The following is a 130,536-nucleotide window of genomic DNA, read 5'->3' as shown; positions in this document are numbered from 1 at the left end:
CCATGACTGGAGTGCTGCAATGACTGGCTATAGGCTCTTCAGAAGAGACAGGCAGCACAGAAGGGGTGGTGGTGTGGCTCTCTATATTAGAGAGTGTTTTGATGTTGTGCAACTCGAGGCTGAGACTGGGAATGATAAGGTTGAGTCCCTATGGGTTAGGATCGGCGGGAAGGCCAACAAGGCAGGCATCCTGGTGGGGGTCTGTTCCAGACCACCAAACCAGGATGAGGAGATGGATGAGGAATTCTACAGGCAGCTGGCAAAAGTTGCGAAATCGTCGGCTCTTGTCCTCGTGGGGGACTTCAACTTCCCAAACATATCCTGGACATGCAATACAGCTTAGGGGAAGCCGTCTAGGGAGTTTCTGGAGAGCGTGGAAGATAGTTTCCTGACACAGCTGGTTAGTGAGCCTACCGGGGAGGTGCCCTGCTGGACCTTCTGTTCACAAACAGAGAAGGACTGGTGGGAGATGTGGTGGTCGGGAGCTGTCTTGGGCAAAGTGACCACAAAATGGTAGAGTTCTCTATTCTTGGCGAAGTCAGGAGGGGGACCAGTAAAACTGCTGTCTTGGACTTCCACAGGGCAGACTTGGAGCTGTTCAGGACACTGGTTGGCAGAGTCCCTTGGGAGGCAGTTCTGAAGGGCAGAGGAGTCCAGGAAGGCTGGGCACTCCTCAAGAAGGAAATCTTAAAGGCTCGGGAGAGGTCTGTCCCCACGTGCCCAAAGACGAGCTGGTGTGGAAGAAGACTGGCCTCGCTGAAGAGGGAGTTGTGGCTAGAGCTTAGGAAGAAAAAGAGGGTTTATGATCTTTGGAAAAGAGGGCAGACCACTCAGAAGGATTATAAGGATGTTGTAAGAATGTATAGAGACAAAATTAGAAAGGCCAAAGCTCATCCGGAGCTCAATCTGGCTACTGCTGTTAAAGATAACAGAAAATGTTTTTGTAAATACATTAACAAGAAAAGGAGGACTAAGGAGAATCTCCATCTTTTACTGGATGCGGGGGGAAACTTAGTGACGAGAGATGAGGAAAAGGTTGAGGTGCTTAATGCCTTCTTTGCCTCGGTCTTTAGTGGCAAGACCAGTTGTTCTCTAGATACCCAGTACCCTGAGCTGGTGGAAGGGGATGGGGAGCAGGATGTGGCCCTCATAATCCACGAGGAAATGGTTGGCGACCTGCTACAGCACTTAGATGTACGCAAGTCGATGGGGCCGGATGGGATCCACCCGAGGGTACTGAGGGAACTGGTGGAAGAACTGGCCAAGCCGCTTTCCATCATTTATCAGCAGTCCTGGCTATCAGGGGAGGTCCCAGTCAACTGGCAGCTACCAAATGTGACGCCCATCTACAAGAAGGGCCGGAAGGTTGACCCAGGAAACTATAGGCCTGTTAGTTTGACCTTAGTGCCAGGGAAGCTCATGGAGCAGATTATCTTGAGTGTCATCATGTGGCACTAGCAGGGCAACCAGGCGATCAGGCCCAGTCAGCATGAGTTTATGAAAGGCAGGTCCTGCTTGACAAACCTGATCTCCTTCTATGACAAAGTGACGCGCTTGGTGGATGAGGGAAAGGCTGTGGATGTGGTCTACCTTGACTTCAGTAAGGCTTTTGACACCGTTTCCCACAGCATTCTCCTTGAGAAACCGGCTGCTCTTGGCTTGGACAGGCGTACGCTTCATTGGGTTAAAAACTGGCTGGATAGCCAGGCCCAAAGAGCTGTGGTGAATGGAGTTAAATCCAGTTGGAGGCCGGTCACTAGTGGAGTCCCCCAGGGCTCAGTACTGGGGCCAGTTCTCTTTAATATCTTTATTGATGATCTGGATGAGGGGATTGAGTGCACCCTCAGTAAGTTTGCAGATGACACCAAGTTAGGTGCGTGTGTCGATCTGCTCGAGGACAGGAAGGCTCTGCAGGAGGATCTGGATAGGCTGGAGCGATGGGCTGAGGTCAACTGCATGAAGTTCAACAAGGCCAAGTGCCGGGTCCTGCATCTGGAGCACAACAACCCCAAGCAGCGCTACAGGCTGTGAGATGAGTGGTTGGAAAGCTGCCTGGCCGAGAAGGACCTGGGAGTACTGGTTGGTAGTCGGCTGAATATGAGCCAGCAGTGTGCTCAGATGGCCAAGAAGGCCAACAGCAACCTGGCTTGCATAAGAAGCAGTGTGGCCAGCAGGTCTAGGGAAGTGATTGTGCCCCTGTACTCGGCTCTGGTGAGGCTGCACCTCGAGTACTGTGTTCAGTTTTGGGCCCCTCGCTACAAGAAGGACATGGAGGTGCTCGAGAGAGTCCAGAGAAGGGCGACCAAGCTGGTGAGGGGTCTGGAGAACAAGTCTTACGAGGAGCGGCTGAGGGAGTTGGGATTGTTCAGCCTGGAGAAGAGGAGGCTCAGGGGCGACCTCATCGCACTCTACAGGTACCTTAAAGGAGGCTGTAGCAAGGTTGGCGGTTGGTCTGTTCTCCCATGTGCCTGTGACAGGACGAGAGGGAATGGGCTAAAGTTGCGCCAGGGGAGGTTTAGGTTGGATATTAGGAAAAACTTCGTTACTGCAAGGGTTGTTAGGCATTAAAATAGACTGCCCAGGGAAGTGGTTGAGACACCATTCCTGGAGGTCTTTAAAAGACGTTTAGATGTAGAGCTTAGCGATATGGTGTAGTGGAGGACTTCTTACTATTAGGTCAGAGTTTGGACTCGGTGATTTGGAGGTCTCGTCCAACCTAAATGACTCTGTGATTCTGCGGTACCTAGAGCTAAATGTCTCTCAAACAGAATCCCAAACATTTCCAGAAGCTTCTCTGGAGGAAGCAGTGGTAGCTAAGCTAGCAGGCATGCAGCTACCTCCAAAGTAGGGCCAAAATTGTGAGAGACCTAAGCTTCTCCTGAGATTGTCTGTCCCACTCTGGGATGACAATGAGCATATTTTGGGCAAAAAGTTGAGTATTATAGTCTTCTATGTTTAGCATGTACTTCCTTAATCTCATTATCTCCTTAAGAGTTAACTTTAATGTTTATTTTATAAGGAGTGAAGAAAAAGGTTTCACTTTGGGCACCGCAGACTTCAAGATTCTGTTCTGATGCCCAAAGAGGGTTTGTCACAGCCTGGGTATGCTGCTTTTGTTCAGAACTAAGGCATGTAGGCCCAACTTTTCCAGTGTGCTCCAGGCACCTGTCAGGACCCCCTGGGGCAGGACAGCCCAGCCGTGAGCTTGAGAGAGCTGGGCCATGGACGTCCTGGCTGTGGAGCTTCTCAGGGGCAGAGGTATGGTGGAACCAAAAGAGAGTGTTCATCTCCAGGGGATAGAGAGAGAAGTCTGCCCTGTGGCACTTGGGGACTCCTGGACTCGCACATGCAGCACCTCGCTCAGGACCAAGCATGGGGACGCAGCTCCTTGGGAAGCCAAGGACAGGGACCGTGACCACATGGCAGCCCTGTGCTGTGAGGGGCAGTGCATATTGTGACCCAGAGTGGTGCTAGGCAACCGCCATGTCCCAGTGCAGGGCTGACAGGCACAGCCTCAGTCACCCCCAAGGCAGAGCTGGCCCCAGCCCAGACGTGCGTCTCCCAACAGGGTCCTGGGGCACCAGTGCAGGTGGGCTTGAGCTGAATGGTCTTTAAGGTCCCTTCCAACCCCAGGCATTGTAGGATTCTATGAGGGAGGCAGTGCACAGGGAAAATGGGGTGGGGTGCTGATGTCTGAAAAAAGCAAAGAAACAACAAAACTAAGAGGAGGATTCAAACTAACAAAAGTGGTAGGATTGAAGGAAAGACCAAAGAAAGAAAAGGTCATAATGAAAAGAAACAACCAGACAAAACAAAAATCAAAGAAAAACTGTCTATTCCATTGTTGCAGGGTTGGGAACGTACACCGATGGACACAAAGGAATTAGAGCAACAGCCTTGGAGGAGTTTGAGGCAGCAAGCCGAGGTTTCAGCTGTGTTCAGAGAATGCCAAAAGGAAAGGCTGAAAGAGATGCTTGGAAAGAGCCTTAAGGGTCAAACAGGACCAGACCTCAACAAATGGAGAAAAAAGTGGGGAACCTCCGTGCAATTTGAGGTAATCCGTGAGAGCTACAGGACATGCAGACAGAGGCAGGTAACAAATACCAGACAGGTAAGCTGCTTTTCCAGAAGTAATGCAGGTAAGGCAAAATTTTCCCAAAGTACAATGTGGTGGAGGCAAAGGTAGCTAGCGGGCATGTACCAACGTCCAAATTAGCCAGAATTCTCTGTTACCTAGCCCAGAGGGATCCGGGTTTAGGATCCTCAAAGAAAAAATCTCTGTTGGAGGAAGCCAAATCTTTTTTCTAGAAGCATGCCGAGGTGAGAAGGCAAGGGTAGCTACCAGGCATACACTTCCCTGTAAAATTGGCCAAACTTGTGGTGTCCCTATCCTGAAGGGTTTTGCAGCTGGTCCCCAGAGCTAAAAGTGTCTCAGGCAGAATCCCATACATTTTGCGAAGGTTTTGTGGAGGAAGCGATGGCTGCTACCAGGCATGCAGCTACGTCCAAAGTAGGGCCAAAGTTGAGAGAGACGTAACGTGGAGGGGTCTTCAGCTGGTATTGACAAGCACTTGTGTATTTGGAGCTAGCCCAGAAGTTTTGGAAAACAAGATGAGGGAAGGGAAGTGAAGGTACCCAGGCAGGTACCTCCGTCCCAAATTGGGCAAAGTTGTCAGGCACCTAGCCTGAAGCGATCTGAGGGCAGGAACCCAAAGTAAATCTGTATGTGGAGGTAGGCACAAGGTTTTGGCAAACCAGATCAGGCAGAGGCAAATGAAGCCTCTTGGCATGCACCTCCGTCGAAAATTGGCCCAAGTTCTCAGGTACCTAGCCTGAAGGGTTCTGCGGACCGAATCCACATGTCCCTCTCTCTCTGGAAGAGGCCCAAAACATTTCAGAAAGTATGCCTGGGAGGAGGAACGGGTAGCTACTGGGCATGCGCATAATTCCCAATTTGGCGAAAATTCAGGTAGCTACCCCAGACGGGTACGCTGCTTTTATCCAAAACTGCAGCAGGGAGGCGAAACTTTTTCAAAAGTACAATGTGGCAGAGGCAAAGGTTGCTAGCGGGCATGTAAAAACCTCCAAACTATCCCAAATTCTCTGTTACTTAGCCCAGGGGAATCCGAGTTTAGGATCCCCAAAGAAAAAATCTCTGTTGGAGGAAGCCAAATCTTTTTTCTAGAAGCATGACAAGGTGAGATGACAAGGGTAGCTACCAGGCATATAGTTATGCATAAACTTGGCCAAACTTGTGGTGTCCCTACCCTGAAGGGCTTTGCAGCTGGTAAATCTCTGCCAGGAATAATCCCAAACATTTTGAGAAGCTTTTGTGGAGGAAGCGATGGTTGCTAGCAGGCATGCAGCTACGTCCAAAGTAGGGCCAAAGTTGAGAGAGACGTAACGTGGAGGGGTCTTCAGCTGGTATTGACAAGCAGTTGTGTATTTGGAGCTATCCCAGAAGTTTTGGAAAACAAGATGAGCGAAGGGAAGTGAAGGTACCCAGGCAGGTACCTCCATCCCAAATTGGGCAAAGTTGTCAGGTACCTAGCCTGAAGCGATCTGAGGGCAAGATCCCAAAGTAAATCTGTATGTGGAGGTAGCCACAATGGTTTGACAAACCAGATCAGGCAGAGGCAAGTGAAGCCTCTTGGCATGCACCTCCGTCGAAAATTGGCCCAAGATCTCAGGTACCTAGCCTGAAGGGTTTTGCGGACCGAATCCACAAGTCCCTCTCTCTCTGGAAGAGGCCCAAAACATTTCAGAAAGTATGCCTGGGAGGAGGAACGGGTAGCTACTGGGCATGCGCATAATTCCCAATTAGGCCAAAATTCCTGTATCTACCCTAGACGGGTACGCTGCTTTTGTGCAGAACTGCCGCAGGGAGGCGAAACGTTTTCCTAAGTAACATCTGGCGGAGGCAAAGTATTCTACCAGGCATGTAAAAACCTTCAAAGTAGCCCAAATTCTCTGTTACCTAGCCCAGGGGAATCCGAGTTTAGGATCCCCAAAGAAAAAATCTCTGTTGGAGGAATCCAAATCTTTTGCAGAAGCATGCCGAGGTGAGAAGGCAAGGGTAGCTACCAGGCATACCCTTCCCTCTAAACTTGGCCAAACTTGTGGTGTCCCTACCCTGAAGGGCTTTCTAGCTGGTACCCAGAGCTAAATGTGTGTCAGGCAGAATCCCATACATTTTGAGAAGCTTTTGTGGAGGAAGCGATGGTTGTTAGCAGGCATGCAGCTACGCCCAAAGTAGGGCCAAAGTTGAGAGAGACGTAACGTGGAGGGGTCTTCAGCTGGTATTGACAAGCAGTTGTTAATTTGGAGCTAGCCCAAAAGTTTTGGAAAACAAGATGAGGGAAGGGAAGTGAAGGTACCCAGGCAGGTACCTCCGTCCCAAATTGGGCAAAGTTGTCAGGTACCTAGCCTGAAGCGATCTGAGGGCAGGATCCCAAAGTAAATCTGTATGTGGAGGTAGCCACAAAGTTTTGGCAAACCAGATCAGGCAGAGGCAAGAGAAGCCTCTTGGCATGCACCTCCGTCGAAAATTGGCCCAAGTTCTTGGGTACCTAGCCTGAAGGGTTCTGCGGACCGAATCCACAAGTCCCTCTCTCTCTGGAAGAGGCCAAAACATTTCAGAAAGTATGCCTGGGAGGAGGAACGGGTAGCTACTGGGCATGCACATAATTCCCAATTTGGCCAAAATTCAGGTAGCTACCCTAGACGGGTACGCTGCTTTTGTCCAGAACTGCCGCAGGGAGGCAAAACTTTTTCAAAAGTACAATCTGGCGGTTGCAAAGTATGCTACCGGGCATGTACCAACCTCCAAAGTAGCCCAAATTCTCTGTTACCTAGCCCAGAGGTATCCGAGTTCAGGATCCCCAAAGAAAAAATCTCTGTTGGAGGAAGCTAAATCTTTTTTCTAGAAGCATGCCGAGGTGAGAAGGCAAGGGTAGGTACCAGGCATGCGGTTATGCATAAAGTTGGCCAAACTTGTGGTGTACCTACCCTGAAGGGTTTTGCAGCTGGTCCCCAGAGCTAAAAGTGTCTCAGGCAGAATCCATTCGCTATCCATGAGGAAATGGTTTTCGACCTGCTACGGAGCTTGGATGTGCGCAAGTCGTTGGGGCCGGATGGGATGCACCCGAGGGTACTGAAAGAACTGGCGGAGGAGCTGGCCGAGCCGCTTACCATCATTTATCGGTAGTCCTGGCTATTGGGGGAGGTCCCAGTTGACTGGCGGCTAGCCAATGTGACGCCCATCTATAAGAAGGGCCAGAGGGCAGACCCGGGGAACTATAGGCCTGTCAGTTTGACCTCAGTGCTAGGAAAGCTCATGGAGCAGATTATCTTGAGGGTCATCACGCGGCACTTGCAGGGCAAGCAGGCGATCAGGCCCAGTCAGCATGGGTTTATGAAAGGCAGGTCCTGCTTGACGAACCTGATCTCCTTCTATGACCAAGTGACGTGCTTGGTGGATGAGGGAAAGGCTGTGGATGTGGTTTACCTTGACCTCGGTAAGGCTTTTGACACAGTTCCCCACAACATTCTCCTCAAGAAACTGGCTGCTCGGGGCTTGGACTGGCGTACGCTTCGCTGAGTTAGAAACTGGCTGGATAACCAGGCTCAGAGAGTTGTGGTGAATGGAGTCAAATCTGGTTGGAGGCCGGTCACTAGTGGTGTCCCCCAGGGCTCGGTACTGGGGCCGGTCCTCTTTAATATCTTTATCGATGATCTGGATGAGGGCGTCCAGTGCACCCTCAGTAAGTTTGCAGATGACACCAAGCTAAGTGCGTGTGTCGATCTGCTCGAGGGCAGGAAGGCTCTGCAGGAGGATCTGGATAGGCTGGAGCGATGGGCTGAGGTCAACTGTATGAAGTTCAACAAGGCCAAGTGCCGGGTCCTGCACCTGGGGCGCAACAACCCCAAGCAGAGCTACAGGCTGTGAGATGAGTGGCTGGAAAGCTGCCTGGCCGAGAGGGACCTGGGAGTATTGGTCGATAGTCGGCTGAATATGAGCCAGCAGTGTGCCCAAGTGGCCAGGAAGGCCAACAGCATCCTGGCCTGCATAAGAAGCAGTGTGGCCAGCAGGTCTAGGGAAGTGATTGTGCCCCTGTACTCGGCTCTGGTGAGGCCGCACCTCGAGTACTGTGTTCAGTTTTGGGCCCCTCGCTACAGGAAGGACATGGACGTGCTCGAGCGAGTCCAGAGAAGGGCGACCAAGCTGGTGAGGGGCCTGGAGAACAAGTCTTACGAGGAGCGGCTGAGGGAGCTGGGCTTGTTCAGCCTGGAGAAGAGGAGGCTCAGGGGCGACCTCATCGCTCTCTACAGTTACCTTAGAGGAGGCTGTAAAGAGGTGGGGGTTGGTCTGTTCTCCTACGTGCCTGGTGACAGGACGAGGGGGAATGGGCGAAAGTTGCGACAGGGGAGTTTTAGGTTGGATGTTAGGAAGTACTTCTTCACCGAACGGGTTATTAAGCATTGGAACGGGCTGCCCAGGGAGGTGGTGGAGTCACCATCCCTGGAGGTCTTTAAAAGACGTTTAGATGTAGAGCTTAGCGATATGGTTTAGTGGAGTACTTAGTGTTAGGTCGGAGGTTGGACTCGATGATCTTGAGGTCTCTTCCAACCTAGAAATCTGTGATACTGTGAAGGGAAGTGAAGGTACCCAGGCAGGTACCTCCGTCGGAAGTTGGGCAAAGTTGTCAGGTACCTACCCTGAAGTGATCTGAGGGCAGGATCCCAAAGGAAATCTGTATGTGGAGGTAGCCACAATGTTTTGGCAAACCAGATCAGGCAGAGGCAAAAGAGAAGCCTTTTCGCATGTACCTCCGTCCCAAATTGGCCCAAGTTCTCAGGTACCTAGCCTGAAGGGTTCTGCGGTGAGAATCCACAAGTCCCTCTCTCTCTGGAAGAGGCCAAAAGATTTCAGAAAGTATGCCTGGGAGGAGGAACGGGTAGCTACTGGGCATGCACATAATTCCCAAATTGTCCAAAATTCAGGTAGCTACCCCAGACGGGTACGCTGCTTTTATCCAAAACTGCAGCAGGGAGGGGAAACGTTTTCAGAAGTATAATCTGGTGAGGCAAAGTTAGCTAGTGGGCATGTACCAACCTCCAAAGTAGCCCAAATTCTCTGTTACCTAGCCCAGAGGAATCCGAGTTTAGGATCCCCAAAGAAAAAATCTCTGTTGGAGGTAGCCAAAAATTTTGCAGAAGCATGCCGAGGTGAGAAGGCAAGGGTAGCTACCAGGCATACAGTTATGCATAAAGTTGGCCAAACTTGTGGTGTCCCTACCCTGAAGGGCTTTGCAGCTGGTACCCAGAGCTAAATGTGTCTCAGGCAGAATCCCATACATTTTGAGAAGCTTTTGTGGAGGAAGCGATGGTTGATAGCAGGCATGCAGCTACGTCCAAAGTAGGACAAAAGTTGAGGGGGACGTAACGTGGAGGGGTCTTCAGCTGGTATTGACAAGCAGTTGTGTATTTGGAGCTAGCCCCAAAGTTCTGGAAAACAAGATGAGGGAAGGGAAGTGAAGGTACCCAGGCAAGTACCTTGGTCCCAAATTGGGCAAAGTTGTCAGGTACCTAGCCTGAAGCGATCTGAGGAGAGGATCCCAAAGTAAATCTGTATGTGGAGGTAGCCACAAGGTTTTGGCAAACCAGATCAGGCAGAGGCAAGAGAAGCCTCTTGGCATGCACCTCCGTCGAAAATTGGCCCAAGTTCTCAGGTACCCAGCCTGAAGGGTTCTGCGGACCGAATCCACAAGTCCCTCTCTCTCTGGAAGAGGCCAAAACATTTCAGAAAGTATGCCTGGGAGGAGGAACGGGTAGCTACTGGGCATGCAGATAATTCCCAATTTGTCCAAAATTCAGGTACCTACCCCAGACGGGTATGCTGCTTTTGTCCAGATCTGCTGCAGGGAGGCAAAACTTTTTCAAAAGTACAATGTGGCGGAGGCAAACTTAGCTAGCGGGCATGTACCAACCTCCAAAGTAGCCTAAATTCTTTGTTACCTAGCCCAGAGGAATTCGAGTTTAGCGTCCCCAAAGGAAAAATCTCTGTTGGAGGAAGCCAAACCTTTTGCAGAAGCATGCCAAGGTGAGAAGGCAAGGGTAGCTACCAGGCATACACTTCCCTTTAAACTTGACCAAATTTGTGGTGTCCCTACCCTGAAGGGCTTTGCAGCTGGTACCCAGAGATAATTGTGTCTCAGGCAGAATCCCATACATTTTGAAAAGCTTTTGTGGAGGAAGCGATGGCTGCTAGCAGGCATGCAGCTACGTCCAAAGTAGGGCCAAAGTTGAGAGAGACGTAACATGGAGGGGTCTTCAGCTGGTATTGACAAGCAGTTGTGTATTTGGAGCTAGCCCAGAAGTTTTGGAAAACAAGATGAGGGAAGGGAAGTGAAGGTACCCAGGCAGGTACCTCCGTCGGAAATTGGGCAAAGTTGTCAGGTACCTAGCCTGAAGCGATCTGAGGGCAGGATCCCAAAGTAAATCTGTATGTGGAGGGAGCCACAAGGTTTTGGTAACCAAGATAAGCGGGAGGGAAGAGAAGCCTCTTGGCATGCACCTCCGTCGATAATTGGCCCAAGTTCTCAGGTACCTAGCCTGAAGGGTTCTGCGGACCGAATCCACAAGTCCCTCTCTCTCTGGAAGAGGCCAAAACACTTCAGAAAGTATGCCTGGGAGGAGGAACGGGTAGCTACTGGGCATGCACATAATTCCCAATTTGTCCAAAATTCAGGTAGCTACCCCAGATGGGTACGGTGCTTTTGTCCTGAACAGCCACAGAGAGGCGAAACGTTTTCCTAAGTACAATCTGGCGGAGGCATAGTATGCTAGCGGGCACGTACCAACCTCCAAAGTAGCCCAAATTCTCTGTTACCTAGCCCAGGGGAATCCGAGTTTAGGATCCCCAAAGAAAAAATCTCTGTTGGAGGAAGCTAAATCTTTTTTCTAGAAGCATGCCAAGGTGGGAAGGCAAGGGTAGCTACCAGGCATACAGTTATTCATAAAGTTGGCCAAACTTGTGGTGTCCCTACCCTGAAGGGCTTTGCAGCTGGTCCCCAGAGCTAAATGTGTCTCAGGCAGAATCGCATACATTTTGAGAAACTTTTGTGGAGGAAGCAGAGGTAGCTAGCAGGCATGCAGCTACGTCCAAAGTAGGGCCAAAGTTGAGAGAGACGTAACGTGGAGGGGTCTTCAGCTGGTATTGACAAGCAGTTGTTAATTTGGAGCTAGCCCAGAAGTTTTGGAAAACAAGATGAGGGAAGGGAAGTGAAGGTACCTTGGCAGGTACCTCGGTCCCAAATTGGGCAAAGTTGTCAGGTACCTAGCCTGAAGCGATCTGAGGGCAGGATCCCAAAGTAAATCTGTATGTGGAGGTAGCCACAAGGTTTTGGCAAACCAGATCAGGCAGAGGCAAGAGAAGCCTCTTGGCATGCAGCTCCGTCGAAAATTGGCCCAAGTTCTTGGGTACCTATCCTGAAGGGTTCTGCGGACCGAATCCACAAGTCCCTCTCTCTCTGGAAGAGGCCAAATCATTTCAGAAAGTATGCCTGGGAGGAGGAACGGGTAGCTACTGGGCATGCACATAATTCCCAATTTGGCCAAAATTCAGGTAGCTACCCCAGACGGGTATGCTGCTTTTCTCCAGAACAGCCGCAGGGAGGCGAAACTTTATCCTAAGTACAACCTGGCGGAGGCAAAGTATGCTACCGGGCATGTACCAACCTCCAAATTAGCCCAAATTCTCTGTTACCTAGCCCAGAGGTATCCGAGTTTAGGATCCCCAAAGAAAAAATCTCTGTTGGAGGAAGCCAAATATTTTTTCTAGAAGCATGCCAAGGTGAGAAGGCAAGGGTAGCTACCAGGCATACACTTCCCTTTAAACTTGACCAAATTTGTGGTGTCCCTACCCTGAAGGGCTTTTCAGCTGGTACCCAGAGCTAAATGTGTCTCAGGCAGAATCCCATACATTTTGAGAACCTCTTGTGGAGGAAGCGATGGTTGCCAGCAGGCATGCAGCTACGTCCAAAGTAGGGCCAAAGTTGAGAGAGACGTAACATGGAGGGGTCTTCAGCTGGTATTGACAAGCAGTTGTGTATTTGGAGCTAGCCCAGAAGTTTTGGAAAACAAGATGAGGGAAGGGAAGTGAAGGTACCCAGGCAGGTACCTCCGTCGGAAATTGGGCAAAGTTGTCAGGTATCTACCCTGAAGCGATCTGAGGGCAGGATCCCACAGCAAATCTGTATGTGGAGGGAGCCACAAGGTTTTGGCAAACCAGATCAGGCAGAGGCAAGAGAAGCCTCTTGGCATGCACCTCCGTCGAAAATTGGCCCAAGTTCTCAGGTACCCAGCCTGAAGGGTTCTGCGGACTGAATCCACAAGTCCCTCTCTCTCTGGAAGAGGCCAAAACATTTCAGAAAGTATGCCTGGGAGGAGGAACGGATAGCTACTGGGCATGCACATAATTCCCAAATTGTCCAAAATTCAGGTAGCTACCCCAGACGGGTACGCTGCTTTTGTCCAGAACTGCCGCAGGGAGGCAAAACTTTTTCAAAAGTACAATCTGGCGGAGGCAAAGTATGCTACCGGGCATGTACCAGCCTCGAAAGTAGCCCAAATTCTCTGTTACCTAGCCCAGAGGTATCCGAGTTTAGGATCCCCAAAGGAAAAATCTCTGTTGGAGGAAGCCAAATCTTTTGCAGAAGCATGCCGAGGTGAGAAGGCAAGGGTAGCTACCAGGCATACAGTTATGCATAAAGTTGTCCAAACTCGTGGTGTCCCTACCCTGAAGGGCTTTGCAGCTGGTACCCAGAGCTAAATGTGTCTCAGGCAGAATCCCATACATTTTGAGAAGCTTTTGTGGAGGAAGTGATGGTTGCTAGCAGGCATGCAGCTTCATCCAAAGTAGGGCCAAAGTTGATAAAGACGTAACGTGGAGGGGTCTTCAGCTGGTATTGACAAGCAGTTGTGTATTTGGAGCTAGCCCAGAAATTTTGGAAAACAAGATGAGGGAAGGGAAGTGAAGGTACCCAGGCAGGTACCTCGGTCGGAAATTGGGGAAGGTTGTCAGGTACCTAGCCTGAAGCGATCTGAGGGCAGGATCCCAAAGTAAATCTGTATGTGGAGGTAGCCACAAGGTTTTGGCAAACCAGATCTGCCAGCTGTGTGGCATCCAGGGCAGCATTGATAGCACAGGCAGTTTGTATGTGGTCTTGGAGACTAGCTACATGTGTCTTTATGCTGTCTGGGATGGTACAGCTAAGGGGGAGTTAACCTTGCCAGATCAATCAGGGCTTGCTTTGGGGATCTCCGTGAGATCCTTCTCCTGCATCGCTTGTATGCAGGCTGGTTTTTGAACAGATGCAGCCAAATGGGAGAACCCTGAGTTCTTCATGATAAGTGATTGTCCTCTTTCTTGTGGGTCTATTCCACTGACCCGATAGGCAGCTAAAATGAATCTATGCCCCTAACCCAATAGGCAGTTAATATGTTTATTTAACGTATAAATGCTATCGCAGGTATTCCTCACCAAAGTGAAGGTGAAGGTGCAGAGCTTACCAAGGAGGTGTCCCTGTCTTGGTGGAGAAGGAGCACAGAACATCGACTGCCTCTTGTAGGTTTTCAATTTTTCTTCTCCCCCCCAACTCCCCAGCTCTCCCTTTTTTCCTCACTCTAGGGTTTTGCTGTCATTAACTTCTTTACCACTACCTCCTAACACTTTTATATCCTAAGCTTATCTGTCCCACCCTGGGATGACAATGAGCCTATTTTGGGCAAAAATTTGCATATTATAGTCTTCTATGTTTAGCATGTACTTCCTTAATCTCATTATCTCCTTAAGAGTTAACTTGAATGTTTATTTTATAAGGAGTGAAGAAAAAGGTTTCACTTTGGGCACCGCAGACTTCAAGATTCTGTTCTGATGCCCAGAGAGGGTTTGTCACAGCCTGGGTATGCTGCTTTTGTTCAGAACTAAGGCATGTAGGCCCAACTTTTCCAGTGTGCTCCAGGCACCTGTCAGGACCCCCTGGGGCAGGACAGCCCAGCCGTGAGCTTGAGAGAGCTGGGCCATGGACGTCCTGGCTGCGGAGCTTCTCAGGGGCAGAGGTATGGTGGAACCAAAAGAGAGTGTTCATCTCCAGGGGAAAGAGAGAGAAGTCCGCCCTGTGGCACTTGGGGACTCCTGGACTCGCACATGCAGCACCTCGCTCAGGACCAAGCATGGGGACGCAGCTCCTTGGGAAGCCAAGGACAGGGACCGTGACCACATGGCAGCCCTGTGCTGTGAGGTGCAGTGCATATTGTGACCCGGAGTGGTGCTAGGGAACCGCCGTGTCCCAGTGCAGGGCTGACAGGCACAGCCTCAGTCACCCCCAAGGCAGAGCTGGCCCCAGCCCAGACGTGCGTCTCCCAACAGGGTCCTGGGGCACCAGTGCAGGTGGGCTCGAGCTGGATGGTCTTTAAGGTCCCTTCCAACCCCAGGCATTGTAGGATTCTATGAGGGAGGCGGTGCACAAGGAATATGGGGTGGGGTGCTGATGTCTGAAAAAAGCAAAGAAACAACAAAACTAAGAGGAGGATTCAAAGTAACAAAAGTGGTAGGATTGAAGGAAAGACCAAAGAAAGAAAAGGTCATAATGAAAAGAAACAACCAGACAAAACAAAATCAAAGAAAAACTGTCTATTCCATTGTTGCAGGGTTGGGAACGTACACCGATGGACAAAAATGAACTAGAGCAACAGCCTTGGAGGAGTTTGAGGCAGGAAGCCGAGGTTTCAGCTGCGTTCAGAGAATGCCAAAAGGAAAGGCTGAAAGAGATGCTTGGAAAGAGCCTTAAGGGTCAAACAGGAGCAGACCTCAACAAATGGAGAAAAAAGTGGGGAACCTCCGTGCAATTTGAGGTAATCCGTGAGAGCTACAGGACATGCAGACACAGGCAGGTAACAAATACGAGACAGGTAAGCTGCTTTTCCAGAAGTAATGCAGGTAAGGCAAAATTTTCCCTAAGTACAATGTGGTGGAGGCAAAGTATGCTACCGGGCATGTACCAACCTCCAAATTAGCCCTAATTCTCTGTTACCTAGACTAGAGGGATCCGGGTTTAGGATCCTCAAAGAAAAAATCTCTGTTGGAGGAAGCCAAATCTTTTTTCTAGAAGCATGCCAACGTGAGAAGGCAAGGGTAGCTACCAGGCATACACTACCCTGTAAACTTGACCAAACTTGTGGTGTCCCTACCCTGAAGGGCTTTGCAGCTTGTCCCCAGAGCTAAATGTGTCTCAGGTAGAATCCCGTACATTTTGAGAACCTTTTGTGGAGGAAGCGATGGTTGCTAGCAGGCATGCAGCTACGTCCAAAGTAGGGCCAAAGTTGAGAGAGACGTAACGTGGAGGGGTCTTCAGCTGGTATTGCTAAGCAGTTGTGTATTTGGAGCTAGCCCAGAAGTTTTGGAAAACAAGATGAGTGAAGGGAAGTGAAGGTACCCAGGCAGGTACCTCGGTCCCAAATTGGGCAATGTTGTCAGGTACCTAGCCTGAAGCGATCTGAGGGCAGGATCCCAAAGTAAATCTGTATGTGGAGGGAGCCACAAGGTTTTGGCAAACCAGATCAGGCAGAGGCAAGAGAAGCCTCTTGGCATGCACCTCTCTCCAAAATTGGCCCAAGTTCTCAGGTACCCTGCCTGAAGGATTCTGTGGACCGAATCCACAAGTCCCTCTCTCTCTGGAAGAGGCCAAAACATTTCAGAAAGTATGCCTGGGAGGAGGAACGGGTAGCTACTGGGCATGCACATAATTCCCAATTTGGCCAAAATTCCGGTAGCTACCCCAGACGGGTACGCTGCTTTTGTCCAGAACTGCTGCAGGTAGGCGAAACTTTTTCAAAAGTACAATGTGGCGGAGCCAAAGTATGCTACCGGCCATGTACCAACCTCCAAAGTAGCCCAAATTCTCTGTTACCTAGCCCAGGGGAATCCGAGTTTAGGATCCCCAAAGAAAAAATCTCTGTTGGAGGAAGCCAAATCTTTTTTCTAGAAGCATGCCAAGGTGAGAAGACAAGGGTAGCTACCAGGCATACAGTTATGCATAAACTTGGCCAAACTTGTGGTGTCCCTACCCTGAAGGGCTTTGCAGCTGGTACCCAGAGCTAAATGTGTCTCAGGCAGAATCCCATACATTTTGAGAAACTTTTGTGGAGGAAGCGATGGTTGCTAGCAGGCATGCAGCTACGTCCAAAGTAGGGCCAAAGTTGAGAGAGACGTAACGTGGAGGGGTCTTCAGCTGGTATTGACAAGCAGTTGTGTATTTTGAGCTAGCCCAGAAGTTTTGGAAAACAAGATGAGGGAAGGGAAGTGAAGGTACCCAGGCAGGTACCTCGGTCCCAAATTGGGCAAAGTTGTCAGGTACCTAGCCTGAAGCGATCTGAGGGCAGGATCCCAAAGTAAATCTGTATGTGGAGGTAGCCACAAGGTTTTGGTAACCAAGATAAGCGGGAGGCAAGAGAAGCCTTTTCGCATGTACCTCCGTCCCAAATTGGGCAAAGTTCTCAGGTACCTATCCTGAAGGGTTCTGCGGACCAAATCCACAAGTCCCTCTCTCTCTGGAAGAGGCCAAAACATTTCAGAAAGTATGCCTGGGAGGAGGAACGGGTAGCTACTGGGCATGCACATAATTCCCAATTTGGCCAAAATTCAGGTAGCTACCCTAGACGGGTACGCTGCTTTTGTCCAGAACTGCCGCAGGGAGGCAAAACTTTTTCAAAAGTACAATGTGGCGGAGGCAAAGTATGCTACCGGGCATGTACCAACGTCCAAACTAGCCCAAATTCTCTGTTACCTAGCCCAGAGGTATCCGAGTTTAGGATCCCCAAAGAAAAAATCTCTGTTGGAGGAAGCCAAATCTTTTGCAGAAGCATGCCGAGGTGAGAAGGCAAGGGTAGCTACCAGGCATGCGGTTATGCATAAAGTTGGCCAAACTTGTGGTGTCCCTACCCTGAAGGGCTTTGCAGCTGGTCCCCAGAGCTAAATGTGTCTCATGCAGAATCCCATACATTTTGAGAAACTTTTGTGAGGAAGCAGAGGTAGCTAGCAGGCATGCAGCTACGTCCAAAGTAGGGCCAAAGTTGAGAGAGACGTAAGGCGGAGGGGTCTTCAGCTGGTATTGACAAGCAGTTGTGTATTTGGAGCTAGCCCAGAAGTTTTGGAAAACAAGATGAGGGAAGGGAAGTGAAGGTACCCAGGCAGGTACCACGGTCCCAAATTGGGCAAAGTTGTCAGGTACCTAGCCTGAAGCGATCTGAGGGCAGGATCCCAAAGTAAATCTGTATGTGGAGGTAGCCACAAGGTCTTGGCAAACCAGACCAGCCAGAGGCAAGAGAAGCCTCTTGGCATGCACCTCCGTCGAAAATTGGCCCAAGTTCTCAGGTACCTAGCCTGAAGGGTTCTGCGGACCGAATCCACAAGTCCCTCTCTCTCTGGAAGAGGCCAAATCATTTCAGAAAGTATGCCTGGGAGGAGGAACGGGTAGCTACTGGGCATGCACATAATTCCCAATTTGTCCAAAATTCAGGTAGCTACCCCAGATGGGTAAGGTGCTTTTATCCAGAACTGCCGCTGGGAGGCAAAACTTTTTCAAAAGTACAATGTGGCTGAGGCAAACGTATCTACCGGGCATGTAAAAACCTCCAAAGTAGCCCAAATTCTCTGTTACCTAGCCCAGGGGAGTCCGAGTTTAGGATCCCCAAAGAAAAAATCTCTGTTGGAGGAATCCAAATCTTTTGCAGAAGCATGCCGAGGTGAGAAGGCAAGGGTAGCTACCAGGCATACACTTCCTTGTAAACTTGGCCAAACTTGTGGTGTCCCTACCCTGAAGGGCTTCGCAGCTGGTACCCAGAGGAAAATCTCTCCCAGGAATAATCCCAAACATTTTGAGAAGCTTTTGTGGAGGAAGCGATGGTTGTTAGCAGGCATGCAGCTACGTCCAAAGTAGGGCCAAGTTTGAGAGAGAAACGTGGAGGGGTCTTCAGCTGGTATTGACAAGCAGTTGTGTATTTGGAGCTAGCCCAGAAGTTTTGGAAAACAAGGTGAGGGAAGGGAAGTGAAGGTACCCAGGCAGGTACCTCTGTCGGAAATTGGGCAAAGTTGTCAGGTACCTAGCCTGAAGCGATCTGAGGGCAGGATCCCAAAGTAAATCTGTATGTGGAGGTAGCCACAAGGTTTTGGCAAACCAGATAAGCGGGAGGCAAGAGAAGACTTTTCGCATGCACCTCCGTCCCAAATTGGCCCAAGTTCTCAGGTACCTAGCCTGAAGGGTTCTGCGGACCGAATGCACAAGTCCCTCTCTCTCTGGAAGAGGCCAAAAGATTTCAGAAAGTATGCCTAGGAGGAGGAACGGGTAGCTACTGGGCATGCACATAATTCCCAATTTGGCCAAAATTCAGGTAGCTACCCCAGACGGGTATGCTGCTTTAGTCCAGAACAGCCGCAGGGAGGCAAAACTTTTTCAAAAGTACAATCTGGCAGAGGCAAAGTATTCCACCGGGCATGTAACAACCTCCAAAGTATCCCAAATTCTCTGTTACCTAGCCCAGGGGAATCCGAGTTTAGGATCCCCAAAGAGAAAATCTCTGTTGGAGGAAGCCAGATCTTTTTTCTAGAAGCATGCTGAGGTGAGAAGGCAAGGGTAGGTACCAGGCATAGAGTTATGCATAAACTTGGCCAAACTTGTGGTGTCCCTACCCTGAAGGGCTTTGCAGCTGGTCCCCAGAGCTAAATGTGTCTCAGGCAGAATCGCATACATTTTGAGAACCTCTTGTGGAGGAAGCGATGGTTGATAGCAGGCATGCAGCTACGTCCAAAGTAGGGCCAAAGTTGAGAGAGACGTAACGTGGAGGGGTCTTCAGCTGGTATTGACAAGCAGTTGTGTATTTGGAGCTAGCCCAGAAGTTTTGGAAAACAAGATGAGGGAAGGGAAGTGAAAGTACCCAGGCAGGTACCTCCGTCGGAAATTGGGCAAAGTTGTCAGGTACCTAGCCTGAAGCGATCTGAGGGCAGGATCCCAAAGTAAATCTGTATGTGGAGGTAGCCACAAGGGTTTGGCAAACCAGATCTGCCAGCTGTGTGGCATCCAGGGCAGCATTGATAGCACAGGCAGTTTGTATGTGGTCTTGGAGACTAGCTACATGTGTCTTTATGCTGTCTGGGAGGCTACAGCTAAGGGGGAGTTAACCTTGCCAGATCAATCAGGGCTAGCTTTGGGGATCTCCGTGAGATCCTTCTCCTGCATCGCTTGTATGCAGGCTGGTTTTTGAACAGATGCAGCCAAATGGGAGAACCCTGAGGTCTTCATGAGAAGGGATTGTCCTTTTTCTTGTGGGTCTATTCCACTGACCCGATAGGCAGCTAAAATGAATCTATGCCCCTAACCCAATAGGCAGTTAATATGTTTATTTAACGTATAAATGCTGTCGCAGGTATTCCTCACCAAAGTGAAGGTGAAGGTGCAGAGCTTACCAAGGAGGTGTCCCTGTCTTGGTGGAGAAGGAGCACAGAACATCGACTGCCTCTTGTAGGTTTTCAATTTTTCTTCTCCCCCCCAACCCCCCAGCTCTCCCTTTTTTCCTCACTCTAGGGTTTTGCTGTCATTAACTTCTTTACCACTACCTCCTAACACTTTTATATCCTAAGCTTATCTGTCCCACCCTGGGATGACAATGAGCATATTTTGGGCAAAAAGTTGCGAATTATAGTCTTCTATGTTTAGCATGTACTTCCTTAATCTCATTATCTCCTTAAGAGTTAACTTGAATGTTTATTTTATAAGGAGTGAAGAAAAAGGTTTCACTTTGGGCACCGCAGACTTCAAGATTCTGTTCTGATGCCCAAAGAGGGTTTGTCACAGCCTGGGTATGCTGCTTTTGTTCAGAACTAAGGCATGTAGGCCCAACTTTTCCAGTGTGCTCCAGGCACCTGTCAGGACCCCCTGGGGCAGGACAGCCCAGCCGTGAGCTTGAGAGAGCTGGGCCATGGACGTCCTGGCTGTGGAGCTTCTCAGGGGCACAGGTATGGTGGAACCAAAAGAGAGTGTTCATCTCCAGGGGAAAGAGAGAGAAGTCCACCCTGTGGCACTTGGGGACTCCTGGACTCGCACATGCAGCACCTCGCTCAGGACCAAGCATGGGGACGCAGCTCCTTGGGAAGCCAAGGACAGGGACCGTGACCACATGGCAGCCCTGTGCTGTGAGGGGCAGTGCATATTGTGACCCAGAGTGGTGCTAGGCAACCGCCATGTCCCAGTGCAGGGCTGACAGGCACAGCCTCAGTCACCCCCAAGGCAGAGCTGGCCCCAGCCCAGACGTGCGTCTCCCAACAGGGTCCTGGGGCACCAGTGCAGGTGGGCTCGAGCTGGATGGTCTTTAAGGTCCCTTCCAAGCCCAGGCATTGTAGGATTCTATGAGGGAGGCAGTGCACAGGGAAAATGGGGTGGGGTGCTGATGTCTGAAAAAAGCAAAGAAACAACAAAACTAAGAGGAGGATTCAAACTAACAAAAGTGGTAGGATTGAAGGAAAGACCAAAGAAAGAAAAGGTCATAATGAAAAGAAACAACCAGACAAAACAAAATCAAAGAAAAACTGTCTATTCCATTGCTGCAGGGTTGGGAACGTACACCGATGGACACAAAGGAATTAGAGCAACAGCCTTGGAGGAGTTTGAGGCAGCAAGCCGAGGTTTCAGCTGTGTTCAGAGAATGCCAAAAGGAAAGGCTGAAAGAGATGCTTGGAAAGAGCCTTAAGGGTCAAACAGGAGCAGACCTCAACAAATGGAGAAAAAAGTGGGGAACCTCCGTGCAATTTGAGGTAATCCGTGAGAGCTACAGGACATGCAGACACAGGCAGGTAACAAATACCAGACAAGTAAGCTGCTTTTCCAGAAGTAATGCAGGTAAGGCAAAATTTTCCCAAAGTACAATGTGGTGGAGGCAAAGGTAGCTAGCGGGCATGTAAAAACCTCCAAAGTAGCCAGAATTCTCTGTTACCTAGCCCAGAGGGATCCGGGTTTAGGATCCTCAAACAAAAAAATCTCTTTTGGAGGAAGCCAAACCTTTTTTTTAGAAGCATGCCGAGGTGAGAAGGCAAGGGTAGCTACCAGGCATACACTTCCCTGTAAACTTGGCCAAACTTGTGGTGTCCCTACCCTGAAGGGCTTTGCAGCTGGTCCCCAGAGCTAAAAGTGTCTCAGGCAGACTCCCATACATTTTGAGAAACTCTTGTGGAGGAAGCGATGGTAGCTAACACACATGCAGCTACGTCCAAAGTAGGGCCAAAGTTGAGAGAGACGTAACGTGGAGGGGTCTTCAGCTGGTATTGACAAGCAGTTGTGTATTTGGAGCTAGCCCAGAAGTTTTGGAAAACAAGATGAGCGAAGGGAAGTGAAGATACCCAGGCAGGTACCTCGGTCCCAAATTGGGCAAAGTTGTCAGGTACCTAGCCTGAAGCGATCTGAGGGCAGGATCCCAAAGTAAATCTGTATGTGGAGGTAGCCACAAGGTTTTGGCAACCAAGATAAGCGGGAGGCAAGAGAAGCCTTTTCGCATGCACCTCCGTCGAAAATTGGCCCAAGTTCTCAGGTACCTAGCCTGAAGGGTTCTGCAGACCGAGTTGGGCCAATTGGCCCAAGTTCTCAGGTACCTAGCCTGAAGGGTTCTGCGGACCGAATCCACAAGTCCCTCTCTCTCTGGAAGAGGCCAAAACATTTCAGAAAGTATGCCTGGGAGGAGGAACGGGTAGCTACTGGGCATGCACATAATTCTCAATTTGGCCAAAATTCAGGTAGCTACCCCAGACGGGCACGGTGCTTTTGTCCAGAACTGCCGCAGGGAGGCGCAACGTTTTCCTAAGTACAATCTGGCGGTTGCAAAGTATTCTACCGGGCATGTACCAACCTCCAAAGTAGCCCAAATTCTCTGTTACCTAGCCCAGAGGTATCCGAGTTTAGGGTCCCCAAAGAAAAAATCTCTGTTGGACGAAGCGAAATCATTTTTCTAGAAGCATGCCAAGGTGAGAAGGCAAGGGTAGCTACCAGGCATACAGTTATGCATAAACTTGGCCAAACTTGTGGTGTCCCTACCCTGAAGGGCTTTGCAGCTGGTACCCAGAGCTAAATGTGTCTCAGGCAGAATCCCATACATTTTGAGAAACATTTGTGGAGGAAGCGATGGTTGCTAGCACAAATGCAGGTACGTCCAAAGTAGGGCCAAAGTTGAGAGAGACGTAACGTGGAGGGGTTTTCAGCTGGTATTGATAAGCAGTTGTTTATTTGGAGCTAGCCCAGAAGTTTTGGAAAACAAGATGAGGGAAGGGAAGTGAAGGTACCCAGGCAGGTACCTCGGTCGGAAATTGGGCAAAGTTGTCAGGTACCTAGCCTGAAGCGATCTGAGGGCAGGATCCCAAAGTAAATCTGTATGTGGAGGTAGCCACAAGGTTTTGGTAACCAAGATAAGCGGGAGGCAAGAGAAGCCTCTCGGCATGCACCTCCGTCCCAAACTGGGCAAATGTTGGGACGCTTTTGGAACATTTTGAGAAGCTTTATTTGGAGCTAGCCCAGAAGTTTTGGAAAACAAGATGAGGGAAGGGAAGTGAAGGTACCCAGGCAGGTACCTCTTTCGGAAATTGGGCAAAGTTGTCAGGTACCTAGCCTGAAGCGATCTGAGGGCAGGATCCCAAAGTAAATCTGTATGTGGAGGTAGCCACAAAGTTTTGGCAAACCAGATCAGGCAGATGCAAGAGAAGCCTCTTGGCATGCACCTCCGTCGAAAATTGGCCCAAGTTCTCAGGTACCTAGCCTGAAGGGTTCTGCAGACCGAGTTGGGCCAATTGGCCCAAGTTCTCAGGTACCTAGCCTGAAGGGTTCTGCGGACCGAATCCACAAGTCGCTCTCTCTCTGGAAGAGGCCAAAACATTTCAGAAAGTATGCCTGGGAGGAGGAACGGGTAGCTACTGGGCATGCACATAATTCCCAATTTGGCCAAAATTCAGGTAGCTACCCTAGACGGGTACGCTGCTTTTGTCCAGAACTGCCGCAGGGAGGCAAAACTTTTTCAAAAGTACAATCTGGCGGTTGCAAAGTATGCTACCGGGCATGTACCAACCTCCAAAGTAGCCCAAATTCTCTGTTACCTAGCCCAGAGGTATCCGAGTTCAGGATCCCCAAAGAAAAAATCTCTGTTGGAGGAAGCTAAATCTTTTTTCTAGAAGCATGCCGAGGTGAGAAGGCAAGGGTAGGTACCAGGCATGCGGTTATGCATAAAGTTGGCCAAACTTGTGGTGTACCTACCCTGAAGGGTTTTGCAGCTGGTCCCCAGAGCTAAAAGTGTCTCAGGCAGAATCCATTCGCTATCCATGAGGAAATGGTTTTCGACCTGCTACGGAGCTTGGATGTGCACAAGTCGTTGGGGCCGGATGGGATGCACCCGAGGGTACTGAAAGAACTGGCGGAGGAGCTGGCCGAGCCGCTTACCATCATTTATCGGTAGTCCTGGCTATCGGGGGAGGTCCCAGTTGACTGGCGGCTAGCCAATGTGACGCCCATCTATAAGAAGGGCCAGAGGGCAGACCCGGGGAACTATAGGCCTGTCAGTTTGACCTCAGTGCTAGGAAAGCTCATGGAGCAGATTATCTTGAGGGTCATCACGCGGCACTTGCAGGGCAAGCAGGCGATCAGGCCCAGTCAGCATGGGTTTATGAAAGGCAGGTCCTGCTTGACGAACCTGATCTCCTTCTATGACCAAGTGACGTGCTTGGTGGATGAGGGAAAGGCTGTGGATGTGGTTTACCTTGACCTCGGTAAGGCTTTTGACACAGTTCCCCACAACATTCTCCTCAAGAAACTGGCTGCTCGGGGCTTGGACTGGCGTACGCTTCGCTGGGTTAGAAACTGGCTGGATAACCAGGCTCAGAGAGTTGTGGTGAATGGAGTCAAATCTGGTTGGAGGCCGGTCACTAGTGGTGTCCCCCAGGGCTCGGTACTGGGGCCGGTCCTCTTTAATATCTTTATCGATGATCTGGATGAGGGCGTCCAGTGCACCCTCAGTAAGTTTGCAGATGACACCAAGCTAAGTGCGTGTGTCGATCTGCTCGAGGGCAGGAAGGCTCTGCAGGAGGATCTGGATAGGCTGGAGCGATGGGCTGAGGTCAACTGTATGAAGTTCAACAAGGCCAAGTGCCGGGTCCTGCACCTGGGGCGCAACAACCCCAAGCAGAGCTACAGGCTGTGAGATGAGTGGCTGGAAAGCTGCCTGGCCGAGAGGGACCTGGGAGTATTGGTCGATAGTCGGCTGAATATGAGCCAGCAGTGTGCCCAAGTGGCCAGGAAGGCCAACAGCATCCTGGCCTGCATAAGAAGCAGTGTGGCCAGCAGGTCTAGGGAAGTGATTGTGCCCCTGTACTCGGCTCTGGTGAGGCCGCACCTCGAGTACTGTGTTCAGTTTTGGGCCCCTCGCTACAGGAAGGACATGGACGTGCTCGAGCGAGTCCAGAGAAGGGCGACCAAGCTGGTGAGGGGCCTGGAGAACAAGTCTTACGAGGAGCGGCTGAGGGAGCTGGGCTTGTTCAGCCTGGAGAAGAGGAGGCTCAGGGGCGACCTCATCGCTCTCTACAGTTACCTTAGAGGAGGCTGTAAAGAGGTGGGGGTTGGTCTGTTCTCCTACGTGCCTGGTGACAGGACGAGGGGGAATGGGCGAAAGTTGCGACAGGGGAGTTTTAGGTTGGATGTTAGGAAGTACTTCTTTACCGAAAGGGTTATTAAGCATTGGAACGGGCTGCCCAGGGAGGTGGTGGAGTCACCATCCCTGGAGGTCTTTAAAAGACGTTTAGATGTAGAGCTTAGCGATATGGTTTAGTGGAGTACTTAGTGTTAGGTCGGAGGTTGGACTCGATGATCTTGAGGTCTCTTCTAACCTAGAAATCTGTGATACTGTGAAGGGAAGTGAAGGTACCCAGGCAGGTACCTCCGTCGGAAGTTGGGCAAAGTTGTCAGGTACCTACCCTGAAGTGATCTGAGGGCAGGATCCCAAAGGAAATCTGTATGTGGAGGTAGCCACAATGTTTTGGCAAACCAGATCAGGCAGAGGCAAAAGAGAAGCCTTTTCGCATGTACCTCCGTCCCAAATTGGCCCAAGTTCTCAGGTACCTAGCCTGAAGGGTTCTGCGGTGAGAATCCACAAGTCCCTCTCTCTCTGGAAGAGGCCAAAAGATTTCAGAAAGTATGCCTGGGAGGAGGAACGGGTAGCTACTGGGCATGCACATAATTCCCAAATTGTCCAAAATTCAGGTAGCTACCCCAGACGGGTACGCTGCTTTTGTCCAGAACTGCCGCAGGGAGGGGAAACGTTTTCAGAAGTATAATCTGGTGAGGCAAAGTTAGCTAGTGGGCATGTACCAACCTCCAAAGTAGCCCAAATTCTCTGTTACCTAGCCCAGAGGTATCCGAGTTTAGGATCCCCAAAGAAAAAATCTCTGTTGTAGGTAGCCAAAAATTTTGCAGAAGCATGCCGAGGTGAGAAGGCAAGGGTAGCTACCAGGCATACAGTTATGCATAAACTTGGCCAAACTTGTGGTGTCCCTACCCTGAAGGGCTTTGCAGCTGGTCCCCAGAGCTAAATGTGTCTCATGCAGAATCCCATACATTTTGAGAAGCTTTTGTGGAGGAAGCGATGGTTGATAGCAGGCATGCAGCTACGTCCAAAGTAGGACAAAAGTTGAGGGGGACGTAACGTGGAGGGGTCTTCAGCTGGTATTGACAAGCAGTTGTGTATTTGGAGCTAGCCCAGAAGTTTTGGAAAACAAGATGAGCGAAGGGAAGTGAAGGTACCCAGGCAGGTACCTCGGTCGGAAATCGGGCAAAGTTGTCAGGTACCTAGCCTGAAGCGATCTGAGGGCAGGATCCCAAAGTAAATCTGTATGTGGAGGTAGGCTCAAGGTTTTGGCAAACCAGATCAGGCAGAGGCAAGAGAAGCCTCTTGGCATGCACCTCCGTCGAAAATTGGCCCAAGTTCTTGGGTACCTATCCTGAAGGGTTCTGCGGACCGAATCCACAAGTCCCTCTCTCTCTGGAAGAGGCCAAATCATTTCAGAAAGTATGCCTGGGAGGAGGAACGGGTAGCTACTGGGCATGCACATAATTCCCAATTTGGCCAAAATTCAGGTAGCTACCCCAGACGGGTACGCTGCTTTTGTCCAGAACAGCCGCAGGGAGGCGAAACTTTATCCTAAGTACAATCTGGCGGAGGCAAAGTATGCTACCGGGCATGTACCAACCTCCAAATTAGCCCAAATTCTCTGTTACCTAGCCCAGAGGTATCCGAGTTTAGGATCCCCAAAGAAAAAATCTCTGTTGGAGGAAGCCAAATATTTTTTCTAGAAGCATGCCAAGGTGAGAAGGCAAGGGTAGCTACCAGGCATACAGTTATGCATAAACTTGGCCAAACTTGTGGTGTCCCTACCCTGAAGGGCTTTGCAGCTGGTCCCCAGAGCTAAATGTGTGTCAGGCAGAATCGCATACATTTTGAGAAACATTTGTGGAGGAAGCGATGGTTGCTAGCACAAATGCAGGTACGTCCAAAGTAGGGCCAAAGTTGAGAGAGACGTAACGTGGAGGGGTCTTCAGCTGGTATTGACAAGCAGTTGTTTATTTGGAGCTAGCCCAGAAGTTTTGGAAAACAAGATGAGGGAAGGGAAGTGAAGGTACCCAGGCAGGTACCTCGGTCGGAAATTGGGCAAAGTTGTCAGGTACCTAGCCTGAAGCGATCTGAGGGCAGGATCCCAAAGTAAATCTGTATGTGGAGGTAGCCACAAGGTTTTGGTAACCAAGATAAGCGGGAGGCAAGAGAAGCCTCTTGGCATGCACCTCCGTCCCAAACTGGGCAAAGGTTGGGACGCTTTTGGAACATTTTGAGAAGCTTTATTTGGAGCTAGCCCAGAAGTTTTGGAAAACAAGATGAGGGAAGGGAAGTGAAGGTACCCAGGCAGGTACCTCTTTCGGAAATTGGGCAAAGTTGTCAGGTACCTAGCCTGAAGCGATCTGAGGGCAGGATCCCAAAGTAAATCTGTATGTGGAGGTAGCCACAAAGTTTTGGCAAACCAGATCAGGCAGATGCAAGAGAAGCCTCTTGGCATGCACCTCCGTCGAAAATTGGCCCAAGTTCTCAGGTACCTATCCTGAAGGGTTCTGCAGACCGAGTTGGGCCAATTGGCCCAAGTTCTCAGGTACCTAGCCTGAAGGGTTCTGCGGACCGAATCCACAAGTCCCTCTCTCTCTGGAAGAGGCCAAAACATTTCAGAAAGTATGCCTGGGAGGAGGAACGGGTAGCTACTGGGCATGCTCATAATTCCCAATTTGGCCAAAATTCAGGTAGCTACCCTAGACGGGTACGCTGCTTTTGTCCAGAACTGCCGCAGGGAGGCAAAACTTTTTCAAAAGTACAATCTGGCGGAGGCAAAGTATGCTACCGGGCATGTACCAACCTCCAAAGTAGCCCAAATTCTCTGTTACCTAGCCCAGAGGTATCCAAGTTCAGGATCCCCAAAGAAAAAATCTCTGTTGGAGGAAGCTAAATCTTTTTTCTAGAAGCATGCCGAGGTGAGAAGGCAAGGGTAGGTACCAGGCATGCGGTTATGCATAAAGTTGGCCAAACTTGTGGTGTACCTACCCTGAAGGGTTTTGCAGCTGGTCCCCAGAGCTAAAAGTGTCTCAGGCAGAATCCATTCGCTATCCATGAGGAAATGGTTTTCGACCTGCTACGGAGCTTGGATGTGCGCAAGTCGTTGGGGCCGGATGGGATGCACCCGAGGGTACTGAAAGAACTGGCGGAGGAGCTGGCCGAGCCGCTTACCATCATTTATCGGTAGTCCTGGCTATCGGGGGAGGTCCCAGTTGACTGGCGGCTAGCCAATGTGACGCCCATCTATAAGAAGGGCCAGAGGGCAGACCCGGGGAACTATAGGCCTGTCAGTTTGACCTCAGTGCTAGGAAAGCTCATGGAGCAGATTATCTTGAGGGTCATCACGCGGCACTTGCAGGGCAAGCAGGCGATCAGGCCCAGTCAGCATGGGTTTATGAAAGGCAGGTCCTGCTTGACGAACCTGATCTCCTTCTATGACCAAGTGACGTGCTTGGTGGATGAGGGAAAGGCTGTGGATGTGGTTTACCTTGACCTCGGTAAGGCTTTTGACACAGTTCCCCACAACATTCTCCTCAAGAAACTGGCTGCTCGGGGCTTGGACTGGCGTACGCTTCGCTGGGTTAGAAACTGGCTGGATAACCAGGCTCAGAGAGTTGTGGTGAATGGAGTCAAATCTGGTTGGAGGCCGGTCACTAGTGGTGTCCCCCAGGGCTCGGTACTGGGGCCGGTCCTCTTTAATATCTTTATCGATGATCTGGATGAGGGCGTCCAGTGCACCCTCAGTAAGTTTGCAGATGACACCAAGCTAAGTGCGTGTGTCGATCTGCTCGAGGGCAGGAAGGCTCTGCAGGAGGATCTGGATAGGCTGGAGCGATGGGCTGAGGTCAACTGTATGAAGTTCAACAAGGCCAAGTGCCGGTCTTCAGCTGGTATTGACAAGCAGTTGTTTATTTGGAGCTAGCCCAGAAGTTTTGGAAAACAAGATGAGGGAAGGGAAGTGAAGGTACCCAGGCAGGTACCTCTTTCGGAAATTGGGCAAAGTTGTCAGGTACCTAGCCTGAAGCGATCTGAGGGCAGGATCCCAAAGTAAATCTGTATGTGGAGGTAGCCACAAGGTTTTGGTAACCAAGATAAGCGGGAGGCAAGAGAAGCCTCTTGGCATGCAGCTCCGTCGAAAATTGGCCCAAGTTCTTGGGTACCTATCCTGAAGGGTTCTGCGGACCGAATCCACAAGTCCCTCTCTCTCTGGAAGAGGCCAAATCATTTCAGAAAGTATGCCTGGGAGGAGGAACGGGTAGCTACTGGGCATGCACATAATTCCCAATTTGGCCAAAATTCAGGTAGCTACCCCAGAGGGGTACGGTGCTTTTGTCCAGAACAGCCGCAGGGAGGCGAAACTTTATCCTAAGTACAATCTGGCGGAGGCAAAGTATGCTACCGGGCATGTACCAACCTCCAAATTAGCCCAAATTCTCTGTTACCTAGCCCAGAGGTATCCGAGTTTAGGATCCCCAAAGAAAAAATCTCTGTTGGAGGAAGCCAAATCTTTTTTCTAGAAGCATGCCAAGGTGAGAAGGCAAGGGTAGCTACCAGGCATACAGTTATGCATAAACTTGGCCAAACTTGTGGTGTCCCTACCCTGAAGGGCTTTGCAGCTGGTCCCCAGAGCTAAATGTGTGTCAGGCAGAATCCCATACATTTTGAGAAACATTTGTGGAGGAAGCGATGGTTGCTAGCACAAATGCAGGTACGTCCAAAGTAGGGCCAAAGTTGAGAGAGACGTAACGTGGAGGGGTCTTCAGCTGGTATTGACAAGCAGTTGTTTATTTGGAGCTAGCCCAGAAGTTTTGGAAAACAAGATGAGGGAAGGGAAGTGAAGGTACCCAGGCAGGTACCTCGGTCGGAAATTGGGCAAAGTTGTCAGGTACCTAGCCTGAAGCGATCTGAGGGCAGGATCCCAAAGTAAATCTGTATGTGGAGGTAGCCACAAGGTTTTGGTAACCAAGATAAGCGGGAGGCAAGAGAAGCCTCTTGGCATGCACCTCCGTCCCAAACTGGGCAAAGGTTGGGACGCTTTTGGAACATTTTGAGAAGCTTTATTTGGAGCTAGCCCAGAAGTTTTGGAAAACAAGATGAGGGAAGGGAAGTGAAGGTACCCAGGCAGGTACCTCTTTCGGAAATTGGGCAAAGTTGTCAGGTACCTAGCCTGAAGCGATCTGAGGGCAGGATCCCAAAGTAAATCTGTATGTGGAGGTAGCCACAAAGTTTTGGCAAACCAGATCAGGCAGATGCAAGAGAAGCCTCTTGGCATGCACCTCCGTCGAAAATTGGCCCAAGTTCTCAGGTACCTATCCTGAAGGGTTCTGCAGACCGAGTTGGGCCAATTGGCCCAAGTTCTCAGGTACCTAGCCTGAAGGGTTCTGCGGACCGAATCCACAAGTCCCTCTCTCTCTGGAAGAGGCCAAAACATTTCAGAAAGTATGCCTGGGAGGAGGAACGGGTAGCTACTGGGCATGCTCATAATTCCCAATTTGGCCAAAATTCAGGTAGCTACCCTAGACGGGTACGCTGCTTTTGTCCAGAACTGCCGCAGGGAGGCAAAACTTTTTCAAAAGTACAATCTGGCGGAGGCAAAGTATGCTACCGGGCATGTACCAACCTCCAAAGTAGCCCAAATTCTCTGTTACCTAGCCCAGAGGTATCCGAGTTCAGGATCCCCAAAGAAAAAATCTCTGTTGGAGGAAGCTAAATCTTTTTTCTAGAAGCATGCCGAGGTGAGAAGGCAAGGGTAGGTACCAGGCATGCGGTTATGCATAAAGTTGGCCAAACTTGTGGTGTACCTACCCTGAAGGGTTTTGCAGCTGGTCCCCAGAGCTAAAAGTGTCTCAGGCAGAATCCATTCGCTATCCATGAGGAAATGGTTTTCGACCTGCTACGGAGCTTGGATGTGCGCAAGTCGTTGGGGCCGGATGGGATGCACCCGAGGGTACTGAAAGAACTGGCGGAGGAGCTGGCCGAGCCGCTTACCATCATTTATCGGTAGTCCTGGCTATTGGGGGAGGTCCCAGTTGACTGGCGGCTAGCCAATGTGACGCCCATCTATAAGAAGGGCCAGAGGGCAGACCCGGGGAACTATAGGCCTGTCAGTTTGACCTCAGTGCTAGGAAAGCTCATGGAGCAGATTATCTTGAGGGTCATCACGCGGCACTTGCAGGGCAAGCAGGCGATCAGGCCCAGTCAGCATGGGTTTATGAAAGGCAGGTCCTGCTTGACGAACCTGATCTCCTTCTATGACCAAGTGACGTGCTTGGTGGATGAGGGAAAGGCTGTGGATGTGGTTTACCTTGACCTCGGTAAGGCTTTTGACACAGTTCCCCACAACATTCTCCTCAAGAAACTGGCTGCTCGGGGCTTGGACTGGCGTACGCTTCGCTGGGTTAGAAACTGGCTGGATAACCAGGCTCAGAGAGTTGTGGTGAATGGAGTCAAATCTGGTTGGAGGCCGGTCACTAGTGGTGTCCCCCAGGGCTCGGTACTGGGGCCGGTCCTCTTTAATATCTTTATCGATGATCTGGATGAGGGCGTCCAGTGCACCCTCAGTAAGTTTGCAGATGACACCAAGCTAAGTGCGTGTGTCGATCTGCTCGAGGGCAGGAAGGCTCTGCAGGAGGATCTGGATAGGCTGGAGCGATGGGCTGAGGTCAACTGTATGAAGTTCAACAAGGCCAAGTGCCGGTCTTCAGCTGGTATTGACAAGCAGTTGTTTATTTGAGCTAGCCCAGAAGTTTTGGAAAACAAGATGAGGGAAGGGAAGTGAAGGTACCCAGGCAGGTACCTCCGTCGGAAATTGGGCAAAGTTGTCAGGTACCTAGCCTGAAACGATCTGAGGGCAGGATCCCAAAGTAAATCTGTATGTGGAGGTAGCCACAAGGTTTTGGTAACCAAGATAAGCGGGAGGCAAGAGAAGCCTCTTGGCATGCACCTCCGTCGAAAATTGGCCCAAGTTCTCAGGTACCTATCCTGAAGGGTTCTGCGGACCGAATCCACAAGTCCCTCTCTCTCTGGAAGAGGCCAAATCATTTCAGAAAGTATGCCTGGGAGGAGGAACGGGTAGCTACTGGGCATGCACATAATTCCCAATTTGGCCAAAATTCCGGTAGCTACCCCAGATGGGTACGCTGCTTCTGTCCAGAACTGCTGCAGGGACGCTAAACTTTTTCAAAAGTACAGTCTGGCGGAGGCAAAGTATGCTACCGGGCATGTACCAACGTCCAAACTAGCCCAAATTCTCTGTTACCTAGCCCAGGGGAATCCGAGTTTAGGATCCCCAAAGAAAAAATCTCTGTTGGAGGAATCCAAATCTTTTTTCCAAAAGCATGCCAAGGTGAGAAGGCAAGGGTAGCTACCAGGCATACAGTTATGCATAAAGTTGTCCAAACTTGTGGTGTCCCTACCCTTGAAGGGCTTTGCAGCTGGTCCCCAGAGCTAAATGTGTCTCAGGCAGAATCGCATACATTTTGAGAAGCTTTTGTGGAGGATGTAGAGGTAGCTAGCAGGCATGCAGCTACGTCCAAAGTAGGGCCAAAGTTGAGAGAGACGTAACGTGTAGGGGTCTTCAGCTGGAATTGACAAGCACTTGGTTATTTAGAGCTAGCCCAGAAGTTTTGGAAAACAAGATGAGGGAAGGGAAGTGAAGGTACCCAGGCAGGTACCTCTGTCGGAAATTGGGCAAAGTTGTCAGGTACCTAGCCTGAAGCGATCTGAGGGCAGGATCCCAAAGTAAATCTGTATGTGGAGGTAGCCACAAGGTTTTGGTAACCAAGATAAGCAGGAGGCAAGAGACACCTTTTCGCATGTACCTCCGTCCCAAATTGGGCAAAGTTCTCAGGTACCTATCCTGAAGGGTTCTGCGGACCGAATCCACAAGTCCCTCTCTCTCTGGAAGAGGCCAAAACATTTCAGAAAGTATGCCTGGGAGGAGGAACGGGTAGCTACTGGGCATGCAGATAATTCCCAATTTGGCCAAAATTCAGGTAGCTACCCCAGATGGGTACGCTGCATTTTTCCAGAACTGCTGCAGGGAGGCTAAACTTTTTCAAAAGTACAATGTGGCGGAGGGAAAGGTAGCTAACGGGTATGTAAAAACCTCCAAACTAGCCCAAATTCTCTCTTACCTAGCCCAGAGGTATCCGAGTTTAGGATCCCCAAAGAAAAAATCGCTGTTGGAGGAAGCCAAATCTTTTGCAGAAGGATGCCGAGGTGAGAAGGCAAGGGTAGCTACCAGGCATGCGGTTATGCATAAAGTTGGCCAAACTTGTGGTGTCCCTACCCTGAAGGGCTTTGCAGCTTGTCCCCAGAGCTAAATGTGTCTCAGGCAGAATCCCATACATTTTGAGAAGCTTTTGTGGAGGAAGTAGAGGTAGCTAGCAGGCATGCAGCTACGTCCAAAGTAGGGCCAAAGTTGAGAGAGACGTAACGTGGAGGGGTCTTCAGCTGGTATTGACAAGCAGTTGTGTATTTGGAGCTAGCCCAGAAGTTTTGGAAAACAAGATGAGGGAAGGGAAGTGAAGGTATCCAGGCAGGAACCTCTGTCGAAAACTGGGCAAAGTTGTCAGGTACCTAGCCTGAAGCGATCTGAGGGCAGGATCCCAAAGTAAATCTGTATGTGGAGGTAGCCACAAAGTTTTGGCAAACCAGATCAGGCAGAGGCAAGAGAAGCCTCTTGGCATGCACCTCCGTCGAAAATTGGCCCAAGTTCTTGGGTACCTATCCTGAAGGGTTCTGCGGACCGAATCCACAAGTCCCTCTCTCTCTGGAAGAGGCCAAAAGATTTTAGAAAGTATGCCTGGGAGGAGGAACGGGTAGCTACTGGGCATGCACATAATTCCCAATTTGGCCAAAATTCCTGTAGCTACCCCAGATGGGTACGCTGCATTTGTCCAGAACTGCTGCAGGTAGGCGAAACTTTTTCAAAAGTACATTGTGGCGGAGGCAAAGGTAGCTAGCGGGCATGTAAAAACCTACAAACCAGCCCAAATTCTCTGTTACCTAGCCCAGGGGAATCCGAGTTTAGGATCCCCAAAGAAAAAATCTCTGTTGGAGGAAGCCAAATCTTTTTTCTAGAAGCATGCCGAGGTGAGAAGGCAAGGGTAGCTACCAGGCATACAGTTATGCATAAACTTGGCCAAACTTGTGGTGTCCCTACCCTGAAGGGTTTTGCAGCTTGTCCCCAGAGCTAAATGTGTGTCAGGCAGAATCCCATACATTTTGAGAAACTTTTGTGGAGGAAGCGATGGCTACTAGCAGGCATGCAGCTACGTCCAAAGTAGGGCCAAAGTTGAGAGAGACGTAACGTGGAGGTTTCTTCAGCTGGTATTGACAAGCAGTTGTTTATTTGGAGCTAGCCCAGAAGTTTTGGAAAACAAGATGAGGGAAGGGAAGTGAAGGTACCCAGGCAGGTACCTCCGTCGGAAATTGGGCAAAGTTGTCAGGTACCTAGCCTGAAGCGATCTGAGGGCAGGATCCCAAAGTAAATCTGTATGTGGAGGTAGCCACAAGGTTTTGGCAAACCAGATCAGGCAGAGGCAAGAGAAGCCTCTTGGCATGCACCTCCGTCGAAAATTGGCCCAAGTTCTCAGGTACCTATCCTGAAGGGTTCTGCGGTGAGAATCCACAAGTCCCTCTCTCTCTGGAAGTGGCCCAAAACATTTCAGAAAGTATGCCTGGGAGGAGGAACGGGTAGCTACTGGGCATGCACATAATTCCCAATTTGTCCAAAATTCAGGTAGCTACCCCAGACGGGTACGCTGCTTTTCTCCAGAACAGCCGCAAGGAGGTGAAACGTTTTCCTAAGTACAATCTGGTGGAGGCAAAGTATTCTACCGGGCATATACCAACCTCCAAAGTAGCCCAAATTCTCTGTTACCTAGCCCAGGGGAATCCGAGTTTAGGATCCCCAAAGAAAAAATCTCTGTTGGAGGAAGCCAAATCTTTTTTCTAGAAGCATGCCAAGGTGAGAAGGCAAGGGTAGCTACCAGGCATACAGTTATGCATAAACTTGGCCAAACTTGTGGTGTCCCTACCCTGAAGGGCTTTGCAGCTGGTACCCAGAGCTAAATGTGTCTCAGGCAGAATCCCATACATTTTGAGAAACTTTTGTGGAGGAAGCAGAGGTAGCTAGCAGGCATGCAGCTACGTCCAAAGTAGGGCCAAAGTTGAGAGAGACGTAACGTGGAGGGGTCTTCAGCTGCTATTGACAAGCAGTTGTGTATTTGGAGCTAGCCCAGAAGTTTTGGAAAACAAGATGAGGGAAGGGAAGTGAAGGTACCCAGGCAGGTACCTCGGTCCCAGATTGGGCAAAGTTGTCAGGTACCTAGCCTGAAGCGATCTGAGGGCAGGATCCCAAAGTAAATCTGTATGTGGAGGTAGCCACAAGGGTTTGGCAAACCAGATCTGCCAGCTGTGTGGCATCCAGCGCAGCATTGATAGCACAAGCAGTTTGTATGTGGTCTTGGAGACTAGCAAAGTGTGTCTTTATGCTGTCTGGGAGGCTACAGATAAGGGGGAGTTAACCTTGCCAGATCAATCAGGGCTAGCTTTGGGGATCTCCGTGAGATCCTTCTCCTGCATTGCTTGTATGCAGGCTGGTTTTTGAACAGATGCAGCCAAATGGGAGAACCCTGAGGTCTTCATGAGAAGGGATTGTCCTCTTTCTTGTGGGTCTATTCCACTGACCCGATAGGCAGGTAAAATGAATCTATGCCCCTAACCCAATAGGCAGTTAATATGTTTATTTAACGTATAAATGCTATCGCAGGTATTCCTCACCAAAGTGAAGGTGAAGGTGCAGAGCTTACCAAGGAGGTGTCCCTGTCTTGGTGGAGAAGGAGCACAGAACATCGACTGCCTCTTGTAGGTTTTCAATTTTTCTTCTCCCCCCCAACTCCCCAGCTCTCCCTTTTTTCCTCACACTAGGGTTTTGCTGTCATTAACTTTTTTACCACTACCTCCTAACACTTTTATATCCTAAGCTTATCTGTCCCACCCTGGGATGACAATGAGCCTATTTTGGGCAAAAAGTTGCGTATTATAGTCTTCTATGTTTAGTATGTACTTCCTTAATCTCATTATCTCCTTAAGAGTTAACTTTAATGTTTATTTTATAAGGAGTGAAGAAAAAGGTTTCACTTTGGGCACCGCAGACTTCAAGATTCTGTTCTGATGCCCAAAGAGGGTTTGTCACAGCCTGGGTATGCTGCTTTTGTTCAGAACTAAGGCATGTAGGCCCAACTTTTCCAGTGTGCTCCAGGCACCTGTCAGGACCCCCTGGGGCAGGACAGCCCAGCCGTGAGCTTGAGAGAGCTGGGCCATGGACGTCCTGGCTGCGGAGCTTCTCAGGGGCAGAGGTATGGTGGAACCAAAAGAGAGTGTTCATCTCCAGGGGAAAGAGAGAGAAGTCCGCCCTGTGGCACTTGGGGACTCCTGGACTCGCACATGCAGCACCTCGCTCAGGACCAAGCATGGGGACGCAGCTCCTTGGGAAGCCAAGGACAGGGACCGTGACCACATGGCAGCCCTGTGCTGTGAGGGGCAGTGCATATTGTGACCCGGAGTGGTGCTAGGCAACCGCCATGTCCCAGTGCAGGGCTGACAGGCACAGCCTCAGTCACCCCCAAGGCAGAGCTGGCCCCAGCCCAGACGTGCGTCTCCCAACAGGGTCCTGGGGCACCAGTGCAGGTGGGCTCGAGCTGGATGGTCTTTAAGGTCCCTTCCAAGCCCAGGCATTGTAGGATTCTATGAGGGAGGCAGTGCACAGGGAAAATGGGGTGGGGTGCTGATGTCTGAAAAAAGCAAAGAAACAACAAAACTAAGAGGAGGATTCAAACTAACAAAAGTGGTAGGATTGAAGGAAAGACCAAAGAAAGAAAAGGTCATAATGAAAAGAAACAACCAGACAAAACAAAATCAAAGAAAAACTGTCTATTCCATTGCTGCAGGGTTGGGAACGTACACGGATGGACACAAAGGAATTAGAGCAACAGCCTTGGAGGAGTTTGAGGCAGCAAGCCGAGGTTTCAGCTGTGTTCAGAGAATGCCAAAAGGAAAGGCTGAAAGAGATGCTTGGAAAGAGCCTTAAGGGTCAAACAGGACCAGACCTCAACAAATGGAGAAAAAAGTGGGGAACCTCCGTGCAATATGAGGTAATCCGTGAGAGCTACAGGACATGCAGACACAGGCAGGTAACAAATACCAGACAGGTAAGCTGCTTTTCCAGAACTAACGCAGGTAAGACAAACTTTTCCCTAAGTACAATGTGGTGGAGGCAAAGGTAGCTAGCGGGCATGTACCAACGTCCAAATTAGCCAGAATTCTCTGTTACCTAGCCTAGAGGGATCCGGGTTTAGGATCCTCAAAGAAAAAATCTCTGTTGGAAGAAGCCGAATCTTTTTTCTAGAAGCATGCCGAGGTGAGAAGGCAAGGGTAGCTACCAGGCATACAGTTATTCATAAAGTTGGCCAAACTTTTGGTGTCCCTACCCTGAAGGGCTTTGCAGCTGGTCCCCAGAGCTAAATGTGTCTCAGGCAGAATCCCATACATTTTGAGAAGCTTTTGTGGAGGAAGCGATGGTTGCTAGCAGGCATGCAGCTTCATCCAAAGTAGGGCCAAAGTTGAGAGAGACGTAACGTGGAGGGGTCTTCGGCTGGTATTGACAAGCACCTGTTTATTTGAGCTAGCCCAGAAGTTTTGGAAAACAAGATGAGCGAAGGGAAGTGAAGGTACCCAGGCAGGTACCTCCGTCGGAAATTGGGCAAAGTTGTCAGGTACCTAGCCTGAAGCGATCTGAGGGCAGGATCCCAAAGTAAATCTGTATGTGGAAGTAGCCACAAGTGTTTGGCAAACCAGATCAGGCAGAGGCAAGTGAAGCCTCTTGTCATGCACCTCCATCGAAAATTGGCCCAAGTTCTTGGGTACCTATTCTGAAGGGTTCTGCGGTGAGAATCCACAAGTCCCTCTCTCTCTGGAAGAGGCCAAAAGATTTTAGAAAGTATGCCTGGGAGGAGGAACGGGTAGCTACTGGGCATGCACATAATTCCCAATTTGGCCAAAATTCAGGTAGCTACCCCAGACGGGTACGCTGCTTTTGTCCAGAACTGCCGCAGGGAGGCAAAACTTTTTCAAAAGTACAATGTGGCGGAGGCAAAGTATGCTACCGGGCATGTACCAACGTCCAAACTAGCCCAAATTCTCTGTTACCTAGCCCAGGGGAATCCGAGTTTAGGATCCCCAAAGAAAAAATCTCTGTTGGAGGAAGCCAAATCTTTTTTCTAGAAGCATGCCAAGGTGAGAAGGCAAGGGTGGCTACCAGGCATACAGTTATGCATAAAGTTGGCCAAACGTGTGGTGTCCCTACCCTGAAGGGCTTTGCAGCTGGTCCCCAGAGCTAAATGTGTCTCAGGCAGAATCCCATACATTTTGGAAACCTCTTGTGGAGGAAGCGATGGTTGCTAGCAGGCATGCAGCTACGTCCAAAGTAGGGCCAAAGTTGAGAGAGACGTAACGTGGAGGGGTCTTCAGCTGGTATTGACAAGCAGTTGTTTATTTGGAGCTAGCCCAGAAGTTTTGGAAAACAAGATGAGGGAAGGGAAGTGAAGGTACCCAGGCTGGTACCTCGGTCCCAAACTGGGCAAAGTTGTCAGGTACCTAGCCTGAAGCGATCTGAGGGCAGGATCCCAAAGTAAATCTGTATGTGGAGGTAGCCACAAGGTTTTGGTAACCAAGATAAGCGGGAGGCAAGAGAAGCCTCTTGGCATGCACCTCCGTCGAAAATTGGCCCAAGTTCTCAGGTACCTAGCCTGAAGGGTTCTGCGGACCGAATCCACAAGTCCCTCTCTCTCTGGAAGAGGCCAAAACATTTCAGAAAGTATGCCTGGGAGGAGGAACGGGTAGCTACTGGGCATGTACATAATTCCCAATTTGGCCAAAATTCAGGTAGCTACCCCAGACGGGTACGGTGCTTTTATCCAGAACTGCCGCAGGGAGGCAAAACTTTTTCAAAAGTACAATCTGGCGGAGGCAAAGTATGCTACCGGCATGTAAAAACCTCCAAACTAGCCCAAATTCTCTGTTACCTAGCCCAGGGGAATCCGAGTTTAGGATCCCCAAAGAAAAAATCTCTGTTGGAGGAAGCCAAATCTTTTTTCTAGAAGCATGCCGAGGTGAGAAGGCAAGGGTAGCTACCAGGCATACACTTCCCTGTAAACTTGGCCAAACTTGTGGTGTCCCTACCCTGAAGGGCTTTGCAGCTGGTACCCAGAGCTAAATGTGTGTCAGGCAGAATCCCATACATTTTGAGAAGCTTTTGTGGAAGAAGCAAAGGTAGCTAGCAGGCATGCAGCTACGTCCAAAGTAGGGCCAAAGTTGAGAGAGACGTAAGGCGCAGGGGTCTTCAGCTGGTATTGACAAGCAGTTGTTTATTTGAGCTAGCCCAGAAGTTTTGGAAAACAAGATGAGGGAAGGGAAGTGAAGGTACCCAGGCAGGTACCTCCGTCCCAAATTGGGCAAAGTTGTCAGGTACCTAGCCTGAAGCGATCTGAGGGCAGGATCCCAAAGGAAATCTGTATGTGGAGGTAGCCACAAGGTTTTGGCAAACCAGATCAGGCAGAGGCAAGAGAAGCCTCTTGGCATGCACCTCCGTCGAAAATTGGCCCAAGTTCTCAGGTACCTAGCCTGAAGGGTTCTGCGGTGAGAATCCACAAGTCCCTCTCTCTCTGGAAGAGGCCAAATCATTTCAGAAAGTATGCCTGGGAGGAGGAACGGGTAGCTACTGTGCATGCGCATAATTCCCAATTTGGCCAAAATTCCGGTAGCTACCCCAGATGGGTACGCTGCTTCTGTCCAGAACTGCTGCAGGGAGGCGAAACTTTTTCAAAAGTACAATCTGGCGGAGGCAAAGTATGCTACCGGGCATGTACCAACCTCCAAAGTAGCCCAAATTCTCTGTTACCTAGCCCAGAGGTATCCGAGTTCAGGATCCCCAAAGAAAAAATCTCTGTTGGAGGAAGCTAAATCTTTTTTCTAGAAGCATGCCAAGGTGAGAAGGCAAGGGTAGCTACCAGGCATACAGTTATGCATAAACTTGGCCAAACTTGTGGTGTCCCTACCCTGAAGGGTTTTGCAGCTGGTCCCCAGAGCTAAATGTGTCTCAGGCAGAATCCCATACATTTTGAGAAACTTTTGTGGAGGAAGCAGAGGTAGCTAGCAGGCATGCAGCTACGTCCAAAGTAGGGCCAAAGTTGAGAGAGACGTAACGTGGAGGGGTCTTCAGCTGGTATTGACAAGCAGTTGTTTATTTGGAGCTAGCCCAGACGTTTTGGAAAACAAGATGAGGGAAGGGAAGTGAAGGTACCCAGGCAGGTACCTCGGTCGGAAATTGGGCAAAGTTGTCAGGTACCTAGCCTGAAGCGATCTGAGGGCAGGATCCCAAAGTAAATCTGTATGTGGAGGTAGCCACAAGGTTTTGGTAACCAAGATAAGCGGGAGGCAAGAGAAGCCTCTTGGCATGCACCTCCGTCCCAAACTGGGCAAAGGTTGGGACGCTTTTGGAACATTTTGAGAAGCTTTATTTGGAGCTAGCCCAGAAGTTTTGGAAAACAAGATGAGGGAAGGGAAGTGAAGGTACCCAGGCAGGTACCTCTGTCGGAAATTGGGCAAAGTTGTCAGGTACCTAGCCTGAAGCGATCTGAGGGCAGGATCCCAAAGTAAATCTGTATGTGGAGGTAGCCACAAAGTTTTGGCAAACCAGATCAGGCAGAGGCAAGAGAAGCCTCTTGGCATGCACCTCCGTCGAAAATTGGCCCAAGTTCTCAGGTACCCAGCCTGAAGGGTTCTGCGGACCGAGTCGGGCCAATTGGCCCAAGTTCTCAGGTACCTAGCCTGAAGGGTTCTGCAGACCGAGTCGGGCCAATTGGCCCAAGTTCTCAGGTACCTAGCCTGAAGGGTTCTGCGGACCGAATCCACAAGTCCCTCTCTCTCTGGAAGAGGCCAAAACATTTCAGAAAGTATGCCTGGGAGGAGGAACGGGTAGCTACTGGGCATGCACATAATTCCCAATTTGGCCAAAATTCAGGTAGCTACCCTAGACGGGTACGCTCCTTTGTCCAGAAGTGCCGCAGGGAGGCAAAACTTTTTCAAAAGTACAGTCTGGCGGAGGCAAAATATGCTACCGGGCATGTACCAACCTCCAAAGGAGCACAAATTCTCTGTTACCTAGCCCAGGGGAGTCCGAGTTCAGGATCCCCAAAGAAAAAATCTCTTTTGGAGGAAGCTAAATCTTTTTTCTAGAAGCATGCCGAGGTGAGAAGGCAAGGGTAGGTACCAGGCATGCGGTTATGCATAAAGTTGGCCAAACTTGTGGTGTCCCTACCCTGAAGGGTTTTGCAGCTGGTCCCCAGAGCTAAAAGTGTCTCAGGCAGAATCCATTCGTTATCCATGAGGAAATTGTTGGCGACCTGCTACGGAGCTTGGATGTGCGCAAGTGGATGGGGCCGGATGGGATGCACCCGAGGGTACTGAAAGAACTGGCGGAGGAGCTGGCCGAGCCGCTTACCATCATTTATCGGTAGTCCTGGCTATCGGGGGAGGTCCCAGTTGACTGGTGGCTAGCCAATGTGACGCCCATCTATAAGAAGGGCCGGAGGGCAGACCCGGGGAACTATAGGCCTGTCAGTTTGACCTCAGTGCTAGGAAAGCTCATGGAGCAGATTATCTTGAGGGTCATCACGCGGCACTTGCAGGGCAAGCAGGCGATCAGGCCCAGTCAGCATGGGTTTATGAAAGGCAGGTCCTGCTTGACGAACCTGATCTCCTTCTATGACCAAGTGACGCGCTTGGTGGATGAGGGAAAGGCTGTGGATGTGGTTTACCTTGACCTCAGTAAGGCTTTGACACAGTTCCCCACAACATTCTCCTCAAGAAACTGGCTGCTCGGGGCTTGGACTGGCGTACGCTTCGCTGGGTTAGAAACTGGCTGGATAACCAGGCTCAGAGAGTTGTGGTGAATGGAGTCAAATCTGGTTGGAGGCCGGTCACTAGTGGTGTCCCCCAGGGCTCGGTACTGGGGCCGGTCCTCTTTAATATCTTTATCGATGATCTGGATGAGGGCGTCCAGTGCACCCTCAGTAAGTTTGCAGATGACACCAAGCTAAGTGCGTGTGTCGATCTGCTCGAGGGCAGGAAGGCTCTGCAGGAGGATCTGGATAGGCTGGAGCAATGGGCTGAGGTCAACTGTATGAAGTTCAACAAGGCCAAGTGCCGGGTCCTGCACCTGGGGCGCAACAACCCCAAGCAGAGCTACAGGCTGTGAGATGAGTGGCTGGAAAGCTGCCTGGCCGAGAGGGACCTGGGAGTATTGGTCGATAGTCGGCTGAATATGAGCCAGCAGTGTGCCCAAGTGGCCAGGAAGGCCAACAGCATCCTGGCCTGCATAAGAAGCAGTGTGGCCAGCAGGTCTAGGGAAGTGATTGTGCCCCTGTACTCGGCTCTGGTGAGGCCGCACCTCGAGTACTGTGTTCAGTTTTGGGCCCCTCGCTACAGGAAGGACATGGACGTGCTCGAGCGAGTCCAGAGAAGGGCGACCAAGCTGGTGAGGGGTCTGGAGAACAAGTCTTACGAGGAGCGGCTGAGGGAGCTGGGCTTGTTCAGCCTGGAGAAGAGGAGGCTCAGGGGCGACCTCATCGCTCTCTACAGTTACCTTAGAGGAGGCTGTAAAGAGGTGGGGGTTGGTCTGTTCTCCTACGTGCCTGGTGACAGGACGAGGGGGAATGGGCGAAAGTTGCGACAGGGGAGTTTTAGGTTGGATGTTAGGAAGTACTTCTTTACCGAACGGGTTATTAAGCATTGGAACGGGCTGCCCAGGGAGGTGGTGGAGTCACCATCCCTGGAGGTCTTTAAAAGACGTTTAGATGTAGAGCTTAGCGATATGGTTTAGTGGAGTACTTAGTGTTAGGTCGGAGGTTGGACTCGATGACCTTGAGGTCTCTTCCAACCTAGAAATCTGTGATACTGTGAAGGGAAGTGAAGGTACCCAGGCAGGTACCTCGGTCCCAAATTGGGCAAAGTTGTCAGGTACCTAGCCTGAAGCGATCTGAGGGCAGGATCCCAAAGTAAATCTGTATGTGGAGGTAGCCACAAGGTTTTGGCAAACCAGATCAGGCAGAGGCAAAAGAGAAGCCTTTTCGCATGCACCTCCGTCCCAAATTGGCCCAAGTTCTCAGGTACCTAGCCTGAAGGGTTCTGCGGTGAGAATCCACAAGTCCCTCTCTCTCTGGAAGAGGCCAAAACATTTCAGAAAGTATGCCTGGGAGGAGGAACTGGTAGCTACTGGGCATGCACATAATTCCCAATTTGGCCAAAATTCAGGTAGCTACCCCAGACGGGTACGCTGCTTTTGTCCAGAACTGCCGCAGGGAGGCGAAATTTTTTCAAAAGTACAATCTGGCGGAGGCAAAGTATGCTACCGGGCATGTACCAACGTCCAAAATAGCCAAAATTCTGTTACCTAGCTCAGGGGAATCCGAGTTTAGGATCCCCAAAGAAAAAAATCTCTGTTGGAGGAAGCCAAATCTTTTTTCTAGAAGTATGCCAAGGTGAGAAGGCAAGGGTAGCTACCAGGCATATAGTTATGCATAAACTTGGCCAAACGTGTGGTGTCCCTACCCTGAAGGGCTTTGCAGCTGGTCCCCAGAGCTAGATGTGTCTCAGGCAGAATCCCATACATTTTGAGAAGCTTTTGTGGAGGAAGCGATGGTTGCTAGCAGGCATGCAGCTACGTCCAAAGTAGGGCCAAAGTTGAGAGAGACGTAACGTGGAGGGGTCTTCAGCTGGTATTGACAAGCAGTTGTGTATTTGGAGCCAGCCCAGAAGTTTTGGAAAACAAGATGAGCGAAGGAAAATGAAGGTACCCATGCATGTACCTCCGTCGGAAATTAGGAAAAGTTGTCAGGTACCTACCCTGAAGCGATCTGAGGACAGGATCCCAAAGTAAATCTGTATGTGGAGGTAGCCACAAGGTCTTGGCAAACCAGATCAGGCAGAGGCAAGAGAAGCCTCTTGGCATGCACCTCCGTCGAAAATTGGGCAAAGTTCTCCAGTACCTAGCCTGAAGGCTTTTGCGGACCGAATCCACAAGTCCCTCTCTCTCTGGAAGAGGCCCAAAACATTTCAGAAGGTATGCCTGGGAGGAGGAACGGGTAGCTACTGGGCATGCACATAATTCCCAATTTGGCCAAAATTCCTGTAGCTACCCCAGATGGGTACGCTGCTTTTGTCCAGAACTGCCGCAGGGAGGGGAAACGTTTTCAAAAGTATAATCTGGTGAGGCAAAGTTAGCTAGTGGGCATGTACCAACCTCCAAAGTAGCCCAAATTCTCTGTTACCTAGCCCAGAGGAATCCGAGTTTAGGATCCCCAAAGAAAAAATCTCTGTTGGAGGTAGCCAAAAATTTTGCAGAAGCATGCCGAGGTGAGAAGGCAAGGGTAGCTACCAGGCATACAGTTATGCATAAACTTGGCCAAACTTGTGGTGTCTCTACCCTGAAGGGCTTTGCAGCTGGTACCCAGAGCTAAATCTCTGCCAGGAATAATCCCAAACATTTTGAGAAGCTTTTGTGGAGGAAGCGATGGTTGCTAGCAGGCATGCAGCTACGTCCAAAGTAGGGCCAAAGTTGAGAGAGACGTAACGTGGAGGGGTCTTCAGCTGGTATTGACAAGCATTTGTGTATTTGGAGCTAGCCCAGAAGTTTTGGAAAACAAGATGAGGGAAGGGAAGTGAAGGTACCCAGGCAGGTACCTCCGTCGGAAATTGGGCAAAGTTGTCAGGTACCTAGCCTGAAGCGATCTGAGGGCAGGATCCCAAAGTAAATCTGTATGTGGAGGTAGCCACAAGGTTTTGGCAAACCAGATCTGCCAGCTGTGTGGCATCCAGGGCAGCATTGATAGCACAGGCAGTTTGTATGTGGTCTTGGAGACTAGCTACATGTGTCTTTATGCTGTCTGGGAGGCTACAGCTAAGGGGGAGTTAACCTTGCCAGATCAATCAGGGCTTGCTTTGGGGATCTCCGTGAGATCCTTCTCCTGCATCGCTTGTATGCAGGCTGGTTTTTGAACAGATGCAGCCAAATGGGAGAACCCTGAGGTCTTCATGAGAAGGGATTGTCCTCTTTCTTGTGGGTCTATTCCACTGACCCGATAGGCAGGTAAAATGAATCTATGCCCCTAACCCAATAGGCAGTTAATATGTTTATTTAACGTATAAATGCTATCGCAGGTATTCCTCACCAAAGTGAAGGTGAAGGTGCAGAGCTTACCAAGGAGGTGTCCCTGTCTTGGTGGAGAAGGAGCACAGAACATCGACTGCCTCTTGTAGGTTTTCAATTTTTCTTCTCCCCCCCAACTCCCCAGCTCTCCCTTTTTTCCTCACTCTAGGGTTTTGCTGTCATTAACTTTTTTACCACTACCTCCTAACACTTTTATATCCTAAGCTTATCTGTCCCACCCTGGGATGACAATGAGCATATTTTGGGCAAAAAGTTGCGAATTAGAGTCTTCTATGTTTAGCATGTACTTCCTTAATCTCATTATCTCCTTAAGAGTTAACTTTAATGTTTATTTTATAAGGAGTGAAGAAAAAGGTTTCACTTTGGGCACCGCAGACTTCAAGATTCTGTTCTGATGCCCAAAGAGGGTTTGGCACAGCCTGGGTATGCTGCTTTTGTTCAGAACTAAGGCATGTAGGCCCAACTTTTCCAGTGTGCTCCAGGCACCTGTCAGGACCCCCTGGGGCAGGACAGCCCAGCCGTGAGCTTGAGAGAGCTGGGCCATGGACGTCCTGGCTGCGGAGCTTCTCAGGGGCACAGGTATGGTGGAACCAAAAGAGAGTGTTCATCTCCAGGGGAAAGAGAGAGAAGTCCGCCCTGTGGCACTTGGGGACTCCTGGACTCGCACATCCAGCACCTCGCTCAGGACCAAGCATGGGGACGCAGCTCCTTGGGAAGCCAAGGACAGGGACCGTGACCACATGGCAGCCCTGTGCTGTGAGGGGCAGTGCATATTGTGACCCAGAGTGGTGCTAGGCAACCGCCATGTCCCAGTGCAGGGCTGACAGGCACAGCCTCAGTCACCCCCAAGGCAGAGCTGGCCCCAGCCCAGACGTGCGGCTCCCAACAGGGTCCTGGGGCACCAGTGCAGGTGGGCTCGAGCTGGATGGTCTTTAAGGTCCCTTCCAACCCCAGGCATTGTAGGATTCTATGAGGGAGGCAGTGCACAGGGAAAATGGGGTGGGGTGCTGATGTCTGAAGAAAGCAAAGAAAACAAAACTAAGAGGAGGATTCAAACTAACAAAAGTGGTAGGATTGAAGGAAAGACCAAAGAAAGAAAAGGTCATAATGAAAAGAAACAACCAGACAAAACAAAATCAAAGAAAAACTGTCTATTCCATTGCTGCAGGGTTGGGAACGTACACCGATGAACACAAAGGAATTAGAGCAACAGCCTTGGAGGAGTTTGAGGCAGCAAGCCGAGGTTTCAGCTGTGTTCAGAGAATGCCAAAAGGAAAGGCTGAAAGAGATGCTTGGAAAGAGCCTTAAAGGTCAAACAGGACCAGACCTCAACAAATGGAGAAAAAAGTGGGGAACCTCCGTGCAATATGAGGTAATCCGTGAGAGCTACAGGACATGCAGACACAGGCAGGTAACAAATACCAGACAGGTAAGCTGCTTTTCCAGAACTAACGCAGGTAAGACAAACTTTTCCCTAAGTACAATGTGGTGGAGGCAAAGGTAGCTAGCGGGCATGTACCAACGTCCAAATTAGCCAGAATTCTCTGTTACCTAGCCTAGAGGGATCCGGGTTTAGGATCCTCAAAGAAAAAATCTCTGTTGGAAGAAGCCGAATCTTTTTTCTAGAAGCATGCCGAGGTGAGAAGGCAAGGGTAGCTACCAGGCATACAGTTATTCATAAAGTTGGCCAAACTTTTGGTGTCCCTACCCTGAAGGGCTTTGCAGCTGGTCCCCAGAGCTAAATGTGTCTCAGGCAGAATCCCATACATTTTGAGAAGCTTTTGTGGAGGAAGCGATGGTTGCTAGCAGGCATGCAGCTTCATCCAAAGTAGGGCCAAAGTTGAGAGAGACGTAACGTGGAGGGGTCTTCGGCTGGTATTGACAAGCAATTGTGTATTTGGAGCTAGCCCAGAAGTTTTGGAAAACAAGATGAGGGAAGGGAAGTGAAGGTACCCAGGCAGGTACCTCCGTCGGAAATTGGGCAAAGTTGTCAGGTACCTAGCCTGAAGCGATCTGAGGGCAGGATCCCAAAGTAAATCTGTATGTGGAGGTAGCCACAAAATTTGGCAAACCAGATCAGGCAGAGGCAAGAGAAGCCTCTTGGCATGCACCTCCGTCCCAAATTGGGCAAAGTTCGCAGGTACCTAGCCTGAAGGGTTCTGCGGACCGAATCCACAAGTCCCTCTCTCTCTGGAAGAGGCCCAAAACATTTCAGAAAGTATGCCTGGGAGGAGGAACGGGTAGCTACTGGGCATGCAGATAATTCCCAATTTGGCCAAAATTCAGGTAGCTACCCCAGACGGGTACGCTGCTTTTCTCCAGAACAGCCGCAGGGAGGCGAAACGTTTTCCTAAGTACAATCTGGCGGAGGCAAAGTATGCTACCGGGCATGTACCAAGCTCCAAATTAGCCCAAATTCTCTGTTACCTAGCCCAGAAGTATCCGAGTTTAGGATCCCCAAAGAAAAAATCTCTGTTGGAGGAATCCAAATCTTTTTTCTAGAAGCACGCCAAGGTGAGAAGGCAAGGGTAGCTACCAGGCATACAGTTATGCATAAAGTTGTCCAAACTTGTGGTGTCCCTACCCTGAAGGGCTTTGCAGCTGGTCCCCAGAGCTAAATGTGTCTCAGGCAGAATCCCATACATTTTGAGAAACTTTTGTGGAGGAAGCAGAGGTAGCTAGCAGGCATGCAGCTACGTCCAAAGTAGGGCCAAAGTTGAGAGAGACGTAACGTGGAGGGGTCTTCAGCTGTTATTGACAAGCAGTTGTTTATTTGAGCTAGCCCAGAAGTTTTGGAAAACAAGATGAGGGAAGGGAAGTGAAGGTACCCAGGCAGGTAACTCGGTCCCAAATTGGGCAAAGTTGTCAGGTACCTAGCCTGAAGCGATCTGAGGGCAGGATCCCAAAGTAAATCTGTATGTGGAGGTAGCCACAAGGTTTTGGCAAACCAGATCAGGCAGAGGCAAGAGAAGCCTCTTGGCATGCACCTCCGTCAAAAATTGGCCCAAGTTCTTGGGTACCTATCCTGAAGGGTTCTGCGGTGAGAATCCACAAGTCCCTCTCTCTCTGGAAGAGGCCAAATCATTTCAGAAAGTATGCCTGGGAGGAGGAACGGGTAGCTATTGGGCATACAGATAATTCCCAATTTGGCCAAAATTTAGGTAGCTACCGCAGACGGGTACGCTGCTTTTGTCCAGAACTGCCGCAGGTAGGCTAAACTTTTTCAAAAGTACAGTCTGGCGGAGGCAAAGTATGCTACCGGGCATGTACCAACGTCCAAACTAGCCCAAATTCTCTGTTACCTAGCCCAGGGGAATCCGAGTTTAGGATCCCCAAAGGAAAAATCTCTGTTGGAGGAAACCAAATCTTTTGCAGAAGCATGCCAAGGTGAGAAGGCAAGGATAGCTACCAGGCATACAGTTATGCATAAAGTTGTCCAAACTTGTGGTGTCCCTACCCTGAAGGGCTTTGCAGCTGGTACCCAGAGCTAAATGTGTCTCAGGCAGAATCCCATACATTTTGAGAAACTTTTGTGGAGGAAGCAGAGGTAGCTAGCAGGCATGCAGCTACGTGCAAAGTAGGGCCAAAGTTGAGAGAGACGTAACGTGGAGGGGTCTTCAGCTGGTATTGACAAGCATTTGTGTATTTGGAGCTAGCCCAGAAGTTTTGGAAAACAAGATGAGGGAAGGGAAGTGAAGGTACCCAGGCAGGTACCTCGGTCCCAAATTGGGCAAAGTTGTCAGGTACCTAGCCTGAAGCGATCTGAGGGCAGGATCCGAAAGTAAATCTGTATGTGGAGGTAGCCACAAGGTTTTGGTAACCAAGATAAGCGGGAGGCAAGAGAAGCCTCTTGGCATGCACCTCCGTTGAAAATTGGCCCAAGTTCTCAGGTACCTAGCCTGAAGGGTTCTGCGGACCGAATCCACAAGTCCCTCTCTCTCTGGAAGAGGCCAAAACATTTCAGAAAGTATGCCTGGGAGGAGGAACGGGTAGCTACTGGGCATGCAGATAATTCCCAATTTGGCCAAAATTCAGGTAGCTACCCCAGACGGGTACGCTGCTTTTCTCCAGAACAGCCGCAGGGAGGCGAAACGTTTTCCTAATTACAATGTGGCGGAGGCAAAGTATGCTACCGGGCATGTACCAACCTCCAAAGTAGCCCAAATTCTCTGTTACCTAGCCCAGAGGTATCCGAGTTTAGGATCCCCAAAGGAAAAATCTGTGTTGGCCGAATCCAAATCTTTTTTCTAGAAGCATGCCAAGGTGAGAAGGCAAGGGTAGCTACCAGGCATACAGTTATGCATAAAGTTGTCCAAACTTGTGGTGTCCCTACCCTAAAGGGCTTTGCAGCTGGTCCCCAGAGCTAAATGTATCTCAGGCAGAATCCCATACATTTTGAGAAGCTTTTGTGGAGGAAGCAAAGGTAGCTAGCAGGCATGCAGCTACGTCCAAAGTAGGGCCAAAGTTGAGAGAGACGTAACGTGGAGGGGTCTTCAGCTGGTATTGACAAGCAGTTCTTTGTTTGGAGCTAGCCCAGAAGTTTTGGAAAACAAGATGAGGGAAGGGAAGTGAAGGTACCCAGGCAGGTACCTCGGTCCCAAATTGGGCAAAGTTGTCAGGTACCTAGCCTGAAGCGATCTGAGGGCAGGATCCCAAAGTAAATCTGTATGTGGAGGTAGCCACAAGGTTTTGGCAAACCAGATCAGGCAGAGGCAAGAGAAGCCTCTTGGCATGCACCTCCGTCGAAAATTGGCCCAAGTTCTTGGGTACCTAGCCTGAAGGGTTCTGCGGACCGAATCCACGAGTCCCTCTCTCTCTGGAAGAGGCCAAAAGACTTTAGAAAGTATGCCTGGGACGAGGAACGGGTAGCTACTGGGCACGCACATAATTCCCAATTTGTCCAAAATTCAGGTAGCTACCCCAGATGGGTACGCTGCTTCTGTCCAGAACTGCTGCAGGGAGGCTAAACTTTTTCAAAAGTACAGTCTGGCGGAGGAAAAGTATGCTACCGGGCATGTACCAACGTCCAAACTAGCCCAAATTCTCTGTTACCTAGCCCAGGGGAATCCGAGTTTAGGATCCTCAAAGGAAAAATCTCTGTTGGAGGAAGCCAAATCTTTTTTCTAGAAGCATGCCGAGGTGAGAAGGCAAGGGTAGCTACCAGGCATACAGTTATGCATAAACTTGGCCAAACTCGTGGTGTCCCTACCCTGAAGGGCTTTGCAGCTGGTCCCCAGAGCAAAATGTGTCTCAGGCAGAATCCCATACATTTTGAGAAACTTTTGTGGAGGAAGCAGAGGTAGCTAGCAGGCATGCAGCTACATCCAAAGTAGGGCCAAAGTTGAGAGAGACGTAACGTGGAGGGGTCTTCAGCTGGTATTGACAAGCAGTTGTGTATTTGGAGCTAGCCCAGAAGTTTTGGAAAACAAGATGAGGGAAGGGAAGTGAAGGTACCCAGGCAGGTACCTCCGTCGGAAATTGGGCAAAGTTGTCAGGTACCTAGCCTGAAGCGATCTGAGGGCAGGATCCCAAAGTAAATCTGTATGTGGAGGTAGCCACAAGGTTTTGGCAAAGCAGATCAGGCAGAGGCAAGAGAAGCCTCTTGGCATGCACCTCCGTCGAAAATTGGCCCAATGTCTTGGGTACCTAGCCTGAAGGGTTCTGCGGACCGAATCCACAAGTCCCTCTCTCTCTGGAAGAGGCCCAAAACATTTCAGAAAGTATGCCTGGGAGGAGGAACGGGTAGCTACTGGGCATGCAGATAATTCCCAATTTGGCCAAAATTCAGGTAGCTACCCCAGACGGGTACGCTGCTTTTCTCCAGAACAGCCGCAGGGAGGCGAAACGTTTTCCTAAGTACAATCTGGCGGAGGCAAAGTATGCTACCGGCCATGTACCAACTTCCAAATTAGCCCAAATTCTCTGTTACCTAGCCCAGAGGTATCCGAGTTTAGGATCCCCAAAGAAAAAATCTCTGTTGGAGGAAGCCAAATCTTTTTTCTAGAGGTATGCCAAGGTGAGAAGGCAAGGGTAGCTACCAGGCATACAGTTATGCATGAACTTGGCCAAACTTGTGGTGTCCCTACCCTGAAGGGCTTTGCAGCTGGTACCCAGAGCTAAATGTGTCTCAGGCAGAATCCCATACATTTTGAGAAACTTTTGTGGAGGAAGCAAAGGTAGCTAGCAGGCATGCAGTTACGTCCAAAGTAGGGCCAAAGTTGAGAGCGACGTAACGTGGAGGGGTCTTCAGCTGGTATTGACAAGCACTTGTTTATTTGGAGCTAGCCCAGAAGTTTTTTTAAAACAAGATGAGGGAAGGGAAGTGAAGGTACCCAGGCAGGTACCTCGGTCCCAAATTGGGCACAGTTGTCAGGTACCTAGCCTGAAGCGATCTGAGGGCAGGATCCCAAAGTAAATCTGTATGTGGAGGTAGCCACATAGTTTTGGCAACCAAGATAAGCGGGAGGCAAGAGAAGCCTCTTGGCATGCACCTCTGTCGAAAATTGGCCCAAGATCTCTGGTACCTAGCCTGAAGGGTTCTGCGGACCGAATCCACAAGTCTCTCTCTCTCTGGAAGAGGCCCAAAACATTTCAGAAAGTATGCCTGGGAGGAGGAACGGGTAGCTACTGGGCATGCAGATAATTCCCAATTTGGCCAAAATTCAGGTAGCTACCCCAGATGGGTGCGCTGCTTTTGTCCAGAACAGCCGCAGGGAGGCGAAACGTTTTCAAAAGTACAATGTGGCGGAGGCAAAGGTAGCTACCGGGCATGTACCAACCTCCAAAGTAGCCCAAATTCTCTGTTACCTAGCCCAGAGTTATCCGAGTTTAGCATCCTGAAAGGAAAAATCTCTGTTGGAGGTAGCCAAAAATTTTGCAGAAGAATGCCGAGGTGAGAAGGCTAGGGTAGCTACCAGGCATACACTTCCCTCTAAACTTGGCCAAACTTGTGGTGTCCCTACCCTGAAGGGCTTTGCAGCTGGTCCCCAGAGCTAAATGTGTCTCAGGCAGAATCCCATACATTTTGAGAAACTTTTGTGGAGGAAGCAGAGGTAGCTAGCAGGCATGCAGCTACGTCCAAAGTAGGGCCAAAGTTGAGAGAGACGTAACGTGGAGGGGTCTTCAGCTGGTATTGACAAGCAGTTGTGTATTTGGAGCTAGCCCAGAAGTTTTGGAAAAGAAGATGAGCGAAGGGAAGTGAAGGTACCCAGGCAGGTACCTCTGTCGGAAATTGGGCAAAGTTGTCAGGTACCTAGCCTGAAGCGATCTGAGGGCAGGATCCCAAAGTAAATCTGTATGTGGAGGTAGCCACAAAGTTTTGGCAACCAAGATAAGCGGGAGGCAAGAGAAGCCTCTTGGCATGCACCTCCGTCGAAAATTGGCCCAAGTTCGCAGGTACCTATCCTGAAGGGTTCTGCGGTGAGAATCCACAAGTCCCTCTCTCTCTGGAAGAGGCCAAAACACTTCAGAAAAGTATGCCTGGGAGGAGGAACGGGTAGCTACTGGGCATGCACATAATTCCCAATTTGTCCAAAATTCAGGTAGCTACCCCAGAGGGGTACGGTGCTTTTGTCCAGAACAGCCGCAGGGAGGCGAAACGTTTTCCTAAGTACAATCTGGCGGAGGCAAAGTATGCTACCGGGCATGTACCAACCTCCAAAGTAGCCCAAATTCTCTGTTACCTAGCCCAGGGGAATCCGAGTTTAGGATCCCCAAAGAAAAAATCTCTGTTGGAGGAAGCCAAATCTTTTTTCTAGAATCATGCCGAGGTGAGAAGGCAAGGGTAGCTACCAGGCATACAGTTATGCATAAACTTGGCCAAACTTGTGGTGTCCCTACCCTGAAGGGCTTTGCAGCTGTTACCTAGAGCTAAATGCTTCTCAGGCAGAATCCCATACGTTTTGAGAAGCTCTTGGGGAGGAAGCGATGGTAGCTAACACACATGCAGCTACGTCCAAAGTAGGGCCAAAGTTGAGAGAGACGTAACGTGGAGGGGTCTTCAGCTGGTATTGACAAGCAGTTGTGTATTTGGAGCTAGCTCAGAAGTTTTGGAAAACAAGATGAGGGAAGGGAAGTGAAGTTACCCAGGCAGGTACCTCCGTCCCGAATTGGGCTAAGTTGTCAGGTACCTAGCCTGAAGCGATCTGAGGGCAGGATCCGAAAGTAAATCTGTATGTGGAGGTAGCCACAAGGTTTTGGCAAACCAGATCTGCCAGCTGTGTGGCATCCAGGGCAGCATTGATAGCACAGGCAGTTTGTATGTGGTCTTGGAGACTAGCTACGTGTGTCTTTATGCTGTCTGGGAGGCTACAGCTAAGGGGGAGTTAACCTTGCCAGATCAATCAGGGCTTGCTTTGGGGATCTCCGTGAGATCCTTCTCCTGCATCGCTTGTATGCAGGCTGGTTTTTGAACAGATGCAGCCAAATGGGAGAACCCTGAGTTCTTCATGACAAGGGATTGTCCTCTTTCTTGTGGGTCTATTCCACTGACCCGATAGGCAGGTAAAATGAATCTATGCCCCTAACCCAATAGGCAGTTAATATGTTTATTTAACGTATAAATGCTATCGCAGGTATTCCTCACCAAAGTGAAGGTGAAGGTGCAGAGCTTACCAAGGAGGTGTCCCTGTCTTGGTGGAGAAGGAGCACAGAACATCGACTGCCTCTTGTAGGTTTTCAATTTTTCTTCTCCCCCCCAACCCCCCAGCTCTCCCTTTTTTCCTCACTCTAGGGTTTTGCTGTCATTAACTTTTTTACCACTACCTCCTAACACTTTTATATCCTAAGCTTATCTGTCCCACCCTGGGATGACAATGAGCATATTTTGGGCAAAAAGTTGCGAATTATAGTCTTCTATGTTTAGCATGTACTTCCTTAATCTCATTATCTCCTTAAGAGTTAACTTTAATGTTTATTTTATAAGGAGTGAAGAAAAAGGTTTCACTCTGGGCACCGCAGACTTCAAGATTCTGTTCTGATGCCCAAAGAGGGTTTGGCACAGCCTGGGTATGCTGCTTTTGTTCAGAACTAAGGCATGTAGGCCCAACTTTTCCAGTGTGCTCCAGGCACCTGTCAGGACCCCCTGGGGCAGGACGGCCCAGCCGTGAGCTTGAGAGAGCTGGGCCATGGACGTCCTGGCTGCGGAGCTTCTCAGGGGCAGAGGTATGGTGGAACCAAAAGAGAGTGTTCATCTCCAGGGGAAAGAGAGAGAAGTCCGCCCTGTGGCACTTGGGGACTCCTGGACTCGCACATGCAGCACCTCGCTCAGGACCAAGCATGGGGACGCAGCTCCTTGGGAAGCCAAGGACAGGGACCGTGACCACATGGCAGCCCTGTGCTGTGAGGGGCAGTGCATATTGTGACCCAGAGTGGTGCTAGGCAACCGCCATGTCCCAGTGCAGGGCTGACAGGCACAGCCTCAGTCACCCCCAAGGCAGAGCTGGCCCCAGCCCAGACGTGCGGCTCCCAACAGGGTCCTGGGGCACCAGTGCAGGTGGGCTCGAGCTGGATGGTCTTTAAGGTCCCTTCCAACCCCAGGCATTGTAGGATTCTATGAGGGAGGCAGTGCACAGGGAAAATGGGGTGGGGTGCTGATGTCTGAAAAAAGCAAAGAAACAACAAAACTAAGAGGAGGATTCAAACTAACAAAAGTGGTAGGATTGAAGGAAAGACCAAAGAAAGAAAAGGTCATAATGAAAAGAAACAACCAGACAAAACAAAATCAAACAAAAACTCTCCATTCCATTGCTGCAGGGTTGGGAACGTACACGGATGGACACAAAGGAATTAGAGCAACAGCCTTGGAGGAGTTTGAGGCAGCAAGCCGAGGTTTCAGCTGTGTTCAGAGAATGCCAAAAGGAAAGGCTCGAAGAGATGCTTGGAAAGAGCCTTAAGGGTCAAACAGGAGCAGACCTCAACAAATGGAGAAAAAAGTGGGGAACCTCCGTGCAATTTGAGGTAATCCGTGAGAGCTACAGGACATGCAGACACAGGCAGGTAACAAATACCAGACAGGTAAGCTGCTTTTCCAGAAGTAATGCAGGTAAGGCAAAATTTTCCCAAAGTACAATGTGGTGGAGGCAAAGGTAGCTAGCGGGCATGTAAAAACCTCCAAAGTAGCCAGAATTCTCTGTTACCTAGCCCAGAGGGATCCGGGTTTAGGATCCTCAAACAAAAAAATCTCTTTTGGAGGAAGCCAAACCTTTTTCCTAGAAGCATGCCAAGGTGAGAAGGCAAGGGTAGCTACCAGGCATACACTTCCCTGTAAACTTGGCCAAACTTGTGGTGTCCCTACCCTGAAGGGCTTTGCAGCTGGTCCCCAGAGCTAAAAGTGTCTCAGGCAGACTCCCATACATTTTGAGAAACTCTTGTGGAGGAAGCGATGGTAGCTAACACACATGCAGCTACGTGCAAAGTAGGGCCAAAGTTGAGAGAGACGTAACGTGGAGGGGTCTTCAGCTGGTATTGACAAGCATTTGTGTATTTGGAGCTAGCCCAGAAGTTTTGGAAAACAAGATGAGGGAAGGGAAATGAAGATACCCAGGCAGGTACCTCCGTCCCAAATTGGGCAAAGTTGTCAGGTACCTAGCCTGAAGCGATCTGAGGGCAGGATCCCAAAGTAAATCTGTATGTGGAGGTAGCCACAAGGTTTTGGCAACCAAGATAAGCGGGAGGCAAGAGAAGCCTTTTCGCATGCACCTCCGTCGAAAATTGGCCCAAGTTCTCGGGTACCAGGCCTGAAGGGTTCTGCGGACCGAATCCACAAGTCCCTCTCTCTCTGGAAGAGGCCAAAACATTTCAGAAAGTATGCCTGGGAGGAGGAACGGGTAGCTACTGGGCATGCTCATAATTCCCAATTTGGCCAAAATTCAGGTAGCTACCCTAGACGGGTACGCTGCTTTTGTCCAGAACTGCCGCAGGGAGGCAAAACTTTTTCAAAAGTACAATCTGGCGGAGGCAAAGTATGCTACCGGGCATGTACCAACCTCCAAAGTAGCCCAAATTCTCTGTTACCTAGCCCAGAGGTATCCAAGTTCAGGATCCCCAAAGAAAAAATCTCTGTTGGAGGAAGCTAAATCTTTTTTCTAGAAGCATGCCGAGGTGAGAAGGCAAGGGTAGGTACCAGGCATGCGGTTATGCATAAAGTTGTCCAAACTTGTGGTGTACCTACCCTGAAGGGTTTTGCAGCTGGTCCCCAGAGCTAAAAGTGTCTCAGGCAGAATCCATTCGCTATCCATGAGGAAATGGTTTTCGACCTGCTACGGAGCTTGGATGTGCGCAAGTCGTTGGGGCCGGATGGGATGCACCCGAGGGTACTGAAAGAACTGGCGGAGGAGCTGGCCGAGCCGCTTACCATCATTTATCGGTAGTCCTGGCTATCGGGGGAGGTCCCAGTTGACTGGCGGCTAGCCAATGTGACGCCCATCTATAAGAAGGGCCAGAGGGCAGACCCGGGGAACTATAGGCCTGTCAGTTTGACCTCAGTGCTAGGAAAGCTCATGGAGCAGATTATCTTGAGGGTCATCACGCGGCACTTGCAGGGCAAGCAGGCGATCAGGCCCAGTCAGCATGGGTTTATGAAAGGCAGGTCCTGCTTGACGAACCTGATCTCCTTCTATGACCAAGTGACGTGCTTGGTGGATGAGGGAAAGGCTGTGGATGTGGTTTACCTTGACCTCGGTAAGGCTTTTGACACAGTTCCCCACAACATTCTCCTCAAGAAACTGGCTGCTCGGGGCTTGGACTGGCGTACGCTTCGCTGGGTTAGAAACTGGCTGGATAACCAGGCTCAGAGAGTTGTGGTGAATGGAGTCAAATCTGGTTGGAGGCCGGTCACTAGTGGTGTCCCCCAGGGCTCGGTACTGGGGCCGGTCCTCTTTAATATCTTTATCGATGATCTGGATGAGGGCGTCCAGTGCACCCTCAGTAAGTTTGCAGATGACACCAAGCTAAGTGCGTGTGTCGATCTGCTCGAGGGCAGGAAGGCTCTGCAGGAGGATCTGGATAGGCTGGAGCGATGGGCTGAGGTCAACTGTATGAAGTTCAACAAGGCCAAGTGCCGGGTCCTGCACCTGGGGCGCAACAACCCCAAGCAGAGCTACAGGCTGGGAGATGAGTGGCTGGAAAGCTGCCTGGCCGAGAGGGACCTGGGAGTATTGGTCGATAGTCGGCTGAATATGAGCCAGCAGTGTGCCCAAGTGGCCAGGAAGGCCAACAGCATCCTGGCCTGCATAAGAAGCAGTGTGGCCAGCAGGTCGAGGGAAGTGATTGTGCCCCTGTACTCGGCTCTGGTGAGGCCGCACCTCGAGTACTGTGTTCAGTTTTGGGCCCCTCGCTACAGGAAGGACATGGACGTGCTCGAGCGAGTCCAGAGAAGGGCGACCAAGCTGGTGAGGGGTCTGGAGAACAAGTCTTACGAGGAGCGGCTGAGGGAGCTGGGCTTGTTCAGCCTGGAGAAGAGGAGGCTCAGGGGCGACCTCATCGCTCTCTACAGTTACCTTAGAGGAGGCTGTAAAGAGGTGGGGGTTGGTCTGTTCTCCTACGTGCCTGGTGACAGGACGAGGGGGAATGGGCGAAAGTTGCGACAGGGGAGTTTTAGGTTGGATGTTAGGAAGTACTTCTTTACCGAACGGGTTATTAAGCATTGGAACGGGCTGCCCAGGGAGGTGGTGGAGTCACCATCCCTGGAGGTCTTTAAAAGACGTTTAGATGTAGAGCTTAGCGATATGGTTTAGTGGAGTACTTAGTGTTAGGTCGGAGGTTGGACTCGATGATCTTGAGGTCTCTTCCAACCTAGAAATCTGTGATACTGTGAAGGGAAGTGAAGGTACCCAGGCAGGTACCTCCGTCGGAAATTGGGCAAAGTTGTCAGGTACCTACCCTGAAGTGATCTGAGGGCAGGATCCCAAAGTAAATCTGTATGTGGAGGTAGCCACAAGGTTTTGGCAAACCAGATCAGGCAGAGGCAAAAGAGAAGCCTTTTCGCATGCACCTCCGTCCCAAATTGGCCCAAGTTCTCAGGTACCTAGCCTGAAGGGTTCTGCGGTGAGAATCCACAAGTCCCTCTCTCTCTGGAAGAGGCCAAAACATTTCAGAAAGTATGCCTGGGAGGAGGAACGGGTAGCTACTGGGCATGCGCATAATTCCCAATTTGGCCAAAATTCCTGTAGCTACCCCAGACGGGTACGCTGCTCTTGTCCAGAACTGCCGCAGGGAGGGGAAACGTTTTCAAAAGTACAATCTGGTGAGGCAAAGTTAGCTAGCGGGCATGTACCAACCTCCAAAGTAGCCCAAATTCTCTGTTACCTAGCCCAGAGGAATCCGAGTTTAGGATCCCCAAAGAAAAAATCTCTGTTGGAGGTAGCCAAAAATTTTGCAGAAGCATGCCGAGGTGAGAAGGCAAGGGTAGCTACTAGGCATACAGTTATGCATAAACTTGGCCAAACTTGTGGTGTCCCTACCCTGAAGGGCTTTGCAGCTGGTCCCCAGAGCTAAATGTTTCTCAGGCAGAATCCCAAACATTTTGAGAAGCTTTTGTGGAGGAAGCGATGGTTGATAACAGGCATGCAGCTACGTCCAAAGTAGGACCAAAGTTGAGGGGGACGTAACGTGGAGGGGTCTTCAGCTGTTATTGACAAGCAGTTGTGTATTTGGAGCTAGCCCCAAAGTTCTGGAAAACAAGATGAGGGAAGGGAAGTGAAGGTACCCAGGCAGGTACCTCTGTCGGAAATTGGGCAAAGTTGTCAGGTACCTAGCCTGAAGCGATCTGAGGGCAGGATCCCAAAGTAAATCTCTATGTGGAGGTAGCCACAAGGTTTTGGCAAACCAGATCAGGCAGAGGCAAGAGAAGCCTCTTGGCATGCACCTTCATCGAAAATTAGCCCAAGTTCTCAGGTACCCAGCCTGAAGGGTTCTGCGGACCGAATCAACAAGTCGCTCTCTCTCTGGAAGAGGCCAAAACATTTCAGAAAGTATGCCTGGGAGGAGGAACGGGTAGCTACTGGGCATGCACATAATTCCCAATTTGGCCAAAATTCAGGTACCTACCCCAGACGGGTATGCTGCTTTTGTCCAGATCTGCCACAGGTAGGTGAAATGTTTTAAAAAGTACAATGTGGCGGAGGCAAACTTAGCTAGCGGGCATGTACCAACCTCCAAAGTAGCCTAAGTTCTTTGTTACCTAGCCCAGAGGAATTTGAGTTTAGCGTCCCCAAAGAAAAAATCTTTATTGGAGCAAGCCAAATCTTTCGCAGAAGCATGCCGAGGTGAGAAGGCAAGGGTAGCTACCAGGCATACAGTTATGCATAAAGTTGGCCAAACTTGTGGTGTCCCTACCCTGAAGGGCTTTGCAGCTGGTACGCAGAGGTAAATCTCTCCCAGGAATAATCCCAAACATTTTGAGAACGTCTTGTGGAGGAAGCAGAGGTAGCTAGCAGGCATGCAGCTATGTCCAAAGTAGGGCCAAAGTTGAGAGAGACGTAACGTGGAGGGGTCTTCAGCTGGTATTGACAAGCAGTTGTGTATTTGGAGCTAGCCCAGAAGTTTTGGAAAACAAGATGAGCGAAGGGAAGTGAAGGTACCCAGGCAGGTACCTCCGTCCCAAATTGGGCAAAGCTGTCAGGTACCTAGCCTGAAGCGATCTGAGGGCAGGATCCCAAAGTAAATCTGTATGTGGAGGTAGCCACAAGGTTTTGGCAAACCAGATCAGGCAGAGGCAAGAGAAGCCTCTTGGCATGCATCTCCGTCGAAAATAGGCCCAAGTTCTCAGGTACCAGCCTGAAGGTTTCTGCGGACCGAATTCACAAGTCCCTCTCTCTCTGGAAGAGGCCAAAACATTTCAGAAAGTATGCCTGGGAGGAGGAACGGGTAGCTACTGGGCATGCACATAATTCCCAATTTGTCCAAAATTCAGGTAGCTACCCCAGACGGGTACACTGCTTTTGTCCAGAACAGCCGCATGGAGGCGCAACGTTTTCCTAAGTACCATCTGACGGAGACAAAGTATGCTACCGGGCATGTACCAACCTCCAAAGGAGCCCAAATTCTCTGTTACCTAGCCCAGGGGAATCCGAGTTTAGGATCCCCAAAGAAAAAATCTCTGTTGGAGGAAGCCAAATCTTTTTTCTAGAAGCATGCCGAGGTGGGAAGGCAAGGGTAGCTACCAGGCATACAGTTATGCATCAACTTGGCCAAACTTGTGGTGTCCCTACCCTGAAGGGCTTTGCAGCTGGTACCCAGAGCTAAATGTGTCTCAGGCAGAATCCCATACATTTTGAGAAGCTTTTGTGGAGGAAGCAAAGGTAGCTAGCAGGCATGCAGCTACGTCCAAAGTAGGGCCAAAGTTGAGAGAGAGGTAACGTGGAGGGGTCTTCAGCTGGTATTGACAAGCAGTTGTGTATTTGGAGCTAGCCCAGAAGTTTTGGAAAACAAGATGAGGGAAGGGAAGTGAAGGTACCCAGGCAGGTACCTCCGTCGGAAATTGGGCAAAGTTGTCAGGTACCTAGCCTGAAGCGATCTGAGGGCAGGATCCCAAAGTAAATCTGTATGTGGAGGTAGCCACAAGGTTTTGGCAAACCAGATCAGGCAGAGGCAAGAGAAGCCTCTTGGCATGCACCTCCGTCGAAAATTGACCCAAGTTCTCAGGTACCCAGCTTGTAGGATTCTGCGGACCGAATCCACAAGTCCCTCTCTCTCTGGAAGAGGCCAAAACATTTCAGAAAGTATGCCTGGGAGGAGGAACGGGTAGCTACTGGGCATGCACATACTTCCCAATTTGGCCAAAATTCCTGTAGCTACCCCAGAGGGGTACGCTGCTTTTGTCCAGAACTTCCGCAGGGAGGCGAAACTTTTTCAAAAGTACAATGTGGCGGAAGCAAAGGTTGCTAGCGGGCATGTACCAACCTCCAAACTATCCCAAATTCTCTGTTACCTAGCCCAGGGGAATCCGAGTTTAGGATCCCCAAAGAAAAAATCTCTGTTGGAGAAAGCCAAATCTTTTGCAGAAGCATGCCGAGGTGAGAAGGCAAGGGTAGCTACCAGGCATACAGTTATGCATAAAGTTGGCCAAACTTGTGGTGTCCCTACCCTGAAGGGCTTTGCAGCTGGTCCCCAGAGCTAAATGTGTGTCAGGCAGAATCGCATACATTTTGAGAAACTTTTGTGGAGGAAACGATGGTTGCTAGCAGGCATGCAGCTACGTCCAAAGTAGGGCCAAAGTTGAGAGAGACGTAACGTGGAGGGGTCTTCAGCTGCTATTGACAAGCAGTTGTTTATTTGGAGCTAGCCCAGAAGTTTTGGAAAACAAGATGAGGGAAGGGAAGTGAAGGTACCCAGGCAGGTACCTCCGTCGGAAATTGGGCAAAGTTGTCAGGTACCTAGCCTGAAGCGATCTGAGGGCAGGATCCCAAAGTAAATCTGTATGTGGAGGTAGCCACAAGGTTTTGGCAACCCAGATCAGCCAGAGACAACAGAAGCCTCTTGGCATGCAACTCCGTCGAAAATTGGCCCAAGTTCTCAGGTACCTATCCTGAAGGGTTCTGCGGACCAAATCCACAAGTCCCTCTCTCTCTGGAAGAGGCCAAAACATTTCAGAAAGTATGCCTGGGAGGAGGAACAGAGAGCTACTGGGCATGCGCATAATTCCCAATTTGGCCAAAATTCAGGTAGCTACCCCAGAAGGGTACACTGCTTTTATCCAGAACCTCTGCAGGGAGGCGAAACTTTTTCAAAAGTACAGTCTGGCGGAGGCAAAGTATTCTACCGGGCATGTACCAACGTCCAAAATAGTCAAAATTTTGTTACCTAGCCCAGAAGTATCCGAGTTTAGGATCCCCAAAGAAAAAATCTCTGTTGGAGGAAGCCAAATCTTTTTTCTAGAAGCATGCCAAGGTGAGAAGGCAAGGGTAGCTACCAGGCATACAGTTATGCATAAACTTGGCCAAACTTGTGGTGTCCCTACCCTGAAGGGCTTTGCAGCTGGTCCCCAGAGCTAAATGTGTCTCAGGCAGAATCCCATACATTTTGACAAGCTTTTGTGGAGGAAGCAGAGGTAGCTAGCAGGCATACAGCTACGTCCAAAGTAGGGCCAAAGTTGAGAGAGACGTAACGTGGAGGGGTCTTCAGCTGTTATTGACAAGCAGTTGTTTATTTGGAGCTACCCCAGAAGTTTTGGAAAAGAAGATGAGCGAAGGGAAGTGAAGGTACCCAGGCAGGTACCTCTGTCGGAAATTGGGCAAAGTTGTCAGGTACCTAGCCTGAAGCGATCTGAGGGCAGGATCCCAAAGTAAATCTGTATGTGGAGGTAGCCACAAGGTTTTGGCAAACCAGATCTGCCAGCTGTGTTTCATCCAGGGTAGCGTTGATAGCACAGGCATTTTGTATGTGGTCTTGGAGACTAGCTACGTGTGTCTTTATGCTGTCTGGGAGGCTACAGCTAAGGGGGAGTTAACCTTGCCAGATCAATCAGGGCTAGCCTTGGGGTTCTCCGTGAGATCCTTCTCCTGCATTGCTTGTATGCAGGCTGGTTTTTGAACAGATGCAGCCAAATGGGAGAACCCTGAGGTCTTCATGAGAAGGGATTGTCCTCTTTCTTGTGGGTCTATTCCACTGACCCGATAGGCAGCTAAAATGAATCTATGCCCCTAACCCAATAGGCAGTTAATATGTTTATTTAACGTATAAATGCTATCGCAGGTATTCCTCACCAAAGTGAAGGTGAAGGTGCAGAGCTTACCAAGGAGGTGTCCCTGTCTTGGTGGAGAAGGAGCACAGAACATCGACTGCCTCTTGTAGGTTTTCAATTTTTCTTCTCCCCCCCAACCCCCCAGCTCTCCCTTTTTTCCTCACTCTAGGGTTTTGCTGTCATTAACTTCTTTACCACTACCTCCTAACACTTTTATATCCTAAGCTTATCTGTCCCACCCTGGGATGACAATGAGCATATTTTGGGCAAAAAGTTGCGAATTATAGTCTTCTATGTTTAGTATGTACTTCCTTAATCTCATTATCTCCTTAAGAGTTAACTTTAATGTTTATTTTATAAGGAGTGAAGAAAAAGGTTTCACTTTGGGCACCGCAGACTTCAAGATTCTGTTCTGATGCCCAAAGAGGGTTTGTCACAGCCTGGGTATGCTGCTTTTGTTCAGAACTAAGGCATGTAGGCCCAACTTTTCCAGTGTGCTCCAGGCACCTGTCAGGACCCCCTGGGGCAGGACAGCCCAGCCATGAGGTTGAGAGAGCTGGGCCATGGACGTCCTGGCTGCGGAGCTTCTCAGGGGCAGAGGTATGGTGGAACCAAAAGAGAGTGTTCATCTCCAGGGGAAAGAGAGAGAAGTCCACCCTGTGGCACTTGGGGACTCCTGGACTCGCACATGCAGCACCTCGCTCAGGACCAAGCATGGGGACGCAGCTCCTTGGGAAGCCAAGGACAGGGACCGTGACCACATGGCAGCCCTGTGCTGTGAGGGGCAGTGCATATTGTGACCCAGAGTGGTGCTAGGCAACCGCCATGTCCCAGTGCAGGGCTGACAGGCACAGCCTCAGTCACCCCCAAGGCAGAGCTGGCCCCAGCCCAGACATGCGGCTCCCAACAGGGTCCTGGGGCACCAGTGCAGGTGGGCTCGAGCTGGATGGTCTTTAAGGTCCCTTCCAACCCCAGGCATTGTAGGATTCTATGAGGGAGGCGGTGCACAAGGAATATGGGGTGGGGTGCTGATGTTTGGAAAAAGCAAAGAAACAACAAAACTAAGAGGAGGATTCAAACTAACAAAAGTGGTAGGATTGAAGGAAAGACCAAAGAAAGAAAAGGTCATAATGAAAAGAAACAACCAGACAAAACAAAATCAAACAAAAACTCTCTATTCCATTGTTGCAGGGTTGGGAACGTACACGGATGGACACAAAGGAATTAGAGCAACAGCCTTGGAGGAGTTTGAGGCAGCAAGCCGAGGTTTCAGCTGTGTTCAGAGAATGCGAAAAGGAAAGGCTCGAAGAGATGCTTGGAAAGAGCCTTAAGGGTCAAACAGGAGCAGACCTCAACAAATGGAGAAAAAAGTGGGGAACCTCCGTGCAATTTGAGGTAATCCGTGAGAGCTACAGGACATGCAGACACAGGCAGGTAACAAATACCAGACAGGTAAGCTGCTTTTCCAGAAGTAATGCAGGTAAGGCAAAATTTTCCCAAAGTACAATGTGGTGGAGGCAAAGGTAGCTAGCGGGCATGTAAAAACCTCCAAAGTAGCCAGAATTCTCTGTTACCTAGCCCAGAGGGATCCGGGTTTAGGATCCTCAAACAAAAAAATCTCTTTTGGAGGAAGCCAAACCTTTTTTTTAGAAGCATGCCGAGGTGAGAAGGCAAGGGTAGCTACCAGGCATACACTTCCCTGTAAACTTGGCCAAACTTGTGGTGTCCCTACCCTGAAGGGCTTTGCAGCTGGTCCCCAGAGCTAAAAGTGTCTCAGGCAGACTCCCATACATTTTGAGAAACTTTTGTGGAGGAAGCGATGGTAGCTAACACACATGCAGCTACGTGCAAAGTAGGGCCAAAGTTGAGAGAGACGTAACGTGGAGGGGTCTTCAGCTGGTATTGACAAGCAGTTGTGTATTTGGAGCTAGCCCAGAAGTTTTGGAAAACAAGATGAGCGAAGGGAAGTGAAGATACCCACGCAGATACCTCGGTCCCAAATTGGGCAAAGTTGTCAGGTACCTAGCCTGAAGCGATCTGAGGGCAGGATCCCAAAGTAAATCTGTATGTGGAGGTAGCCACAAGGTTTTGGCAACCAAGATAAGCGGGAGGTAAGAGAAGCCTTTTCGCATGTACCTCCGTCGAAAATTGGCCCAAGTTCTCGGGTACCTGGCCTGAAGGGTTCTGCGGACCGAATCCACAAGTCCCTCTCTCTCTGGAAGAGGCCAAAACATTTCAGAAAGTATGCCTGGGAGGAGGAACGGGTAGCTACTGGGCATGCACATAATTCCCAATTTGGATAAAATTCCTGTACCTACCCCAGACGGGTACGCTGCTTTTGTCCAGAGCAGCCGCAGGGAGGCGAAACGTTTTCCTAAGTACCATCTGGCGGAGGCAAAGTATTCTACTGGGCATGTACCAACCTCCAAAGTAGCCCAAATTCTCTGTTACCTAGCCCAGAGGTATCCGAGTTTAGGATCCCCAAAGAAAAAATATCTGTTGGAGGAAGCCAAATCTTTTTTCTAGAAGCATGCCAAGGTGAGAAGGCAAGGGTAGCTACCAGGCATACAGTTATGCATAAAGTTGTCCAAACTTGTGGTGTCCCTACCCTGAAGGGCTTTGCAGCTGGTACCCAGAGCTAAATGTGTCTCAGGCAGAATCCCATACATTTTGAGAACCTCTTGTGGAGGAAGCGATGGTTGCTCGCAGGCATGCAGCTACGTCCAAAGTAGGGCCAAAGTTGAGAGAGACGTAACGTGGAGGGGTCTTCAGCTGGTATTGACAAGCAGTTGTTTATTTGGAGCTAGCCCAGAAGTTTTGGAAAACAAGATGAGGGAAGGGAAGTGAAGGTACCCAGGCAGGTACCTCTGTCGGAAATTGGGCAAAGTTGTCAGGTACCTAGCCTGAAGCGATCTGAGGGCAGGATCCCAAAGTAAATCTGTATGTGGAGGTAGCCACAAGGTTTTGGTAACCAAGATAAGCGGGAGGCAAGAGAAGCCTCTTGGCATGCACCTCCGTCGAAAATTGACCCAAGTTCTCGGGTACCTGGCCTGAAGGGTTCTGCGGACCGAATCCACAAGTCCCTCTCTCTCTGGAAGAGGCCAAAACATTTCAGAAAGTATGCCTGGGAGGAGGAACGGGTAGCTACTGGGCATGCAGATAATTCCCAATTTGGCCAAAATTCAGGTAGCTACCCCAGAGGGGTACGGTGCTTTTGTCCAGAACAGCCGCAGGGAGGCAAAACTTTTTCAAAAGTACAATGTGGTAGAGGCAAAGGTAGCTAGCGGGTATGTACCAACGTCCAAATTAGCCCAAATTCTCTGTTACCTAGCCCAGAGGTATCCGAGTTTAGGATGCCCAAAGAAGAAATCTCTGTTGGAGGAAGCCAAATCTTTTTTCTAGAAGCATGCCAAGGTGAGAAGGCAAGGGTGGCTACCAGGCATACACTTCCCTGTAAACTTGACCAAACTTGTGGTGTCCGTACCCTGAAGGGCTTTGCAGCTGGTACCCAGAGCTAAATGTGTCTCAGGCAGAATCCCATACATTTTGAGAAGCTTTTGTGGAGGAAGCAAAGGTAGCTAGCAGGCATGCAGCTACGTCCAAAATAGGGCCAAAGTTGAGAGAGACGTAACGTGGAGGGGTCTTCAGCTGGTATTGACAAGCAGTTGTTTATTTGAGCTAGCCCAGAAGTTTTGGAAAAGAAGATGAGCGAAGGGAAGTGAAGGTACCCAGGCAGGTACCTCTGTCGGAAATTGGGCAAAGTTGTCAGGTACCTAGCCTGAAGCGATCTGAGGGCAGGATCCCAAAGTAAATCTGTATGTGGAGGTAGGCTCAAGGTTTTGGCAAACCAGATCAGGCAGAGGCAAGAGAAGCCTCTTGGCATGCACCTCCGTCGAAAATTGGCCCAAGTTCTCAGGTACCTATCCTGAAGGGTTCTGCGGACCGAATCCACAAGTCCCTCTCTCTCTGGAAGAGGCCCAAAACATTTCAGAAAGTATGCCTGGGAGGAGGAACGGGTAGCTACTGGGCATGCACATAATTCCCAATTTGGCCAAAATTCAGGTAGCTACCCCAGAGGGGTACGGTGCTTTTGTCCAGAACAGCCGCAGGGAGGCGAAACGTTTTCCTAAGTACAATCTGGCGGAGGCAAAGTATGCTACCGGGCATGTACCAACCTCCAAAGTAGCCCAAATTCTCTGTTACCTAGCCCAGGGGAATCCGAGTTTAGGATCCCCAAAGAAAAAATCTCTGTTGGAGGAAGCCAAATCTTTTTTCTAGAAGCATGCCGAGGTGAGAAGGCAAGGGTAGCTACCAGGCATACAGTTATGCATAAAGTTGTCCAAACTTGTGGTGTCCCTACCCTGAAGGGCTTTGCAGCTGGTACCCAGAGCTAAATGCTTCTCAGGCAGAACCCCATACGTTTTGAGAAGCTCTTGGGGAGGAAGCAAAGGTAGCTAGCAGGCATGCAGTTACGTCCAAAGTAGGGCCAAAGTTGAGAGAGACGTAACGTGGAGGGGTCTTCAGCTGTTATTGACAAGCAGTTGTGTATTTGGAGCTAGCCCAGAAGTTTTGGAAAACAAGATGAGCAAAGGGAAGTGAAGTTACCCAGGCAGGTACCTCCGTCCCGAATTGGGCTAAGTTGTCAGGTACCTAGCCTGAAGCGATCTGAGGGCAGGATCCCAAAGTAAATCTGTATGTGGAGGTAGCCACAAGGTTTTGGCAAACCAGATCAGGCAGAGGCAAGAGAAGCCTCTTGGCATGCACCTCCGTCGAAAATTGGCCCAAGTTCTCAGGTACCTAGCCAGAAGGGTTCTGCGGACCAAATCCACAAGTCCCTCTCTCTCTGGAAGAGGCCAAAACATTTCAGAAAGTATGCCTGGGAGGAGGAACGGGTAGCTACTGGGCATGCACATAATTCCCAATTTGGACAAAATTCCTGTACCTACCCCAGATGGGTACGCTGCTTTTGTCCAGAACTTCCGCAGGTAGGCAAAACTTTTTCAAAAGTACAATGTGGCAGAGGCAAAGTATTCTACCGGGCATGTACCAACCTCCAAAGTAGCCCAAATTCTCTGTTACCTAGCCCAGGGGAATCCGAGTTTAGGATCCCCAAAGAAAAAATCTCTGTTGGAGGAAGCCAAATCTTTTTTCTAGAAGCATGCCAAGGTGAGAAGGCAAGGGTAGCTACCAGGCATACAGTTATGCATAAAGTTGGCCAAACTTGTGGTGTCCCTACCCTGAAGGGCTTTGCAGCTGGTACCCAGAGCTAAATGTGTCTCAGGCAGAATCCCATACATTTTGAGAAGCTTTTGTGGAGGAAGCGATGGTTGCTAGCAGGCATGCAGCTACGTCCAAAGTAGGGCCAAAGTTGAGAGAGACGTAACGTGGAGGGGTTTTCAGCTGGTATTGATAAGCAGTTGTTTATTTGGAGCTAGCCCAGAAGTTTTGGAAAACAAGATGAGTGAAGGGAAGTGAAGGTACCCAGGCAGGTACCACGGTCCCAAATTGGGCAAAGTTGTCAGGTACCTAGCCTGAAGCGATCTGAGGGCAGGATCCCAAAGTAAATCTGTATGTGGAGGTAGCCACAAGGTTTTGGTAACCAAGATAAGCGGGAGGCAAGAGATGCCTCTTGGCATGCACCTCCGTCGAAAATTGGCCCTAGTTCTTGGGTTACTAGCCTGAAGGGTTCTGCGGTGAGAATTCACAAGTCCCTCTCTCTCTCTCTAGAAGAGGCCGAAACATTTCAGAAAGTATGCCTGGGAGGAGGAACGGGTAGCTACTGGGCATGCGCATAATTCCCAATTTGGCCAAAATTCCTGTAGCTACCCCAGACGGGTACGCTGCTTTTGTCCAGAACTGCCGCAGGGAGGCGAAACTTTTTCAAAAGTACAATGTGGCGGAGGCAAAGGCTGCTAGCGGGCATGTAAAAACCTCCAAACTATCCCAAATTCTCTGTTACCTAGCCCAGGGGAATCCGAGTTTAGGATCCCCAAAGAAAAAATCTCTTTTGGAGAAAGCCAAATCTTTTGCAGAAGCATGCCGAGGTGAGAAGGCAAGGGTAGCTACCAGGCATACAGTTATGCATAAACTTGGCCTAACTTGCGGTGTCCCTACCCTGAAGGGCTTTGCAGCTGGTACCCAGAGCTAAATGTGTCTCAGGCAGAATCCCATACATTTTGAGAAACTTTTGTGGAGGAAGCAAAGGTAGCTAGCAGGCATGCAGCTACGTCCAAAATAGGGCCAAAGTTGAGAGAGACGTAACGTGGAGGGGTCTTCAGCTGGTATTGACAAGCAGTTGTTTATTTGAGCTAGCCCAGAAGTTTTGGAAAAGAAGATGAGCGAAGGGAAGTGAAGGTACCCAGGCAGGTACCTCTGTCGGAAATTGGGCAAAGTTGTCAGGTACCTAGCCTGAAGCGATCTGAGGGCAGGATCCCAAAGTAAATCTGTATGTGGAGGTAGGCTCAAGGTTTTGGCAAACCAGATCAGGCAGAGGCAAGAGAAGCCTCTTGGCATGCACCTCCGTCGAAAATTGGCCCAAGTTCTCAGGTACCTATCCTGAAGGGTTCTGCGGACCGAATCCACAAGTCCCTCTCTCTCTGGAAGAGGCCCAAAACATTTCAGAAAGTATGCCTGGGAGGAGGAACGGGTAGCTACTGGGCATGCACATAATTCCCAATTTGGCCAAAATTCAGGTAGCTACCCCAGAGGGGTACGGTGCTTTTGTCCAGAACAGCCGCAGGGAGGCGAAACGTTTTCCTAAGTACAATCTGGCGGAGGCAAAGTATGCTACCGGGCATGTACCAACCTCCAAAGTAGCCCAAATTCTCTGTTACCTAGCCCAGGGGAATCCGAGTTTAGGATCCCCAAAGAAAAAATCTCTGTTGGAGGAAGCCAAATCTTTTTTCTAGAAGCATGCCGAGGTGAGAAGGCAAGGGTAGCTACCAGGCATACAGTTATGCATAAAGTTGTCCAAACTTGTGGTGTCCCTACCCTGAAGGGCTTTGCAGCTGGTACCCAGAGCTAAATGCTTCTCAGGCAGAACCCCATACGTTTTGAGAAGCTCTTGGGGAGGAAGCAAAGGTAGCTAGCAGGCATGCAGTTACGTCCAAAGTAGGGCCAAAGTTGAGAGAGACGTAACGTGGAGGGGTCTTCAGCTGTTATTGACAAGCAGTTGTGTATTTGGAGCTAGCCCAGAAGTTTTGGAAAACAAGATGAGCAAAGGGAAGTGAAGTTACCCAGGCAGGTACCTCCGTCCCGAATTGGGCTAAGTTGTCAGGTACCTAGCCTGAAGCGATCTGAGGGCAGGATCCGAAAGTAAATCTGTATGTGGAGGTAGCCACAAGGTTTTGGCAAACCAGATCAGGCAGAGGCAAGAGAAGCCTCTTGGCATGCACCTCCGTCGAAAATTGGCCCAAGTTCTCAGGTACCTAGCCAGAAGGGTTCTGCGGACCAAATCCACAAGTCCCTCTCTCTCTGGAAGAGGCCAAAACATTTCAGAAAGTATGCCTGGGAGGAGGAACGGGTAGCTACTGGGCATGCACATAATTCCCAATTTGGACAAAATTCCTGTACCTACCCCAGATGGGTACGCTGCTTTTGTCCAGAACTTCCGCAGGTAGGCAAAACTTTTTCAAAAGTACAATGTGGCAGAGGCAAAGTATTCTACCGGGCATGTACCAACCTCCAAAGTAGCCCAAATTCTCTGTTACCTAGCCCAGGGGAATCCGAGTTTAGGATCCCCAAAGAAAAAATCTCTGTTGGAGGAAGCCAAATCTTTTTTCTAGAAGCATGCCAAGGTGAGAAGGCAAGGGTAGCTACCAGGCATACAGTTATGCATAAAGTTGGCCAAACTTGTGGTGTCCCTACCCTGAAGGGCTTTGCAGCTGGTACCCAGAGCTAAATGTGTCTCAGGCAGAATCCCATACATTTTGAGAAGCTTTTGTGGAGGAAGCGATGGTTGCTAGCAGGCATGCAGCTACGTCCAAAGTAGGGCCAAAGTTGAGAGAGACGTAACGTGGAGGGGTTTTCAGCTGGTATTGATAAGCAGTTGTTTATTTGGAGCTAGCCCAGAAGTTTTGGAAAACAAGATGAGTGAAGGGAAGTGAAGGTACCCAGGCAGGTACCACGGTCCCAAATTGGGCAAAGTTGTCAGGTACCTAGCCTGAAGCGATCTGAGGGCAGGATCCCAAAGTAAATCTGTATGTGGAGGTAGCCACAAGGTTTTGGTAACCAAGATAAGCGGGAGGCAAGAGATGCCTCTTGGCATGCACCTCCGTCGAAAATTGGCCCTAGTTCTTGGGTTACTAGCCTGAAGGGTTCTGCGGTGAGAATTCACAAGTCCCTCTCTCTCTCTCTAGAAGAGGCCGAAACATTTCAGAAAGTATGCCTGGGAGGAGGAACGGGTAGCTACTGGGCATGCGCATAATTCCCAATTTGGCCAAAATTCCTGTAGCTACCCCAGACGGGTACGCTGCTTTTGTCCAGAACTGCCGCAGGGAGGCGAAACTTTTTCAAAAGTACAATGTGGCGGAGGCAAAGGTTGCTAGCGGGCATGTAAAAACCTCCAAACTATCCCAAATTCTCTGTTACCTAGCCCAGGGGAATCCGAGTTTAGGATCCCCAAAGAAAAAATCTCTTTTGGAGAAAGCCAAATCTTTTGCAGAAGCATGCCGAGGTGAGAAGGCAAGGGTAGCTACCAGGCATACAGTTATGCATAAACTTGGCCTAACTTGCGGTGTCCCTACCCTGAAGGGCTTTGCAGCTGGTACCCAGAGCTAAATGTGTCTCAGGCAGAATCCCATACATTTTGAGAAACTTTTGTGGAGGAAGCGATGGTTGCTAGCAGGCATGCAGCTACATCCAAAGTAGGACCAAAGTTGAGAGAGACGTAACGTGGAGGGGTCTTCAGCTGGTATTGACAAGCAGTTGTTTATTTGAGCTAGCCCAGAAGTTTTGGAAAACAAGATGAGCGAAGGGAAGTGAAGGTACCCAGGCAGGTACCTCCGTTGGAAATTGGGCAAAGTTGTCAGGTACCTAGCCTGAAGCGATCTGAGGGCAGGATCCCAAAGTAAATCTGTATGTGGAGGTAGCCACAAGGTTTTGGTAACCAAGATAAGCGGGAGGCAAGAGAAGCCTCTGGGCATGCACCTCCGTCGAAAATTGGCCCAAGTTCTCAGGTACGTAGCCAGAAGGGTTCTGCGGACCGAATCCACAAGTCCCTCTCTCTCTGGAAGAGGCCCAAAACATTTCAGAAAGTATGCCTGGGAGGAGGAACAGAGAGCTACTGGGCATGCGCATAATTTCCAATTTGGCCAAAATTCAGGTAGCTACCCCAGACGGGTACACTGCTTTTATCCAGAACCTCTGCAGGGAGGCGAAACTTTTTCAAAAGTACAGTCTGGCGGAGGCAAAGTATTCTACCGGGCATGTACCAACGTCCAAAATAGTCAAAATTTTGTTACCTAGCCCAGAAGTATCCGAGTTTAGGATCCCCAAAGATAAAATCTCTGTTGGAGGAAGCCAAATCTTTTTTTCTAGAAGCATGCCAAGGTGAGAAGGCAAGGGTAGCTACCAGGCATACAGTTATGCATAATCTTGGCCAAACTTGTGGTGTCCCTACCCTGAAGGGCTTTGCAGCTGGTCCCCAGAGCTAAATGTGTCTCAGGCAGAATCCCATACATTTTGACAAGCTTTTGTGGAGGAAGCAGAGGTAGCTAGCAGGCATACAGCTACGTCCAAAGTAGGGCCAAAGTTGAGAGAGACGTAACGTGGAGGGGTCTTCAGCTGGTATTGACAAGCAGTTGTGTATTTGGAGCTAGCCCAGAAGTTTTGGAAAAGAAGATGAGCGAAGGGAAGTGAAGGTACCCAGGCAGGTACCTCTGTCGGAAATTGGGCAAAGTTGTCAGGTACCTACGCTGAAGCGATCTGAGGGCAGGATCCCAAAGTAAATCTGTATGTGGAGGTAGCCACAAGGTTTTGGCAAACCAGATCTGCCAGCTGTGTTTCATCCAGGACAGCATTGATAGCACAGGCAGTTTGTATGTGGTCTTGGAGACTAGCTACGTGTGTCTTTATGCTGTCTGGGAGGCTACAGATAAGGGGGAGTTAACCTTGCCAGATCAATCAGGGCTAGCCTTGGGGTTCTCCGTGAGATCCTTCTCCTGCATTGCTTGTATGCAGGCTGGTTTTTGAACAGATGCAGCCAAGTGGGAGAACCCTGAGGTCTTCATGAGAAGGGATTGTCCTCTTTCTTGTGGGTCTATTCCACTGACCCGATAGGCAGGTAAAATGAATCTATGCCCCTAACCCAATAGGCAGTTAATATGTTTATTTAACGTATAAATGCTATCGCAGGTATTCCTCACCAAAGTGAAGGTGAAGGTGCAGAGCTTACCAAGGAGGTGTCCCTGTCTTGGTGGAGAAGGAGCACAGAACATCGACTGCCTCTTGTAGGTTTTCAATTTTTCTTCTCCCCCCCAACCCCCCAGCTCTCCCTTTTTTCCTCACTCTAGGGTTTTGCTGTCATTAACTTCTTTACCACTACCTCCTAACACTTTTATATCCTAAGCTTATCTGTCCCACCCTGGGATGACAATGAGCATATTTTGGGCAAAAAGTTGCGAATTATAGTCTTCTATGTTTAGTATGTACTTCCTTAACCTCATTATCTCCTTAAGAGTTAACTTTAATGTTTATTTTATAAGGAGTGAAGAAAAAGGTTTCACTTTGGGCACCGCAGACTTCAAGATTCTGTTCTGATGCCCAAAGAGGGTTTGGCACAGCCTGGGTATGCTGCTTTTGTTCAGAACTAAGGCATGTAGGCCCAACTTTTCCAGTGTGCTCCAGGCACCTGTCAGGACCCCCTGGGGCAGGACAGCCCAGCCGTGAGCTTGAGAGAGCTGGGCCATGGACGTCCTGGCTGCGGAGCTTCTCAGGGGCAGAGGTATGGTGGAACCAAAAGAGAGTGTTCATCTCCAGGGGAAAGAGAGAGAAGTCCGCCCTGTGGCACTTGGGGACTCCTGGACTCGCACATGCAGCACCTCGCTCAGGACCAAGCATGGGGACGCAGCTCCTTGGGAAGCCAAGGACAGGGACCGTGACCACATGGCAGCCCTGTGCTGTGAGGTGCAGTGCATATTGTGACCCGGAGTGGTGCTAGGCAACCGCCATGTCCCAGTGCAGGGCTGACAGGCACAGCCTCAGTCACCCCCAAGGCAGAGCTGGCCCCAGCCCAGACGTGCGGCTCCCAACAGGGTCCTGGGGCACCAGTGCAGGTGGGCTCGAGCTGGATGGTCTTTAAGGTCCCTTCCAACCCCAGGCATTGTAGGATTCTATGAGGGAGGCAGTGCACAGGGAAAATGGGGTGGGGTGCTGATGTCTGAAAAAAGCAAAGAAACAACAAAACTAAGAGGAGGATTCAAACTAACAAAAGTGGTAGGATTGAAGGAAAGACCAAAGAAAGAAAAGGTCATAATGAAAAGAAACAACCAGACAAAACAAAATCAAACAAAAACTCTCCATTCCATTGTTGCAGGGTTGGGAACGTACACGGATGGACACAAAGGAATTAGAGCAACAGCCTTGGAGGAGTTTGAGGCAGCAAGCCGAGGTTTCAGCTGTGTTCAGAGAATGCCAAAAGGAAAGGCTCGAAGAGATGCTTGGAAAGAGCCTTAAGGGTCAAACAGGAGCAGACCTCAACAAATGGAGAAAAAAGTGGGGAACCTCCGTGCAATTTGAGGTAATCCGTGAGAGCTACAGGACATGCAGACACAGGCAGGTAACAAATACCAGACAGGTAAGCTGCTTTTCCAGAACTAACGCAGGTAAGGAAAAATTTTCCCTAAGTACAATGCGGTGGAGGCAAAGTATGCTACCGGGCATGTACCAACGTCCAAAATAGCCAAAATTCTGTTACCTAGCCCAGGGGAATCCGAGTTTAGGATCCCCAAAGAAAAAATCTCTGTTGGAGGAAGCCAAATCTATTTTCTAGAAGCATGCCAAGGTGAGAAGGCAAGGGTAGCTACCAGGCATACAGTTATGCATAAACTTGGCCAAACTTGTGGTGTCCCTACCCTGAAGGGCTTTGCAGCTGGTCCCCAGAGCTAAATGTATCTCAGGCTGAATCTCGAACATTTGCAGAAGCTTCCCTGCAGGAGGCAATGGTAGCTAGGAGGCATGCAGCTACGTCCAAAGTAGGGCCAAAGTTGAGAGAGACGTAACGTGGAGGGGTCTTCAGCTGGTATTGACAAGCATTTGTGTATTTGGAGCTAGCCCCGAAGTTTTGGAAAACAAGATGAGGGAAGGGAAGTGAAGGTACCCAGGCAGGTACCTCGGTCCCAAATTGGGCAAAGTTGTCAGGTACCTACGCTGAAGCGATCTGAGGGCAGGATCCCAAAGTAAATCTGTATGTGGAGGTAGCCACAAAGTTCTAACAACCAAGATAAGCGGGAGGCAAGAGAAGCCTTTTCGCATGCACCTCCATCCCAAATTGGCCCAAGTTCTCGGGTACCTGGCCTGAAGGGTTCTGTGGACCGAATTCACAAGTCCCTCTCTCTCTGGAAGAGGCCAAAACATTTCAGAAAGTATGCCTGGGAGGAGGAACGGGTAGCTACTGGGCATGCACATAATTCGCAATTTGGCCAAAATTCAGGTAGCTACCCCAGACGGGTACGCTGCTTTTCTCCAGAACAGCCGCAGGGAGGCAAAACGTTTTCCTAAGTACAATCTGGCGGAGGCAAAAATATGCTACCAGGCATGTACCAACCTCCAAAGTAGCCCAAATTCTCTGTTACCTAGGCCAGGGGAATCCGAGTTTAGGATCCCCAAAGAAAAAATCTCTGTTGGAGAAAGCCAAATCTTTTGAAGAAGCATGCCGAGGTGAGAAGGCAAGGGTAGCTACCAGGCATACAGTTATGCATAAACTTGGCCAAACTTGTGGTGTCCCTACCCTGAAGGGCTTTGCAGCTGGTACCCAGAGCTAAATGTGTCTCAGGCAGAATCCCATACATTTTGAGAAGCTTTTGTGGAGGAAGCGATGGTTGCTAGCAGGCATGCAGCTTCATCCAAAGTAGGGCCAAAGTTGAGAGAGACGTAACATGGAGGGGTTTTCAGCTGGTATTGATAAGCAGTTGTTTATTTGGAGCTAGCCCAGAAGTTTTGGAAAACAAGATGAGCGAAGGGAAGTGAAGGTACCCAGGCAGGTACCACGGTCCCAAATTGGGCAAAGTTGTCAGGTACCTAGCCTGAAGCGATTCGAGGGCAGGATCCCAAAGTAAATCTGTATGTGGAGGTAGCCACAAGGTTTTGGTAACCAAGATAAGCGGGAGGCAAGAGAAGCCTCTTGGCATGCACCTCCGTCGAAAATTGGCCCTAGTTCTTGGGTTACTAGCCTGAAGGGTTCTGCGGTGAGAATTCAGAAGTCCCTCTCTCTCTCGAAGAGGCCAAAACATTTCAGAAAGTATGCCTGGGAGGAGGAACGGGTAGCTACTGGGCATGCACATAATTCCCAATTTGGCCAAAATTCCTGTAGCTACCCCAGAAGGGTACGCTGCTTTTGTCCAGAACTGCCGCAGGGAGGTGAAACTTTTTCAAAAGTACAATGTGGCGGAGGCAAAGGTTGCTAGCGGGCATGTAAAAACCTCCAAACTATCCCAAATTCTCTGTTACCTAGCCCAGGGGAATCCGAGTTTAGGATCCCCAAAGAAAAAAATCTCTGTTGGAGAAAGCCAAATCTTTTGCAGAAGCATGCCGAGGTGAGAAGGCAAGGGTAGCTACCAGGCATACAGTTATGCATAAACTTGGCCAAACTTGTGGTGTCCCTACCCTGAAGGGCTTTGCAGCTGGTCCCCAGAGCTAAATGTTTCTCAGGCAGAATTGCATACATTTTGAGAAACTTTTGTGGAGGAAACGATGGTTGATAGCAGGCATACAGCTACGTCCAAAGTAGGGCCAAAGTTGAGAGAGACGTAACGTGGAGGGGTCTTCAGCTGGTATTGACAAGCATTTGTGTATTTGGAGCTAGCCCAGAAGTTTTGGAAAACAAGATGAGGGAAGGGAAGTGAAGGTACCCAGGCAGGTACCTCCGTTGGAAATTGGGCAAAGTTGTCAGGTACCTAGCCTGAAGCGATCTGAGGGCAGGATCCCAAAGTAAATCTGTATGTGGAGGTAGCCACAAGGTTTTGGTAACCAAGATAAGCGGGAGGCAAGAGAAGCCTCTTGGCATGCACCTCCGTCGAAAATTGGCCCAAGTTCTCAGGTACCTAGCCAGAAGGGTTCTGCGGACCGAATCCACAAGTCCCTCTCTCTCTGGAAGAGGCCCAAAACATTTCAGAAAGTATGCCTGGGAGGAGGAACAGAGAGCTACTGGGCATGTGCATAATTCCCAATTTGGCCAAAATTCAGGTAGCTACCCCAGACGGGTACACTGCTTTTATCCAGAACCTCTGCAGGGAGGCGAAACGTTTTCCTAAGTACAATCTGGCGGAGGCATAGTATGCTACCGGGCACATACCAACCTCCAAATTAGCCCAAATTCTATGTTACCTAGCCCAGAGGAATCCGAGTTTAGGATCCCCAAAGAAAAAATCTCTGTTGGAGGAAGCCAAATCTTTTTTCTAGAAGCATGCCAAGGTGAGAAGGCAAGGGTAGCTACCAGGCATACACTTCCCTTTAAACTTGGCCAAATTTGTGGTGTCCCTACCCTGAAGGGCTTTGCAGCTGGTACCCAGAGCTAAATGTGTCTCAGGCAGAATCCCATACATTTTGAGAAGCTTTTGTGGAGGAAGCAAAGGTAGCTAGCATGCATGCAGCTACGTCCAAAGTAGGGCCAAAGTTGAGAGAGACGTAACGTGGAGGGGTCTTCAGCTGGTATTGACAAGCAGTTGTTAATTTGGAGCTAGCCCCAAAGTTTTGGAAAACAAGATGAGGGAAGGGAAGTGAAGGTACCCAGGCAGGTACCTCCGTCGGAAATTGGGCAAAGTTGTCAGGTACCTAGCCTGAAGCGATCTGAGGGCAGGATCCCAAAGTAAATGTGTATGTGGAGGTAGCCACAAGGTTTTGGCAAACCAGATCAGCCAGAGGCAACAGAAGCCTCTTGGCATGCACCTCCGTTGAAAATAGGCCCAAGTTCTCAGGTACCCAGCTTGTAGGATTCTGCGGACCGAATCCACAAGTCCCTCTCTCTCTGGAAGAGGCCAAAACATTTCAGAAAGTATGCCTGGGAGGAGGAACGGGTAGCTACTGGGCATGCACATAATTCCCAATTTGGCCAAAATTTAGGTAGCTACCCCAGACGGGTACGCTGCTTTTGTCCAGAACAGCCGCAGGGAGGGGAAACGTTTTCAAAAGTACAATGTGGCAGAGGGAAAGGTAGCTAGCGGGCATGTACCAATGTCTAAATTAGCCAAAATTCTGTTACCTAGCCCAGGGGAATCCGAGTTTAGGATCCCCAAAGAAAAAATCTCTGTTGGAGGCTACACATAAGGGGGAGTTAACCTTGCCAGATCAATCAGGGCTAGCCTTGGGGTTCTCCGTGAGATCCTTCTCCTGCATTGCTTGTATGCAGGCTGGTTTTTGAACAGATGCAGCCAAGTGGGAGAACCCTGAGGTCTTCATGAGAAGGGATTGTCCTCTTTCTTGTGGGTCTATTCCACTGACCCGATAGGCAGGTAAAATGAATCTATGCCCCTAACCCAATAGGCAGTTAATATGTTTATTTAACGTATAAATGCTATCGCAGGTATTCCTCACCAAAGTGAAGGTGAAGGTGCAGAGCTTACCAAGGAGGTGTCCCTGTCTTGGTGGAGAAGGAGCACAGAACATCGACTGCCTCTTGTAGGTTTTCAATTTTTCTTCTCCCCCCCAACCCCCCAGCTCTCCCTTTTTTCCTCACTCTAGGGTTTTGCTGTCATTAACTTCTTTACCACTACCTCCTAACACTTTTATATCCTAAGCTTATCTGTCCCACCCTGGGATGACAATGAGCATATTTTGGGCAAAAAGTTGCGAATTATAGTCTTCTATGTTTAGTATGTACTTCCTTAATCTCATTATCTCCTTAAGAGTTAACTTTAATGTTTATTTTATAAGGAGTGAAGAAAAAGGTTTCACTTTGGGCACCGCAGACTTCAAGATTCTGTTCTGATGCCCAAAGAGGGTTTGGCACAGCCTGGGTATGCTGCTTTTGTTCAGAACTAAGGCATGTAGGCCCAACTTTTCCAGTGTGCTCCAGGCACCTGTCAGGACCCCCTGAGGCAGGACAGCCCAGCCGTGAGCTTGAGAGAGCTGGGCCATGGACGTCCTGGCTGCGGAGCTTCTCAGGGGCAGAGGTATGGTGGAACCAAAAGAGAGTGTTCATCTCCAGGGGAAAGAGAGAGAAGTCCGCCCTGTGGCACTTGGGGACTCCTGGACTCGCACATGCAGCACCTCGCTCAGGACCAAGCATGGGGACGCAGCTCCTTGGGAAGCCAAGGACAGGGACCGTGACCACATGGCAGCCCTGTGCTGTGAGGGGCAGTGCATATTGTGACCCAGAGTGGTGCTAGGCAACCGCCATGTCCCAGTGCAGGGCTGACAGGCACAGCCTCAGTCACCCCCAAGGCAGAGCTGGCCCCAGCCCAGACGTGCGGCTCCCAACAGGGTCCTGGGGCACCAGTGCAGGTGGGCTCGAGCTGGATGGTCTTTAAGGTCCCTTCCAACCCCAGGCATTGTAGGATTCTATGAGGGAGGCAGTGCACAGGGAAAATGGGGTGGGGTGCTGATGTCTGAAAAAAGCAAAGAAACAACAAAACTAAGAGGAGGATTCAAACTAACAAAAGTGGTAGGATTGAAGGAAAGACCAAAGAAAGAAAAGGTCATAATGAAAAGAAACAACCAGACAAAACAAAATCAAACAAAAACTCTCCATTCCATTGCTGCAGGGTTGGGAACGTACACGGATGGACACAAAGGAATTAGAGCAACAGCCTTGGAGGAGTTTGAGGCAGCAAGCCGAGGTTTCAGCTGTGTTCAGAGAATGCGAAAAGGAAAGGCTCGAAGAGATGCTTGGAAAGAGCCTTAAGGGTCAAACAGGAGCAGACCTCAACAAATGGAGAAAAAAGTGGGGAACCTCCGTGCAATTTGAGGTAATCCGTGAGAGCTACAGGACATGCAGACACAGGCAGGTAACAAATACCAGACAGGTAAGCTGCTTTTCCAGAAGTAATGCAGGTAAGGCAAAATTTTCCCAAAGTACAATGTGGTGGAGGCAAAGGTAGCTAGCGGGCATGTAAAAACCTCCAAAGTAGCCAGAATTCTCTGTTACCTAGCCCAGAGGGATCCGGGTTTAGGATCCTCAAACAAAAAAATCTCTTTTGGAGGAAGCCAAACCTTTTTTTTAGAAGCATGCCGAGGTGAGAAGGCAAGGGTAGCTACCAGGCATACACTTCCCTGTAAACTTGGCCAAACTTGTGGTGTCCCTACCCTGAAGGGCTTTGCAGCTGGTCCCCAGAGCTAAAAGTGTCTCAGGCAGAATCCCATACATTTTGAGAAACTTTTGTGGAGGAAGCGATGGTTGCTAGCAGGCATGCAGCTACGTCCAAAGTAGGGCCAAAGTTGAGAGAGACGTAACGTGGAGGGGTCTTCAGCTGGTATTGACAGGCAGTTGTTTATTTGGAGCTAGCCCAGAAGTTTTGGAAAACAAGATGAGGGAAGGGAAGTGAAGGTACCCAGGCAGGTACCTCTGTCGGAAATTGGGCAAAGTTGTCAGGTACCTAGCCTGAAGCGATCTGAGGAGAGGATCCCAAAGTAAATCTGTATGTGGAGGTAGCCACAAGGTTTTGGCAACCAAGATAAGCGGGAGGTAAGAGAAGCCTTTTCGCATGCACCTCCGTCGAAAATTGGCCCAAGTTCACGGGTACCTGGCCTGAAGGGTTCTGCGGACCGAATCCACAAGTCCCTCTCTCTCTGGAAGAGGCCAAAACATTTCAGAAAGTATGCCTGGGAGGAGGAACGGGTAGCTACTGGGCATGCACATAATTCCCAATTTGGCCAAAATTCAGGTAGCTACCCTAGACGGGTACGCTGCTTTTGTCGAGAAGTGCCGCAGGGAGGCAAAACTTTTTCAAAAGTACAATGTGGTAGAGGCAAAGGTAGCTAGCGGGTATGTACCAACGTCCAAATTAGCCCAAATTCTCTGTTACCTAGCCCAGGGGAATCCGAGTTTAGGATCCCCAAAGAAAAAATCTCTGTTGGAGGAATCCAAATCTTTTCTCTAGAAGCATGCCGAGGTGAGAAGGCAAGGGTAGCTACCAGGCATACAGTTATGCATAAAGTTGGCCAAACTTGTGGTGTCCGTACCCTGAAGGGCTTTGCAGCTGGTACCCAGAGCTAAATGTGTCTCAGGCAGAATCCCATACATTTTGAGAACCTCTTGTGGAGGAAGCGATGGTTGCTAGCAGGCATGCAGCTACGTCCAAAGTAGGGCCAAAGTTGAGAGAGACGTAACGTGGAGGGGTCTTCAGCTGGTATTGACAAGCACTTGTTTATTTGGAGCTAGCCCAGAAGTTTTGGAAAACAAGATGAGGGAAGGGAAGTGAAGGTACCCAGGCAGGTACCTCGGTCCCAAATTGGGCAAAGTTGTCAGGTACCTAGCCTGAAGCGATCTGAGGGCAGGATCCCAAAGTAAATCTGTATGTGGAGGTAGCCACAAAGTTTTGGCAACCAAGATAAGCGGGAGGCAAGAGAAGCCTCTTGGCATGCACCTCCGTCGAAAATTGGCCCAAGTTCTCAGGTACCTAGCCTGAGGGGTTCTGCGGACCGAATCCACAAGTCCCTCTCTCTCTGGAAGAGGCGAAAACATTTCAGAAAGTATGCCTGGGAGGAGGAACGGGTAGCTACTGGGCATGCGCATAATTCCCAATTTGTCCAAAATTCAGGTAGCTACCCCAGATGGGTACGCTGCTTCTGTCCAGAACTGCTGCAGGGAGGCTAAACTTTTTCAAAAGTACAGTCTGGCGGAGGCAAAGTATGCTACCGGGCATGTACCAACCTCAAAAGTAGCCCAAATTCTCTGTTACCTAGCCCAGAGGTATCCGAGTTTAGGATGCCCAAAGAAGAAATCTCTGTTGGAGGAAGCCAAATCTTTTTTCTAGAAGCATGCCAAGGTGAGAAGGCAAGGGTGGCTACCAGGCATACACTTCCCTGTAAACTTGACCAAACTTGTGGTGTCCGTACCCTGAAGGGCTTTGCAGCTGGTACCCAGAGCTAAATGTGTCTCAGGCAGAATCCCATACATTTTGAGAAGCTTTTGTGGAGGAAGCAAAGGTAGCTAGCAGGCATGCAGCTACGTCCAAAATAGGGCCAAAGTTGAGAGAGACGTAACGTGGAGGGGTCTTCAGCTGGTATTGACAAGCAGTTGTTTATTTGAGCTAGCCCAGAAGTTTTGGAAAAGAAGATGAGCGAAGGGAAGTGAAGGTACCCAGGCAGGTACCTCTGTCGGAAATTGGGCAAAGTTGTCAGGTACCTAGCCTGAAGCGATCTGAGGGCAGGATCCCAAAGTAAATCTGTATGTGGAGGTAGGCTCAAGGTTTTGGCAAACCAGATCAGGCAGAGGCAAGAGAAGCCTCTTGGCATGCACCTCCGTCGAAAATTGGCCCAAGTTCTCAGGTACCTATCCTGAAGGGTTCTGCGGACCGAATCCACAAGTCCCTCTCTCTCTGGAAGAGGCCCAAAACATTTCAGAAAGTATGCCTGGGAGGAGGAACGGGTAGCTACTGGGCATGCACATAATTCCCAATTTGGCCAAAATTCAGGTAGCTACCCCAGAGGGGTACGGTGCTTTTGTCCAGAACAGCCGCAGGGAGGCGAAACGTTTTCCTAAGTACAATCTGGCGGAGGCAAAGTATGCTACCGGGCATGTACCAACCTCCAAAGTAGCCCAAATTCTCTGTTACCTAGCCCAGGGGAATCCGAGTTTAGGATCCCCAAAGAAAAAATCTCTGTTGGAGGAAGCCAAATCTTTTTTCTAGAAGCATGCCAAGGTGAGAAGGCAAGGGTAGCTACCAGGCATACAGTTATGCATAAAGTTGGCCAAACTTGTGGTGTCCCTACCCTGAAGGGCTTTGCAGCTGGTACCCAGAGCTAAATGTGTCTCAGGCAGAATCCCATACATTTTGAGAAGCTTTTGTGGAGGAAGCGATGGTTGCTAGCAGGCATGCAGCTACGTCCAAAGTAGGGCCAAAGTTGAGAGAGACGTAACGTGGAGGGGTTTTCAGCTGGTATTGATAAGCAGTTGTTTATTTGGAGCTAGCCCAGAAGTTTTGGAAAACAAGATGAGTGAAGGGAAGTGAAGGTACCCAGGCAGGTACCACGGTCCCAAATTGGGCAAAGTTGTCAGGTACCTAGCCTGAAGCGATTCGAGGGCAGGATCCCAAAGTAAATCTGTATGTGGAGGTAGCCACAAGGTTTTCGTAACCAAGATAAGCGGGAGGCAAGAGATGCCTCTTGGCATGCACCTCCGTCGAAAATTGGCCCTAGTTCTTGGGTTACTAGCCTGAAGGGTTCTGCGGTGAGAATTCACAAGTCCCTCTCTCTCTCTCTAGAAGAGGCCAAAACATTTCAGAAAGTATGCCTGGGAGGAGGAACGGGTAGCTACTGGGCATGCACATAATTCCCAATTTGGCCAAAATTCCTGTAGCTACCCCAGACGGGTACGCTGCTTTTGTCCAGAACTGCCGCAGGGAGGCGAAACTTTTTCAAAAGTACAATGTGGCGGAGGCAAAGGTTGCTAGCGGGCATGTAAAAACCTCCAAACTATCCCAAATTCTCTGTTACCTAGCCCAGGGGAATCCGAGTTTAGGATCCCCAAAGAAAAAATCTCTTTTGGAGAAAGCCAAATCTTTTGCAGAAGCATGCCGAGGTGAGAAGGCAAGGGTAGCTACCAGGCATACAGTTATGCATAAACTTGGCCTAACTTGCGGTGTCCCTACCCTGAAGGGCTTTGCAGCTGGTCCCCAGAGCTAAATGTGTCTCAGGCAGAATCCCATACATTTTGAGAAACTTTTGTGGAGGAAACGATGGTTGCTAGCAGGCATGCAGCTACATCCAAAGTAGGACCAAAGTTGAGAGAGACGTAACGTGGAGGGGTCTTCAGCTGGTATTGACAAGCAGTTGTTTATTTGAGCTAGCCCAGAAGTTTTGGAAAACAAGATGAGGGAAGGGAAGTGAAGGTACCCAGGCAGGTACCTCCGTTGGAAATTGGGCAAAGTTGTCAGGTACCTAGCCTGAAGCGATCTGAGGGCAGGATCCCAAAGTAAATCTGTATGTGGAGGTAGCCACAAGGTTTTGGTAACCAAGATAAGCGGGAGGCAAGAGAAGCCTCTGGGCATGCACCTCCGTCGAAAATTGGCCCAAGTTCTCAGGTACCTAGCCAGAAGGGTTCTGCGGACCGAATCCACAAGTCCCTCTCTCTCTGGAAGAGGCCCAAAACATTTCAGAAAGTATGCCTGGGAGGAGGAACACAGAGCTACTGGGCATGCGCATAATTCCCAATTTGGCCAAAATTCAGGTAGCTACCCCAGACGGGTACACTGCTTTTATCCAGAACCTCTGCAGGGAGGCGAAACGTTTTCCTAAGTACAATCTGGCGGAGGCATAGTATGCTACCGGGCACATACCAACCTCCAAATTAGCCCAAATTCTATGTTACCTAGCCCAGAGGAATCCGAGTTTAGGATCCCCAAAGAAAAAATCTCTGTTGGAGGAAGCCAAATCTTTTTTCTAGAAGCATGCCAAGGTGAGAAGGCAAGGGTAGCTACCAGGCATACAGTTATGCATAATCTTGGCCAAACTTGTGGTGTCCCTACCCTGAAGGGCTTTGCAGCTGGTCCCCAGAGCTAAATGTGTCTCAGGCAGAATTCCATACATTTTGACAAGCTTTTGTGGAGGAAGCAGAGGTAGCTAGCAGGCATACAGCTACGTCCAAAGTAGGGCCAAAGTTGAGAGAGACGTAACGTGGAGGGGTCTTCAGCTGGTATTGACAAGCAGTTGTGTATTTGGAGCTAGCCCAGAAGTTTTGGAAAAGAAGATGAGCGAAGGGAAGTGAAGGTACCCAGGCAGGTACCTCTGTCGGAAATTGGGCAAAGTTGTCAGGTACCTACGCTGAAGCGATCTGAGGGCAGGATCCCAAAGTAAATCTGTATGTGGAGGTAGCCACAAGGTTTTGGCAAACCAGATCTGCCAGCTGTGTTTCATCCAGGACAGCATTGATAGCACAGGCAGTTTGTATGTGGTCTTGGAGACTAGCTACGTGTGTCTTTATGCTGTCTGGGAGGCTACAGATAAGGGGGAGTTAACCTTGCCAGATCAATCAGGGCTAGCCTTGGGGTTCTCCGTGAGATCCTTCTCCTGCATTGCTTGTATGCAGGCTGGTTTTTGAACAGATGCAGCCAAGTGGGAGAACCCTGAGGTCTTCATGAGAAGGGATTGTCCTCTTTCTTGTGGGTCTATTCCACTGACCCAATGGGCAGGTAAAATGAATCTATGCCCCTAACCCAATAGGCAGTTAATATGTTTATTTAACGTATAAATGCTATCGCAGGTATTCCTCACCAAAGTGAAGGTGAAGGTGCAGAGCTTACCAAGGAGGTGTCCCTGTCTTGGTGGAGAAGGGGCACAGAACATCGACTGCCTCTTGTAGGTTTTCAATTTTTCTTCTCCCCCCCAACCCCCCAGCTCTCCCTTTTTTCCTCACTCTAGGGTTTTGCTGTCATTAACTTCTTTACCACTACCTCCTAACACTTTTATATCCTAAGCTTATCTGTCCCACCCTGGGATGACAATGAGCATATTTTGGGCAAAAAGTTGCGAATTATAGTCTTCTATGTTTAGTATGTACTTCCTTAATCTCATTATCTCCTTAAGAGTTAACTTTAATGTTTATTTTATAAGGAGTGAAGAAAAAGGTTTCACTTTGGGCACCGCAGACTTCAAGATTCTGTTCTGATGCCCAAAGAGGGTTTGGCACAGCCTGGGTATGCTGCTTTTGTTCAGAACTAAGGCATGTAGGCCCAACTTTTCCAGTGTGCTCCAGGCACCTGTCAGGACCCCCTGGGGCAGGACAGCCCAGCCGTGAGCTTGAGAGAGCTGGGCCATGGACGTCCTGGCTGCGGAGCTTCTCAGGGGCACAGGTATGGTGGAACCAAAAGAGAGTGTTCATCTCCAGGGGAAAGAGAGAGAAGTCCGCCCTGTGGCACTTGGGGACTCCTGGACTCGCACATGCAGCACCTCGCTCAGGACCAAGCATGGGGACGCAGCTCCTTGGGAAGCCAAGGACAGGGACCGTGACCACATGGCAGCCGTGTGCTGTGAGGGGCAGTGCATATTGTGACCCAGAGTGGTGCTAGGCAACCGCCATGTCCCAGTGCAGGGCTGACAGGCACAGCCTCAGTCACCCCCAAGGCAGAGCTGGCCCCAGCCCAGACATGCGGCTCCCAACAGCGTCCTGGGGCACCAGTGCAGGTGGGCTCGAGCTGGATGGTCTTTAAGGTCCCTTCCAACCCCAGGCATTGTAGGATTCTATGAGGGAGGCAGTGCACAGGGAAAATGGGGTGGGGTGCTGATGTCTGAAAAAAGCAAAGAAACAACAAAACTAAGAGGAGGATTCAAACTAACAAAAGTGGTAGGATTGAAGGAAAGACCAAAGAAAGAAAAGGTCATAATGAAAAGAAACAACCAGACAAAACAAAATCAAACAAAAACTCTCCATTCCATTGATGCAGGGTTGGGAACGTACACGGATGGACACAAAGGAATTAGAGCAACAGCCTTGGAGGAGTTTGAGGCAGCAAGCCGAGGTTTCAGCTGTGTTCAGAGAATGCCAAAAGGAAAGGCTCGAAGAGATGCTTGGAAAGAGCCTTAAGGGTCAAACAGGAGCAGACCTCAACAAATGGAGAAAAAAGTGGGGAACCTCCGTGCAATTTGAGGTAATCCGTGAGAGCTACAGGACATGCAGACACAGGCAGGTAACAAATACGAGACAGGTAAGCTGCTTTTCCAGAACTAACGCAGGTAAGGAAAAATTTTCCCAAAGTACAATGCGGTGGAGGCAAAGTATGCTACCGGGCATGTACCAACGTCCAAAATAGCCAAAATTCTGTTACCTAGCCCAGGGGAATCCGAGTTTAGGATCCCCAAAGAAAAAATCTCTCTTGGAGGAAGCCAAATCTATTTTCTAGAAGCATGCCAAGGTGAGAAGGCAAGGGTAGCTACCAGGCATACAGTTATGCATAAACTTGGCCAAACTTGTGGTGTCCCTACCCTGAAGGGCTTTGCAGCTGGTCCCCAGAGCTAAATGTATCTCAGGCTGAATCTCGAACATTTGCAGAAGCTTCCCTGCAGGAGGCAATGGTAGCTAGGAGGCATGCAGCTACGTCCAAAGTAGGGCCAAAGTTGAGAGAGACGTAACGTGGAGGGGTCTTCAGCTGGTATTGACAAGCATTTGTGTATTTGGAGCTAGCCCCGAAGTTTTGGAAAACAAGATGAGGGAAGGGAAGTGAAGGTACCCAGGCAGGTACCTCGGTCCCAAATTGGGCAAAGTTGTCAGGTACCTACGCGGAAGCGATCTGAGGGCAGGATCCCAAAGTAAATCTGTATGTGGAGGTAGCCACAAAGTTCTAACAACCAAGATAAGCGGGAGGCAAGAGAAGCCTTTTCGCATGCACCTCCATCCCAAATTGGGCAAAGTTCTCAGGTACCTAGCCTGAAGGGTTCTGTGGACCGAATTCACAAGTCCCTCTCTCTCTGGAAGAGGCCAAAACATTTCAGAAAGTATGCCTGGGAGGAGGAACGGGTAGCTACTGGGCATGCACATAATTCGCAATTTGGCCAAAATTCAGGTAGCTACCCCAGACGGGTACGCTGCTTTTCTCCAGAACAGCCGCAGGGAGGCAAAACGTTTTCCTAAGTACAATCTGGCGGAGGCAAAAATATGCTACCAGGCATGTACCAACCTCCAAAGTAGCCCAAATTCTCTGTTACCTAGCCCAGGGGAATCCGAGTTTAGGATCCCCAAAGAAAAAATCTCTGTTGGAGAAAGCCAAATCTTTTGAAGAAGCATGCCGAGGTGAGAAGGCAAGGGTAGCTACCAGGCATACAGTTATGCATAAACTTGGCCAAACTTGTGGTGTCCGTACCCTGAAGGGCTTTGCAGCTGGTACCCAGAGCTAAATGTGTCTCAGGCAGAATCCCATACATTTTGAGAAGCTTTTGTGGAGGAAGCGATGGTTGCTAGCAGGCATGCAGCTACGTCCAAAGTAGGGCCAAAGTTGAGAGAGACGTAACGTGGAGGGGTCTTCAGCTGCTATTGACAAGCAGTTGTTAATTTGGAGCTAGCCCCAAAGTTTTGGAAAACAAGATGAGGGAAGGGAAGTGAAGGTACCCAGGCAGGTACCTCTGTCGGAAATTGGGCAAAGTTGTCAGGTACCTAGCCTGAAGCGATTCGAGGGCAGGATCCCAAAGTAAATCTGTATGTGGAGGTAGCCACAAGGTTTTGGTAACCAAGATAAGCGGGAGGCAAGAGAAGCCTCTTGGCATGCACCTCCGTCGAAAATTGGCCCTAGTTCTTGGGTTACTAGCCTGAAGGGTTCTGCGGTGAGAATTCACAAGTCCCTCTCTCTCTCGAAGAGGCCAAAACATTTCAGAAAGTATGCCTGGGAGGAGGAACGGGTAGCTACTGGGCATGCACATAATTCCCAATTTGGCCAAAATTCAGGTAGCTACCCCAGAAGGGTACGCTGCTTTTGTCCAGAACTGCCGCAGGGAGGTGAAACTTTTTCAAAAGTACAATGTGGCGGAGGCAAAGGTTGCTAGCGGGCATGTAAAAACCTCCAAACTATCCCAAATTCTCTGTTACCTAGCCCAGGGGAATCCGAGTTTAGGATCCCCAAAGAAAAAAATCTCTGTTGGAGAAAGCCAAATCTTTTGCAGAAGCATGCCGAGGTGAGAAGGCAAGGGTAGCTACCAGGCATACAGTTATGCATAAACTTGGCCAAACTTGTGGTGTCCCTACCCTGAAGGGCTTTGCAGCTGGTCCCCAGAGCTAAATGTTTCTCAGGCAGAATTGCATACATTTTGAGAAACTTTTGTGGAGGAAACGATGGTTGCTAGCAGGCATACAGCTACGTCCAAAGTAGGGCCAAGGTTGACAGAGACGTAACGTGGAGGGGTCTTCAGCTGGTATTGACAATCAGTTGTGTATTTGGAGCTAGCCCAGAAGTTTTGGAAAACAAGATGAGCGAAGGGAAGTGAAGGTACCCAGGCAGGTACCTCCGTCGGAAATTGGGCAAAGTTGTCAGGTACCTAGCCTGAAGCGATCTGAGGGCAGGATCCCAAAGTAAATGTGTATGTGGAGGTAGCCACAAGGTTTTGGTAACCAAGATAAGCGGGAGGCAAGAGAAGCCTCTGGGCATGCACCTCCGTCGAAAATTGGCCCAAGTTCTCAGGTACCTAGCCAGAAGGGTTCTGCGGACCGAATCCACAAGTCCCTCTCTCTCTGGAAGAGGCCCAAAACATTTCAGAAAGTATGCCTGGGAGGAGGAACAGAGAGCTACTGGGCATGTGCATAATTCCCAATTTGGCCAAAATTCAGGTAGCTACCCCAGACGGGTACACTGCTTTTATCCAGAACCTCTGCAGGGAGGCGAAACGTTTTCCTAAGTACAATCTGGCGGAGGCATAGTATGCTACCGGGCACATACCAACCTCCAAATTAGCCCAAATTCTCTGTTACCTAGCCCAGAGGAATCCGAGTTTAGGATCCCCAAAGAAAAAATCTCTGTTGGAGGAAGCCAAATCTTTTTTCTAGAAGCATGCCAAGGTGAGAAGGCAAGGGTAGCTACCAGGCATACACTTCCCTTTAAACTTGGCCAAATTTGTGGTGTCCCTACCCTGAAGGGCTTTGCAGCTGGTACCCAGAGCTAAATGTGTCTCAGGCAGAATCCCATACATTTTGAGAAGCTTTTGTGGAGGAAGCAAAGGTAGCTAGCATGCATGCAGCTACGTCCAAAGTAGGGCCAAAGTTGAGAGAGACGTAACGTGGAGGGGTCTTCAGCTGCTATTGACAAGCAGTTGTTAATTTGGAGCTAGCCCCAAAGTTTTGGAAAACAAGATGAGGGAAGGGAAGTGAAGGTACCCAGGCAGGTACCTCCGTCGGAAATTGGGCAAAGTTGTCAGGTACCTAGCCTGAAGCGATCTGAGGGCAGGATCCCAAAGTAAATCTGTATGTGGAGGTAGCCACAAGGTTTTGGCAAACCAGATCAGCCAGAGGCAACAGAAGCCTCTTGGCATGCACCTCCGTTGAAAATAGGCCCAAGTTCTCAGGTACCCAGCTTGTAGGATTCTGCGGACCGAATCCACAAGTCCCTCTCTCTCTGGAAGAGGCCAAAACATTTCAGAAAGTATGCCTGGGAGGAGGAACGGGTAGCTACTGGGCATGCACATAATTCGCAATTTGGCCAAAATTCAGGTAGCTACCCCAGACGGGTACGCTGCTTTTCTCCAGAACAGCCGCAGGGAGGCAAAACGTTTTCCTAAGTACAATCTGGCGGAGGCAAAAATATGCTACCAGGCATGTACCAACCTCCAAAGTAGCCCAAATTCTCTGTTACCTAGCCCAGGGGAATCCGAGTTTAGGATCCCCAAAGAAAAAATCTCTGTTGGAGAAAGCCAAATCTTTTGAAGAAGCATGCCGAGGTGAGAAGGCAAGGGTAGCTACCAGGCATACAGTTATGCATAAACTTGGCCAAACTTGTGGTGTCCCTACCCTGAAGGGCTTTGCAGCTGGTACCCAGAGCTAAATGTGTCTCAGGCAGAATCCCATACATTTTGAGAAGCTTTTGTGGAGGAAGCGATGGTTGCTAGCAGGCATGCAGCTACGTCCAAAGTAGGGCCAAAGTTGAGAGAGACGTAACGTGGAGGGGTCTTCAGCTGCTATTGACAAGCAGTTGTTAATTTGGAGCTAGCCCCAAAGTTTTGGAAAACAAGATGAGGGAAGGGAAGTGAAGGTACCCAGGCAGGTACCTCTGTCGGAAATTGGGCAAAGTTGTCAGGTACCTAGCCTGAAGCGATTCGAGGGCAGGATCCCAAAGTAAATCTGTATGTGGAGGTAGCCACAAGGTTTTGGTAACCAAGATAAGCGGGAGGCAAGAGAAGCCTCTTGGCATGCACCTCCGTCGAAAATTGGCCCTAGTTCTTGGGTTACTAGCCTGAAGGGTTCTGCGGTGAGAATTCACAAGTCCCTCTCTCTCTCGAAGAGGCCAAAACATTTCAGAAAGTATGCCTGGGAGGAGGAACGGGTAGCTACTGGGCATGCACATAATTCCCAATTTGGCCAAAATTCCTGTAGCTACCCCAGACGGGTACGCTGCTTTTGTCCAGAACTGCCGCAGGGAGGTGAAACTTTTTCAAAAGTACAATGTGGCGGAGGCAAAGGTTGCTAGCGGGCATGTAAAAACCTCCAAACTATCCCAAATTCTCTGTTACCTAGCCCAGGGGAATCCGAGTTTAGGATCCCCAAAGAAAAAAATCTCTGTTGGAGAAAGCCAAATCTTTTGCAGAAGCATGCCGAGGTGAGAAGGCAAGGGTAGCTACCAGGCATACAGTTATGCATAAACTTGGCCAAACTTGTGGTGTCCCTACCCTGAAGGGCTTTGCAGCTGGTCCCCAGAGCTAAATGTTTCTCAGGCAGAATTGCATACATTTTGAGAAACTTTTGTGGAGGAAACGATGGTTGCTAGCAGGCATACAGCTACGTCCAAAGTAGGGCCAAGGTTGACAGAGACGTAACGTGGAGGGGTCTTCAGCTGGTATTGACAATCAGTTGTGTATTTGGAGCTAGCCCAGAAGTTTTGGAAAACAAGATGAGCGAAGGGAAGTGAAGGTACCCAGGCAGGTACCTCCGTCGGAAATTGGGCAAAGTTGTCAGGTACCTAGCCTGAAGCGATCTGAGGGCAGGATCCCAAAGTAAATGTGTATGTGGAGGTAGCCACAAGGTTTTGGTAACCAAGATAAGCGGGAGGCAAGAGAAGCCTCTGGGCATGCACCTCCGTCGAAAATTGGCCCAAGTTCTCAGGTACCTAGCCAGAAGGGTTCTGCGGACCGAATCCACAAGTCCCTCTCTCTCTGGAAGAGGCCCAAAACATTTCAGAAAGTATGCCTGGGAGGAGGAACAGAGAGCTACTGGGCATGTGCATAATTCCCAATTTGGCCAAAATTCAGGTAGCTACCCCAGACGGGTACACTGCTTTTATCCAGAACCTCTGCAGGGAGGCGAAACGTTTTCCTAAGTACAATCTGGCGGAGGCATAGTATGCTACCGGGCACATACCAACCTCCAAATTAGCCCAAATTCTCTGTTACCTAGCCCAGAGGAATCCGAGTTTAGGATCCCCAAAGAAAAAATCTCTGTTGGAGGAAGCCAAATCTTTTTTCTAGAAGCATGCCAAGGTGAGAAGGCAAGGGTAGCTACCAGGCATACAGTTATGCATAAACTTGGCCAAACTTGTGGTGTCCCTACCCTGAAGGGCTTTGCAGCTGGTACCCAGAGCTAAATGTGTCTCAGGCAGAATCCCATACATTTTGAGAACCTCTTGTGGAGGAAGCGATGGTTGCTCGCAGGCATGCAGCTACGTCCAAAGTAGGGCCAAAGTTGAGAGAGACGTAACGTGGAGGGGTCTTCAGCTGGTATTGACAAGCACTTGTTTATTTGGAGCTAGCCCCGAAGTTTTGGAAAACAAGATGAGGGAAGGGAAGTGAACGTACCCAGGCAGGTACCTCTGTCGGAAATTGGGCAAAGTTGTCAGGTACCTAGCCTGAAGCGATCTGAGGGCAGGATCCCAAAGTAAATCTGTATGTGGAGGTAGCCACAAGGTTTTGGTAACCAAGATAAGCGGGAGGCAAGAGAAGCCTCTTGGCATGCACCTCCGTCGAAAATTGGCCCAAGTTCTCGGGTACCTGGCCTGAAGGGTTCTGCGGACCGAATCCACAAGTCCCTCTCTCTCTGGAAGAGGCCAAAACATTTCAGAAAGTATGCCTGGGAGGAGGAACGGGTAGCTACTGGGCATGCAGATAATTCCCAATTTGGCCAAAATTCCTGTAGCTACCCCAGAATGGTACGCTGCTTTTGTGGAGAAGTGCCGCAGGGAGGCAAAACTTTTTCAAAAGTACAATGTGGTAGAGGCAAAGGTAGCTAGCGGGTATGTACCAACGTCCAAATTAGCCCAAATTCTCTGTTACCTAGCCCAGGGGAATCCGAGTTTAGGATCCCCAAAGAAAAAATCTCTGTTGGAGGAATCCAAATCTTTTCTCTAGAAGCATGCCGAGGTGAGAAGGCAAGGGTAGCTACCAGGCATACAGTTATGCATAAAGTTGGCCAAACTTGTGGTGTCCGTACCCTGAAGGGCTTTGCAGCTGGTACCCAGAGCTAAATGTGTCTCAGGCAGAATCCCATACATTTTGAGAACCTCTTGTGGAGGAAGCGATGGTTGCTAGCAGGCATGCAGCTACGTCCAAAGTAGGGCCAAAGTTGAGAGAGACGTAACGTGGAGGGGTCTTCAGCTGGTATTGACAAGCACTTGTTTATTTGGAGCTAGCCCAGAAGTTTTGGAAAACAAGATGAGGGAAGGGAAGTGAAGTGAAGGTACCCAGGCAGGTACCTCGGTCCCAAATTGGGCAAAGTTGTCAGGTACCTAGCCTGAAGCGATTCGAGGGCAGGATCCCAAAGTAAATCTGTATGTGGAGGTAGCCACAAGGTTTTGGCAAACCAGATCAGGCAGAGGCAAGAGAAGCCTCTTGGCATGCACCTCCGTCGAAAATTGGCCCAAGATCTCAGGTACCTATCCTGAAGGGTTCTGCGGTGAGAATCCACAAGTCCCTCTCTCTCTGGAAGAGGCCAAAACATTTCAGAAAGTATGCCTGGGAGGAGGAACGGGTAGCTACTGGGCATGCACATAATTCCCAATTTGGCCAAAATTCAGGTAGCTACCCCAGACGGGTATGCTGCTTTTGTCCAGAACTGCCGCAGGGAGGCAAAACTTTTTCAAAAGTACAGTCTGGCGGAAGCAAAGTATGCTACCGGCCATGTACCAACTTCCAAATTAGCCCAAATTCTCTGTTACCTAGCCCAGAGGTATCCGAGTTTAGGATGCCCAAAGAAAAAATCTCTGTTGGAGTAAGCCAAATCTTTTTTCTAGAGGTATGCCAAGGTGAGAAGGCAAGGGTAGCTACCAGGCATACAGTTATGCATAAAGTTGTCCAAACTTGTGGTGTCCCTACCCTGAAGGGCTTTGCAGCTGGTACCCAGAGCTAAATGTGTGTCAGGCAGAATCCCATACATTTTGAGAAACTTTTGTGGAGGAAGCAGAGGTCGCTAGCAGGCATGCAGTTACGTCCAAAGTAGGGCCAAAGTTGAGAGAGACGTAACGTGGAGGGGTCTTCAGCTGGTATTGACAAGCAGTTGTTTATTTGAGCTAGCCCAGAAGTTTTGGAAAACAAGATGAGGGAAGGGAAGTGAAGTGAAGGTACCCAGGCAGGTACCTCCGTTGGAAATTGGGCAAAGTTGTCAGGTACCTAGCCTGAAGCGATCTGAGGGCAGGATCCCAAAGTAAATCTGTATGTGGAGGTAGCCACATAGTTTTGGCAACCAAGATAAGCGGGAGGCAAGAGAAGCCTCTTGGCATGCACCTCCGTCGAAAATTGGCCCAAGATCTCAGGTACCTAGCCTGAAGGGTTCTGCGGACCGAATCCACAAGTCTCTCTCTCTCTGGAAGAGGCCCAAAACATTTCAGAAAGTATGCCTGGGAGGAGGAACGGGTAGCTACTGGGCATGCACATAATTCCCAATTTGGCCAAAATTCAGGTAGCTACCCCAGATGGGTACGCTGCTTCTGTCCAGAACTGCTGCAGGGAGGCTAAACTTTTTCAAAAGTACAGTCTGGCGGAGGCAAAGTATGCTACCGGGCATGTACCAACCTCCAAAGTAGCCCAAATTCTCTGTTACCTAGCCCAGAGTTATCCGAGTTTACGATCCCGAAAGGAAAAATCTCTGTTGGAGGTAGCCAAAAATTTTGCAGAAGAATGCCGAGGTGAGAAGGCAAGGGTAGCTACCAGGCATACACTTCCCTCTAAACTTGGCCAAACTTGTGGTGTCCCTACCCTGAAGGGCTTTGCAGCTTGTCCCCAGAGCTAAATGTGTCTCAGGCAGAATCCCATACATTTTGAGAAACTTTTGTGGAGGAAGCAGAGGTAGCTAGCAGGCATGCAGCTACGTCCAAAGTAGGGCCAAAGTTGAGAGAGACGTAACGTGGAGGGGTCTTCAGCTGGTATTGACAAGCAGTTGTGTATTTGGAGCTAGCCCAGAAGTTTTGGAAAAGAAGATGAGCGAAGGGAAGTGAAGGTACCCAGGCAGGTACCTCCGTCCCAAATTGGGCAAAGTTGTCAGGTACCTAGCCTGAAGCGATCTGAGGGCAGGATCCCAAAGTAAATCTGTATGTGGAGGTAGCCACAAAGTTTTGGCAACCAAGATAAGCGGGAGGTAAGAGAAGCCTCTTGGCATGCACCTCCGTCGAAAATTGGCCCAAGTTCTCAGGTACCTACCCTGAAGGGTTCTGCGGACCGAATCCACAAGTCCCTCTCTCTCTGGAAGAGGCCAAAACATTTCAGAAAGTATGCCTGGGAGGAGGAACGGGTAGCTACTGGGCATGCGCATAATTCCCAATTTGTCCAAAATTCAGGTAGCTACCCCAGATGGGTACGCTGCTTCTGTCCAGAACTGCTGCAGGGAGGCTAAACTTTTTCAAAAGTACAGTCTGGCGGAGGCAAAGTATGCTACCGGGCATGTACCAACCTCCAAAGTAGCCCAAATTCTCTGTTACCTAGCCCAGAGGTATCCGAGTTTAGGATGCCCAAAGAAGAAATCTCTGTTGGAGGAAGCCAAATCTTTTTTCTAGAAGCATGCCAAGGTGAGAAGGCAAGGGTGGCTACCAGGCATACACTTCCCTGTAAACTTGACCAAACTTGTGGTGTCCCTACCCTGAAGGGCTTTGCAGCTGGTACCCAGAGCTAAATGTGTCTCAGGCAGAATCCCATACATTTTGAGAAGCTTTTGTGGAGGAAGCAAAGGTAGCTAGCAGGCATGCAGCTACGTCCAAAATAGGGCCAAAGTTGAGAGAGACGTAACGTGGAGGGGTCTTCAGCTGGTATTGACAAGCAGTTGTTTATTTGAGCTAGCCCAGAAGTTTTGGAAAAGAAGATGAGCGAAGGGAAGTGAAGGTACCCAGGCAGGTACCTCTGTCGGAAATTGGGCAAAGTTGTCAGGTACCTAGCCTGAAGCGATCTGAGGGCAGGATCCCAAAGTAAATCTGTATGTGGAGGTAGGCTCAAGGTTTTGGCAAACCAGATCAGGCAGAGGCAAGAGAAGCCTCTTGGCATGCACCTCCGTCGAAAATTGGCCCAAGTTCTCAGGTACCTATCCTGAAGGGTTCTGCGGACCGAATCCACAAGTCCCTCTCTCTCTGGAAGAGGCCCAAAACATTTCAGAAAGTATGCCTGGGAGGAGGAACGGGTAGCTACTGGGCATGCACATAATTCCCAATTTGGCCAAAATTCAGGTAGCTACCCCAGAGGGGTACGGTGCTTTTGTCCAGAACAGCCGCAGGGAGGCGAAACGTTTTCCTAAGTACAATCTGGCGGAGGCAAAGTATGCTACCGGGCATGTACCAACCTCCAAAGTAGCCCAAATTCTCTGTTACCTAGCCCAGGGGAATCCGAGTTTAGGATCCCCAAAGAAAAAATCTCTGTTGGAGGAAGCCAAATCTTTTTTCTAGAAGCATGCCGAGGTGAGAAGGCAAGGGTAGCTACCAGGCATACAGTTATGCATAAACTTGGCCAAACTTGTGGTGTCCCTACCCTGAAGGGCTTTGCAGCTGGTACCCAGAGCTAAATGCTTCTCAGGCAGAACCCCATACGTTTTGAGAAGCTCTTGGGGAGGAAGCAAAGGTAGCTAGCAGGCATGCAGCTACGTCCAAAGTAGGGCCAAAGTTGAGAGAGACGTAACGTGGAGGGGTCTTCAGCTGGTATTGACAAGCAGTTGTGTATTTGGAGCTAGCCCAGAAGTTTTGGAAAACAAGATGAGCAAAGGGAAGTGAAGTTACCCAGGCAGGTACCTCCGTCCCGAATTGGGCTAAGTTGTCAGGTACCTAGCCTGAAGCGATCTGAGGGCAGGATCCGAAAGTAAATCTGTATGTGGAGGTAGCCACAAGGTTTTGGCAAACCAGATCAGGCAGAGGCAAGAGAAGCCTCTTGGCATGCACCTCCGTCGAAAATTGGCCCAAGTTCTCAGGTACCTATCCTGAAGGGTTCTGCGGTGAGAATCCACAAGTCCCTCTCTCTCTGGAAGAGGCCAAAACATTTCAGAAAGTATGCCTGGGAGGAGGAACGGGTAGCTACTGGGCATGCAGATAATTCCCAATTTGGCCAAAATTCCGGTAGCTACCCCAGACGGGTACGCTGCTTTTGTCCAGAACTTCCGCAGGTAGGCAAAACTTTTTCAAAAGTACAATGTGGCAGAGGCAAAGTATTCTACCGGGCATGTACCAACCTCCAAAGTAGCCCAAATTCTCTGTTACCTAGGCCAGGGGAATCCGAGTTTAGGATCCCCAAAGAAAAAATCTCTGTTGGAGGAAGCCAAATCTTTTTTCTAGAAGCATGCCAAGGTGAGAAGGCAAGGGTAGCTACCAGGCATACAGTTATGCATAAAGTTGGCCAAACTTGTGGTGTCCCTACCCTGAAGGGCTTTGCAGCTGGTACCCAGAGCTAAATGTGTCTCAGGCAGAATCCCATACATTTTGAGAAGCTTTTGTGGAGGAAGCGATGGTTGCTAGCAGGCATGCAGCTACGTCCAAAGTAGGGCCAAAGTTGAGAGAGACGTAACGTGGAGGGGTTTTCAGGTGGTATTGATAAGCAGTTGTTTATTTGGAGCTAGCCCAGAAGTTTTGGAAAACAAGATGAGTGAAGGGAAGTGAAGGTACCCAGGCAGGTACCACGGTCCCAAATTGGGCAAAGTTGTCAGGTACCATAGCCTGAAGCGATTCGAGGGCAGGATCCCAAAGTAAATCTGTATGTGGAGGTAGCCACAAGGTTTTGGTAACCAAGATAAGCGGGAGGCAAGAGATGCCTCTTGGCATGCACCTCCGTCGAAAATTGGCCCTAGTTCTTGGGTTACTAGCCTGAAGGGTTCTGCGGTGAGAATTCACAAGTCCCTCTCTCTCTCTCTAGAAGAGGCCAAAACATTTCAGAAAGTATGCCTGGGAGGAGGAACGGGTAGCTACTGGGCATGCACATAATTCCCAATTTGGCCAAAATTCCTGTAGCTACCCCAGACGGGTACTCTGCTTTTGTCCAGAACTGCCGCAGGGAGGCGAAACTTTTTCAAAAGTACAATGTGGCGGAGGCAAAGGTTGCTAGCGGGCATGTAAAAACCTCCAAACTATCCCAAATTCTCTGTTACCTAGCCCAGGGGAATCCGAGTTTAGGATCCCCAAAGAAAAAATCTCTTTTGGAGAAAGCCAAATCTTTTGCAGAAGCATGCCGAGGTGAGAAGGCAAGGGTAGCTACCAGGCATACAGTTATGCATAAACTTGGCCTAACTTGCGGTGTCCCTACCCTGAAGGGCTTTGCAGCTGGTACCCAGAGCTAAATGTGTCTCAGGCAGAATCCCATACATTTTGAGAAACTTTTGTGGAGGAAACGATGGTTGCTAGCAGGCATGCAGCTACATCCAAAGTAGGACCAAAGTTGAGAGAGACGTAACGTGGAGGGGTCTTCAGCTGGTATTGACAAGCAGTTGTTTATTTGAGCTAGCCCAGAAGTTTTGGAAAACAAGATGAGCGAAGGGAAGTGAAGGTACCCAGGCAGGTACCTCCGTTGGAAATTGGGCAAAGTTGTCAGGTACCTAGCCTGAAGCGATCTGAGGGCAGGATCCCAAAGTAAATCTGTATGTGGAGGTAGCCACAAGGTTTTGGTAACCAAGATAAGCGGGAGGCAAGAGAAGCCTCTGGGCATGCACCTCCGTCGAAAATTGGCCCAAGTTCTCAGGTACCTAGCCAGAAGGGTTCTGCGGACCGAATCCACAAGTCCCTCTCTCTCTGGAAGAGGCCCAAAACATTTCAGAAAGTATGCCTGGGAGGAGGAACACAGAGCTACTGGGCATGCGCATAATTCCCAATTTGGCCAAAATTCAGGTAGCTACCCCAGACGGGTACACTGCTTTTATCCAGAACCTCTGCAGGGAGGCGAAACGTTTTCCTAAGTACAATCTGGCGGAGGCATAGTATGCTACCGGGCACATACCAACCTCCAAATTAGCCCAAATTCTATGTTACCTAGCCCAGAGGAATCCGAGTTTAGGATCCCCAAAGAAAAAATCTCTGTTGGAGGAAGCCAAATCTTTTTTCTAGAAGCATGCCAAGGTGAGAAGGCAAGGGTAGCTACCAGGCATACACTTCCCTTTTAACTTGGCCAAATTTGTGGTGTCCCTACCCTGAAGGGCTTTGCAGCTGGTACCCAGAGCTAAATGTGTCTCAGGCAGAATCCCATACATTTTGAGAAGCTTTTGTGGAGGAAGCGATGGTTGCTAGCATGCATGCAGCTACGTCCAAAGTAGGGCCAAAGTTGAGAGAGACGTAACGTGGAGGGGTCTTCAGCTGCTATTGACAAGCAGTTGTTAATTTGGAGCTAGCCCCAAAGTTTTGGAAAACAAGATGAGGGAAGGGAAGTGAAGGTACCCAGGCAGGTACCTCTGTCGGAAATTGGGCAAAGTTGTCAGGTACCTAGCCTGAAGCGATCTGAGGGCAGGATCCCAAAGTAAATCTGTATGTGGAGGTATCCACAAGGTTTTGGCAACCCAGATCAGCCAGAGACAACAGAAGCCTCTTGGCATGCAACTCCGTCGAAAATTGGCCCAAGTTCTCAGGTACCTATCCTGAAGGGTTCTGCGGACCAAATCCACAAGTCCCTCTCTCTCTGGAAGAGGCCCAAAACATTTCAGAAAGTATGCCTGGGAGGAGGAACAGACAGCTACTGGGCATGCGCATAATTTCCAATTTGGCCAAAATTCAGGTAGCTACCCCAGACGGGTACACTGCTTTTATCCAGAACCTCTGCAGGGAGGCGAAACTTTTTCAAAAGTACAGTCTGGCGGAGGCAAAGTATTCTACCGGGCATGTACCAACGTCCAAAATAGTCAAAATTTTGTTACCTAGCCCAGAAGTATCCGAGTTTAGGATCCCCAAAGAAAAAATCTCTGTTGGAGGAAGCCAAATCTTTTTTCTAGAAGCATGCCAAGGTGAGAAGGCAAGGGTAGCTACCAGGCATACAGTTATGCATAATCTTGGCCAAACTTGTGGTGTCCCTACCCTGAAGGGCTTTGCAGCTGGTCCCCAGAGCTAAATGTGTCTCAGGCAGAATTCCATACATTTTGACAAGCTTTTGTGGAGGAAGCAGAGGTAGCTAGCAGGCATACAGCTACGTCCAAAGTAGGGCCAAAGTTGAGAGAGACGTAACGTGGAGGGGTCTTCAGCTGGTATTGACAAGCAGTTGTGTATTTGGAGCTAGCCCAGAAGTTTTGGAAAACAAGATGAGCGAAGGGAAGTGAAGGTACCCAGGCAGGTACCTCTGTCGGAAATTGGGCAAAGTTGTCAGGTACCTACGCTGAAGCGATCTGAGGGCAGGATCCCAAAGTAAATCTGTATGTGGAGGTAGCCACAAGGTTTTGGCAAACCAGATCTGCCAGCTGTGTTTCATCCAGGACAGCATTGATAGCACAGGCAGTTTGTATGTGGTCTTGGAGACTAGCTACGTGTGTCTTTATGCTGTCTGGGAGGCTACAGATAAGGGGGAGTTAACCTTGCCAGATCAATCAGGGCTAGCCTTGGGGTTCTCCGTGAGATCCTTCTCCTGCATTGCTTGTATGCAGGCTGGTTTTTGAACAGATGCAGCCAAATGGGAGAACCCTGAGGTCTTCATGAGAAGGGATTGTCCTCTTTCTTGTGGGTCTATTCCACTGACCCAATAGGCAGGTAAAATGAATCTATGCCCCTAACCCAATAGGCAGTTAATATGTTTATTTAACGTATAAATGCTATCGCAGGTATTCCTCACCAAAGTGAAGGTGAAGGTGCAGAGCTTACCAAGGAGGTGTCCCTGTCTTGGTGGAGAAGGAGCACAGAACATCGACTGCCTCTTGTAGGTTTTCAATTTTTCTTCTCCCCCCCAACCCCCCAGCTCTCCCTTTTTTCCTCACTCTAGGGTTTTGCTGTCATTAACTTCTTTACCACTACCTCCTAACACTTTTATATCCTAAGCTTATCTGTCCCACCCTGGGATGACAATGAGCATATTTTGGGCAAAAAGTTGCGAATTATAGTCTTCTATGTTTAGTATGTACTTCCTTAATCTCATTATCTCCTTAAGAGTTAACTTTAATGTTTATTTTATAAGGAGTGAAGAAAAAGGTTTCACTTTGGGCACCGCAGACTTCAAGATTCTGTTCTGATGCCCAAAGAGGGTTTGGCACAGCCTGGGTATGCTGCTTTTGTTCAGAACTAAGGCATGTAGGCCCAACTTTTCCAGTGTGCTCCAGGCACCTGTCAGGACCCCCTGAGGCAGGACAGCCCAGCCGTGAGCTTGAGAGAGCTGGGCCATGGACGTCCTGGCTGCGGAGCTTCTCAGGGGCAGAGGTATGGTGGAACCAAAAGAGAGTGTTCATCTCCAGGGGAAAGAGAGAGAAGTCCGCCCTGTGGCACTTGGGGACTCCTGGACTCGCACATGCAGCACCTCGCTCAGGACCAAGCATGGGGACGCAGCTCCTTGGGAAGCCAAGGACAGGGACCGTGACCACATGGCAGCCCTGTGCTGTGAGGGGCAGTGCATATTGTGACCCAGAGTGGTGCTAGGCAACCGCCATGTCCCAGTGCAGGGCTGACAGGCACAGCCTCAGTCACCCCCAAGGCAGAGCTGGCCCCAGCCCAGACATGCGGCTCCCAACAGGGTCCTGGGGCACCAGTGCAGGTGGGCTCGAGCTGGATGGTCTTTAAGGTCCCTTCCAACCCCAGGCATTGTAGGATTCTATGAGGGAGGCAGTGCACAGGGAAAATGGGGTGGGGTGCTGATGTCTGAAAAAAGCAAAGAAACAACAAAACTAAGAGGAGGATTCAAACTAACAAAAGTGGTAGGATTGAAGGAAAGACCAAAGAAAGAAAAGGTCATAATGAAAAGAAACAACCAGACAAAACAAAATCAAACAAAAACTCTCCATTCCATTGATGCAGGGTTGGGAACGTACACGGATGGACACAAAGGAATTAGAGCAACAGCCTTGGAGGAGTTTGAGGCAGCAAGCCGAGGTTTCAGCTGTGTTCAGAGAATGCCAAAAGGAAAGGCTCGAAGAGATGCTTGGAAAGAGCCTTAAGGGTCAAACAGGAGCAGACCTCAACAAATGGAGAAAAAAGTGGGGAACCTCCGTGCAATTTGAGGTAATCCGTGAGAGCTACAGGACATGCAGACACAGGCAGGTAACAAATACCAGACAGGTAAGCTGCTTTTCCAGAACTAACGCAGGTAAGGAAAAATTTTCCCTAAGTACAATGCGGTGGAGGCAAAGTATGCTACCGGGCATGTACCAACGTCCAAAATAGTCAAAATTCTGTTACCTAGCCCAGGGGAATCCGAGTTTAGGATCCCCAAAGAAAAAATCTCTCTTGGAGGAAGCCAAATCTATTTTCTAGAAGCATGCCAAGGTGAGAAGGCAAGGGTAGCTACCAGGCATACAGTTATGCATAAACTTGGCCAAACTTGTGGTGTCCCTACCCTGAAGGGCTTTGCAGCTGGTCCCCAGAGCTAAATGTATCTCAGGCTGAATCTCGAACATTTGCAGAAGCTTCCCTGCAGGAGGCAATGGTAGCTAGGAGGCATGCAGCTACGTCCAAAGTAGGGCCAAAGTTGAGAGAGACGTAACGTGGAGGGGTCTTCAGCTGGTATTGACAAGCAGTTGTGTATTTGGAGCTAGCCCCGAAGTTTTGGAAAACAAGATGAGGGAAGGGAAGTGAAGGTACCCAGGCAGGTACCTCGGTCCCAAATTGGGCAAAGTTGTCAGGTACCTACGCTGAAGCGATCTGAGGGCAGGATCCCAAAGTAAATCTGTATGTGGAGGTAGCCACAAAGTTCTAACAACCAAGATAAGCGGGAGGCAAGAGAAGCCTTTTCGCATGCACCTCCATCCCAAATTGGGCAAAGTTCTCAGGTACCTAGCCTGAAGGGTTCTGTGGACCGAATTCACAAGTCCCTCTCTCTCTGGAAGAGGCCAAAACATTTCAGAAAGTATGCCTGGGAGGAGGAACGGGTAGCTACTGGGCATGCACATAATTCGCAATTTGGCCAAAATTCAGGTAGCTACCCCAGACGGGTACGCTGCTTTTGTCCAGAACAGCCGCAGGGAGGCAAAACGTTTTCCTAAGTACAATCTGGCGGAGGCAAAAATATGCTACCAGGCATGTACCAACCTCCAAAGTAGCCCAAATTCTCTGTTACCTAGCCCAGGGGAATCCGAGTTTAGGATCCCCAAAGAAAAAATCTCTGTTGGAGAAAGCCAAATCTTTTGAAGAAGCATGCCGAGGTGAGAAGGCAAGGGTAGCTACCAGGCATACAGTTATGCATAAACTTGGCCAAACTTGTGGTGTCCCTACCCTGAAGGGCTTTGCAGCTGGTACCCAGAGCTAAATGTGTCTCAGGCAGAATCCCATACATTTTGAGAAACTTTTGTGGAGGAAGCGATGGTTGCTAGCAGGCATGCAGCTACGTCCAAAGTAGGGCCAAAGTTGAGAGAGACGTAACGTGGAGGGGTCTTCAGCTGGTATTGACAAGCACTTGTTTATTTGGAGCTAGCCCAGAAGTTTTGGAAAACAAGATGAGGGAAGGGAAGTGAAGGTACCCAGGCAGGTACCTCGGTCCCAAATTGGGCAAAGTTGTCAGGTACCTAGCCTGAAGCGATTCGAGGGCAGGATCCCAAAGTAAATCTGTATGTGGAGGTAGCCACAAGGTTTTGGCAAACCAGATCAGGCAGAGGCAAGAGAAGCCTCTTGGCATGCACCTCCGTCGAAAATTGGCCCAAGATCTCAGGTACCTATCCTGAAGGGTTCTGCGGTGAGAATCCACAAGTCCCTCTCTCTCTGGAAGAGGCCAAAACATTTCAGAAAGTATGCCTGGGAGGAGGAACGGGTAGCTACTGGGCATGCACATAATTCCCAATTTGGCCAAAATTCAGGTAGCTACCCCAGACGGGTATGCTGCTTTTGTCCAGAACTGCCGCAGGGAGGCAAAACTTTTTCAAAAGTACAGTCTGGCGGAAGCAAAGTATGCTACCGGCCATGTACCAACTTCCAAATTAGCCCAAATTCTCTGTTACCTAGCCCAGAGGTATCCGAGTTTAGGATGCCCAAAGAAAAAATCTCTGTTGGAGTAAGCCAAATCTTTTTTCTAGAGGTATGCCAAGGTGAGAAGGCAAGGGTAGCTACCAGGCATACAGTTATGCATAAAGTTGTCCAAACTTGTGGTGTCCCTACCCTGAAGGGCTTTGCAGCTGGTACCCAGAGCTAAATGTGTGTCAGGCAGAATCCCATACATTTTGAGAAACTTTTGTGGAGGAAGCAGAGGTCGCTAGCAGGCATGCAGTTACGTCCAAAGTAGGGCCAAAGTTGAGAGAGACGTAACGTGGAGGGGTCTTCAGCTGGTATTGACAAGCAGTTGTTTATTTGAGCTAGCCCAGAAGTTTTGGAAAACAAGATGAGGGAAGGGAAGGGAAGTGAAGTGAAGGTACCCAGGCAGGTACCTCCGTCGGAAATTGGGCAAAGTTGTCAGGTACCTAGCCTGAAGCGATCTGAGGGCAGGATCCCAAAGTAAATCTGTATGTGGAGGTAGCCACATAGTTTTGGCAACCAAGATAAGCGGGAGGCAAGAGAAGCCTCTTGGCATGCACCTCCGTCGAAAATTGGCCCAAGATCTCAGGTACCTAGCCTGAAGGGTTCTGCGGACCGAATCCACAAGTCTCTCTCTCTCTGGAAGAGGCCCAAAACATTTCAGAAAGTATGCCTGGGAGGAGGAACGGGTAGCTACTGGGCATGCACATAATTCCCAATTTGGCCAAAATTCAGGTAGCTACCCCAGATGGGTACGCTGCTTCTGTCCAGAACTGCTGCAGGGAGGCTAAACTTTTTCAAAAGTACAGTCTGGCGGAGGCAAAGTATGCTACCGGGCATGTACCAACCTCCAAAGTAGCCCAAATTCTCTGTTACCTAGCCCAGAGTTATCCGAGTTTACGATCCCGAAAGGAAAAATCTCTGTTGGAGGTAGCCAAAAATTTTGCAGAAGAATGCCGAGGTGAGAAGGCAAGGGTAGCTACCAGGCATACACTTCCCTCTAAACTTGGCCAAACTTGTGGTGTCCCTACCCTGAAGGGCTTTGCAGCTTGTCCCCAGAGCTAAATGTGTCTCAGGCAGAATCCCATACATTTTGAGAAACTCTTGTGGAGGAAGCAGAGGTAGCTAGCAGGCATGCAGCTACGTCCAAAGTAGGGCCAAAGTTGAGAGAGACGTAACGTGGAGGGGTCTTCAGCTGGTATTGACAAGCAGTTGTGTATTTGGAGCTAGCCCAGAAGTTTTGGAAAAGAAGATGAGCGAAGGGAAGTGAAGGTACCCAGGCAGGTACCTCCGTCCCAAATTGGGCAAAGTTGTCAGGTACCTAGCCTGAAGCGATCTGAGGGCAGGATCCCAAAGTAAATCTGTATGTGGAGGTAGCCACATAGTTTTGGCAACCAAGATAAGCGGGAGGCAAGAGAAGCCTCTTGGCATGCACCTCCGTCGAAAATTGGCCCTAGTTCTTGGGTTACTAGCCTGAAGGGTTCTGCGGTGAGAATTCACAAGTCCCTCTCTCTCTCGAAGAGGCCAAAACATTTCAGAAAGTATGCCTGGGAGGAGGAACGGGTAGCTACTGGGCATGCACATAATTCCCAATTTGGCCAAAATTCCTGTAGCTACCCCAGACGGGTACGCTGCTTTTGTCCAGAACTGCCGCAGGGAGGTGAAACTTTTTCAAAAGTACAATGTGGCGGAGGCAAAGGTTGCTAGCGGGCATGTAAAAACCTCCAAACTATCCCAAATTCTCTGTTACCTAGCCCAGGGGAATCCGAGTTTAGGATCCCCAAAGAAAAAAATCTCTGTTGGAGAAAGCCAAATCTTTTGCAGAAGCATGCCGAGGTGAGAAGGCAAGGGTAGCTACCAGGCATACAGTTATGCATAAACTTGGCCAAACTTGTGGTGTCCCTACCCTGAAGGGCTTTGCAGCTGGTCCCCAGAGCTAAATGTTTCTCAGGCAGAATCCCATACATTTTGAGAAACTTTTGTGGAGGAAACGATGGTTGCTAGCAGGCATACAGCTACGTCCAAAGTAGGGCCAAAGTTGAGAGAGACGTAACGTGGAGGGGTCTTCAGCTGGTATTGACAACCAGTTGTGTATTTGGAGCTAGCCCAGAAGTTTTGGAAAACAAGATGAGGGAAGGGAAGTGAAGGTACCCAGGCAGGTACCTCCGTCGGAAATTGGGCAAAGTTGTCAGGTACCTAGCCTGAAGCGATCTGAGGGCAGGATCCCAAAGTAAATCTGTATGTGGAGGTAGCCACAAGGTTTTCGTAACCAAGATAAGCGGGAGGCAAGAGAAGCCTCTTGGCATGCACCTCCGTCGAAAATTGGCCCAAGTTCTCAGGTACCTAGCCAGAAGGGTTCTGCGGACCGAATCCACAAGTCCCTCTCTCTCTGGAAGAGGCCCAAAACATTTCAGAAAGTATGCCTGGGAGGAGGAACAGAGAGCTACTGGGCATGTGCATAATTCCCAATTTGGCCAAAATTCAGGTAGCTACCCCAGACGGGTACACTGCTTTTATCCAGAACCTCTGCAGGGAGGCGAAACGTTTTCCTAAGTACAATCTGGCGGAGGCATAGTATGCTACCGGGCACATACCAACCTCCAAATTAGCCCAAATTCTCTGTTACCTAGCCCAGAGGAATCCGAGTTTAGGATCCCCAAAGAAAAAATCTCTGTTGGAGGAAGCCAAATCTTTTTTCTACAAGCATGCCAAGGTGAGAAGGCAAGGGTAGCTACCAGGCATACACTTCCCTTTAAACTTGGCCAAATTTGTGGTGTCCCTACCCTGAAGGGCTTTGCAGCTGGTACCCAGAGCTAAATGTGTCTCAGGCAGAATCCCATACATTTTGAGAAGCTTTTGTGGAGGAAGCGATGGTTGCTAGCATGCATGCAGCTACGTCCAAAGTAGGGCCAAAGTTGAGAGAGACGTAACGTGGAGGGGTCTTCAGCTGCTATTGACAAGCAGTTGTTAATTTGGAGCTAGCCCCAAAGTTTTGGAAAACAAGATGAGGGAAGGGAAGTGAAGGTACCCAGGCAGGTACCTCCGTCGGAAATTGGGCAAAGTTGTCAGGTACCTAGCCTGAAGCGATCTGAGGGCAGGATCCCAAAGTAAATCTGTATGTGGAGGTAGCCACAAGGTTTTGGCAAACCAGATCAGCCAGAGGCAACAGAAGCCTCTTGGCATGCACCTCCGTTGAAAATAGGCCCAAGTTCTCAGGTACCCAGCTTGTAGGATTCTGCGGACCGAATCCACAAGTCCCTCTCTCTCTGGAAGAGGCCAAAACATTTCAGAAAGTATGCCTGGGAGGAGGAACGGGTAGCTACTGGGCATGCACATAATTCCCAATTTGGCCAAAATTTAGGTAGCTACCCCAGACGGGTACGCTGCTTTTGTCCAGAACAGCCGCAGGGAGGCGAAACGTTTTCAAAAGTACAATGTGGCAGAGGGAAAGGTAGCTAGCGGGCATGTACCAATGTCTAAATTAGCCAAAATTCTGTTACCTAGCCCAGGGGAATCCGAGTTTAGGATCCCCAAAGAAAAAATCTCTGTTGGAGGCTACAGATAAGGGGGAGTTAACCTTGCCAGATCAATCAGGGCTAGCCTTGGGGTTCTCCGTGAGATCCTTCTCCTGCATTGCTTGTATGCAGGCTGGTTTTTGAACAGATGCAGCCAAGTGGGAGAACCCTGAGGTCTTCATGAGAAGGGATTGTCCTCTTTCTTGTGGGTCTATTCCACTGACCCGATAGGCAGGTAAAATGAATCTATGCCCCTAACCCAATAGGCAGTTAATATGTTTATTTAACGTATAAATGCTATCGCAGGTATTCCTCACCAAAGTGAAGGTGAAGGTGCAGAGCTTACCAAGGAGGTGTCCCTGTCTTGGTGGAGAAGGAGCACAGAACATCGACTGCCTCTTGTAGGTTTTCAATTTTTCTTCTCCCCGCCAACCCCCCAGCTCTCCCTTTTTTCCTCACTCTAGGGTTTTGCTGTCATTAACTTCTTTACCACTACCTCCTAACACTTTTATATCCTAAGCTTATCTGTCCCACCCTGGGATGACAATGAGCATATTTTGGGCAAAAAGTTGCGAATTATAGTCTTCTATGTTTAGTATGTACTTCCTTAATCTCATTATCTCCTTAAGAGTTAACTTTAATGTTTATTTTATAAGGAGTGAAGAAAAAGGTTTCACTTTGGGCACCGCAGACTTCAAGATTCTGTTCTGATGCCCAAAGAGGGTTTGGCACAGCCTGGGTATGCTGCTTTTGTTCAGAACTAAGGCATGTAGGCCCAACTTTTCCAGTGTGCTCCAGGCACCTGTCAGGACCCCCTGAGGCAGGACAGCCCAGCCGTGAGCTTGAGAGAGCTGGGCCATGGACGTCCTGGCTGCGGAGCTTCTCAGGGGCAGAGGTATGGTGGAACCAAAAGAGAGTGTTCATCTCCAGGGGAAAGAGAGAGAAGTCCGCCCTGTGGCACTTGGGGACTCCTGGACTCGCACATGCAGCACCTCACTCAGGACCAAGCATGGGGACGCAGCTCCTTGGGAAGCCAAGGACAGGGACCGTGACCACATGGCAGCCCTGTGCTGTGAGGGGCAGTGCATATTGTGACCCAGAGTGGTGCTAGGCAACCGCCATGTCCCAGTGCAGGGCTGACAGGCACAGCCTCAGTCACCCCCAAGGCAGAGCTGGCCCCAGCCCAGACGTGCGGCTCCCAACAGCGTCCTGGGGCACCAGTGCAGGTGGGCTCGAGCTGGATGGTCTTTAAGGTCCCTTCCAACCCCAGGCATTGTAGGATTCTATGAGGGAGGCGGTGCACAAGGAATATGGGGTGGGGTGCTGATGTCTGAAAAAAGCAAAGAAACAACAAAACTAAGAGGAGGATTCAAACTAACAAAAGTGGTAGGATTGAAGGAAAGACCAAAGAAAGAAAAGGTCATAATGAAAAGAAACAACCAGACAAAACAAAATCAAACAAAAACTCTCCATTCCATTGCTGCAGGGTTGGGAACGTACACCGATGGACACAAAGGAATTAGAGCAACAGCCTTGGAGGAGTTTGAGGCAGCAAGCCGAGGTTTCAGCTGTGTTCAGAGAATGCCAAAAGGAAAGGCTCGAAGAGATGCTTGGAAAGAGCCTTAAGGGTCAAACAGGAGCAGACCTCAACAAATGGAGAAAAAAGTGGGGAACCTCCGTGCAATTTGAGGTAATCCGTGAGAGCTACAGGACATGCAGACACAGGCAGGTAACAAATACCAGACAGGTAAGCTGCTTTTCCAGAAGTAATGCAGGTAAGGCAAAATTTTCCCAAAGTACAATGTGGTGGAGGCAAAGGTAGCTAGCGGGCATGTAAAAACCTCCAAAGTAGCCAGAATTCTCTGTTACCTAGCCCAGAGGGATCCGGGTTTAGGATCCTCAAACAAAAAAATCTCTTTTGGAGGAAGCCAAACCTTTTTTTTAGAAGCATGCCGAGGTGAGAAGGCAAGGGTAGCTACCAGGCATACAGTTATGCATAAACTTGGCCAAACTTGTGGTGTCCCTACCCTGAAGGGCTTTGCAGCTGGTACCCAGAGCTAAAAGTGTCTCAGGCAGAATCCCATACATTTTGAGAAACTTTTGTGGAGGAAGCGATGGTAGCTAACACACATGCAGCTACGTCCAAAGTAGGGCCAAAGTTGAGAGAGACGTAACGTGGAGGGGTCTTCAGCTGGTATTGACAAGCACTTGTTTATTTGGAGCTAGCCCCGAAGTTTTGGAAAACAAGATGAGGGAAGGGAAGTGAAGGTACCCAGGCAGGTACCTCCGTCGGAAATTGGGCAAAGTTGTCAGGTACCTAGCCTGAAGCGATCTGAGGAGAGGATCCCAAAGTAAATCTGTATGTGGAGGTAGCCACAAAGTTCTAACAACCAAGATAAGCGGGAGGCAAGAGAAGCCTTTTCGCATGCACCTCCATCCCAAATTGGGCAAAGTTCTCAGGTACCTAGCCTGAAGGGTTCTGTGGACCGAATTCACAAGTCCCTCTCTCTCTGGAAGAGGCCAAAACATTTCAGAAAGTATGCCTGGGAGGAGGAACGGGTAGCTACTGGGCATGCACATAATTCCCAATTTGGCCAAAATTCAGGTAGCTACCCCAGACGGGTACGCTGCTTTTCTCCAGAACAGCCGCAGGGAGGCAAAACGTTTTCCTAAGTACAATCCGGCGGAGGCAAAAATATGCTACCAGGCATGTACCAACCTCCAAAGTAGCCCAAATTCTCTGTTACCTAGCCCAGAGGAATCCGAGTTTAGGATCCCCAAAGAAAAAATCTCTGTTGGAGAAAGCCAAATCTTTTGAAGAAGCATGCCGAGGTGAGAAGGCAAGGGTAGCTACCAGGCATACAGTTATGCATAAACTTGGCCAAACTTGTGGTGTCCCTACCCTGAAGGGCTTTGCAGCTGGTACCCAGAGCTAAATGTGTCTCAGGCAGAATCCCATACATTTTGAGAAGCTTTTGTGGAGGAAGCGATGGTTGCTAGCAGGCATGCAGCTACGTCCAAAGTAGGGCCAAAGTTGAGAGAGACGTAACGTGGAGGGGTTTTCAGCTGGTATTGACAAGCAGTTGTTTATTTGGAGCTAGCCCAGAAGTTTTGGAAAACAAGATGAGCGAAGGGAAGTGAAGGTACCCAGGCAGGTACCACGGTCCCAAATTGGGCAAAGTTTTCAGGTACCTAGCCTGAAGCGATTCGAGGGCAGGATCCCAAAGTAAATCTGTATGTGGAGGTAGCCACAAGGTTTTGGTAACCAAGATAAGCGGGAGGCAAGAGAAGCCTCTTGGCATGCACCTCCGTCGAAAATTGGCCCTAGTTCTTGGGTTACTAGCCTGAAGGGTTCTGCGGTGAGAATTCACAAGTCCCTCTCTCTCTCGAAGAGGCCAAAACATTTCAGAAAGTATGCCTGGGAGGAGGAACGGGTAGCTACTGGGCATGCACATAATTCCCAATTTGGCCAAAATTCCTGTAGCTACCCCAGAAGGGTACGCTGCTTTTGTCCAGAACTGCCGCAGGGAGGTGAAACTTTTTCAAAAGTACAATGTGGCGGAGGCAAAGGTTGCTAGCGGGCATGTAAAAACCTCCAAACTATCCCAAATTCTCTGTTACCTAGCCCAGGGGAATCCGAGTTTAGGATCCCCAAAGAAAAAAATCCCTGTTGGAGAAAGCCAAATCTTTTGCAGAAGCATGCCGAGGTGAGAAGGCAAGGGTAGCTACCAGGCATACAGTTATGCATAAACTTGGCCAAACTTGTGGTGTCCCTACCCTGAAGGGCTTTGCAGCTGGTCCCCAGAGCTAAATGTTTCTCAGGCAGAATTGCATACATTTTGAGAAACTTTTGTGGAGGAAACGATGGTTGCTAGCAGGCATACAGCTACGTCCAAAGTAGGGCCAAGGTTGACAGAGACGTAACGTGGAGGGGTCTTCAGCTGGTATTGACAAGCAGTTGTGTATTTGGAGCTAGCCCAGAAGTTTTGGAAAACAAGATGAGCGAAGGGAAGTGAAGGTACCCAGGCAGGTACCTCCGTCGGAAATTGGGCAAAGTTGTCAGGTACCTAGCCTGAAGCGATCTGAGGGCAGGATCCCAAAGTAAATCTGTATGTGGAGGTAGCCACAAGGTTTTGGTAACCAAGATAAGCGGGAGGCAAGAGAAGCCTCTTGGCATGCACCTCCGTCGAAAATTGGCCCAAGTTCTCAGGTACCTAGCCAGAAGGGTTCTGCGGACCGAATCCACAAGTCCCTCTCTCTCTGGAAGAGGCCCAAAACATTTCAGAAAGTATGCCTGGGAGGAGGAACAGAGAGCTACTGGGCATGTGCATAATTCCCAATTTGGCCAAAATTCAGGTAGCTACCCCAGACGGGTACACTGCTTTTATCCAGAACCTCTGCAGGGAGGCGAAACGTTTTCCTAAGTACAATCTGGCGGAGGCATAGTATGCTACCGGGCACATACCAACCTCCAAATTAGCCCAAATTCTCTGTTACCTAGCCCAGAGGAATCCGAGTTTAGGATCCCCAAAGAAAAAATCTCTGTTGGAGGAAGCCAAATCTTTTTTCTAGAAGCATGCCAAGGTGAGAAGGCAAGGGTAGCTACCAGGCATACACTTCCCTTTAAACTTGGCCAAATTTGTGGTGTCCCTACCCTGAAGGGCTTTGCAGCTGGTACCCAGAGCTAAATGTGTCTCAGGCAGAATCCCATACATTTTGAGAAGCTTTTGTGGAGGAAGCAAAGGTAGCTAGCATGCATGCAGCTACGTCCAAAGTAGGGCCAAAGTTGAGAGAGACGTAACGTGGAGGGGTCTTCAGCTGGTATTGACAAGCAGTTGTTAATTTGGAGCTAGCCCCAAAGTTTTGGAAAACAAGATGAGGGAAGGGAAGTGAAGGTACCCAGGCAGGTACCTCCGTCGGAAATTGGGCAAAGTTGTCAGGTACCTAGCCTGAAGCGATCTGAGGGCAGGATCCCAAAGTAAATCTGTATGTGGAGGTAGCCACAAGGTTTTGGCAAACCAGATCAGCCAGAGGCAACAGAAGCCTCTTGGCATGCACCTCCGTTGAAAATAGGCCCAAGTTCTCAGGTACCCAGCTTGTAGGATTCTGCGGACCGAATCCACAAGTCCCTCTCTCTCTGGAAGAGGCCAAAACATTTCAGAAAGTATGCCTGGGAGGAGGAACGGGTAGCTACTGGGCATGCACATAATTCCCAATTTGGCCAAAATTTAGGTAGCTACCCCAGACGGGTACGCTGCTTTTGTCCAGAACAGCCGCAGGGAGGCGAAACGTTTTCAAAAGTACAATGTGGCAGAGGGAAAGGTAGCTAGCGGGCATGTACCAATGTCTAAATTAGCCAAAATTCTGTTACCTAGCCCAGGGGAATCCGAGTTTAGGATCCCCAAAGAAAAAATCTCTGTTGGAGGCTACACATAAGGGGGAGTTAACCTTGCCAGATCAATCAGGGCTAGCCTTGGGGTTCTCCGTGAGATCCTTCTCCTGCATTGCTTGTATGCAGGCTGGTTTTTGAACAGATGCAGCCAAGTGGGAGAACCCTGAGGTCTTCATGAGAAGGGATTGTCCTCTTTCTTGTGGGTCTATTCCACTGACCCGATAGGCAGGTAAAATGAATCTATGCCCCTAACCCAATAGGCAGTTAATATGTTTATTTAACGTATAAATGCTATCGCAGGTATTCCTCACCAAAGTGAAGGTGAAGGTGCAGAGCTTACCAAGGAGGTGTCCCTGTCTTGGTGGAGAAGGAGCACAGAACATCGACTGCCTCTTGTAGGTTTTCAATTTTTCTTCTCCCCCCCAACCCCCCAGCTCTCCCTTTTTTCCTCACTCTAGGGTTTTGCTGTCATTAACTTCTTTACCACTACCTCCTAACACTTTTATATCCTAAGCTTATCTGTCCCACCCTGGGATGACAATGAGCATATTTTGGGCAAAAAGTTGCGAATTATAGTCTTCTATGTTTAGTATGTACTTCCTTAATCTCATTATCTCCTTAAGAGTTAACTTTAATGTTTATTTTATAAGGAGTGAAGAAAAAGGTTTCACTTTGGGCACCGCAGACTTCAAGATTCTGTTCTGATGCCCAAAGAGGGTTTGTCACAGCCTGGGTATGCTGCTTTTGTTCAGAACTAAGGCATGTAGGCCCAACTTTTCCAGTGTGCTCCAGGCACCTGTCAGGACCCCCTGAGGCAGGACAGCCCAGCCGTGAGCTTGAGAGAGCTGGGCCATGGACGTCCTGGCTGCGGAGCTTCTCAGGGGCAGAGGTATGGTGGAACCAAAAGAGAGTGTTCATCTCCAGGGGAAAGAGAGAGAAGTCCACCCTGTGGCACTTGGGGACTCCTGGACTCGCACATGCAGCACCTCGCTCAGGACCAAGCATGGGGACGCAGCTCCTTGGGAAGCCAAGGACAGGGACCGTGACCACATGGCAGCCCTGTGCTGTGAGGGGCAGTGCATATTGTGACCCGGAGTGGTGCTAGGCAACCGCCATGTCCCAGTGCAGGGCTGACAGGCACAGCCTCAGTCACCCCCAAGGCAGAGCTGGCCCCAGCCCAGACGTGCGGCTCCCAACAGGGTCCTGGGGCACCAGTGCAGGTGGGCTCGAGCTGGATGGTCTTTAAGGTCCCTTCCAACCCCAGGCATTGTAGGATTCTATGAGGGAGGCAGTGCACAGGGAAAATGGGGTGGGGTGCTGATGTCTGAAAAAAGCAAAGAAACAACAAAACTAAGAGGAGGATTCAAACTAACAAAAGTGGTAGGATTGAAGGAAAGACCAAAGAAAGAAAAGGTCATAATGAAAAGAAACAACCAGACAAAACAAAATCAAACAAAAACTCTCCATTCCATTGCTGCAGGGTTGGGAACGTACACCGATGGACACAAAGGAATTAGAGCAACAGCCTTGGAGGAGTTTGAGGCAGCAAGCCGAGGTTTCAGCTGTGTTCAGAGAATGCCAAAAGGAAAGGCTCGAAGAGATGCTTGGAAAGAGCCTTAAGGGTCAAACAGGAGCAGACCTCAACAAATGGAGAAAAAAGTGGGGAACCTCCGTGCAATTTGAGGTAATCCGTGAGAGCTACAGGACATGCAGACACAGGCAGGTAACAAATACCAGACAGGTAAGCTGCTTTTCCAGAAGTAATGCAGGTAAGGCAAAATTTTCCCAAACTACAATGTGGTGGAGGCAAAGGTAGCTAGCGGGCATGTAAAAACCTCCAAAGTAGCCAGAATTCTCTGTTACCTAGCCCAGAGGGATCCGGGTTTAGGATCCTCAAACAAAAAAATCTCTTTTGGAGGAAGCCAAACCTTTTTTTTAGAAGCATGCCGAGGTGAGAAGGCAAGGGTAGCTACCAGGCATACACTTCCCTTTAAACTTGACCAAATTTGTGGTGTCCCTACCCTGAAGGGCTTTGCAGCTGGTCCCCAGAGCTAAAAGTGTCTCAGGCAGAATCCCATACATTTTGAGAAACTTTTGTGGAGGAAGCGATGGTAGCTAACACACATGCAGCTACGTCCAAAGTAGGGCCAAAGTTGAGAGAGACGTAACGTGGAGGGGTCTTCAGCTGGTATTGACAAGCAGTTGTTTATTTGGAGCTAGCCCAGAAGTTTTGGAAAACAAGATGAGGGAAGGGAAGTGAAGGTACCCAGGCAGGTACCTCTGTCGGAAATTGGGCAAAGTTGTCAGGTACCTAGCCTGAAGCGATCTGAGGAGAGGATCCCAAAGTAAATCTGTATGTGGAGGTAGCCACAAGGTTTTGGCAACCAAGATAAGCGGGAGGTAAGAGAAGCCTTTTCGCATGCACCTCCGTCGAAAATTGGCCCAAGTTCTCGGGTACCTGGCCTGAAGGGTTCTGCGGACCGAATCCACAAGTCCCTCTCTCTCTGGAAGAGGCCAAAACATTTCAGAAAGTATGCCTGGGAGGAGGAACGGGTAGCTACTGGGCATGCACATAATTCCCAATTTGGACAAAATTCCTGTACCTACCCCAGACGGGTACGCTGCTTTTGTCCAGAGCAGCCGCAGGGAGGCGAAACGTTTTCCTAAGTACCATCTGGCGGAGGCAAAGTATTCTACTGGGCATGTACCAACCTCCAAAGTAGCCCAAATTCTCTGTTACCTAGCCCAGAGGTATCCGAGTTTAGGATCCCCAAAGAAAAAATCTCTGTTGGAGGAAGCCAAATCTTTTTTCTAGAAGCATGCCAAGGTGAGAAGGCAAGGGTAGCTACCAGGCATACAGTTATGCATAAACTTGGCCAAACTTGTGGTGTCCCTACCCTGAAGGGCTTTGCAGCTGGTACCCAGAGCTAAATGTGTCTCAGGCAGAATCCCATACATTTTGAGAACCTCTTGTGGAGGAAGCAGAGGTAGCTAGCAGGCATGCAGCTACGTCCAAAGTAGGGCCAAAGTTGAGAGAGACGTAACGTGGAGGGGTCTTCAGCTGGTATTGACAAGCACTTGTTTATTTGGAGCTAGCCCAGAAGTTTTGGAAAACAAGATGAGGGAAGGGAAGTGAAGGTACCCAGGCAGGTACCTCGGTCCCAAATTGGGCAAAGTTGTCAGGTACCTAGCCTGAAGCGATCTGAGGGCAGGATCCCAAAGTAAATCTGTATGTGGAGGTAGCCACAAGGTTTTGGTAACCAAGATAAGCGGGAGGCAAGAGAAGCCTCTTGGCATGCACCTCCATCGAAAATTGGCCCAAGTTCTCGGGTACCTGGCCTGAAGGGTTCTGCGGACCGAATCCACAAGTCCCTCTCTCTCTGGAAGAGGCCAAAACATTTCAGAAAGTATGCCTGGGAGGAGGAACGGGTAGCTACTGGGCATGCAGATAATTCCCAATTTGGCCAAAATTCAGGTAGCTACCCTAGACGGGTACGCTACTTTTGTCGAGAAGTGCCGCAGGGAGGCAAAACTTTTTCAAAAGTACAATGTGGTAGAGGCAAAGGTAGCTAGCGGGTATGTACCAACGTCCAAATTAGCCCAAATTCTCTGTTACCTAGCCCAGGGGAATCCGAGTTTAGGATCCCCAAAGAAAAAATCTCTGTTGGAGGAATCCAAATCTTTTCTCTAGAAGCATGCCGAGGTGAGAAGGCAAGGGTAGCTACCAGGCATACAGTTATGCATAAAGTTGGCCAAACTTGTGGTGTCCGTACCCTGAAGGGCTTTGCAGCTGGTACCCAGAGCTAAATGTGTCTCAGGCAGAATCCCATACATTTTGAGAACCTCTTGTGGAGGAAGCGATGGTTGCTAGCAGGCATGCAGCTACGTCCAAAGTAGGGCCAAAGTTGAGAGAGACGTAACGTGGAGGGGTCTTCAGCTGGTATTGACAAGCACTTGTTTATTTGGAGCTAGCCCAGAAGTTTTGGAAAACAAGATGAGCGAAGGGAAGTGAAGGTACCCAGGCAGGTACCTCGGTCCCAAATTGGGCAAAGTTGTCAGGTACCTAGCCTGAAGCGATCTGAGGGCAGGATCCCAAAGTAAATCTGTATGTGGAGGTAGCCACAAGGTTTTGGCAAACCAGATCAGGCAGAGGCAAGAGAAGCCTCTTGGCATGCACCTCCGTCGAAAATTGGCCCAAGATCTCAGGTACCTATCCTGAAGGGTTCTGCGGTGAGAATCCACAAGTCCCTCTCTCTCTGGAAGAGGCCAAAACATTTCAGAAAGTATGCCTGGGAGGAGGAACGGGTAGCTACTGGGCATGCACATAATTCCCAATTTGGCCAAAATTCAGGTAGCTACCCCAGACGGGTATGCTGCTTTTGTCCAGAACTGCCGCAGGGAGGCAAAACTTTTTCAAAAGTACAGTCTGGCGGAAGCAAAGTATGCTACCGGCCATGTACCAACTTCCAAATTAGCCCAAATTCTCTGTTACCTAGCCCAGAGGTATCCGAGTTTAGGATGCCCAAAGAAAAAATCTCTGTTGGAGTAAGCCAAATCTTTTTTCTAGAGGTATGCCAAGGTGAGAAGGCAAGGGTAGCTACCAGGCATACAGTTATGCATAAAGTTGTCCAAACTTGTGGTGTCCCTACCCTGAAGGGCTTTGCAGCTGGTACCCAGAGCTAAATGTGTCTCAGGCAGAATCCCATACATTTTGAGAAACTTTTGTGGAGGAAGCAGAGGTCGCTAGCAGGCATGCAGTTACGTCCAAAGTAGGGCCAAAGTTGAGAGAGACGTAACGTGGAGGGGTCTTCAGCTGGTATTGACAAGCAGTTGTTTATTTGAGCTAGCCCAGAAGTTTTGGAAAACAAGATGAGGGAAGGGAAGTGAAGTGAAGGTACCCAGGCAGGTACCTCCGTCGGAAATTGGGCAAAGTTGTCAGGTACCTAGCCTGAAGCGATCTGAGGGCAGGATCCCAAAGTAAATCTGTATGTGGAGGTAGCCACATAGTTTTGGCAACCAAGATAAGCGGGAGGCAAGAGAAGCCTCTTGGCATGCACCTCCGTCGAAAATTGGCCCAAGATCTCAGGTACCTGGCCTGAAGGGTTCTGCGGACCGAATCCACAAGTCTCTCTCTCTCTGGAAGAGGCCCAAAACATTTCAGAAAGTATGCCTGGGAGGAGGAACGGGTAGCTACTGGGCATGCACATAATTCCCAATTTGGCCAAAATTCAGGTAGCTACCCCAGATGGGTACGCTGCTTCTGTCCAGAACTGCTGCAGGGAGGCTAAACTTTTTCAAAAGTACAGTCTGGCGGAGGCAAAGTATGCTACCAGGCATGTACCAACCTCCAAAGTAGCCCAAATTCTCTGTTACCTAGCCCAGAGGTATCCGAGTTTAGGATGCCCAAAGAAGAAATCTCTGTTGGAGGAAGCCAAATCTTTTTTCTAGAAGCATGCCAAGGTGAGAAGGCAAGGGTGGCTACCAGGCATACACTTCCCTGTAAACTTGACCAAACTTGTGGTGTCCCTACCCTGAAGGGCTTTGCAGCTGGTACCCAGAGCTAAATGTGTCTCAGGCAGAATCCCATACATTTTGAGAAGCTTTTGTGGAGGAAGCAAAGGTAGCTAGCAGGCATGCAGCTACGTCCAAAATAGGGCCAAAGTTGAGAGAGACGTAACGTGGAGGGGTCTTCAGCTGGTATTGACAAGCAGTTGTTTATTTGAGCTAGCCCAGAAGTTTTGGAAAAGAAGATGAGCGAAGGGAAGTGAAGGTACCCAGGCAGGTACCTCTGTCGGAAATTGGGCAAAGTTGTCAGGTACCTAGCCTGAAGCGATCTGAGGGCAGGATCCCAAAGTAAATCTGTATGTGGAGGTAGCCACAAGGTTTTGGCAAACCAGATCAGCCAGAGGCAACAGAAGCCTCTTGGCATGCACCTCCGTCGAAAATTGGCCCAAGTTCTCAGGTACCTATCCTGAAGGGTTCTGCGGACCGAATCCACAAGTCCCTCTCTCTCTGGAAGAGGCCCAAAACATTTCAGAAAGTATGCCTGGGAGGAGGAACGGGTAGCTACTGGGCATGCACATAATTCCCAATTTGGCCAAAATTCAGGTAGCTACCCCAGAGGGGTACGGTGCTTTTGTCCAGAACAGCCGCAGGGAGGCGAAACGTTTTCCTAAGTACAATCTGGCGGAGGCAAAGTATGCTACCGGGCATGTACCAACCTCCAAAGTAGCCCAAATTCTCTGTTACCTAGCCCAGGGGAATCCGAGTTTAGGATCCCCAAAGAAAAAATCTCTGTTGGAGGAAGCCAAATCTTTTTTCTAGAAGCATGCCGAGGTGAGAAGGCAAGGGTAGCTACCAGGCATACAGTTATGCATAAACTTGGCCAAACTTGTGGTGTCCCTACCCTGAAGGGCTTTGCAGCTGGTCCCCAGAGCTAAATGTTTCTCAGGCAGAATTGCATACATTTTGAGAAACTTTTGTGGAGGAAACGATGGTTGCTAGCAGGCATACAGCTACGTCCAAAGTAGGGCCAAGGTTGACAGAGACGTAACGTGGAGGGGTCTTCAGCTGGTATTGACAATCAGTTGTGTATTTGGAGCTAGCCCAGAAGTTTTGGAAAACAAGATGAGCGAAGGGAAGTGAAGGTACCCAGGCAGGTACCTCCGTCGGAAATTGGGCAAAGTTGTCAGGTACCTAGCCTGAAGCGATCTGAGGGCAGGATCCCAAAGTAAATCTGTATGTGGAGGTAGCCACAAGGTTTTGGTAACCAAGATAAGCGGGAGGCAAGAGAAGCCTCTGGGCATGCACCTCCGTCGAAAATTGGCCCAAGTTCTCAGGTACCTATCCTGAAGGGTTCTGCGGACCAAATCCACAAGTCCCTCTCTCTCTGGAAGAGGCCCAAAACATTTCAGAAAGTATGCCTGGGAGGAGGAACAGAGAGCTACTGGGCATGTGCATAATTCCCAATTTGGCCAAAATTCAGGTAGCTACCCCAGACGGGTACACTGCTTTTATCCAGAACCTCTGCAGGGAGGCGAAACGTTTTCCTAAGTACAATCTGGCGGAGGCATAGTATGCTACCGGGCACATACCAACCTCCAAATTAGCCCAAATTCTCTGTTACCTAGCCCAGAGGAATCCGAGTTTAGGATCCCCAAAGAAAAAATCTCTGTTGGAGGAAGCCAAATCTTTTTTCTAGAAGCATGCCAAGGTGAGAAGGCAAGGGTAGCTACCAGGCATACACTTCCCTTTAAACTTGGCCAAATTTGTGGTGTCCCTACCCTGAAGGGCTTTGCAGCTGGTACCCAGAGCTAAATGTGTCTCAGGCAGAATCCCATACATTTTGAGAAGCTTTTGTGGAGGAAGCAAAGGTAGCTAGCATGCATGCAGCTACGTCCAAAGTAGGGCCAAAGTTGAGAGAGACGTAACGTGGAGGGGTCTTCAGCTGCTATTGACAAGCAGTTGTTAATTTGGAGCTAGCCCCAAAGTTTTGGAAAACAAGATGAGGGAAGGGAAGTGAAGGTACCCAGGCAGGTACCTCCGTCGGAAATTGGGCAAAGTTGTCAGGTACCTAGCCTGAAGCGATCTGAGGGCAGGATCCCAAAGTAAATCTGTATGTGGAGGTAGCCACAAGGTTTTGGCAAACCAGATCAGCCAGAGGCAACAGAAGCCTCTTGGCATGCACCTCCGTTGAAAATAGGCCCAAGTTCTCAGGTACCCAGCTTGTAGGATTCTGCGGACCGAATCCACAAGTCCCTCTCTCTCTGGAAGAGGCCAAAACATTTCAGAAAGTATGCCTGGGAGGAGGAACGGGTAGCTACTGGGCATGCACATAATTCCCAATTTGGCCAAAATTTAGGTAGCTACCCCAGACGGGTACGCTGCTTTTGTCCAGAACAGCCGCAGGGAGGCGAAACGTTTTCAAAAGTACAATGTGGCAGAGGGAAAGGTAGCTAGCGGGCATGTACCAATGTCTAAATTAGCCAAAATTCTGTTACCTAGCCCAGGGGAATCCGAGTTTAGGATCCCCAAAGAAAAAATCTCTGTTGGAGGCTACACATAAGGGGGAGTTAACCTTGCCAGATCAATCAGGGCTAGCCTTGGGGTTCTCCGTGAGATCCTTCTCCTGCATTGCTTGTATGCAGGCTGGTTTTTGAACAGATGCAGCCAAGTGGGAGAACCCTGAGGTCTTCATGAGAAGGGATTGTCCTCTTTCTTGTGGGTCTATTCCACTGACCCGATAGGCAGGTAAAATGAATCTATGCCCCTAACCCAATAGGCAGTTAATATGTTTATTTAACGTATAAATGCTATCGCAGGTATTCCTCACCAAAGTGAAGGTGAAGGTGCAGAGCTTACCAAGGAGGTGTCCCTGTCTTGGTGGAGAAGGAGCACAGAACATCGACTGCCTCTTGTAGGTTTTCAATTTTTCTTCTCCCCCCCAACCCCCCAGCTCTCCCTTTTTTCCTCACTCTAGGGTTTTGCTGTCATTAACTTCTTTACCACTACCTCCTAACACTTTTATATCCTAAGCTTATCTGTCCCACCCTGGGATGACAATGAGCATATTTTGGGCAAAAAGTTGCGAATTATAGTCTTCTATGTTTAGTATGTACTTCCTTAATCTCATTATCTCCTTAAGAGTTAACTTTAATGTTTATTTTATAAGGAGTGAAGAAAAAGGTTTCACTTTGGGCACCGCAGACTTCAAGATTCTGTTCTGATGCCCAAAGAGGGTTTGTCACAGCCTGGGTATGCTGCTTTTGTTCAGAACTAAGGCATGTAGGCCCAACTTTTCCAGTGTGCTCCAGGCACCTGTCAGGACCCCCTGAGGCAGGACAGCCCAGCCGTGAGCTTGAGAGAGCTGGGCCATGGACGTCCTGGCTGCGGAGCTTCTCAGGGGCAGAGGTATGGTGGAACCAAAAGAGAGTGTTCATCTCCAGGGGAAAGAGAGAGAAGTCCACCCTGTGGCACTTGGGGACTCCTGGACTCGCACATGCAGCACCTCGCTCAGGACCAAGCATGGGGACGCAGCTCCTTGGGAAGCCAAGGACAGGGACCGTGACCACATGGCAGCCCTGTGCTGTGAGGGGCAGTGCATATTGTGACCCGGAGTGGTGCTAGGCAACCGCCATGTCCCAGTGCAGGGCTGACAGGCACAGCCTCAGTCACCCCCAAGGCAGAGCTGGCCCCAGCCCAGACGTGCGGCTCCCAACAGGGTCCTGGGGCACCAGTGCAGGTGGGCTCGAGCTGGATGGTCTTTAAGGTCCCTTCCAACCCCAGGCATTGTAGGATTCTATGAGGGAGGCAGTGCACAGGGAAAATGGGGTGGGGTGCTGATGTCTGAAAAAAGCAAAGAAACAACAAAACTAAGAGGAGGATTCAAACTAACAAAAGTGGTAGGATTGAAGGAAAGACCAAAGAAAGAAAAGGTCATAATGAAAAGAAACAACCAGACAAAACAAAATCAAACAAAAACTCTCCATTCCATTGCTGCAGGGTTGGGAACGTACACCGATGGACACAAAGGAATTAGAGCAACAGCCTTGGAGGAGTTTGAGGCAGCAAGCCGAGGTTTCAGCTGTGTTCAGAGAATGCCAAAAGGAAAGGCTCGAAGAGATGCTTGGAAAGAGCCTTAAGGGTCAAACAGGAGCAGACCTCAACAAATGGAGAAAAAAGTGGGGAACCTCCGTGCAATTTGAGGTAATCCGTGAGAGCTACAGGACATGCAGACACAGGCAGGTAACAAATACCAGACAGGTAAGCTGCTTTTCCAGAAGTAATGCAGGTAAGGCAAAATTTTCCCAAACTACAATGTGGTGGAGGCAAAGGTAGCTAGCGGGCATGTAAAAACCTCCAAAGTAGCCAGAATTCTCTGTTACCTAGCCCAGAGGGATCCGGGTTTAGGATCCTCAAACAAAAAAATCTCTTTTGGAGGAAGCCAAACCTTTTTTTTAGAAGCATGCCGAGGTGAGAAGGCAAGGGTAGCTACCAGGCATACACTTCCCTTTAAACTTGACCAAATTTGTGGTGTCCCTACCCTGAAGGGCTTTGCAGCTGGTCCCCAGAGCTAAAAGTGTCTCAGGCAGAATCCCATACATTTTGAGAAACTTTTGTGGAGGAAGCGATGGTAGCTAACACACATGCAGCTACGTCCAAAGTAGGGCCAAAGTTGAGAGAGACGTAACGTGGAGGGGTCTTCAGCTGGTATTGACAAGCAGTTGTTTATTTGGAGCTAGCCCAGAAGTTTTGGAAAACAAGATGAGGGAAGGGAAGTGAAGGTACCCAGGCAGGTACCTCTGTCGGAAATTGGGCAAAGTTGTCAGGTACCTAGCCTGAAGCGATCTGAGGAGAGGATCCCAAAGTAAATCTGTATGTGGAGGTAGCCACAAGGTTTTGGCAACCAAGATAAGCGGGAGGTAAGAGAAGCCTTTTCGCATGCACCTCCGTCGAAAATTGGCCCAAGTTCTCGGGTACCTGGCCTGAAGGGTTCTGCGGACCGAATCCACAAGTCCCTCTCTCTCTGGAAGAGGCCAAAACATTTCAGAAAGTATGCCTGGGAGGAGGAACGGGTAGCTACTGGGCATGCACATAATTCCCAATTTGGACAAAATTCCTGTACCTACCCCAGACGGGTACGCTGCTTTTGTCCAGAGCAGCCGCAGGGAGGCGAAACGTTTTCCTAAGTACCATCTGGCGGAGGCAAAGTATTCTACTGGGCATGTACCAACCTCCAAAGTAGCCCAAATTCTCTGTTACCTAGCCCAGAGGTATCCGAGTTTAGGATCCCCAAAGAAAAAATCTCTGTTGGAGGAAGCCAAATCTTTTTTCTAGAAGCATGCCAAGGTGAGAAGGCAAGGGTAGCTACCAGGCATACAGTTATGCATAAACTTGGCCAAACTTGTGGTGTCCCTACCCTGAAGGGCTTTGCAGCTGGTACCCAGAGCTAAATGTGTCTCAGGCAGAATCCCATACATTTTGAGAACCTCTTGTGGAGGAAGCAGAGGTAGCTAGCAGGCATGCAGCTACGTCCAAAGTAGGGCCAAAGTTGAGAGAGACGTAACGTGGAGGGGTCTTCAGCTGGTATTGACAAGCACTTGTTTATTTGGAGCTAGCCCAGAAGTTTTGGAAAACAAGATGAGGGAAGGGAAGTGAAGGTACCCAGGCAGGTACCTCGGTCCCAAATTGGGCAAAGTTGTCAGGTACCTAGCCTGAAGCGATCTGAGGGCAGGATCCCAAAGTAAATCTGTATGTGGAGGTAGCCACAAGGTTTTGGTAACCAAGATAAGCGGGAGGCAAGAGAAGCCTCTTGGCATGCACCTCCATCGAAAATTGGCCCAAGTTCTCGGGTACCTGGCCTGAAGGGTTCTGCGGACCGAATCCACAAGTCCCTCTCTCTCTGGAAGAGGCCAAAACATTTCAGAAAGTATGCCTGGGAGGAGGAACGGGTAGCTACTGGGCATGCAGATAATTCCCAATTTGGCCAAAATTCAGGTAGCTACCCTAGACGGGTACGCTACTTTTGTCGAGAAGTGCCGCAGGGAGGCAAAACTTTTTCAAAAGTACAATGTGGTAGAGGCAAAGGTAGCTAGCGGGTATGTACCAACGTCCAAATTAGCCCAAATTCTCTGTTACCTAGCCCAGGGGAATCCGAGTTTAGGATCCCCAAAGAAAAAATCTCTGTTGGAGGAATCCAAATCTTTTCTCTAGAAGCATGCCGAGGTGAGAAGGCAAGGGTAGCTACCAGGCATACAGTTATGCATAAAGTTGGCCAAACTTGTGGTGTCCGTACCCTGAAGGGCTTTGCAGCTGGTACCCAGAGCTAAATGTGTCTCAGGCAGAATCCCATACATTTTGAGAACCTCTTGTGGAGGAAGCGATGGTTGCTAGCAGGCATGCAGCTACGTCCAAAGTAGGGCCAAAGTTGAGAGAGACGTAACGTGGAGGGGTCTTCAGCTGGTATTGACAAGCACTTGTTTATTTGGAGCTAGCCCAGAAGTTTTGGAAAACAAGATGAGCGAAGGGAAGTGAAGGTACCCAGGCAGGTACCTCGGTCCCAAATTGGGCAAAGTTGTCAGGTACCTAGCCTGAAGCGATCTGAGGGCAGGATCCCAAAGTAAATCTGTATGTGGAGGTAGCCACAAGGTTTTGGCAAACCAGATCAGGCAGAGGCAAGAGAAGCCTCTTGGCATGCACCTCCGTCGAAAATTGGCCCAAGATCTCAGGTACCTATCCTGAAGGGTTCTGCGGTGAGAATCCACAAGTCCCTCTCTCTCTGGAAGAGGCCAAAACATTTCAGAAAGTATGCCTGGGAGGAGGAACGGGTAGCTACTGGGCATGCACATAATTCCCAATTTGGCCAAAATTCAGGTAGCTACCCCAGACGGGTATGCTGCTTTTGTCCAGAACTGCCGCAGGGAGGCAAAACTTTTTCAAAAGTACAGTCTGGCGGAAGCAAAGTATGCTACCGGCCATGTACCAACTTCCAAATTAGCCCAAATTCTCTGTTACCTAGCCCAGAGGTATCCGAGTTTAGGATGCCCAAAGAAAAAATCTCTGTTGGAGTAAGCCAAATCTTTTTTCTAGAGGTATGCCAAGGTGAGAAGGCAAGGGTAGCTACCAGGCATACAGTTATGCATAAAGTTGTCCAAACTTGTGGTGTCCCTACCCTGAAGGGCTTTGCAGCTGGTACCCAGAGCTAAATGTGTCTCAGGCAGAATCCCATACATTTTGAGAAACTTTTGTGGAGGAAGCAGAGGTCGCTAGCAGGCATGCAGTTACGTCCAAAGTAGGGCCAAAGTTGAGAGAGACGTAACGTGGAGGGGTCTTCAGCTGGTATTGACAAGCAGTTGTTTATTTGAGCTAGCCCAGAAGTTTTGGAAAACAAGATGAGGGAAGGGAAGTGAAGTGAAGGTACCCAGGCAGGTACCTCCGTCGGAAATTGGGCAAAGTTGTCAGGTACCTAGCCTGAAGCGATCTGAGGGCAGGATCCCAAAGTAAATCTGTATGTGGAGGTAGCCACATAGTTTTGGCAACCAAGATAAGCGGGAGGCAAGAGAAGCCTCTTGGCATGCACCTCCGTCGAAAATTGGCCCAAGATCTCAGGTACCTGGCCTGAAGGGTTCTGCGGACCGAATCCACAAGTCTCTCTCTCTCTGGAAGAGGCCCAAAACATTTCAGAAAGTATGCCTGGGAGGAGGAACGGGTAGCTACTGGGCATGCACATAATTCCCAATTTGGCCAAAATTCAGGTAGCTACCCCAGATGGGTACGCTGCTTCTGTCCAGAACTGCTGCAGGGAGGCTAAACTTTTTCAAAAGTACAGTCTGGCGGAGGCAAAGTATGCTACCAGGCATGTACCAACCTCCAAAGTAGCCCAAATTCTCTGTTACCTAGCCCAGAGGTATCCGAGTTTAGGATGCCCAAAGAAGAAATCTCTGTTGGAGGAAGCCAAATCTTTTTTCTAGAAGCATGCCAAGGTGAGAAGGCAAGGGTGGCTACCAGGCATACACTTCCCTGTAAACTTGACCAAACTTGTGGTGTCCCTACCCTGAAGGGCTTTGCAGCTGGTACCCAGAGCTAAATGTGTCTCAGGCAGAATCCCATACATTTTGAGAAGCTTTTGTGGAGGAAGCAAAGGTAGCTAGCAGGCATGCAGCTACGTCCAAAATAGGGCCAAAGTTGAGAGAGACGTAACGTGGAGGGGTCTTCAGCTGGTATTGACAAGCAGTTGTTTATTTGAGCTAGCCCAGAAGTTTTGGAAAAGAAGATGAGCGAAGGGAAGTGAAGGTACCCAGGCAGGTACCTCTGTCGGAAATTGGGCAAAGTTGTCAGGTACCTAGCCTGAAGCGATCTGAGGGCAGGATCCCAAAGTAAATCTGTATGTGGAGGTAGCCACAAGGTTTTGGCAAACCAGATCAGCCAGAGGCAACAGAAGCCTCTTGGCATGCACCTCCGTCGAAAATTGGCCCAAGTTCTCAGGTACCTATCCTGAAGGGTTCTGCGGACCGAATCCACAAGTCCCTCTCTCTCTGGAAGAGGCCCAAAACATTTCAGAAAGTATGCCTGGGAGGAGGAACGGGTAGCTACTGGGCATGCACATAATTCCCAATTTGGCCAAAATTCAGGTAGCTACCCCAGAGGGGTACGGTGCTTTTGTCCAGAACAGCCGCAGGGAGGCGAAACGTTTTCCTAAGTACAATCTGGCGGAGGCAAAGTATGCTACCGGGCATGTACCAACCTCCAAAGTAGCCCAAATTCTCTGTTACCTAGCCCAGGGGAATCCGAGTTTAGGATCCCCAAAGAAAAAATCTCTGTTGGAGGAAGCCAAATCTTTTTTCTAGAAGCATGCCGAGGTGAGAAGGCAAGGGTAGCTACCAGGCATACAGTTATGCATAAACTTGGCCAAACTTGTGGTGTCCCTACCCTGAAGGGCTTTGCAGCTGGTCCCCAGAGCTAAATGTTTCTCAGGCAGAATTGCATACATTTTGAGAAACTTTTGTGGAGGAAACGATGGTTGCTAGCAGGCATACAGCTACGTCCAAAGTAGGGCCAAGGTTGACAGAGACGTAACGTGGAGGGGTCTTCAGCTGGTATTGACAATCAGTTGTGTATTTGGAGCTAGCCCAGAAGTTTTGGAAAACAAGATGAGCGAAGGGAAGTGAAGGTACCCAGGCAGGTACCTCCGTCGGAAATTGGGCAAAGTTGTCAGGTACCTAGCCTGAAGCGATCTGAGGGCAGGATCCCAAAGTAAATCTGTATGTGGAGGTAGCCACAAGGTTTTGGTAACCAAGATAAGCGGGAGGCAAGAGAAGCCTCTGGGCATGCACCTCCGTCGAAAATTGGCCCAAGTTCTCAGGTACCTATCCTGAAGGGTTCTGCGGACCAAATCCACAAGTCCCTCTCTCTCTGGAAGAGGCCCAAAACATTTCAGAAAGTATGCCTGGGAGGAGGAACAGAGAGCTACTGGGCATGTGCATAATTCCCAATTTGGCCAAAATTCAGGTAGCTACCCCAGACGGGTACACTGCTTTTATCCAGAACCTCTGCAGGGAGGCGAAACGTTTTCCTAAGTACAATCTGGCGGAGGCATAGTATGCTACCGGGCACATACCAACCTCCAAATTAGCCCAAATTCTCTGTTACCTAGCCCAGAGGAATCCGAGTTTAGGATCCCCAAAGAAAAAATCTCTGTTGGAGGAAGCCAAATCTTTTTTCTAGAAGCATGCCAAGGTGAGAAGGCAAGGGTAGCTACCAGGCATACACTTCCCTTTAAACTTGGCCAAATTTGTGGTGTCCCTACCCTGAAGGGCTTTGCAGCTGGTACCCAGAGCTAAATGTGTCTCAGGCAGAATCCCATACATTTTGAGAAGCTTTTGTGGAGGAAGCAAAGGTAGCTAGCATGCATGCAGCTACGTCCAAAGTAGGGCCAAAGTTGAGAGAGACGTAACGTGGAGGGGTCTTCAGCTGCTATTGACAAGCAGTTGTTAATTTGGAGCTAGCCCCAAAGTTTTGGAAAACAAGATGAGGGAAGGGAAGTGAAGGTACCCAGGCAGGTACCTCCGTCGGAAATTGGGCAAAGTTGTCAGGTACCTAGCCTGAAGCGATCTGAGGGCAGGATCCCAAAGTAAATCTGTATGTGGAGGTAGCCACAAGGTTTTGGCAAACCAGATCAGCCAGAGGCAACAGAAGCCTCTTGGCATGCACCTCCGTTGAAAATAGGCCCAAGTTCTCAGGTACCCAGCTTGTAGGATTCTGCGGACCGAATCCACAAGTCCCTCTCTCTCTGGAAGAGGCCAAAACATTTCAGAAAGTATGCCTGGGAGGAGGAACGGGTAGCTACTGGGCATGCACATAATTCCCAATTTGGCCAAAATTTAGGTAGCTACCCCAGACGGGTACGCTGCTTTTGTCCAGAACAGCCGCAGGGAGGCGAAACGTTTTCAAAAGTACAATGTGGCAGAGGGAAAGGTAGCTAGCAGGCATGTACCAATGTCTAAATTAGCCAAAATTCTGTTACCTAGCCCAGGGGAATCCGAGTTTAGGATCCCCAAAGAAAAAATCTCTGTTGGAGGCTACACATAAGGGGGAGTTAACCTTGCCAGATCAATCAGGGCTAGCCTTGGGGTTCTCCGTGAGATCCTTCTCCTGCATTGCTTGTATGCAGGCTGGTTTTTGAACAGATGCAGCCAAGTGGGAGAACCCTGAGGTCTTCATGAGAAGGGATTGTCCTCTTTCTTGTGGGTCTATTCCACTGACCCGATAGGCAGGTAAAATGAATCTATGCCCCTAACCCAATAGGCAGTTAATATGTTTATTTAACGTATAAATGCTATCGCAGGTATTCCTCACCAAAGTGAAGGTGAAGGTGCAGAGCTTACCAAGGAGGTGTCCCTGTCTTGGTGGAGAAGGAGCACAGAACATCGACTGCCTCTTGTAGGTTTTCAATTTTTCTTCTCCCCCCCAACCCCCCAGCTCTCCCTTTTTTCCTCACTCTAGGGTTTTGCTGTCATTAACTTCTTTACCACTACCTCCTAACACTTTTATATCCTAAGCTTATCTGTCCCACCCTGGGATGACAATGAGCATATTTTGGGCAAAAAGTTGCGAATTATAGTCTTCTATGTTTAGTATGTACTTCCTTAATCTCATTATCTCCTTAAGAGTTAACTTTAATGTTTATTTTATAAGGAGTGAAGAAAAAGGTTTCACTTTGGGCACCGCAGACTTCAAGATTCTGTTCTGATGCCCAAAGAGGGTTTGTCACAGCCTGGGTATGCTGCTTTTGTTCAGAACTAAGGCATGTAGGCCCAACTTTTCCAGTGTGCTCCAGGCACCTGTCAGGACCCCCTGAGGCAGGACAGCCCAGCCGTGAGCTTGAGAGAGCTGGGCCATGGACGTCCTGGCTGCGGAGCTTCTCAGGGGCAGAGGTATGGTGGAACCAAAAGAGAGTGTTCATCTCCAGGGGAAAGAGAGAGAAGTCCGCCCTGTGGCACTTGGGGACTCCTGGACTCGCACATGCAGCACCTCGCTCAGGACCAAGCATGGGGACGCAGCTCCTTGGGAAGCCAAGGACAGGGACCGTGACCACATGGCAGCCCTGTGCTGTGAGGGGCAGTGCATATTGTGACCCAGAGTGGTGCTAGGCAACCGCCATGTCCCAGTGCAGGGCTGACAGGCACAGCCTCAGTCACCCCCAAGGCAGAGCTGGCCCCAGCCCAGACGTGCGGCTCCCAACAGCGTCCTGGGGCACCAGTGCAGGTGGGCTCGAGCTGGATGGTCTTTAAGGTCCCTTCCAACCCCAGGCATTGTAGGATTCTATGAGGGAGGCAGTGCACAGGGAAAATGGGGTGGGGTGCTGATGTCTGAAAAAAGCAAAGAAACAACAAAACTAAGAGGAGGATTCAAACTAACAAAAGTGGTAGGATTGAAGG

The 130,536-nt window shown here is 49.6% G+C and overlaps 1 long non-coding RNA gene across 1 annotated transcript; it reads left to right on the top strand.

The window, feature by feature from the left end:
* The first annotated feature begins 33,740 nt into the window (after positions 1-33,740).
* On the top strand, positions 33,741-116,170 carry LOC308179207. The gene is made up of 3 exons (XR_013940282.1): positions 33,741-34,952; positions 49,534-50,959; positions 115,853-116,170. It is a non-coding gene; the product is annotated as an uncharacterized lncRNA (long non-coding RNA).
* The last annotated feature ends 14,366 nt before the right edge of the window (positions 116,171-130,536 follow it).

The sequence above is a fragment of the Anser brachyrhynchus genome, assembly GCF_964034855.1.
Source record: "Anser brachyrhynchus genome assembly, chromosome: 17".
NCBI classification, from domain to species: Eukaryota; Metazoa; Chordata; class Aves; order Anseriformes; family Anatidae; genus Anser; species Anser brachyrhynchus.
Note: the sequence above shows the minus strand (reverse complement) of the source record. Positions and strands in the feature narration are given on the sequence as shown.